Here is a 144,179-nt window from a genome sequence, read left to right as displayed (position 1 = left end):
GTGCGCAAGCCAGGTTTTTGTTTGTCAAACACGGAGCATTTGGTTTATTAACTACATGGGACTTTCTGCTGTCAGCTGGGGGCTTGAGCTAACTAACTGTTGCTACCAGCAGTGATGAATGCTTACTTTCTTGAAAAACCTTATGTCCATCCTTCACCCCTCCGTTCACGCTCTGCTCCTGCCGCTGTGTGCTTCAGAGGGACAAACACAGGCTGCAGTTACCGACTGAGAGCAAGGTCACAGGGAAAACGTGGACTGGATTTCAGTGATGGGGGCGTTCTCTATATGAAAAAGTGGAATGGATTGGATAACGACGCACTGAAGGGGCTCTCTCTACCTTACGCTATGAAATGACATTTATGATCATATTTAAGTGAATAATGACAGGTTATATGATTATTGATTTAAACTCATATTCTAACCACTTTGTATTGAATATGTGGGCATTTTTTGGTTAAAATTATTATTATTATTATTGCTATTTTTAATAAAACAACACAAAATTATTTACGGGGGCTTAAGAATATTTTAGTGGGGCTGAAGCTTAATAGGCCTAATGACGCCACTGGTAGCAGGGGTGCTGAAAAAAAAATAGGGGTTCATTGCAACCGGTGATTCTCACACACCAAGCCGCTCTGCATTATTTGTGGTGACAGGCTATCAAACGAGGCAATGTAGCCTTTAAAACGACTTTGGCAAAGAGGGGGAGACATGAGACCAAGCTCTCTGCATTAAAAGACAAGCCACATAGAGGACATTGAGATGCAATTGTTGTACGGCACAGTCTGAAAAGGCCAAGCTCTTGTTCCTTAAGTCCTCTTGTTTGCACTTGATGTTACTGTCACCCTGAGTTGATGCATTTTGTTGGGGGGGCAGATGGTTTGAAAGCAGAGTGAAGCAGGCTATTTACGTAAAAAGTCGAGAAACCATCCCTCCACACAGGACTGCCAACTTCAATTCTGTCCTTTCATCCCTACCCAGGAGATTTAACAACTATTCACACTTCAGCTTCACTTCACCTCACCTCAGGTGATTTCAATGACTCTTAACGAGTGCTGTTACACAGCCAGAGACATATTCAAGTCTCTACGGTAAAGCCCAGTTGCCCTTGATTCATCCCTCCTTTGATAACCCTGACTTGGATGACGAGGGAATCTTCACAGAAGAATACAGCAGTCACACTCTCCATTTAAGTTCTACACTTAGTTTTGTGCACAACATCATCTGATGCACACTAAAGTGTAAGGACATCATCTGACATCATCTCTGCAGTCTCTGTGCTGCTGTTCACCGTTCTGTCTTTAATGTGCTGCAGAACAGGAACCTGCTGGAAACCGGTTTCAGGGCAGTTTGAATGTAACACATGTTAAAATCTGTCATGTTACCTTGAATCTTGTCAAAGTGAAATGAAGCTCAGGACTGCACTGTGTCCATGTTTTCACAACATGACTTTTTACCAGATTTATGCTTTATAATGTTTGTCAAAGCTTCAGATTGTCTGTTTGATACTCTTTTAAAATACTGCAGAGAATTCTGTATAATTTTTATTGTGATCTGTCAACAGCATTATAAATTTGGAGTGAAGCGTGGTGGCATGTTATCAACATCCAGTGTCTCTAGACAAGTACCTCTGACGTGGATGATGTCATTACCGAACGCCGCGCGCTGTGAGCAGCCAGCCACAACACGGCTAACTCTGCGGCTGTCGGCTACGAACCATAGCTGTGCCAAACTACAGCTAAACTAGCCGACCGCCGGCTCAGAGGGGAATAGCACCGGTATATCATAACAAAATATTGGAATATGAACGAGTTTCACCGCAGATTATGCGTTATATAGAGGCTGCGCATGGATGCCCCGAGTACTCGCATTATACGGATATATGCGCCGCTCCTCTGGGGCTAATTTCTTCAAAACAACTCCAAATGCCACCAAAGTTGTCTGGGTGTCTACATGGGCGTATTTAATGCTACAAATAAGGTCCAGGTTGTAAAAAACAAAAGTTATCCTTTAAGAGAACATGAATCCTAACCTTTGGTGAAATGGGCTTCTTGTCCAACTTTTCAGAAAAGTGCCATTTTCATTGCTTTTCATTCCAGACAGATTTTAAAGGCTTGTTGAATCCCATGTTTTTAACTGGGATCCATCATTTTTCCAAGATGAAACAAGGCCCACTTCCATATGACGAAAGCTTTGCCTCTGTGGAAACTGCACTCATTCCTCCTCTGGATCTTAATGGGAAATCAAGCCTAGAGGCTTTATTATGTGTAGCTCTGGTTGCATCTGTTTTCTTGCAGTTGGCTTGTAAAAACAACAGTCTGAGGCAGCGATAAACACTGTGGATCTAAGGCTGTCCCAGCCCCTCCTGCCCGCCTGCTGCTGCTCTTCTCGCGGTCACTGCTGGACTAACTCTGGGCTGGGCAGGCTGCCCCGGCCCTGACACACGGCTGTGATAGCCGAAGAGGTCTGCGTGTTAACTGGGGGAACTACAGCTCACGATGAATCAGCAGGCTGCTTTAGAAACCAGCCACACATTTAGAGAATACAGCCCGTATGCTTGACTCCTTCCAACTGTTCACTCATAGTCCTTCAGAGTTACCATTTCCCATTAGTCAGCATTCTGATGAACAGTAACACTGATTTAATAAAATTCAGTACATCATGTCTCCCGTTATGGCTTGTGAGAAGCAATGGCCTGTGTGAGCGCAGTTTCCATGGGAACGCAGCATTCGCCATACAGAAGTGGGCGTGATTTCATCTAAACTGGGTTGGAAACATGATGGACGTCACTTAGAAAAAAAAAACTGGGTTGTCTTTTTTCACATTATGGGTTGGTGGACGCTGCAGATACCCCAGCACTGAAAGGGTGGGTTTCTCATAAAATGTCCCCTTTAAGCACATAAATACCTGGGTGACCTGCAATTTTCTGCTGTTAGCTCAGGCAAAACTGAAGATATTACACTTGGCTCTAAACAGGCCCAAACACAATATGTAAAGATATATTTATAGATGTAAAGATATAGATAGCATCACTGCAAGGAATCTGGCAGTTGTCTCTGATCAGGATACTCCCTTTACCTCCTACATAAAACAACCAATGTAGCATGTAAAAACCAGGTACATCCTGTTGCTAAAGATACAGAAAAACTAGTCCATGCATTTGTTACCTCTCGGCTGGATCACTGCAATTCCTTATTTTCAGGATAACCAAATAAATCTCTACAGCTGATCCAGAATGCTGAGGCAAAAAAAGTGCACTGGCTCCCAGGATAAAGGAGAATACTATTGAAAATCCTTCTCATCAACTACAAAGCCCATAATGGTCAGACACCATCTTACCTTAAAGAGCTCATAGGACCCTATGACCCCACTAGAACACTGCGTTCCCAGAATGCAGGCTTACTGGTTAGGAACAGGCTTCAAACTTTCCTCTTTGATAAAGCTTTCTGTTAGAGCTCCGATGAGCTCTGAGCCATTCTGGAGTTATGCTGCTGTACGCCTACACTGCTGGGGAATTTCCCATCATGCACTGAGCTCCTCTCTAACTGTATGCTTTCTGATCCCATTATTTCATGCTACTAACTTGATATCTTCCTCTCCTCTCTGTGACTGCAAGCCGCCTGCTGCTGGTTTTCCTTACCAGTATCACCAAGTGCTGTATCATGGTGGGAGTAGTGGGTCTCTGTAAAAACTACTGTAGAGTATGTCTAGACCTGCTCTACATGAAAATACAATTTGTTGCTATACAAATGAACTTGAATTGGATTTTTACACTTTTACACTGAAAGTGTTTTAGGATTCAGGGCTAATGGGAGGAATGATTACAGCAAGCAAAACCTGTTTCGTGAGGTCACCTGCCTATTCTCGATTATGGATCATTTATTTATAGGTAGATAGATCTAATACTGACAGTCAGCCCTAGATATATATCAACAAAATAACAAGCTGGAACTCCAAATGAAGAGCTGCAGCTAACTGACCTACCTGAGAGGTTGGTGTTGTCAGTGTTCCCCCTTCTGTGTCCTGCATGAAATTCAGCTGCAGTTTCATGATGCAGGCTGTCTCACACTCTACTCCACCCAGCCGGCGTTTGATGGAGGTGAGCTCTCTGTTCTTTTCTTCAGTCCTGGGGCACACAACTTCTACGGTTTATAAAATCTCAGCTGTTAAAAGTCTCTCTGAGTGATAGATAAGAGGTTGCCATAGCAACACATCCTGGCTCTTGGCAGAGTAGTAGGACACCCTCTCACCCAAGCCTGCCCCCTCAACTCATGTTCTAGTTCAGCCTGTGCAAAGACTCACACACAATGCAATGTTAAAGAACTTCTGAACGCTGCAGAAATAGGATGAATGAACGACACTCACTCACTGCACAGGGAGCAAACTGACGGTAAAAAGAACAGATGGCAATAAATTGAGTGAGAAAACTCTTTATTCCTTTAAATTGCATTAGAACTGAAAGTGTTCGGACAGGTTGGACTGTGAGCTATGAAGCACAGGCTGTAAGTATTCTGCCTGCACAGCCCATTATAACACTCTGTGTTTAAAGTTTTTCATATTACAAAAATCTACATGACAGTTATGTCGTCAGGAATAAACTTGCACTGAAAGGCACTAGTTGGTCCATGATTCTACTGTACACTGTAAAAATTCACAGGACTTCACATCCTGTGGAGTATGCAGTGTTCTTCTCTTCTGTCCGACGGGTAGGGGTCAGATCAGACTGTGGTGAAGGTGAATCGAGTGATGTGTCGGTAGTCCTCCCCAGGACGCAGAAGACAGTCAGGAAATGATGCCTGAAGACACACACACAGGTTTCACTGCTATAGAGAACACTTAGAACACTTTGCTAGGCTCAGTAGTATTCAGTATTCTGAATGCTTTATTTTTAAAGAACCCTTTTCTCCTGCAGGATGGTTTGATCGTTCACAGATTCTGATCTGGATTGGAGGAAATCTCTGAGGTCACCTTATTTTGCCTGTTTTTCCAGTCTGGGTCTGTACCTGCTCTGTATGGAAACTGTCCTGAGACAACTTTGGCTGAGATTTGCTGCTATATAAATAAAATTGAACTGAACTGAATACCTTCAAAGGCAGATGCACAGCAGGCTATGCTCCTTCTGGACAATATACTGGCATGTGCAAACAATCACAAAGGGGGTTTAATTTTTTTGTAAATGCAAAGTACTCTAATGAGTAACCTTTTTCAGTAGGTAACACGATAATGTCACAAGTTACTTTTTAACAGCAGTAATCTTGTAATGTAACAGGTTACTTTTAAATGTGTGACCCACCACTGGTAACATTAGCAGAGTTTCTCACCTGACCTTGAGGTCAGAACCTTTCATGGGGATGCCTGAAATACAGACAGGGTGGCAGCAGATTGGTCAGGCTAACACTGCTAATATGTGTGTGGAGGATAATCAATATGAATTCTTATGAAAACATAAAGTGATGTGCATCACATAAAACAACATGGCAGGCTGACATCTCTGTGTGTGGCCCGCTGAGGCCTGGAGGCTGAGGGAGAACTTCTGATTGTCACACTGTCATCACACACTCACAAATTCTCCATTTGCTCCAGCATCTGTGTTGCAAATTATAAACCTGGTTGCAAAAAAGTTGTGACTTTGTCAAATGTGAATAAAAACAGAATGCAAGTAAACTTTACGTGTTGAATATTTTATCACAGACACCAATTAACTTTCTGTGAAAACGAACGTTTTCTTTAAACCAAATTTCACTTTAATGATTAACACATGTGGTTTAACACATCACCTGCTCACTTTACAAAGCTAAACTTAATGGCTTCAGTAATGGCCAATAAATAATCCACTGATGCTTTTATTGTATTATTAGATTATGAGCAAAGTTACATGTACAAAAAAGATATTTCAACCTCCTCAATGATACAATAAACCCAACAATAACTGCTTTTAATAACAGATCACTCAACAACATAAACTCATACAACAACTTTGAGCGAGTGAGTTTCTATCCATCATTGTCTTACCTGGTTGACAGCATCAGGCCAATTCTGTGTCTCCAGGCAGAAGGAGCTGTGCTTCTGATACCTAGCCCCACCCTTTCCTGTCATCGAGCCATCCAGGAAGTTGGCAGTGTAGAACTGGACTCCTGGTTGGCTGGTAGAAACCTCGAGGACACGTCCGCTGGCTGGGTGACACACTCTGAGAAGAAGACAGAAGTTTTCCTGCCATATTAAAAACCATGGAAGGCGTGTAGTGTGTGTAACTGTGTGCAGTGTGTGTAACTGTGTGTAGTGTGTGTAACTGTGTGTAACTGTGTGTGTAGTGTGTGTAACTGTGTGCAGTGTGTGTGTAGTGTGTGTAACTGTGTGCAGTGTGTGTAACTGTGTGTAGTGTGTGTAACTGTGTGTAGTGTGTGTATCTGTGTGTGTAGTGTGTGTAACTGTGTGCAGTGTGTGTAACTGTGTGTAACTGTGTGTAGTGTGTGTAACTGTGTGTGTAGTGTGTGTAACTGTGTGTAGTGTGTGTAACTGTGTGTAACTGTGTGTAGTGTATGTAACTGTGTGTAACTGTGTGTAGTGTATGTAACTGTGTGTAACTGTGTGTAACTGTGTGTAGTGTGTGTAACTGTGTGTAGTGTGTGTAACTGTGTGTAACTGTGTGCAGTGTGTGTAACTGTGTGTAGTGTGTGTAACTGTGTGTAGTGTGTGTAACTGTGTGTAACTGTGTGCAGTGTGTGTAACTGTGTGTAACTGTGTGTAACTGTGTGTAGTGTGTGTAACTGTGTGCAGTGTGTGTAACTGTGTGTAGTGTGTGTAACTGTGTGTAACTGTGTGTAGTGTGTGTAACTGTGTGTGTAGTGTGTGTAACTGTGTGCAGTGTGTGTAACTGTGTGTGTAGTGTGTGTAACTGTGTGTAACTGTGTGTAGTGTGTGTAACTGTGTGTAGCTGTGTGTAACTGTGTGTAGTGTGTGTAACTGTGTGTAACTGTGTGTAGTGTGTGTAACTGTGTGTGTAGTGTGTGTAACTGTGTGTAGTGTGTGTAACTGTGTGTAGTGTGTGTAACTGTGTGTAACTGTGTGCAGTGTGTGTAACTGTGTGTAGTGTGTGTAACTGTGTGTGTAGTGTGTGTAACTGTGTGCAGTGTGTGTAACTGTGTGTGTAGTGTGTGTAACTGTGTGTAGTGTGTGTAACTGTGTGTAACTGTGTGTAGTGTGTGTAACTGTGTGTAGTGTGTGTGTAACTGTGTGCAGTGTGTGTAACTGTGTGTAACTGTGTGTAGTGTGTGTGTAACTGTGTGTAGTGTGTGTAACTGTGTGTAGTGTGTGTAACTGTGTGTAACTGTGTGCAGTGTGTGTAACTGTGTGTAGTGTGTGTAACTGTGTGTGTAGTGTGTGTAACTGTGTGCAGTGTGTGTAACTGTGTGTGTAGTGTGTGTAACTGTGTGTAGTGTGTGTAACTGTGTGTAACTGTGTGTAGTGTGTGTGTAACTGTGTGTAACTGTGTGCAGTGTGTGTAACTGTGTGTAGTGTGTGTAACTGTGTGTAACTGTGTGTAGTGTGTGTAACTGTGTGTAGTGTGTGTGTGTAACTGTGTGCAGTGTGTGTAACTGTGTGCAGTGTGTGTAACTGTGTGTAACTGTGTGTAGTGTGTGTGTAACTGTGTGTAGTGTGTGTAACTGTGTGTAACTGTGTGCAGTGTGTGTAACTGTGTGTAGTGTGTGTAACTGTGTGTAACTGTGTGCAGTGTGTGTAACTGTGTGTACTGTGTGTAACTGTGTGTAACTGTGTGCAGTGTGTGTAACTGTGTGTAACTGTGTGTAGTGTGTGTAGTGTGTGTAACTGTGTGTGTAGTGTGTGTAACTGTGTGCAGTGTGTGTAACTGTGTGTGTAGTGTGTGTAACTGTGTGTAACTGTGTGCAGTGTGTGTAACTGTGTGTAGTGTGTGTGTAACTGTGTGTAACTGTGTGCAGTGTGTGTAACTGTGTGTAGTGTGTGTAACTGTGTGTAACTGTGTGTAGTGTGTGTAACTGTGTGTAGTGTGTGTGTAACTGTGTGCAGTGTGTGTAACTGTGTGTAACTGTGTGTAGTGTGTGTGTAACTGTGTGCAGTGTGTGTAACTGTGTGCAGTGTGTGTAACTGTGTGTAACTGTGTGTAGTGTGTGTGTAACTGTGTGTAGTGTGTGTAACTGTGTGTAACTGTGTGCAGTGTGTGTAACTGTGTGTAACTGTGTGTAGTGTGTGTAACTGTGTGCAGTGTGTGTAACTGTGTGCAGTGTGTGTAACTGTGTGTACTGTGTGTAACTGTGTGTAACTGTGTGCAGTGTGTGTAACTGTGTGTAACTGTGTGTAGTGTGTGTAGTGTGTGTAACTGTGTGTGTAGTGTGTGTAACTGTGTGCAGTGTGTGTAACTGTGTGTGTAGTGTGTGTAACTGTGTGTAACTGTGTGCAGTGTGTGTAACTGTGTGTAACTGTGTGTAGTGTGTGTAACTGTGTGTAACTGTGTGTAGTGTGTGTGTAACTGTGTGTAGTGTGTGTGTAACTGTGTGTAGTGTGTGTAACTGTGTGTAACTGTGTGCAGTGTGTGTAACTGTGTGTAGTGTGTTTAAGTGTGTTTCTGAGGAAAAGACTGCAGCGAACCTGGCAGCATGCCTCTCTGTCCAGGCAGCCCCAGGTGATGACAGACAGAAGTTGTGGTCAAATCCTGGACTTGGAACTTCCTGCAGCTGACGGCCAATCAGAACAGGCTTTCTGAGGTCAAAGGGCGTGCCTTCCACTCCTTTGGTCTCTCCTATGGATAGATTAGATTAGATAATGAGGCACAGTCCATTCTCTGAAAAAAGGTGAAAGAAAAGAAGTGATGTGAATGTAACACATGTGACGAGTCAGGAGCATCATCAGTTCATCCATGTCTGTCCAGACTCACAGAATTTATGCAGTGAATCCAGTGAGAAACATGCTGTCTTCACTTTGACACTATTTTTCTGGAGGAGTTCAGAGGACTGACAGAGAGCTTCATCAGTAACAATCACCTGAGGCTCAACATCAGCACAACCAATGCTTCAAATGTCAAAGCTTCACACACACATCTTTTTTTTTTTACCTATCTGCTGTTTTATTTTGTCTTATCACACGTTTTATTATTTGCTTTTAAATGCAGCACTTTGTGTTGCATTTTATGCATGACTTGTGCTGTATAAACACAGTTTATTATTATTATTATCTTAGCACAGAGGAGCTGTACAATCAGCACAGTTTCAAGGTGGACACCCAAGATTAGTGTCACCAATTCAGTATGAGAACAAATAAATATGGTGTTGAATGATGGCCAGACAAGTGTTTTTTCAAAACATTATGATGTCACAGTGGACCTTTGACCAAATATGACTTTGTGTGAAATTCTGCCATAATTAGCAATTAATTCTTCGTGTATGAAGTTACAGAGACATTTGACCACCAAATCCTTATCAGTTCATCCAATTGTGAAGAAAAAAAGCATTCCTGAGATATTGTGTTGATGAGAATGGGACATGTACAAACGTACAAACGTATGAACAGACAGACAACCTGAAAACATAAGCATACGCCTCTGACCACAGCTGCCTTGGAAATCCACGTGCAAACAGAACTGCTAACCTGAGCAGGAAGTCTTTAAGGACAGACACATTAGTTTAGAAACACAGGCTTTGAGAGATGTAACGCAGCATGTGACTGTCATAGCAGGTCCATGAAAGCACAAACTGATTACTGGTGTCTGAAAACACTAAAAACTGCTGTATAATATAAATAAGGTCACAGCATGTTAGCCAGTGTACAATTCCTCTTTGATTAGTGAAACACATGTTATATCTCGGCAGACATCTTCCAGCCTCGACTCTATCCTCACTGAGAAATCATGCATTAATAATGAACAGGCTGTCCACAGACAGTGTGTACGTGTTAAAGTGTTCTATTTCTCTGACAGATTATTCATCTGCACTCTGACACCCAGAATTTAACTGAGCACTCCTCTGTTCTGTGTCTGCTGCAACCAGCATCACTGAGTTCACCCCAGAATAAAAAGCCTGGGTAATAATTTACTGACTTTCAGTGGCATCGGATTCCAAATGAATGTTTCAATGCAAGCTGTGATTTAAACAACAGGTTTCCACTGTTTGATCATCCAGACTGACGTGGTGCCCACTGTCTCTCTGACCCTGTATGTGCATGAGCACATGGCTGTAGAATATGTGGGATTCAGCACTGCTCTCTGCTTACAGGTGTGTGTATGAATGGGGTAAAATACACCAGGTTTCTTGAGCATACAGGCAGTTTAATTTAAAGGTATTCTCTGCATGTTTTGATCTATGAGGCCTCAGGTTAGGGTTCAGGTCTGACCTCATTGAGCACCAGCTGCCCTGGGAGCAGCCTCAGCTCGAACGAGCCTTATTTTGTGTGGTTGTCTTTCAGGCGACATTGCATTCTAACTGGGACACACAGTACAGCTTATTGGATCAGTAGCTAAGTCTATACTATGCTGCCCAATTTTTAAAAAACAGCTTTCATGTGAAAACAATGTGCTAACGAAATCATTATTTAATGGTCGCTATGTTTTCTACAAGTGTAACATTGTGTGATCAAGCATATCAGTGTTAAACTGTTAGCACAGAGAAGTTAGCTGACATGTTACTTCCACTGTCACACCCCCCATCTGTGGTTAGCTGACACACTCTGCCTGGTGTCAGCTCAGCCTCCTCCTGCTCTCACACAAGCTGCTGCTCCTTCTTTTAATAATCACTGTGACGTCTGACAGAATCAACATGAATACAGGTTCAGGACAGCTGCTCTGCTGCAGAGGACGTGAGAGGGGAGTGAAGGTTATCTTCTTACTGTAAGTTCCAGACTCATACCCATTCAGAGAAGCTGCATTTTGGGCTGAGAGCTGAAAGTGGCCTGGTGTTGACACACATCTGTCACCCTCAAACTATCTTCTGGCTGGGGATTGGACAGAAAGAGCCGAACCTGGGAAACAGCGAGGACCAGCTTGTCAAGACTGAAGTGCAGCCCTCTATGTTTAACTCTGCATGACACAGAAACTGATTGCATAGTTTCAAGTCTTGTCAGCCCTTGGGATGGATTTCCATTCTAACACAGGCTTTGTCATTAGCTGCTCTATCTCCAAGGGAAACCAAAGCTAATTGCAGAGTAATGAGAATGTTTGCCTGACAGAGCATGAAGGAACACACTCCCACACTCATTCTTCCACACTCCTGCATTACCAGAGGAATGACAGCAAACACATACAGTAATTAAAGGTTTCACTCTACAGAGCACACAGTAAAGACACATTCCAGATACACACGCCGCATATGAGACTGAACTAACACTTATCTCAAATTACAACAAAGACAACAGGCCTGGCCTCTGGAAATAGCAACAGAGACAGAGGAAGAGCCAGGAGGACTGCAGAGACACACTGTGCTGTGGAGCTGAAGGAAATGAGCTTGCTGTAAGAGGACGATGAAGAGGAAACACAATGTCTATAAAAATGTTGTCCGGCCTGTGGCCAGCTTCTATATCAGCAGAGGCTGTTTTTTTCAGAACAGACAACGTTTGGTGAAGGAAAACATTACATATTCATGTCGAGGCTGGACAGTTGATTTATTATATCCACTGATTCACTGTCATTAACATGGATGATCTGCACTTTGCACCTTTTCTGTTTGGTGCAGGATAGACGGACAGGAAACAGAGGAAGAGGAATGCTGCAGTTAAAGGGCACGAGTCTAGAACAGCAGGACACCACGAGTTTCTGAGAAACACGATGACACGACAGGCTGAGCAAAAAGTGCTGACTTGTATGTTTACCTGATAGATTTCTCCACTGATATCAGAAACTTTCACTCATTCTATTTAGGTTGGGTAAATAATTAAAACATACTGAAATTGTAGGAAGTAGTATAGAAACCTTATTTTAATTAACCAAAGTCATCATGTGAAAGTATATTTTTTCACAGCATTTAGTAGCATGCTGTAGAAATTCCACAGAGAAACATGAACTTTTGTCAGTGTTAGTGTGTTGTAGTTGACACATCAGACCCAAACCCTAAAGTCATCGTTAACATCTCACTCCTGACACACAAAGATTTCAACAACTTCCTTTCCAGAGAGCGAGCATCCTTCCCCGAACTCTCTGGAAACACCACCATCTTTACTTTGGGAGGCAACAAATGCAGTTCTGCAGAGGCCATATTATCTCTTATTCTACACACAAGAAGATGAAGAACAAACAATGCAACAAAAGTCAAACTAAAACACATGAATTCTTAACTTTCCAATTTCCTCACAGAGCAAACCCAAAGTCAAATACAACAAATTAGGTTAAAAAAATGGTTCAAATGGCTGCCCTGCTCTTCTGATTGAATGTACGCATTTTGATATATGTTGTTAATAAACCTTTCTCTCTATCAAAGTCTTTATATTATTATATTATGTACTGTCCCTTTGCACCAATAAAAAACAGGAGCAGCAGACACATACATCAAAAAATGAGTTCCCGTTGCTGGGTTTGTTTTGATGTGAGAGAACACGTGATGGAAATCTTTTACCTTTAGGAATGGATGTGTCATCCACAGGCAGGTAGGACTCAGCACTGATGGACACTTCATGATCGTAGATGTCTGCCGAACCCTGCACGCACACACACACGAGCACGCACACGCACACGCACACACACACACACACAGACAGACACTTCAGTTCATCTGCCAATTAAACCACTCATCCATCTATTCATTCATCACATTTTTACAACTTCTTATTTCAATGAAATACTCTATGTTATGGATATTCATATGCAGTAAACGAGTCAGAACATCCCCACCAGACGGCAGCAGCAGAGATGCATCTCACAGGTCCAAATACGGCATCTACTATTTGTATCTACGGGGTTACATCCACCAGCAGGTCAACCTCCGCATGGAGTCTGGTAGCTGCTCAGTGAAAACTCTCCTGTTGTGCGTCAGGGGAGTCTCAGAAAACCAAAGCACAAATGTAGTGCACCCTGACAAACAGTTTGTCAGTGCAGGTTCAACAGTCTGTATATAAAAGCAGTATGTTTTAAATAAAAAAATGCATTTTTTAAAACAGTTTTTGTGGATTGTGGATTTCTGACATAAAAAAAGAAATGAACTGCATTAATGATCAGTCATTAGTATCTGACTGACTGATTTGTCTCATAACTTCATGCCCCTGACAGGAAGAATTTCGCTGCTACCATAGAGGTCTTGTCGTGGGACTTTTGGCTCTCCTCACACTCAGCTGGGTGTTTGGAATAAGTTTGCTGTATTGCCTTCTGTTGCTGCAGTCGTCTTGGAATTCTTACACTTTGTCGTTGTTTGTTGTACATCTCGTCTTTGGTAACCGAACCACTTCCACACCACTGCTGTTGCTCCCTGTATGAAATTAACTTCTCTACCAGCAGCGATGTTACCTGTTGACCTGTTTAATGGTATGATGTCATTTCGTCATTAAGTTGGCATACTACTACTATTAATGTGAATCTTTTTAAAAACACATTCAAAATTATACCAATATTACTGTGAACGATATGATGATGATATGATACAATTTTTCATCTCTTGCTGTTTGAATTGCATCCTTCTTTAATCTATTCTATCTTTTGTTGGAGATTCTTCTGCCTTTGCTACAACAAATACAGCACTGACATACTAGAAAAGCAAACAGCTGATTATGTGGCCTTACCTGTCCAGCCAGGTTGAAGTAGGAATGGTTGGTGAGGTTGATGGGTGTGGTTTTGGTAGACCGGGCTTGGTATTCAGCAGTTAGTGTTTCCTCCTGAATACACAACTTCAATCTTACAGAACTGACATATGCAAACCATTTATTTCTATGCAAAACAGAGGAATCTTTTGTTTTATTAAGTCTGAAAATGTTCTCTGAATTCAGTGAAATAAACACCTGAAAACAAAGTCAATATGACGTGTGTAAGACAGATTTCTTCAGGGAAAAAAACAGTAAATAATGTTCATGATTCAACATCTATCAAACATGGGACCTGTTTCATCTAAGACTGCTTGGTTTTAATTACAAGTTGTTGCCTCAGACAGGCGGTTTGAGGCTCATTACACAGAGCGATTCATGAGCCAAACCTCGTCAGTCAAAGCATCGCACCCAAAAGCAAGGACGCCTAAAGCTGTCAAGTCATGAATCAGGTGTATTTACCTGTAAGGTGTAGGAGACAGAGACCTGGACCTCTCCAGGGTAACCCTGGTCTCCATCTGGACTTGTAAGACTCAGCTGTACACCACCTTCCACTGCTGTAGCGAGCCAGATCGCCTGAAGAGACACACATATAGGTACAGTATTAAATACTCAATGAGATCATAAAGTGCAAGTAGTCAATCTTATAGTTCTAGAATTAGATCAGCTATACTCTTGATATCAGCCTTAGGAATTCTCTATTATGTGGGTGCTTGTGAGAGTGTAGCCAAATATGAATATCAGTTCCATGTGAACAGAGACAGTATCCAGTCACCTCAAGCAGTGCAGTAATAAAAGTTTGAGCCTAATGAGACAGCTTGATGTCTTATCTGTGTGTGTGTGTGTGTGTGTAGTGTAGTTGATAGAGCTGACTGAGTAATCTCAGTAATTAGTCAGTGCTGTGTACAGTGTATTACAGGCATTCGTGGTCTGAAGGGTCTGAATCCATCGGACACTGGTGATATCTTGACCTTTCCTCTCACACCACCAGCAGGTAAAAATGTTCTTATATCTGGTGAATATCTCAACATCTAATAGATAGATTGGAACACATGTGGTACAGACTAGAGGTGGGCAATGTACTGGTTTCGTCACCAGTGTCATGTTCTGCCACAACATGGATTTTGCAACACCGTCATCACTGTGATAAATGTCTCAGCATATTAAAAATGATGTGCTTTACTGTGGCTGCAATAACATGCGGGTAGAGGGCTAACAGCGTACTCACTAGCAGTGTCTGAAAGGCTATCCCAGCAATTTACTAGGCACTAAGTGTGAAAGAGGCGTAAATCTTACCTTATTGAAGCCCCACAGCCCTCCATGCAGTGCATTAGGTCCATTGTTGATATCTAGTTGGTACTCTTTTCCCTCCACTACAAAGTGTCCCCGTGCAATCCTGTTGGCCACGCGGCCCACCACAGCTCCCAGGTATCGCTTATCTGACAGATAACCTGACAACACAACCAACACAACACTGGTTATTCTGATTCCCCTCCACCAGCTTAATGCCTGGCTTACATTCACCACTCTTACTCTCCCTCAGCTCTCTCCAAAATGCTTTCATTTGTAACTGCCAAGGCAGCCTCCATAATTCTCAACCAAGAAAGAGGAAGAAAAGCAGGAAGAAAACAAAAAAGCTTGCAAAAAAATACCTCAAATCCCCCAGACACACACAGACTAATACGATCACATGACCCCTGCGTCTTGCAAAATGTGGTCAGTAGGTAATCTGAGTGGAATCTTTACTTTACAAATGACAGACACCGATCACAGATGACCTCTATAATAACTATAACTCACTAGAGGTCCCCACTTACCATGAACAGTGATGCAAACATTTTCTGTTTATATTCTGAAAGCCACACGTCAGGATCCCATTAGTGCAAAAGTTACTCAGTTTCTACATTTCACTTCTGCAACCAGAGAATTTTCCCTCAAATCCTTTCCTGTGTGGAGCAGCCCTGCAAAACATTTCCACAAAAGTGCCCAGCCCACGTAATCTGCTCTACTCAGACACAACACACAGAGCAGTCAATCATGATCTCATCCTGAAATCTAACCATTTCATTTCTTTTGGCTCTTTTGATGCAGTCTATAGCTAGAAGCAGGTTAGGGTTAGATTTTTTTCCTTCCTACCTTCCAGGTCATCGTAGCCCAGGACTATGTCTTCTATCTGACCATCCTTATCTCTGCTGTACACGGACCTGATGATGGCCCCCAGAGTGAGAACCTCCACCCGCACCTGAGGGGACTGCAGCACCCACAGGTCCACAGCGCCTCGGCCGGACACCTCTCCCCACTGCCGATGGCTCACCTGAGTCATCCTGGACCTCACAACAAGCACGGGACAGGACATCAGCTCAACATTATGGTTCAAACGCTTTCTCCTACAATCCCATCCTTCAGCAAAAGTCACATCTGCATCAGCTGACATGGTTATTAGACCACAGAGAGAGAGACATCCTCAGAGATATTCTGACCACAACAGCTGACTGTGTGCCTGCATGTGGAGGCTGCAGACTCCACACAGCGTGTCAATCTACAGTGTTTAGTACTTACAGATGCACTTAATGCGCCAAGCGCCAAAATACGTTTCAAATAACACATTCACTCACCCTTACCCAAACACACACGAACACAGTTGACCTTTGGACGGGTCCAACACTTTGTTATTATGGTCTGTTACCTGCTCGCGGACCGGTGCTAGCTGCTCTGCAGGTGGACTACTGACAACCAACGTGTCGCAGCAAAGATCGATTCTGACAAGTCGATAAACGCTAAAACCTACGTTCATCCACTCTGTCGCCTCAGAACACCACAACTTTCTCCTCCTCCTCCTCCTCCACCACCTCTTTCTTCTTCTTCGTCTTCTTTTTCCTACTTCTTCTTCTTCTTCTTCTTCTTCTTCTTCTTCTTCTTCTTCTTCGACTTTTTTGACGATCGCAAACCACAGTAAACGGTGCGCTCTGCCACCTACTGCACCGGACTGTGTGGACTGACGACATTAAAGATGAATACAGATTAATTATAAAATTCCTTCCCTGCCTCTGATAGGCTGCTATTTATTTACAGTAAATGCAACACGTATCTATCAAATGGTCATGAAATGCTTAATTCCTTCCTTCATTTATAACTGCTGTAAAATGGCAACAGCTAATTATTTCATGTACACTAGAACTAGATACCAAAAACAGGTTTTAAAACCGGTCTAGAATGTTGTCCTTTTGTATACATTTGGATTTCAAACCTTTGAACATGTGGCAACACTGTGAGCAAGGAGAGAAAAGAACATTTGAGAGAAGCAAACTTCAACTGCACATCACAGCATTTCTTTGAGACTGCTTCCACCAACCAAATGTTAAAGTAGACAAGACTATAATGTCAATGGTCACCTGTAATACCACCACATAAATGCAATTTAATGAACAACACCAAATCTCAAATGTCATATACTGGGAGAGCAAACCTGATGTTACAGATGATCTATAAAATGAAATGAACACAAAAGAATCATGAAGTGTATCAAGCCTGTTAGCACTGACAAACAGTTAAGTATGCAAAAGATGGTTAAATGGATATTATGAGGATAGACAGAGATAAGTTGCTCATTATTGAGGTCGACTGATAAAAATAGCTTCAGTTTCAGTCTTTGGCCAGAAGGCTCTATGCTACTGAAACACTTTCACCTGACATAGATGTCACAATGCTCAATGTTTGTGCATTTCTATAGGAATGCAGTGAGGACCCCAGTGCAATGATGGCTGGAAACTGAATGTTTCAGAAAATGTATTATTTTGGCCAACAAACACTAACAGGACTATCTATTTCTACTGTCAACCATCAAACTACAGCAATCAGAACTGACATATTCTACTCTGTCACGTAAAATCAGATTCAAGGTTCAAAGGATGTTGGCTCAAAGTTCCCACTGGTGGAAGCCCTCCACACTACTGTGGACAGGGCACAAAGAGAGCACTCTGGATAGCCCCCCAGCTGCTCCCAGAAGCAGGATCAGCCCCCTGGAGGCTGCCGAGTGCACTGCAAAGATACAGAAGAGAGAGAGACAGTTGAGATCTAATGGTTATTGATTGTTTATTGAAACTTAAAAGAAGGGAAAAATGAGTTGAAATACATGCTAATTTCTAACAGGTAACAAAGAGGTGCCCAGATGTTTTTTTCTGGTTTTTGGGCTGGATGCGATGGGATGGTAAGACTGAATTGTCATATTGGTGGTTTGCTTACCTTTTGGTCATTTAATGATTTTTACCTTTGCCTGGCTCACCTCCCAATTCTCACTCTCAAAATAAATTTAGATGAGCAAATATAATAAGCATTCCCCCTTTCCCTCATTTATGAAATTGGAAAAATCTTGATTTGAACATTTGATTTCATTTCATTCAGACGCTCACACAACAGAATGCCACTGATTCCAATCCTTGATTGGATTCAGGTGGATCCACAGGGAATGTTTGACATCTGATCACAAAATATGGTCCAAGCAGCCCAGTGAGTGGACGAAGGACTACAAGAAAATGACCTTTGTTTTGTTGAGGATTAATGTAATGTGTGAGCAGGGGTCCGTTGCACAAAAGTAGGACTCAGACATCCAGGATAAGTTATTGAGCCTGGCTCAAACAATTCAAAACAACAAAGTTCAGGCTTAATTGTTATGTATTTACAGAACTCACAAGCTATCAGGCAGTTATATGCCACAAATCTTAGACAGCAAATAAAAATGGCAGATCTGGACATTGAATATAAAAAAAAAAAACAGATTGAAGACCTCTCATTGGAATCCAAACTCAAAAGGAAGAAACTCAGAAACCTTGAAATAAAAAAACTTGCGGGAGGTGAGTTTTACCTTCAGTGCACACTGTATGCTGACTGTAACACAAACAATGTATTAATCATTATTCTCCTTTCCTCACCAGCTCCAAGAAGACGACAAATCTTAATTAAAAGATTAAATGCCTCTCTCTGGTGTTTGCTTATTTAATGTGTGCACAGTTAGGTAGGATTGCAGATTGTAATTCCACAGTCTGTGACATAATGTCTAGTGTCATCTCTATGGTAGCCCCAAGTGGTTTGATTGGTTGGAAGTCACACACCAAAGACTGGCTGTTTTAAGACTAGAAGAAACGCACATAATGTATCTGAAATGCTATTTCCCAGACATCAAAACACTTCCTGGCAGAAGTTGAGCAGTTTGAAGGTCAGACAGGGGGCAGCAGGTATCCTGATGATTGGATAATCATATGCAGCTTGTGAAGGTGCAAAGGTGTTCCTCATTAAATCTAGCGATCCAATAGCCCATATGAAGGCCCAAAATGGTGTGTTCCTTCCTGCTCTAATGATGGCGTGCCCATTTCTGCAAGAGGTTGTGGATAAAGAAGCACTTGGGCTCAGGAGAGCGTCTTCAGGGACAGGGCAGACCCTTTGGTTCTCTGCAGATGGCATCTGCTATCTGTTCAGACTGCTGGGTCCCAGGATCCAACACCATGTGGACCTTGCGTTTTTTTGCAAGTGGAGGCTTCCTGTACTCGGTGGGGGATGCTGAAAACCTGAACAAGGCAACAATTTGCTATACGGTGCGTAGTGTGTACCCAGCTATTAAATCACTTTCAGGTATCTTCATCTCCTTCCCTGGTCACAGAAGGCTCCGTGACATCAAAGAGGATTTTTATAGCATTGCAGGTAAGAAATATTACAAATTACAGGACGTGTTAACAGTCATAGTAGGATACTCACTGCTTTTTGTTGCAAGTTTCCCCAATGTCATTAGTGCACTTGACTGCACCCATATCAAAATAAAATCCCCCTCAGGTGCCCATGGGGGAGATTTTGTGAACAGGAAATCCTCTCACAGCATGAATGTTCAGGTGAACATGACTTTATGACATTAATGAGCACTGTACATTGCTTGTGATGTGCATTGATTGGTTTAATAGTCTACATCTTATCATTTCAGATGGTCTGCAATGTTGTGGCAAAGTGGCCCGGCTCAGTCCATGATTCCCGAATCTTTCGGTCGTCTGCAGTCTATGGGCGCCTGTCACAAGGTGAACCACATGACCTCGATTAATAGCCACTTTTAACATAATGGTTGTCTCAACAATGTCCCTCTATTGATGACATTTTGCATTCGCAGGTGAATTCTCTGGTGTGCTGCTGGGGGACTGAGGGTATGCCTGTGAGCCTTTTTGTCTCACACCTTACGCAGACCCTCAGGGAGCACAGCAGGCATATAACAATGCCCACGCCAGGACAAGGGCTCGGATCCAGATGACCTTTGGCCTCCTGAAGGCACGCTTCCAATGTCTGCACCATCTGAGGGTCGGTCCAGACGGAGCATGCGATGTTACTGTGGCTTGTGCTGTCCCCCATAATGTGGCCTGTCTGAGGAAGGAGAGGGCCCCCAGAGTGCCATCATATTCACGAGTCTTTATTGTCATTGCGGATGTCAATGAAATTTTCATTGCAACCCCCATGTTAGGAACAGATGGTAAGAAAGATAAGAACACTATTAAGATAACTACAATAAAATAAACCAACATGCAATTAAAAATATAACAATCAAAATATACTAAGGCAATAAAATATACTAAACAATAAAATATGGAAGTGAAATGTGCAAACAGAATAAAATATACACAGTGATATGTATCGACAGAATAAAATATACCAGTGGACAATAAAATATGCCAATGAAATGTGCCAATATACTAAAATGTATATAATTTAGTTAAGTATATGTGTGTACTTAAAAGTTAAGTACACAGAAGGTGCAGGTGGAGGTGTAAAGTGCGGTGTGCAGTGGTTCACAGTTCTCACAGTCTCTCACTGCAGTGAGGGGCTGCTGGGGGTGATAGCTCTAACAGCTCTGGGGAAGAAGCTGTCCCTCAGTCTGTTGGTGGTGGTGCGGATGTTCCTGTACCGCTTTCCTGATGGAAGCGGTACAAACAGTCTGTGGCCCGGATGGCTGGGGTCCGTCCCTCTTCCTGACCTGGCCTTCATATATAGAGTCTAGGTCAGGAAGGGGGCAGCCCACGATGCCCTGTGCAGTTTTAACCACCCGTGCCAGTTGTTTCCTCTCCTGTACCGTACAGCTGCCATACCACACTGTCACACTAAGGCAGAGGATGCTTTCAGTTGTGGCCCTGTAGAAATTGACGAGCAACCGAGAGGACAGTCCAGCTCGTTTCAGTTTCCTGAGGAAGAAGAGCCTTTGTTGTGCCTTCTTCACCAGGCGGGAGGTGTTCATGGACCAGGAGAGGTCAGATGTGATGTGGAGACCCAGGAACATGATGTTGTCCACACGCTCCACCACTTCTCCGTCCATGAGGAGGGGGGCGTGATCCGTCTTCCTGGACCTCCTGAAGTCCACAATGACCTCCTTGGTCTTCCCTGTGTTCAGCACCAGGTTGTTGGCTGAACACCACTGGGTGAGCTGGTGTATCTCCTCTCTGTAGTGGGTCTCTTTGTTATCTGAGATGAGACCCACTACTGTAGTATCTTCCGCAAGCTTCACGACTGTGACGTGGACTGGGACAATCGAGCCATCTTCCCAGATGACGACAGTGGTCGGCTGATCAAGGACCAATGTGTTTTAAATTTTCAGTTAAACTGCATTCTGTACATTTAAGTTGAATATGTTACTACACGTTACTGTATGATGTGTATTTTTATCTTTATTTTTTTCTATTCATAGTTATTGTGCCTAACTTGTGGGTTTGGAGATGCATAGGCAGTATTAAGGACAAATCATTTGGTCCACGACCTGTAGCAGTGTTCCAACGACCAAATGTAATGGAAAGTCAGGAGGAACTCAAAAATATTGAAAACATGCCGGAAACTGCTAATCATCTAATTTCATTATGTCATTTGTCTGACAGTGTCAGGTCGAGATTCAAAGGAAGACTCAGATGCAGAGATTGCAATTGACACAGGTTTATTAACGCAACCCAGACACCTCTTCGCTGAGTGTAAAACAATGGCTATGAAATTATTCTAGGGTTAATGATGAGTAGAACATCAAACTATACAAATCAATGATTAGAATAAAATATAAATCGCTCCCGAAGGAGGAAGAACACAGGCTATGAAAGGCAAACACAACAAAGTAAAGAACCTCACTAGGAAATTTATCAAAACAAAATTCACTCCTGAAACAAGGATTGAAATTACTAAATCTCAAAAGTACACTAACAAAAAGAACAGTCTTAACGAGGATTACAAAACGGCTAAGGTAGAACACAAACAAGAGAACCAAAACTAGACTATTTAATTTACAAACAAAAACACTCACGAAGAGGAACGAGGCTTACGAGGACAAAATGCTGTGGCTATGGGCAAGGACAGGCTCGGGTGAATCGACCTACGGACAAAGACACTCCGGCACAAAACAAGGGAGACACAGACTGTTTAAACACGTGGAGGGTAATGGGGAACAGGTGGAGACAACAGGTAATCAGGGCGGACGCACCGGTGACACATGAGGAAGGGCAAGTGCTCTGAAACGAGAGGAGAGTTAGACCTTCAAAATAAAACAGGAAATGACAAGACAGAAAACCCAAGACGAGACAAACCTCACCACGGTGTGACAGCAGCAGTAGTCTTGAACTTCTTTATTTCTTATGTGACATGCAGAAATGACACTTTTCACCTGCAGCATCATACATAGGGTTTTTACCCTTTGGACAGTAGGTTGAAATATATCACCCTTTACTGTGCCATGCTTTTGTATGGCAACTTACTCACACCATGAGATCAGAATATGGTTGATCACTATAGGAACTTGGGAAACCATTAACCTAGTGACTTTTTGATTGACTGATCCACTCAGCCCACTGTTGTTGACCTGCTAACATGGCATTTGCTCCTCTTCTGTGGCGATGCTGAAACAACAGCTGCTCCAGGTGTGTTTGCTGTCACTGGTACATGGGAAGATATGTAGACAACTGGTTGAAAACAGTGTGGGCAAGTGGAACAAGGGAAGGGAAAAGGAGAACATGTTGGCTGTTTTTGTTGTCTGAGGCATCCACTGTTGTTTTTTTCTCAGCTTTCATGGTGGCAGATCTGAAAGCAGTGCCAGTGTGTGCTGAAGTCACAGCTGGTTGAAGTGGTGTGTTAGGAAGTGGAAAAGATGACAAGTTAGGACTGAAGGAGTGTGGAGGGGACAGTGACGGGACAGCAGGGATTCATTCCCTGCACAGGTGTTGGTCAGTGGTAACTTAATGCATTACTATATACAGTAAGCATCTCATTAATGTGTGGCTTAGTGGGCAAATTTATTTAAATGCAATATTTTTAATCATGTCATGACCTTACAAAAATGTGGGTGTCACCTTTCTCCTGTTACCTACAGTATATCAGTATATTGAAGAATATTACAGAGAAAATACATGAATAATAAAATACATTATTTGACACCAGTTGGGGGAAGACATTGCATAACTTTATTCTCATCTCTCCAGAACAAAGCTTAGAAAATGTCAAACATTCCCTCCCTGAAAAAAAGCAGATTTGTACACAAGTGTCAAGAGATATCTAGTGATGTTCACAATAAATGTCAGATATTACAGATATTACATGAAACATTGGAGCAAAACTGCCTCATGTGCATCGCCAGATCATTGACCTTCTGCTGTATAGAACACATGCTCACCCTTTCCCTATGATTACCCAACTATAATTGCAGACTGAATTGCTTAGAGCACTGTAGTACACTTGTATTAGAGTTGTGGTACACTGTATATACAAATGGTTGCAGTTCAGCACGTTGAGCATGTGGCTTCTTCATATTGTGCTTCTAGGATTCCTCTGTCAAATGGAAAACTTGCTTTTGCTGAATCATCCAATACACAAGGAAGGTTGTAGGAGTGGGCCACATCATTCCGATTTATTGCTTGTTAATGTGGCTCCATTAATAGTTTTATTTGACTCAGAAAGAATTCAGAAAGACAGTGGTGATTTACAGACTGGACAGTGTGTTTTAAAGTGCTTTGATGGCTGGCTGATGAGCTGATTCTGGTGATGGAGGAAGTCCTGGGTCATCTCAACCCGGTTTCAGCCTGTCAAAAATACCTCACAGGAAATTTTACACCACTAATTTGCAGAGATAGTGAGAGAGCAAGCCCGAAGCGCTGTACACGAAGTTTTATATCAACAATCTTAGCCGGCGATTGTGTTTGTAACAATTCGACTTCACTGAAAACGTTTTAGGTCAAACAATATTGCTGCACAGTGCCAGAACTTTATATGTCACTTGTTTTGTGAAAATGTCACTTTGCAGAAATGAGTTCATGGTCATTGTACACCTGGGGAAGCTCTGGGTTCACTTTTAGAAGCAGTTTGGTACATTTCTGATTGTTTTGGGACTCCAGAAGTAATCAAGAAAAAACTTGCAGCCTTGAGCAGTACTTGAGCCTGTACTACAGGAAGTAGCTGTCCTTCTCCGTATACTTCATTGCTAACATGGGCTTGCATTGCATAAGGATCATCAAATCATTTTCATGAGGATCATGGTCATTCCACATCAAATCAGAGGTTTTTGTTTACATTTTAGATACTGTATGTACATGCTATTTGTCTATTTGACACAAAATATATGAAATATTTTGACAGAATTTTGAAAATTGCATTATCAAAGTGCCATGATGTGCTCAATTAAAAAACAAAAACACCCATTTTGCACTTTTTTGTCATTTCCAATGGCTAGTAATGAAAAATATGACTCCAGTTATTGCAATTACTTGTAACTGTTGTACAGCATGTTGGCTGCGCCCCGAACAAATTTCATGGCTCTGGGAGTTATATTTCTGAAAATACTCAAACTTATAAAAATGACTTCTCATCTAAGATGTTTATTTAGGGTGGGAAAATTACAAAGTTCTCAAAATTCAGCGAAAATATTTTACAGTATTAACACAATAGTTAATTTGGTGTCATATGACATGACACAAAAAATTGTAAACGTAAACTAAAACATGTATTCGACATGGAATGACCCATAGATAATTTTCCCTTTTATAATATTTTTGAGCATCTATTGGCAGAGCCTACAGTAGGTGATGTCAGTCCATCCACCCACCCACCCACCACTTCTGTGAGGAGCAAGATATCACAACAACTACTGGGCAGGTGACAGTGAAATTTGGTAGATATTTACAAATTCCACAGAATGATCATATTTTTGTTTTCTCCTTGACTTTTTATTTTAGTGTCATTGCAAATATAACTAACAAACGTTGCAGCCGCTGGGGGCTGCTGTTGGGGCTATTAAGTCTCAGTCTTGCTTTCTTTTATTCAAAATTGTTGCCACTAAACAGGTGACTGTTTAGCTGTGTAACTGTGCAGTAAGATCATTTGAATGAAAGTATGCCATTGGATAAGATGGAAAAAATCAATACAGCAGACCGGATTCTTTGTTGCAGCGTGCTGGTTTAGCTGGTGTCTCCAAGAATGGCCAGTACGGAGCTGGCCTGTGAGGCCAGTTTACTGCTGCTATGATCTGTCAGTTTACTGAGGCTTTCCTTCATATTCACAGAGTTCAACTGCTCCTTCATCACACCTAGAGCAGAAGAGGACAGAAAGAAGAACAAACAGGAAAATGAGCAGACAAGGCCCAGCGTGCTCTCTGATCTCTCTGTGTGTGTCAGTGTTGGATGCACGTGTGGATTGTGTGTCTTTGTGTAACTTTTCCACCTGTCTTTTAAAATGAGGAACATAAAATGAGCTACTTCTTCCAACAGAAGAAAAATAAACAGGATCAATCGATTTAATGCATTAGTTCAACACGCAGCGGCTCAAAACTCTTGTAGCACGTTTTCCTCTGCTGGACTTAATGTGGCACACAGCTCAGACCTCACAGCTGACGACTGAAGCTCAATCCTTCTAATGATCACTGGATGCTGGCTCCAAAGAGACATCAACTGGACTGAAATCTGTGTAAAATCTCATCCTTAAGATACAAACAGAAATTTTGGTGTCTCAGTAGTTCATCTAAATATGATATTTGTGAGCATTTTACATATCATAGCTTCATTATTGAGGTTTAAAGAGGTAAAGTATGGTGTCTGCTGGTACCACATCACATTAACACATTTTTTTCCTGCCATTTATTTTGGCTGATGAGACCACTTCTCGAAGTAGAGACCAAGGCTAGCTGGCACAAACTTGCACACCCTGTTTGGGCCTCTGTGGTGCTAGAAAAAAACATCTAGAAGTGTTGTTTCTTACAGTCCAAGCTTTCAGCAAGATGAAAAATCTGCAGTGAGTCATCCTACTTAAGTCACTTCACTTAATCAATGTGCCCTACCTGCTGACGGACCACAGGTATTCTTTGATAGTTTGTGATTCTGCGCTCAAAGCTGAAGGGTATATGAAGGTTTATGTGCCACTGCAAAGCACAAAACACTGCATATTGCACAGATGTTTTGGGCTTGGATCCAGGTCCACTGACCCTCCCTCAAGTTTTTCTCACAGTCGGCAGCAACATCTTGAAATTTGGATCAGAATTTCTATGAATGTGTTGTAAAATCAAACACATACCAGAGTTAGCCAGGCTACAGATGAGACCTAAAGCGCTGAACTTGACTTCGACCGCCCCCACAGGATCCTCCAACATCTTCTTCAGCATGGGCAACAGCTCCGCATCTCTAAACGTATCATTCATTGACTCTGTAGGGTACATACACACCCACAAACACACATAAACATATAGGTAAACATGCATTCCTTAATGTACATGATTTCATTCAAAATTCGTCCGCCTGTTAACTCTCAGTCTTCTTGTCTCCCCCTTTGTATGTGGATCTACAATCATCTTGAAGCTTCATTAAGCTACTCTCCTGCTGCCTCCGTGTTCTCAGTTTGTTGTTGCAGTGTTTTTCTGTTTTCACGATACTATACAAATACTCTGCTTCTTTCATTTTGTATGACAGCAGTTGAACATGCAGCCCACTGAGTGTTTAATAGTGTTTATTTTTTGTCCTGGGCTAATAATCAACCTGGGTTTGTTTGAGGTGCAGCAGTCCAACCACGATGGTGTGGATTACTTCTCACACACAGCAGCTCAGATTTCTTCCTCTTTATGTCTACATCAGTTGGAATCAAACAACTTACAAACAACATTTTTTTGTTGCTAAAATGCGTATTAACATCAGTTGGCTCTTAAGAATTGCATTGCTTGGAGTATTGAAAGCTTAACACATTGCACATTGTTGCACTTATTTTACATGCTTCTTAAAAAAGTCTTATGTAATCTTATTTTTGCAAGAAAGAAAAATAAGAAAAACCTCCAAACAAAGTCAATATATAATTTACAACCACGATTCCAAAAAAGTTAGGAAGGTGTGTAAAACCCAGATAAACCTGAATGTGATAATCAGCTAATCCTATTTGACATATAGTCAACTGAAAACAGTACAAGTCAATGTAATGTTTTACCTCCTCAGCTTCATTTTTGTAAAGATATGATTATTCAGAATTTGATGTAGCAACATGTTTCAAACATGTTTGGGACAGGAGCAACAAAAGAGCGCTCCAAAAACACCTGTTTGGATCATTCCACAGGTAAACAGGTGGATTGGTAACAGGTGATAGCATCATGATTGGGTATAAAAGGAGCATCCTGGAAAGGCTCAGTTGTTCACAGCGAGGATGGAGCGAGGTTCACTGCTTTGTGAACACATGATTGGATAAAGGAGATAAATACATGGACTGAGGAACCCTTTGTTAAACTGTTGTTAAACACAGTTTGTTTGGAAAGCAGTGAATTCTGTTTTTCATTTTACACTGCATCTGTTTTGGAGCCTTTCTGGAATTGGGGTTGTAGTATATTGCATAAGAATGCAAAAACTATTGCAAGGGACTGAGCACATTAACAGTCAAGGCTGTGCTGCTTTGACATGAGGAGTCAGTAGAGTAACATCAGGGCCGTATTTATCAATCATCTCAGAGTGGTAAAATCAGTCCTAACCGGCCAGCAGTTCTGAGTGATGTATTTCTGGTCCTACTCCTTTGGGACTTAGAGGAGCAGCAGAGCTGGACAGAGGGTAGATGCTTCTCGACCTTGCTGAGAGTTCAGTTTAGTTTCAGTTAAAGTTTGTAGGAAAGATTCTGAAATGCATGATAAAATCAGGGCCAGAGCCTTTATATAATCCCCAGAATAGCTTTACCAATGTCAATGGCAGATGCTATCGCCAGGGAAACCAGGGCCTCGTTCTGCATGATGACATGTTCACTTGTTGCCATGGAGATAAGGTGCCGAACCCCAGCTGCTTTGGCTACAGCACTGACAACTTCCTGTCAGAGAGAGGAAATCAGCCCATTACAGATATATTCAGTGTGTGAGAACATGTGTGTATAGCTGTCAGTGTTGGGCAAGTTCTTTTCAAAACGTAATATATATGTAATATATTGCATATGACTAATGACTATTGCTATTATAGCCTCTACAAAACCTGGTCCCTATGACAATGTTAGCTTACCTGACGGTTGGACGGGAATTTTGCTGACAAGCAAAAGACCTATTTTTCCTACTTGTGTGTCTCATGCAACAGATTTGCTCAGATTTTACGCATTTCATCTACGTCGACTCAAAACCACGAGGTTGATGCCTAATGCCAAGGCACTATAATAACAATGCATAGAATTATCCATAATTAGTAATAAAAATCCATAAACTGCCGCTGTCTGGACAGAGACAGCAGCACACACACCTCTTTTAAACCAAGTTTTCTGGAAGCTGGAGCCGCAGTGATTGCCCAGTTTTCCCATCATGCTGTGCAGCAAGGAGTAGTTTTGTTACCCACTGAACACTCAACAGGTGGCAGTAAGCCGTAATGTCATAAACTAATTGTAATATTATTACGAAGATCTTATCAGTAACTTTTTCAATGACTTTATGGAGAATTGCAAAAAGATAATATACAGTATTACTGTAATGTGTTATCCCAAACACTGACTGTCATTAGGTTAAACTCCAGTGGACTGGGTATGAATGCCAGAAGAAACTTCTGCTGCCGTTCAGGAGAGAATAAAGTGACTCACGGGGCTGCGGCTGTGTCTGATGAGGGCAGCCAACAGGCGACTGGCTTCTCCTCTGACTCCTGCATGGTCTTTGGCTTCACACCACTCCATGACCCGAGCCAGCAGCACAGCATCTCTCCCCAGCACCAAGGCTGCCTCCTCTGACACACACAGCATAGCAGAGAAGAGCAAAATACATTTCCAGAACGTTAACAGGAGAGGTGTGAGTCTACCGCTCTAGTCAAAAATGTTAATGGATGAAGGCCCCTGCAACAAAAACAGTTTGCACTGGACAGAAGACAAAAACCCTGGAAACTTGTGATGCCATTTTTCATAACTTTCTGGCATTTTACAGACTAAATGATTCATCGCTAAGGCAAAGAGAGCCACAGACAGTCAAAGGGTTTATATTCTGGCAACCTGCCGATGAAAGTTTCACTATTCTTCATGGCCTAGTTTGGTGTGATGACTGAACTAATATGACTTAAGATAAAAAAAGGAAAAAGGGGGAAACACATCTGAGACTACTGTTTACTCCTAAATACTGATGCAATTAGTTTCATGCATGAATATTGAAAAGCTTTAAACTAACACTTCTGCTCACCCTGTCCATCCACCATCATGCGTAATGTACCCAGCAGTTTGAACTGAACTGGTGGCATGTCAGAGCGCAGCAGCGTCTTTATCCTCTCAGTCACGCCGTCCTCCAGCATCCGCACTTTATTGGTGGCTAGAAGACACAGACATCATACTGACGCACTTCCTGTGTGTCTCAATGTAAGTGGTGTCTGTGTTTGCTTGTACTGCTCTATATGGTTTACAAATGCAAAACATTTTAGCACCCTTGTCATTTTAAATAAAACAAAATAATAAATTTTCATAATTCTCTATAAGCCTATTACAGTAACAGTTGCAGTGATTTCTCCTGAATTATCCATGTAAAGTATTTTTTCCCACATCTGCCTATAGAAGGGTTTTTGAAGATGACTCAGTGAGTGCTCTTCTCTGTCCTTTTAAAGGTAAGGCTCAGTGTTAAACTTTCAACACATGGCCTTGGTGTTTGGTCAGTGGAACCATATTTCTGCTGCTTTGTTTTAATCGGTACCAGGAATGGCCAGGTTTCTGAGCGCGCTCAGTCCAGCATGTTGAACAGACACATCTCCTTCGTCGACATGCTGCTCCAACAAGGTGAGGATGTGAGGGACCACACCGAGGTCCAGCATCTTCACGCAGTTACTGTCTGACAAAACACAGCAGGCCAACAAACACACCTTCAGAACCAGATTACTGTATTACAACATTACATACAATTCTGCAGACTTGGTGAAAATGCTCTCTGGCTTCATCACGATGAGTGACACCTGTCATGCTTGTAAGAGAAGTACTGTATATTTTGAGGTGTATTTTCTTTATTGACTCACCGTTCCTGGCAAAGTTGGCGATGGCCAGGGCTCCGGACAGCTGCAGCTGCGTGTTGGGGCTCTGCAGCCAGGACAGAACATCCTGATACACCAGACCTGATCCCTCACCAAAACACTTCTGCATAGACTCATCTGAGACACACACACAGTCGTGTTTCCATCACTCTTGGAGACATTACACAGACATACATTCATTTCCTTGAGAATTAGTCTAACCTTGCCTAAACCTAACCTTACCCCAATCTTAAGCCTAGTCTTCACCTTAAAATGTAATGATTGACATTATGAGGACTTGCATTGTGTCCTAAGGAAGGCAAGTCCCTACACTGTGACTGTGTTAACAGATTTATGTCCCCACAACATCAGTGATACATGGCCACAAACACACACACACACAAAACAGCTCATTCCAGTGCTGACCTTACCATCCCTGTTTAATACCATATGGTCATCTTAAGATGATTGTCTGCATATTATTGAGGTAAACAAATCACAAACAGCACTGGTGCAACAAGTCAGAGATTTCTATTTTTTAGACACACAGCACATACAGAGCACATAGAGACATAATGGTACATCCTCTGCCTGTGACACTGCCACCCAGAAAGGTCACACATAGTATACAGCACAACATTCAGTAAACTGTGGCCTATCAGAGCTGAATATGTAAATTACATACAGAGGATCTTCAGACCTGTCACACCACATTCAGCACATTCATTTAGGAGTGTGGGCCAATTTCAGAGACTTAACAGAAAGTTTGACCAGCTGAACGAGGTAAAAGAGAGACAGAATGAAAGGCAAATAAGACAAAATAAATGGATACCTACACTCACACAAAGCTGTTGTATACAAAAACACATTCAGTTTGCACTTGCATAACTCACCTCCTAAAAGCAGGGACACTATGAGGTTGGAGGCGATTTTGATGCTGCAGAGGTCGTGGGGGTCAGAACCTCCCTGCAGACCCCGAATCATCTCTGACAAAGCTTCTGGTACATCTGACTCTGCAAACTGCAGCTTCAGCGTATCTGGTGGTGAAGTACAACTTGGTAAGCTTTACTATCAACCTTTGTATTGATATATTTTACCTTTATTACAACAGTTTTCCAACACAATTCCAAAACACACATCACTGAAAACGAAAATGAAAACGTGGGTTTTGAGTTTTATGTAGTACATTTCATGTTGGAAAATCAACATTATGCCAGTAGAGGGTTACAATCGCTCTATCTCCTAGTTTGTGATGATACAACCACAGAACCCCTGAGTCACATTCACTTGTGTGGGTCTGTCTTCTGGAACAGGTCTTGTGGTGGTGGTGTTTGCTTCTCTGTGACTGTATAGTGAGTCTGGCCATGGCTAAACGGTCCATTCTCCTCTAAGTCCCCTCCTTTGTTTACCCTAATCAGACACAAACAGCCTTGCAGCTGCACTGCGACCAGTGGCTGCCTGTGATTCATTATTAGCTACTGCTGGATGTGTGGTCGTGTCTCTGTGTCTGCACTTGGGTTCACCACTTATCTCTTAACTTTACTGTGACACAGTGCATATTATGGAAAAGCAATATGCAAAGTGTTTCTGGTAAATGTAGGCTATTAGCTGCCACCCATCAACCCACCAGGATCCCAGTTTATAACACTGCGCATCACATTTCGCTTACATTTTCGCTGTTCTGTGAATTCTGTGAATTTTTTTATTCTCTCACTTTCCTGCTCTTGTTTTACAAGATTTTTTTTACTTCTTTGTGTCTGTGTCTAGAACCACAGGCTTTGCCTTTGTGTTGTTTTTTTTACTACAGAGGTGTGTGTTATATACCGCCTTTAGATTGAAATCATAGAATGTGGTCTCTGTGTGAATTTTTTCTTGATTTTTATGCCTGTCATCCAAAATGTGACAAAGAATTGGTCTCAAAGTTCAAATACATGATGCAAAAATCATATAAAATTCCAGTACTTCCATAAAGCAGTCCTGCTCAGTGATTTATAACCTATTTATAATAAGCATGTTCTTTGGAAGGCTGAGGCTGGTCTGTCTTGTCCAAATCATCCTTTGCTCATGGACTGTAAGCTACTTCCATCTGGTCGCCGCTTTGGGGTTCCAGCTGTAAGGACTAAAAGGACTAAAGACTTGGCTGTAGACTGAATTTCTCACATAGGAGACACACATGGGAAAATCTCTGATGGCTCATCATAAAGACTTTCATAAACCAATCATGAGAGGTTTAAAAATGGATCTAAGATGAAATTTCAAGTCATGCTTGATGAAACCAGAGATTCAAGTCCTCCCTTTCCAGCATCCTTGCTGAAGCACACTGCAGGTCTTACCGCTCTCGCCCAGTGAGCTCAGTATTTCCAGGATGACATGTCGGCGTTCAGCATCTGGCGCCCGTTTCAGCTGAAACGTCAGCACGTCTGCAACGTCCAGCTCTGCCAGGGCATCCCGCGCAGAGTCTGCAAACACAGGGGTCTTATCGACAGTGTTGGTGATAACTAATGATCCTGACTACCAGTTTGAGTCATCATACATCTGACCTCTACAGCTAATTCAACACAGCAGTCTTTTGAAGTGATGAATTTCCCCTCTCCTCTCAATAAAGGCTTCACTTTTCACATCGGCTTTCTTCTTTTGGGACAAGCTTTGGTCCCTTTATCCTGCTGATAGTGCTGCATAAGCTCTGGCTCATTGTTTTACATCTACAAAAAAAAGAGTTTGGCGAAGAATGACTTTAGTCTGCATTTGTTCATTCTTCAAACTAATTTCTCTTATCACTGTTCACAACCAGTTTAAAAATGACACAGTATTAGACGTTGTGTGCATTTACTGTACCTTGGTACCTGTGAGAATTTCAGAGTCTGTGTTTTACATGAGTGATGAAGTAAAACCAGTAGAGCATATGGAGAACATGTAAACACAACACAGAATTAAAAGGGCAACCAGCCTGTAGCTGTGAAGAAAATGTCCAAATACTGAAATAATGGGATTTAAATCACAGCTAATTAATAGTCAACCACAATGAAAAATATAGTTATGAAATATTCACCCATATCAGCCAGGTTACAGAGGGCCAGCAGGCAGACGTTGACCAGGGGGTCGTTCTCTGGATACTCTCTTATTATGCACAACAGTCTGGGGATCACACCACTCTGGACCAACTGGTCCTGTTGGTATGCTGGGAGGGAGGTCAGACAGAGAGAATGGAAGTGATCAAGGATAAACTGACACATATAAATGCAGTGTTTTATTATTTTGTTGCTTGTTTTTAGCTTTGTATTAGGTGTGTATGCATTTGTGTCTCAAAAAGTCCTTAAACTTTAAGGTTTTCGTTTCAACATCATGTCTCACTGGTTTACTTTTATAAGATTTAGATTTAGATTTGTTTGTCCTTTACAAGGATAATTGTTTCCACTACAGATACATACATGGATCCACCACCAGCACATTCACAAACGCTACATGCACAAACACACAAACTCGAGGCACATTACAGCTTTAATCTGGCAGAGGAGACAAATCCCCTCTCCTAATCAGATAACTGATGAGGAAATGTTAAGCCCATATCACATTTAATTTAGCAATATTAAAAAGTAATTTTACATTTGAGAATTGCAAGCCATATACAAACTAGCTATTTAAATGTGAAGACTGATTTACTGTCTCTCTCTCTCTGTAGCCTTCAAATGAGGCTCTGCCACTGTTCATCAGCTGTGAAGCTGCTGACTGACCCAACATTGTCTGATCCACTCACAGTTGTCAAAGCAGATGCGTCCGATGGCCCTGCCAGTATTCAGCAGCATCTCCTCGTTATTGCTGTTCAGATGGGGAACCAGCACCTTCACCAGGCCTGCTTCAATGCACGGCTCCCTGACTGCAGCTGCACCGCACGTACACACACACACACACACGCACACGCACACACACACACACACACACACACACACACACACACAAGGATGAAATTTTACTTCTTTAACCTTTGAAGTAAATGTGACCACACCCAGCAGTGATGTAGCATGATGCTACAGATCCATGCTATGTCACTGGAAAAAGGCATGGAAAAAGCATATTGTTACCACAAGATCTGTCAGCAAGCCAGATACACTGGGTGTAGTTGCAGTTAGCAGGTACAGTTTCAGTTGCCGTTAGCCACTAGCGTAGAATTTAGAAGTATCTGATGATGGCACCCAGAATAGTATTAAAAAAAGATACTGCGGCAGACAGCAATGGATGGTAAAAGACCAATTTCGACACAACACACAACAAAAACACATGGCATCAGAATAATTCTACACACAATGGCCTTAAGTTACTTGAAAGATGAAAAAATCCCCCACTATACTGTGACATGTTTTCATATAGAGTATACATAGAGTTACAATTAATATTCTGAAAGCCAAGTACAGTATATAATGTTGAATTAATCAAACCCTAAATATGGCTTGTGTTGTTCATCATCATGCATTCCAGCATGGATAAGAAGTCTTTAAAGTGCTCAGAAAAATGAAAATTTGAACATTTACAATTCCATAACTCCGTCTGTTGAAGATGACCATATGATGTGACTGAAGGCAGGCCAGCTACACTGGTCTAAAATATTCTAAAAAATCATTTTCCTGCTCTATTTTATCATTTGTAGCTCAAACAAATCTTATCTTGTTTTAGACTTTCCAAAAACATAACGTCTGATAACAGTTGTAGCATATCCTACCTTCACGAGCCATCTCTGCCACCACCAGAGCCACCTGGCAGTTCAGGCTGTTTTTACCGCGCAGGGCCTGAGCCAGTGTGGGCAGAATCCCACTTCTTGTGATCTCAACAGCAGCATCTTTCTCTGTGGGCACACGAATCCACTTGTTCAGAATCAAAACAGTGGCAGAATATCCAATCACAGAATATACTAGAAATATGTGAAGCTAGTTTGGCTAATGGTTTTTAATTTACCCGTCGAACAGTGTGTGACTCAGACTGAGGACCTTCTTTCCACTACCACCACCAGAACTTCACGTGACAGTTGTGCAACCTTTACCTTGAATATTCAATTTGCACACAGACCCCAGCATAATGTAAAGCACCCTTCAGACATGCATCTTAAAACATAAATGTGATGGCAACTTTACATGTTGGTCACATATATGAAAGACGACCCAAGTTTCTTTTAAAGTTCCTCTCCTGGCATGGATTAAGCCCCTAAAAACTCATACCGGTTCTTCAAAGTCACGTCTTAAGTTTTTTCCATGCCTTAAAATGGCTTAACTGTAACTTTACACCTTTGACTTCATCCAGTCGGCACGGATCTATGAATATTCAAATACTGCGCCGCTCGCCTGCAGCTGAGCATGCCTGCTCACCAGACTCTGCTCATCAAACATACAAACCTCTGCTTGTTTTCTGTTTTGCTAGCTTCTGTTGCAAAGAATGATACAGGCATGGGTACAGAGGTACGCATGAGTGACCAAAATGCATAATATCAGCCACTGAACTATATATGTCTATAGAATAGACAATGTTGTGAACAGGATCTCTGGGTGGGCAATAGTTTGCACTGTGAAACTGCAAATAGCACTAATCCAACACTTGCCAACCGCCATAAAACCTACAGGAGGAAGAAGACAGCAATAACTGTTAATGGTCATCAATACACATTTCTTGTCAACACGCATTTTTTGTCAGCCAACAGCCATTAAGCAGTTACTTTGACGTTGCTACAAAAAATATCAAACTGAATCCAAGCGGCAGAAAAGACTTTTCTCTGACAAGTGGCTTCAAGATGTGCCAAGGTTTGAAGTTAACAATGAGTGCATGAAAAGACAAACCAGAGATGGGTGGAAGGTAGGTCTCTCTCTCGTGTGTGTGTGTGTGTGTGCGTGCGAGCATGCGCAGGTGTTTTACGTGACTTACTCTTTTCCAGCAGAGCAGCCAGCACTGCGTCCAAATGCGGTTTCAGCTCCTCCTCGATCAGCTCTGTACTCACACTGATAGCCTTTAGTGCCTCGCTCAGGGAGTCTGCAACACACACACACCACCAACTATCAACAACAATAAAAGTGAAGAATTCAAGCTTCAACTCTGAGTCAAAACACCTCCACGGTTGATAAGCTGGACAGTCGCTGTGTTTGTCATTGACACTCGACTACTGGCCCGATCCTGGAAGAGCACTTCCTTCAGTAAAATCAATGGCCAGCCTTAGCCAAGTGTTTTAATCGCCTTACCTTAACACTACCTTAACCATGATTTATTTGCCATAACCACAATCTTTCCTTAACCTAAATGATAACTTAGCTGCCATGGGCAGGAACAGAAAGCAAGAATATTCTTAATGAAACTGGGCTTTCGTTGAATTGTCCAATGTCCTGAGACAGCTTCAGTATTTCTTCCACTGCTTGCATGGAATATAGCTCAGGCATAAACCTTAGGTGCTACTACACCCCTAACCCTAACCCTAACAATACAATGCATTACATACAAAGACACACACACACACACACACACACACACACAGTCGTACTTCTATCCTTGTGAGGACACTCATTGATATAATACATTCCCTTGCCCCTTACCCCAACCTTAATCATCACAACTAAATACCTAAACCCAACCCTTACTGTAATCCTAACCTAAACCTAGTTCTGAGGAGGTGGAGCAGTTGTCTGCTTATCAGAAGGTCCGTGGTTCAGTCCCTGGCCTTGGCAGTCTACATGTTGAAGATTCTGAAGCCCAAGTTGCATTGTGTGTGACGGTTAATGCTCATAATGAGCAGGTAGTACGAATGTGTGTGTGTGAATGGGTGAATGCAGACTTGTGTTGTAGAAAGCTGGATAAAAAACTGTCTATTTACCAAGAAACCAAGTATAAACCCTCAAACAGCCAAACTGTCCACTCTTTCCATGTCCTCACTCCCATGGGCCAAAACTCAACCGGGTTCTCAGAAAGATAGCTGTTCAAGTAGACACACACACACACACACACACACACACACACACACACATAGTGAGGAGAGACCTGCAGATGGTAATCACCTCAGCTAATCCCTTTTAAGTCGAATGAAAATAGCCTGAGTGGAGGGGGATATCAGGCTGATAGCTACACAGCCTAATATGTCAGGATCTAACCCTCACGTCCTTTTGTGTGTGTGTGTGTGTGTGTGTGCCAATGTTCATCTGTCCATGTGCCTCCATGTGTGTTTGACAAGACAGCAGGTGAGCAGTTCACTAATCAGTCCCACAGAGTGTTGCGAGGGAGACCCCAGGGTGCTTATTACAGATGCTTCATAGCAGATGTACTTACTTTAACATATATTTACGCAGGAAGTCAAAAATAAATCCCATCCCATTTGGTGTTTTCTTGTGCTTAGACTGTGTCAGAGAGATTTTGATGATCACTGTTTTGTAATGCTGCATGTTTATGATGCTGCCTATATAGATTCATGCCTCAGACCAGCAAGACAAATAAGCCTGGTCTCATTCCAGAGCGGCTAAAGACAACGCTTTGTCCTGCCCCTCGCCGATGCACTGGGCTTTCTACTAACTCCACTGTAAACCCATTTGTGGCAAAATGAGATGTTCAGATCAAGGTGAGACCGTGTAAAGAGCAAGGAAGTCCACACAATAAGGTGGGGTGGATGGATGGGTCAGACAAGCATACAACTTTCAGCCAGGAGACCGGGTTCAAAAGTGAAACCAAAAATGAACAATCGTTTCCTTTATCTCAAAAAATAGTTCTGGTGTCTAAACTAAACTAAACTAAACTGCGACTGTTTCACAACATTAACCATGTGATAGGCAGGAAGGATTTGTGCGTCGCTGGGATGAGAACATGTTGGATGGCTGGAGCAGTTGCTCTGGTCGAATACTGCCACAGGAGCCATGACAACTAACTCCAATGTGAACCGGTCCATGAGTAGGTTGGAATAACAGTCAGTAGCACATTCAAACAAGGCTGGGTTGTTGAGCCGTGGTGTGTCTTAAGCTTGTGATGCAGAGCAGCCTCTGACCTCTGAGCTAAGCAGTGCACACTTACTGGCCAGTGAGACAAACAGCTCGGGATCCTGGGATTGTCTAGTCTGAGTGTGTCATTGGGGAGTGGTGGAACTGGGCGCCTTGCACCAAAAAAGTTGAAAATCTATAAAGCAATTGTAGAAGAACTATTCAGAACAAAACGGTGATTGAAACTGTGTCCAATGTACATTAACCAGGTAAAGGATGTTCATTCTGCATCTTGAAGTCACAACCTTAGACACTAAGGGGGAGTCATTATATTGTTGAGTGAGAGACTATGGATGGCTTCACCGGGATGCATGCAAAGGCAGATCCAAACTATTGTCAGAAATTCAGTTATCAGGACACAATATATAGAATTTGTGTACTTCATCCAGACAACTTAAAGATATCTGTCATTTCTTTTAACTTTTACTTACTAATTCATTGCTCCACAAGTGACAAACTGATGTTTAAAGATGCAGTATTTCCAAATGACTGTAGTAGTTTACATGAGGATAGAATTCAAAATACTTAGAGATAGAGATATCATTTTGAAAACCACTGCACTACATCTGCCATGACATCTAAATTTTGTCATTTTGTCAAGAACACTGGAGATGCATTATCACAGCATCTGTATCACAGTAATACATCTTGATGCACTGTGGGCTCAATTCTTGAAAATTCAGAACTCTGACTGGATCGTTTGTAGAGGACAGTGTAGTGATTTTGTCAATTGAGCCAAAAATGTGGGAGGAATTAGATTTAATTAGTTTTACAGAGTGATGGACATAATCCCTGTCAGCTCAAAGCATCCAGACATTTCTGCATATGGAGCCTACATTTTGCTGAGAGTTGCAGACGTAGCACATCGAAGAAAATTGTTGTGAACTGTGAAGTTTTCAACTTCAGATGGTTTCTGCAGCTCCACCATCAGGATTATTAGCACACAATGTCATCTGAGGAAGTTCAGCATAGGACTGGACCTATGTGCAAAGTTTAGTTTATTTTCATGTATGGGATGGTGGATCTCCTGGTAGTAGTACTACCTGTAGTACAAGTAATAACAACAACAATAATAATGATAATAATAATAATAATAATGATAATAATAACATTAACAATAACAACAACACATGGTGGGGCAGCTGAGCAGTCCAGCCCCCTTGGCGAAAATGTAAGACCATTTTTATATTATTATTATATGAAGTTTTATACAAATGGATGATTGTCTATCAAAAGAAAATAGAAAAAAATATTTGAAGTCATTCTCTCAGTTAAATGGAAACTTTGTGTAGGTTCCTTTTCAGGATTCATGTTAGCAGTATCTACATTTCCCACTGTATGCTGACATCTCCTTTGAGACTTGCACTTGACCTAATAATAAGTGAAATAAATGTAAAATAAAAATAAAAATAAATGTTTCACAATATTGTACTGTGGAGAACTGCTTAATTTCTGCCAGCAATGCAAAGTCATTCTGTTTTTTATAGCTCTAATTGAATGAAATGTGTCATAGGCATGCCAGAATCCACCTCAGGGCAGTACCACACTTCATGTTCCCCCACAAAACGCTCGAAATAGTACGTCATGGGGATGACTAGGCCCCCCACACAGCCACGTTTTCACCTACTGGTTGCACTCAGGAGACACTCGTGGGGAGGCACTGGTCTGTCAGAGTTCTGCTGCACTAGTTGACACTAGTGTTCATCTGTGTCATTTTTTGAGGCCATGCTTTGTGTTATTTTTGAATGTCATTGTATCGCACTGTTGTTGCTGTTGTCTACCAACACATATTCTACATAAAAATGAAGTCCAGAACAAGAACTGCATTTAAACTGTATTCCATTTCGGACTGATATCCCTTTCTGTGCACCACCTTAGTCACTCCAACTAACCACCCTCTCTCTCCAATCTGTAAAGCTTGGACTTCTAAGGTGGACAGTAGTGATCTTCCACCACTACAAACACCAGCTTCAGGTAGGATTGTAAGATGGACAAGAGGTGACTTCAAGTGACAAGCGACAGTGGTGAAAGATGGAATGATATGTGATTTTTACCACAAACAGCTGTTACACACACACAAACATAATATGGATTTAATGGTCCCTTTAGCCCAATTGAGATGAACTGTAAGATAATAATGTTTGGTTTTGTTTAATCAGGTCTGACATCTTAATGCCTAGATAGTGACTGTATTGAACAGTTCTCTGTCATTTCTTATCCTGTTTTGAACGCTGACTAATGGCTCACATTATGCTCCCTGTATGTACAAGAAGGGATCCATATATTTCAAAGAGTGTAAATGTCTCTGCCCACATGCTTGAATGCATCCTTTACACTAGCACAGATGTAGAGTTTCTGAGAACAAGCATTGCGACAGTGAGGGAGGTTGTGATAATGTACCTCTTAATAAAGAGGCAAAAGTGGAGACAGTGGTCCCAAAATGAATTCTGTTGAGAAATGAAAATGAATGCATAGTGCGGAGAGAGGCTCCATCAGTATCTGTTCAGGTGTCTAACATTGAGCATAAATGAGATTAAGCCCTTCCCGGCCTTTAACCTTTTTCAAATGATAAAAAAAGTAAACACTAGAAATGAAGAATGTGTGATCATCTTAGCTCTCATACAGTTAAAGCAGGAAATGCTTCAGATCATTCAGTGTTGTGTTCGCCATTTGAGTTCAGTGAGTTTACTCAAGTAATATTTTTTTTATTAGGATTTTTCATGTCCTTTGCACTCATCTTGAAATCATTTTTGACTTTTTAGTTTTTGTTGTCTTTTTAGGACTGCACTGCAACATATAGAGATATTGCAGCTGATTGGAGAGAGAGGCTGAGAGGAAGAGGACAGGAGGAAGAATGGAACAGCGGCAGATGAAAAATCATTTCTACGAGTGTGAAATGAAATGAGGCATTGCTATTCTATGTTCTATAAGTATTTAACTCTGTTTCATCTACAGATATGCTGTAAAGTTATATATTCCATAGTACATGAAATCATTTTGTTAGTAAACATTCTGAAAGTTTGAATTGATTCTGATGTCATTTACTTTTTGAAAATATTTATGAATGAAAATGATATGAGCCAAAACATGAATTAAATGAAATCAATGAAAATAAGTCAATAATATAAGCAAATGACCGATTTTGTGTTGCACTAATGTTGTCTGTGTGATTAATTAATGTAACATTGTCCCAATACATAAAAATCAAGTAAAATCTAACCCCAGGCACCAGATAAAAGACGAATCACAACTGATTCAGTGTCAGTCATGACTGAAAATCTGATGTTTATCCAACAATCCAACATCAAACATGAGCAGACAGTTTCAATGTCAGGCATCAGTGTAGCGTCAATAGATCTGCCTGACAATATGTCACTGCTGATGAAATGTACCATCTAGCTATCGATCGATCGATCTAATCCCTCATACACACATTCACACACATGTTCATATTCTCTGATGTGTGATGGCTATCATCACATAACCACTGGAATAACAAGCTGGTATTATGCGTCACAATTCGTATGAAAATCCCACACACACGTACATACACGCGCGCACACGCACACGGGGGGATGTTAAATATGTAGCTACTCACCGGTGTCTGTCATGGCTGCTGGTCGGCAGGCGGTCTGCTGGCTGGCCCACTGCCTCTGTCTGTTAGCACTGTACGTGTGTGTGCGTGCGTGCGTGCGTGCGTGCGTGTGTGTGTGGCTAGCAGGGGAGCTACCCTCCCTTCTCCCGGTCAGGTGTACCCCAACTCTGTCTCTCACTCCGTCTGTTTTTTCCTTCTCTCTGTCGCTCCCTCAATCCCATTATCCAGCTCTCCTCCTTCCCTCCCTCCCTCTATATAAATCTCTCTCTCTCTCCACCTTCCATCACCTCACTGCGCGTGCGTTCTCTGCCTGCACCTTCTCTCTCTCTCTCTGTCTCTCTCTCTCTCTCTGTCTCTCTCTCTCTCTCTCTCTCTCTCTCTAAAGAAAATTCAAATAAGCTTTATTGTTCAGACAAAGGTATGTCAAAGCTTCTACTTTGCATAACATGTTAACAGATAAAAAAAATTGAGAAAACTGTAAAGGTCTTTTTAAATATAATATACAAATATTTAGATATAATGTACAAATAAATATTCTGATCATTTTTTCTCACTCATTTTCAAGAAATCTTTCATATCACTGGAAAAACATAAAAGCCTCTGTCACAAACAGGCTTGGGGATTGGGACAGGGAAGGAGTCACTTAAAGAGTAATTTATTAAAACTGAGGTTAACACAAATCAGAAATAATGAGGTGTAGAAATCAGTGATACCAACAATGCAAGCAGCGTACGGATGCGTGAAATGTGTCCTGTGGAGGTGTTGTGGTACAGCTGATCCCAGGTGGATGCCGGCTTAGGAAAAGAGAGACAGTGAACATACTGGTTTTTATAGCTTAAGGGCCTGAGTGAGCTTAATCAGCTGACAACCCTCTCATGTCAGCCAATTGCCTGCTGAGGTTGGCCAGGATAGTCTGCAAGACAGTGGGAGGGGCATCATACCTCTGTTTTACAGAAACACTGACCGACAGACAGTGTCTGAACAAAACAAAGCAATTCAATGACATATACAATATGGCATAACCCTCTCACACCTAATGCTATTTCCCATGGAGGCTCTGCCTCTGCACCCTGCAGCACACACATCTTTGCACTCACCAGGTGGTAACATGCATGCCTAATAAAACTGCAGTAAACTTGTTAGAAGGCTCTCTTTTCAGTAACTGGCACCAGGGATCAGCACAGCACACAGCTGGGGAGCTACTGTTTGCATGTACTCAGAGACTGGGAGTTACACGCAGGTAACTATTTCTTCTATGTACAGTATGTGCTTTGCCCTGTATGCCCTCATTACTTGTGCCAGTCATATGAGCAAGCTAAATGCAACTGTGTTTTGTAAGAGGTCTTTCTTATTCAGGACAACGATTGTTGAGAAAACTGTGATGTACTTTGTGTGTTGAAGTCCCAACTCTTTAAATGCCTTTATTTATCCAGCTTTTGAGTGTGCCCTCTGAGTGTGGCCTCCTGTCAGGAAATGAAGGTGTTTTGTATTATTGGGTTCTCAGCAATTGACCTCACTGTGTTTTATTCTCTTGACATCCATCTGCTTTCATGTCTTCTCAATCTATCCAATTCCATATCAGTCTAAACTGTGATGCAAGATAATATTTTCAGAAATTAGGGAGATTTAAATGATCTTTTGTCATATTGGCTTTGTAGCATAAAAAGTTTTATTCTTGAAGGTCTGTTATGCAATGAAGAGGATGTTACTGCCTTTTCTCTTCAAATAGAGATGGATGACATGCAGAGAATCATTTCCCAGTCTTGGGATCAATAAACTTAATAAAATAAATAAAAAACACAACTAAAGGTAGTAAATAATGAATGTAAGAAACACAAGGCAGATCTGTTTCACAGTCCAACTTTAAAACTGTGTTGACAAATCCCGACACAAGTTATCCACTATTCTCTGCAGCATTTTTAAAGGGTATCAAACAGCTAATATACGATAAATGATTTAAAGCATAAATGCCTATAATTGGCAATAATTGTCTGACAAGTAGAAAGTTATGAAGTAGAAACATGGAACAAATTACTTTATAAGATCAGTAATTCCTTCAGTTATGTTGCATGGTACCTTACAGGAAATCATCTGTTCCAGGCAGGTTGCTGCCTTATTTTGGTGTCACTGGTCTGACTGAACTAATAAACTAATGTGTAGTCAGGATAGCGCAGTGGGACACTGGCTACAGTACTTACTATAGGCTACTGTTGATTGCTACAGTGGGTTTATTAGTTGTCTTAAATAATTGCTCTGGTGTTTCATATGGAACTTTCCACCCCCGCATCCTGTAATTACTGTAGGTGTTCACATTACATGCACCTCCCAACACGCCACCTCTGCAACATTAGCTCCTCACAACAAATACTTTCTACTTCACTGGACTCTGTAGTCACTTTTCACAAATGAACCCGTAAAGGCGAACGTAAAACAGAGTGTGTGTTAGGGACTTTATGCAGAAATAATAATGCAACATTACATATATGTAACATATAACTAATGTTAGCAGTACCTGAGGTAACAGCAGCAGGAGCCCACAACATGGTGATGTAAACAAAGTGATGATAATCTGACAATAATTTCTGTTTTTAGAGCTTCTGGCTGTGATAAATAGTATATTTTTGAAGAACACATGCCTTTCAAACCTGCTGGCGAGTTGTGGTGTTAAAGGGTTAAATGTTGCATTCAGACGTTAATCATGAGCTTCCCATGTGTCACTAAACACTACAACATCATCTAAAGCAGGAGCATTTCTCAGCCCAAAGGGCACTACAGAATACCTTTTAAAAGGTCTAGTGTAATGACAAATTTAGTACTTCCCACCTCATCATTGCAGTCCTCCCAGGCACTAGATGACAGTCAGGTAACCTCTCTGAAATCTGAGCAAAATCTCTCTGAACCAGCTACAGCATGCTGGTTCTGTTATCCCATCTTCCAGCCACATTTTGGCCAGCTGGTTTAAATGTTGTTTAATAGGAGCATACCCCACCTCTATGTCAGGTTCAGTCAGGTTGGTGCATGACAGTGTATCTGAGAAGAGAGACAAGTGACAATTCAGCATTTTTACCAGATGAGGGTCTCATAGATAACTGACTGGCTGGATGGTGCAGACACTCAGAATGGTTGAGTCTTCCTGTAAGAATGGGCTCAGATGTAGCATCAAAATCTTCTGAAGGCATGACTCCAACTGTGGCTGCTGACCTTAGAAAAATAAAGGCCTGCAATGAAAAGTCACAGTCCTTAGCTTACCTTCTAAGTCTACATGCAGACAAGCTAGGAAGGCTACCAAAAACTGCCTATTGAAACCAAAGGCTGTCTCTGTTGTTCACGTGAGCTTTGCCTTGCAGGTTGAAGCAGCCTGTGCATTTGTTTTGTTTCTCCACTCACCCACCTCTATCTTACAGCTGTTTGTAAAGAATACGTGTTCAAAAACTTCCATTGAAATCATAAATTAAACTTGATATGGATCAATCACTATCCTCAAACCCAGGCCAGTTTACTAGTCAGTTGAGTGTGTGAGTCATAGAGGCTCTCAGTTCGGGGCTGCCCCTCTTTGTCGACACAGCTCTGCTCTGTGGTCCGCAGCACATGTTTTCACTTACAGAACTTTTTTTTTTCCACTGGGGAGGAAACTAAAGGGCAGTTCCTGACTGTGAGTCATCGCTGGTGCCCAGACTGCTAAGACTGAGAGTGCACGCAAAAGGAACCTCTCTTTTCACTCTTACATGTACAAAGTTGGTGTTTTGGATTCAAGTTTTTGCTGCGATGTCACTGGATGTTTATCATGGATTTTAAAGACTGAGTCACATGTCCCGCCTCAGGACACTATCAGAGCGTGAGTTTGCATGACTCTATTGTATAACATACCATTTGTTTTCAATTAAACGGTGTCGTTCATTTTTTAAAGACTTTCAATCCCACTATGTTTATAACTGTCTCTGGCTTCTTCTTAGATCCACACCATAAGTTTAACTTAAGTGTAACACTTATTTTCTGTAAACTGAATTCATTCATTACAAAACATCCATTCACACTTCCTTAATAGTCAGAGCAGTGTGTTTGTTTGAAACAAATTTCTGAGACACGTGTCTTATTCATATCTTTTTTCTTTCTCTTCCTGCAGCCTGACACTGCTGTAAACCAAACTCTAGTGTTATTCTCTATAAAGACACAGCATCCCAGCATGGCTGCTGCCGCACTCGTCACTGAGAACTTTAAGTTTCTGTCCCTCTTCTTCAAGAGTAAAGATGTGGTGATCTTTAACGGTCTGATTGCTCTGGGCACGGTGGCCAGCCAGACTGCATACAACATTTTTGCTTTTGACTGTCCATGTTCCTCTGGGAGGAACTACCTTTATGGCCTGGCTACCATTGGTGTTCCAGCACTGGCATTTTTCCTCATAGGAATAATGATGAACAAGAGCACATGGGACCTGGTGTCCGAGTGCCGGCTCAGAAACTGCCGGAAGCTGTCGGGAGCCGCAGCCTTCGCGCTGCTGGGAACCATCATCGGCCGAGCAGTGGTGGCTCCACTAACCTGGGCAGTTATCTCTCTGCTGCAGGGCCAGGCTTACACATGTGCCCTCAGTGAGTTTGTTGACACCAGTACACTGGAGGGCTTCCCTTCAGATCAAGGGTCAGAGGTCATGGCGAAATTCCCCTGTCAAGGAAGTGTTCCAGAGAAACTGCAAGGCTTCTGGCCTGAAATTGAGCGACAACTGAAATATGAATCTCAGGTAGAGGAATACTTTTTTTTGTTTCTGCAGGACTGTCTTACTACTACTACTACATCTACTACTACTACTTATAATAATAGTATTATATAGAGTGAGGCTAGCAGTTTCCCCTTGCTTGTATATGTGCTTGGCTAGCATAGGCCTAAATATATCCTGCATGAAAAGAAATGAAAGTGATCATTCTGACCCTGTGTAAGACAGCAATGTCAAACCACTCCTTTTAAGGATCACTCTGTCATCATACATTTTTCTTCATGTCAACAAATCCCATGTGTAGCACCAAAGCAACAATGAATGTATCCTTAGTATTATGTGTTTAATAGCCTGATGTATATTTTATTCCTCTGTTATTGTCTGAAAACTGTTAAACCACTGTTGCACTTTGTGACATGTTCCTTCATTACTGTGAACATACCACAGTAGTTTATTTTAACTCAATACCACAAACACTGTCCACATACACCAAATATGAATTCATCTACCACTGAAAATAGTGACCAACAATCACATAATTCTTTCCTTTGTCCTTTTGAGTAACATTCCAGCAGTCATAAAAACATATTTGGAAGGTGTTTTTAAAGGTACTTTCTACACTTCTGTGGTACCCAGTGGACTTGGAGTTAGTCAGTATTGGAAGTATTGAGAGTCAGACTAACACGTGGTTAGTTTGTGTGTTCATATGGGATTTGCTTACATGAAGAAACAGTAATACAACATTAGCAGTCTTAAGAAAAAAACATTTTTTTGGAAAGAGGAAATGGCAGGTTCTGAAATAACAGGAGAAAGGGACTGTGATGACAACAAAGAAAGATATGAATTAGCTTTAGCCATGAAAAATTCATGATTACCTTTCTGATATTTGATGGTGATGATTAAATGATGATGGTTAACAGGTACATGTGATAGATTAATGATAGTAACAAGTGCTTTGAAAAGCCACAACCTTGCTTAATGGTCATGTGTAATGACAGCAGCTCTGCTGTTGTTGGAGGACCTCGATAATACAACACAACAGTGTAACAGAACTTTTCATTGATAGGTATAAAGAGGGGTATCAATAAGCAAACAGCAAACACAAATGTAACTGATCCAGTGCCTTAGAACCTACATGAGGTTTTGACTGTCCATTCTTTCAGCTGATAGGCTGGCTGCTGGTGGCTGGAATGTCTCTGATGGTGTTCCTGATGCTGTGTTTGAAGCGCTGCTCCTCTCCTCTTGGCTACCTGCAGGAGGACTATTGGTCTCAGTACCACTCTAATGAAAAGGCCCTCTTCCAACGCACGGCAACTGTCCATGCCCGCCTCTTGGCTGCAGAGAACATTAAGAGCTTCTTTGGCTTTGTGGCACTGGAGAAGGAAGAGATGGAGCAGCTGGAGCACCAGAGTGTTACTCCTATCTGCAAGACTGATTGGAACAGAGTGACGGGTGTCTACCTCTACAGGGAGATGAATGGACTGCCTCTGTACAGCAGACTCAACAAATGGGCCACTTACAATTTGCAGCATAACGTGGAGGCCATGGATAAAGAGATGGACGTGTTCAGCTGACAGTACTCTTCTGGAAGGTGGTCCGGGCTTTGACCATAAAGACATCAGTATGTGTCAAATAACGTACTTGGTGGATCATTCAACAGCATCTACAACCCTCTCCCTCCACTTGTTTCCTGTTTCAGAACTTTGTCTGTCAGTTTTTCTAATTTACATCACCCACACTATTCCTGCCACTTTGCCAAATGCTTGGATGATACGAGTTTGTGTGAAGCGTACTGAACCCATTTGTCCTAATACAACTTGCTAAACACTGAAGTCAAGCGGCACAGAAGTGAAGTCCAACCAGAGGGATAAAAGAGCAGGCAAAGGACATAAGGCATGCAATTAACCACCAGCGTTGAGTAGGGGTTTAATAGTATTTCACCTCCATAACTGTGTTGGGACCATTGTTTCTAAGTCAGATTCTATTCCAATGCTAGAACAAGCAGATCCAGAATCAGCATTGCCGTATGTTGTCATGCATACACTAGGGAAAATAAGCAATGTTCTAACTTGACTTTTTAGCTTTGAGAAAATCTGGGCTCAAGAGGTTGACACGCATCTAAATGTGACTGTCATAGATATATCCCCCCTCATATTAGTGTACATCTGTTGTTTTTGTCATTCTCATATTTTCTGAACTAATCATTGCCATTTTTTGTACTTGCATCATGATCCAAAATATAAAATAAAAAAAATCCATCAAAATATAAGGGGTATTAAGGTGGTAAGTCACTTTCCAATAGATCTATTTATGAGGAAATGTAACTAAGGAACTGTACTAGACATCGATCCCATTTACACCTGGCATTAACTTCCATACATTATCTATACACCGCTGAATCCTTTGCAGGGTCTATCCCAGCCGTCTCTCGGGCCTATCCCAGCCTACCACAGGGCGGCATTAACATGATTTGTATTGTATGTTTATCATGTTTGTTGACATGTCTGCCTATGCTGCCCACCTAATTTGCATATTGACTTTGATCACAATGTGGGCAGAAACAAGATAAGGAGAAAGCTTATTAATACCAGGTGAAAATGGGAAAATAGACTTGGGATTTTACTGAAATCAAGTCAGATTCCTCACTGAAAGCTTCATTTGAGGTGCTTTCTGTCAAATGCTTTGCTCTAACTTCTGTCTTCAACAGAGGTTGGGAACCTTCGAGGGCCAATTCAATTTTTACATCATCCTTTGAGTGCCATACTTATTAAACACATACCACACTAAGCTCTAATGTGATGGCTGGAACTGCTTGTTTTTGGTGAAGCATCTGATGTTAGATGGTGGTGATGATGATGCTACCAGCTGGGTTTCCAGGTTTGGGTCAGTCCGGGTTGAGCAGAACTCAGTCTTTGTAAGAGTTAGTTTTTAAGAAGTAGGTTGTTGCAAACTTCATCTTCTTAATCTTCCTTCATATAAATTAACATTTGAATACAGAGAGTTGAGAAGCTGGTTTGGACCTTGAAGCTTGAGGTTCAGCTCGGAGAGGTTCTTGCTAATGTCAACCATGACGGCCAAATCAAACAGACACTTGCTGTCACTGAGTCAAGGGCAGGGTTTCCCCTCATCTCCATCAACTGTTTTACTTCTTCCCTCAGTTTGTAAAACCGTGTGAGCACATTTATGGGGCTTAGCCATCACACCTCACAATGGCAAACCAGATCTCTGTAGCTCACTCAGCAGTTTCTTGAACTGGCTGTTTGATTCTCTGCTTCTGATTACGACTGTTGTCATTTCATTGTTGAGCTTCAGAGAATGTGCACACAGACTCTGTTGATGTAAGATACAGTGTCATACAACTAAATCACTTGAATCGAGACCAAGGCGACTAATTTCTTCATTGACCAACATAATTAATCCCTTTTGTAGACCAACCATGGCTGGGGCTCCATTTGTCGCAAGGTCACTTATCTTCTCCTTAATAGTTCAAATTTGTTTATCAGCCAGGACATGCGGAGCAGTGGTGCGATGATGATGTAGGAAGAACTCAGCTGATACAAGCTTGAGTTGAAGAGACCTTGCCGGCCATCCGAGAGAGCTGCAGGGTCAGATCAGAAGACTCTGCGGTTAACATACAAAAAAACACAATATATTGCATAGTGCTCCATCTTACTCCACCCATTTCTTTCCTAACTCAAAAACAAGGTCGTATTTAGAGAATTGTTTAAATGAGAGGTGCTTTCCTCTGCTGACCCGACTAACCTATGTCCACCTTCAGGAAAGATGGGTCTCCATGTTTACACCTCCACATCTGGTCTCCTTCTTACCAGATCTGACCCTGCGCGACCTCACATACCACAACCCAGAGTGATCAACGCTTCAGACCACAGTTTACCTCTGATTCTGCTTACTCTAACCTATTTATGATATTACATTCATCTGCTCATATACCTCACTGGTCAGAGAGAATTGGCACAAGTGAGACAGAGAGCAACCAGATTCATCTTGACAACTGCAATCTCAAAGTTTGTCTCCATGCTGTGACACATACAGAGAACCACAATCCCCCATTGTTCCTGTGTTTGTGTCATGCAGAAGAGGATGTCATGTCACTTTCACGCTATGACAATCAGCTAAGAATCCTGCCCACAGTGAGGGGGCAATGTAATGTTAGCTGTTTTGCCATCTCTTCACCCAACCTCAGAAGTCTTCTGGTTAAGTCAGTAATGTTATGTGACGTCATGATCACTGGAACACATCCAACACAAAAGTGTGTTCCAAGCACTTCAGCACTAAGAGTTTTGTGTTCTGAGGCTGGCGAGACGTGCCTGCTGTGTTGCATCATGTTACACTACATTACATCGCTCTTTGTTCTTCAACCTGCCTGTCTCGCTGTTCTTGCTAAAATGTAACAGTTGCTGATTAATGTGGAAGTGGTGAAAAGGTAATAATTTGCCAGATCCCCTATGGTGATATGACTTGCAAACTGGAACACATCCTTTCAATAACAGCATTGAGCCTCCCATCCTGAGAAAATGGCCTATATAATCATACCTGTCAACACTAGGAATGAGTTTCACATATAGTCATTTTATTTCCATAGTTATTTATTCTAAAGGGAGCAGCTTTGGCTGTGTCGGCTGCATCAAACAGGCTACTTTAATATTAGATCTGGAATAGTAGCTAGTTAATCATATGCTACTGAAGTAACGTTAAGCATATTCCCACAGTTAGGACCAGGGATAATGTTATGACAGTACTCTGTCAGGGACCAAGCAGGCAGGCATGAAGAGTCACAGTTGAATTTTCACAAATAATTGAATTGTTTACAAAAGAAAAATACATAAAATTCTGGGCCAATAAAAGATGTGAGCTGAACAGAACTTAACTCAGGCTATTATGACTTAAACTGAATGGAACTGAAGCGACTGAACTGACCTAATGAAGACAAAACTGACCTAACAAGCTGCACACAGAGGGGAACATATATACTGGCTGATCAGACCATTTGTGAGACAAAAGAGACAACAAAAGCAAACATTACCAACTAGACGACAAATAAAACAAATCAGTACAACTAGTCTGTCAGTCGGAATAGTCTAATAATTAAACTAAACAAAATCACCAAAAACCCTCCTATAATTTACAGAAATAAAGAAACTCCTAAACTAAACATTCTAAATCCCCCTGATGCAGCTTTTGCTCAGGTCTGGCCAGATGTTCCTCCAGCAGCAGCCAGACCCTCAACACTGGTAACTCAAAGGACAAACCATTAGAACTTACGGCAAACTCAATATACAGACTGCAATGTGACTGTACAGAGGATAACTAACGATGTGGATGCCATGAGGTCAAAAAGTCAGCTACATGAATAATTACATGTAAAGCAAAATAAGAGGAGTGTAGGCATTTATGCAAGCTGAGTGGCAGCAGTTGCAGCCATCACATACTCCCTCAAGGAAACATCCAGTAGGCAGGGATACTGTTGCCACAGCTCAACAAACTTCTCCTGTCATTAGTTTTTCTACCTGACAGCAGCAACCTTAGCATCCCTCCTCCTCCTCCTCGCCATGGTTACCTGACTGCGCTCTGGAGAGAGCACCTGATTGGTCAACGTTGGAACGTATCGTGGATGTCACAGTTGGCGTGTCAAGACAAATGAATTCTGACATGCTAGACTTGACAGCATGACACGTTGTCACACTACATGAGTGTAAACGCCTGATTGTGATTCACGATTGGCCATGACGCTGGTAATTGGTCGGCAACGGCAAAGTCGTCTCAAAGTCAGGCCAGATTCATGTAACCTGATGCCAGCAATAAAGTGCAGGACCAGATATTTATACCATCTAGTATTTTAACAATCAACACAATACATCCGTGTAATTCATTTCTTCAAATTCTAATGATGAATTTGGTATTTTCACATTTTAAAAGACTGATGTTGAATCGTGAGAACAGGTTGAATATTATAAACAATTTGATTCTGTTGACAAAATGCTACTTACACAAATGATTTATAAAATATTGTTTTTTAAAATATTTCGAAACAAATTTGCTGTCCATTTAAATATTTGAAATATTAATAGTAAAACTCTCAAGAATTAAATTTTAATCCCTGTCTTACACTTCTATAAAACACTTTATTATGTGATTTTGGTCTAATTTACAGTGTTTATTTTTCCTCTCAGCTTCAGTTATTGACGTGATGGTATTCGTATCTGAGGCAGCCATGTTCTCAGCTGTGTGAACTAAAGTCACGTTTAACATGCACGTTTGAACTTCTGCATTCAATAGCGAGAAAAAAACATCCATGGGTAGTTGTCGCTTTGGGGAAGCTGAACCGGCGGTACTCCAGGTCAGAAGATGGCGGTAATGAAAAGTGACAGAGTCACCTGATCAGAGGAAGAAGAAATGTTTCTCTGCGCATGTGTAAAACTATGCAGTTTCGGGCGGGATGATTCAAAACAAGATGGACTTTTTATCAGCGCTGCGCTTTCTGAAGTTAAAAGAAATTCCAGACGGTAAGTTCGTCTATTTTGTCTATGATGTAGACCACGTTTTCTGAAAGAAAAAATTATGGAATGAGGTCTGATATTTTTAGGCCGCCCTGGTAACGTTAGCTATTTTCCGGGTTTTGTGCCCTGACGTGTTACAGGATAAACAGCGCTTCAAATTCCATTCACAAATTTTGTAAATTAGCCAGTGACGCTTGTTTGAAAGCAAAGCACATTTAAAACAAACCTACGCCTGATAACTGAATTGTTGGGAGACTGGCGAATGCGCCTGCAAAACAACTGTCCACACAGACTGCGACTTCAGCTGTCCCTTAGCTCATCCTCTGTGAGTGAGCCCAGCTTTTAGAGCCATGCTGTAACGTTACCAAAATTTAACGAGGCAACGTTAAATTAGCCAGTTCGTAAAGGAAGTTTTGGCGTTGGATTCTCCAAATAACGTACGCTAGCAATTGGAATATGTGTATAGTGATTATGAGCGACGAATAATACAAATACATATTGACAATACATATAGGAATTAAATACGCAAAATGGTTGAATAAATCCTCCATATAAAGACTCTGCAACGCTAGTTACTTGAACATTTATTTGCTCTACATTTTAATATGACTTTTTGTCTACTCTGTAAATATAGCATCAGTTACACGTCTGTCTGTTCTGGGAGTGATGCTACCTTTTATTTTGTCAATCTGAGTTGAGGGTCCAAGGATTAGTGGCCAGCCAGTCCTCACAAAATGAACTGGTGACTATTGTGATGACTGATTAACGTTATACGTTTCAGTCATTCAAGCAAAAATGCTTGTAAGGATTTGTTTTGTTTTTTTTTTTTGTCATGAATGGTATTAAATTGAATATCTTTGGGCTTTGGAGTGATGAGCTGCAACGATGTGTTGATTAATTGATTAGTTGATAAAAATGAAAGAAAAGCCAAATGTGTTGATAACTATAACTATAGATAATCAACTAATCATTTCAGTCATTTTTCAAGCAGAAATGTCAAATATTTACTGATTCCAGTTTCTTAAATGTAAGGATTTTCTTTTCTTTGTCGTTTATGTGACTAAATGAAGAGTTTTTTTGGTCTGTGAGAAGCAATTTGAAGGCGTCACCTTGGGCTTTGTGACATTATGATTATCATTTTCATAATTTTTGACATTCTACAGATTTAGCAATTTAGTCCGTTAAATGTGAACATAATATGAGGATTAATCGATAATAAAAACAATCCTTAGTTGCAGCCCTAGTTATGCAGACAAAACAGGACTGCCACCTTGATCTTTGAGACACTACAATGGGCTAAAATGACATTTTACAGCCTAATATTATATTAGGAAATCTAGAAAATGATAGTCAGATTATTAGATAATGATAATAATCCCTAGTGGCAGCCCTATTTAAATGCCTCTGAAACATCATTAAGAGATTCAGTCATCACTGGCCTGCTTATGTTGTTTCCTCTGTTTCTATAACTCTTGAGTAGTTTAATTTAAAAGGAACAACTTTTTTCAAGGGACAAAAGACCAGGCATAGTGTTGGTTTAAATGGAGACAAGTCCTTTCATGGAGGCAATGAGGATACCAAATTTTCACTGTTAAGCGTTTGCCAGCTTTTAACTTCCTCAAATTCAAAAGTACTGTCTCTTGCAGTATGCTGTCGCTTCAGGTAATGTAACAACTGTTGTGTTTTTCAGCCTGGGTGGACGAGGTGTGGGACTTAGAGTTCACAGAAAGGAAACCACTGGATGACAACACAGAGGAAGAACTTGCAGCCAGTGGAGAGAAGGCCTTCAGAACTCTGTACCAGTGTTTACTTGTCCATGCTATTGACCAGCAACAGTCTGCAGACAGGGATGGCGCACAGGTAAAACTGATCTCGTATAGAGACACTCTGTCTCTCCTCCAGGGAACACAAATTATTTGGATTATTTGTTTTACTCTATTGACTTTAAATCATTTTTATTTTTCATTTCTGTTGCTCATTTTCCAAATCCTCAATCAAGTTTCTGGATTTCATGCTTTACAGGCTGTCCTTAGTTTCATTTTCTTTTGCCCAGTGTGCCAAAAAGTTAACATGCAAAGACTGATCATCAGTGTAGGTCTAGTATCTAGTGTATGTCTACTTTTTCTTTTGTATTCCACAACAATGACAGTTTCCTCTCCATTTGAAACTTCTGCAGGCCACACTTGCTGCCTTGCATGTGCTGATTCATGACATTCAAAGTGAACTGTTACAAAACAATCAGACAGTGTAGCGCCAGAGTCGCACATAAAAACTTCCCAGGACAAGCATTATGATGTTTATTACAGTTGATTATTTTATTTGAATGCAAGCCTTTCTCTTGCCTTGAATTTTTATAAGGGGTCATGATAGAGGCTCTTACTTTCTTACCTCTCCTATACAGGCTTTTGTTTATTTAAATTCCCGCAAATGTACAATAGGTGGGGTTGGGATGTGAGCACAGTGAAACAAATGGCACCCTTAAGACCAAGCTGCAGCAGGTCAGTGCAGATCAGGAGTGACTAGTGTACTGTAATAGATTTGTATAAGCTACTAAGGTGTTACTGGCAGTGACATATGGTAGAAAAAGAAGCAGCAAGCTCTTTAGAATAGACATTCTACAATCACAATACTTCCTGTCTTAAACTAAATTAATTGCTGCTCTGGTATCACGTACAAAAATAAATTCAAGCACCTCTAAAACAGCATTTTGGCTTAAACAGTCAACCCTATGGTAGGACCTTGGAAACTGGATACAAACTCTGGAATGAGACAGCTTTTGACCCCTTCGGCTGAGGTTGTTAGAAATATCCTTTAGCTTAGAATTGTCTCAAATACTGTCAGATTCACGACTCACTGACTGTAACGATTTCCAGGGATGAGACATGTTGGCCACGGTCTTCCACTTTGAGCCGTGTTGATCTAGTTTTGAGTCAAGCAGGCTAATGATGTTTTGACCTCGTTGTCTAAGGCCTTGCTGTGTTGCTCAAGAAGCTTGGTGTAAGGTATATTTTTCATGTGTGGTAGCACCAGTAAGTGCAAACTGTTCCCCATGTTGAACTGCAGACCATCTGGGCGACACTGGGAGAGAACGGGGTGTCAGTCAAGTCTCTGGTGGCTGTGCTGTCTTCCTTTGTCTTGGCGGGAAAAACCAAAGGGGCCAATGCCCAGCAGAGAGTGAGCAGCCTGCACGCCGCCTCAGTCTACCTGCTGCTGCTGGGAATCCCAGGTGAGGAAATCTGAGAAATATTCACCTAATAAGGCTCACATATTGCATCAATGAATTCACAAAGTCAATACGGCAATACGGTTCAAATGATTGTTTCTTCTTGGGACTATTGAATCAGGAAGCAGATACTATATAGCTCATTCTCTTCAATTAACTGCTTCTTTGTGAATTGGTATGCACTATATTATATATTTACAGTTGATAAACATAAAAAAAAAACAAAAAGAGATCAATTTCAAAGAATGTAACCAATAGCTCCCACAATGTATTCTTAAAAAGCAGGTTGGATTTTACACAACAGGTAATTCTACTTCATGACAACTAACGTCTTATTTCTTAGACTTTGCTATCATTTCTGTTGGATATGATGACATTGTATTCATCAAGTTAGTTGCTGAGATCTGGGTACAGTGTGATATCACTACAACAGAGTCGGACAGGTCAAGAAACACAGACTGTTTGATGATCAGAAAGTTTGGAAATCAACCTACATTTTATTTAGATGGTCTAAGCCATTTTATTTGGTGTAGATAATCTTCTCTAAGTACAATAAGCAGGTCAAAGTTGAAGCATGAGATGGTCTGTAAACTGAGGGAGGTTTACAGTGGACATTTGTTTTCCTTGTAATATTAAAACTGTTGGCCTGACAAGTGTTTTCATCAACTTAAATGATCTTTTAAATGAACAAGAGTTATGTTTGCATTCAGCATTATTCACCAGCATACCTTGTATGTATCCCTGGACATGCATTAAACACACATGTTGAATGCATGTCCTTCCTCAATTAACAAGTATTTTAATCCAGCATTGTTTACATTCATATTTACTAGCTTGCAGTCTTCTTGACTGCCTTTGTTGATGCATTGCTGCATCAAGCAGCAATGCAAGCAAAGAAAACAAGCACCCACTCATGAGTAAACAGCTCCATAGTGCTAGTAGTCAAAAACTCCACAGGCAACCTCAAGTTCACAAGCTGTTCCCTTTATGAATAACTTAAGGGCTTCCCACTGACATGGCAGTACCTCAGCACAACGAGAGCACAATGAGAAAATAATTCACCTTGTCCTTACCTTCTCATCTACAGTCTGACATCAAAGTGCTTAAACACACAAGTTGTTTTTATGTCTAGTTCCATTAGGTGAAATCTGTTGGCAATGCGTAAAGTTTAGGTTGACTGCTGGGTGTTGTAACACAGTCCACAGTGGTGTACAATGTTTTATGTGAGTGTGTGCGCAGTTTTTTCACATGACTTTCTATGTTTGTGTTTATTGATTCTAGGGAGCATCGCTAACAAGGTTTTTCATGAGGTTTTATTGGACACGTGTGCAGACTTGACCTCTCACTGCTGGCCTCAGGACTCTGGAAAGAAGCGTAAGAAAGACGGCCCGAAGAGTTCTCAGGCAGAGGGCAAGCGCTCCAAACCACAGCGGAAAGACCCTCACGAGGTACACTCCTGTATCAGACATCACTCTAACCCTCAGGACAATTAAAAGATATGATGGCATAAAAACGTTTAAATATGTTCTATTTTATTATGTTATTTTATGAACATTTATTTACTTATTGTCTTTAAGTTTCTCTATTTAGTATCTGTACTTATTCTGTCCTTGTGCTGTAGTAACACCTGGATTTCCTCTCTGGAGGATCATCTTATCTTATCTAACAAAGGTCCATAGGTACAGAATGTGTTATTAATATGACCCTTGGTGGAATTAGAGAAGATGTGTTGAGGGTGTGTGGACATGACGGTGACTGTCACTCTTTCCTCAGATGGAAATGGATGATGAAGAGGAGGAGGAAGAGGAGCTTCATTTCTCTGGTCAGGAGTTGATGAAGATCAGAGATGCAGTGGTTCTCTTGGTTCAAAGCCTTCTCAGACTTCTGCAGACTTTTCCACTCAAAGACCAACCGCAGAGCGCCAGCAACTGCATGAATGTAAGTAATGATTCCATCATCGCTGCTGATGCATGTACTCTGCTGCAGTGTCTTCATGTTTGAGTGTTTTTTTCTCTGCAGATCTTCAGTAAGCTGCTGTACTTTGAGCCAGTCATCGGAGAGCTAACCTTTGCTGCTGCGCAGTGAGTTTTCTTACTTCTCTGTCTTGTTGAAGAATGTTATCCAGGATGTGAAAGAGCTGACAGTTTTGTTATTTCTGCATAGAGATATGAGCAAGCTGAGGAGTGTTCCTGAGATGGCTTTCTACGGCCTGCAGCTGCTCTGCTTGCCAAAACACGGAGACCAGAAAGAGGTAAGATCCAATAATCATGGTCCATCGTTGGTTTACTATGTAGATCTTTCTAAATACCACCTTCAGGAAGCAAAGATTCTAAACTATGTTTGCCCAAGTATGGCTGAAATCTCTTCCTTTCCTCTTTTTTACACAGCACATTGTACACTGTGTAATGGCAAATCATACTGACATAGTATGCAGTGAAAGGTACAAAAACTTTAGAGTGGAACAGACCATTTTCAGGACGTCTGCCCCTCCTCTTTCTCTCAAGCCAATTGAGCCAGTCTGATGATGGTCCAGACAGCTGAGAAAAGTTTGGGCCAGTTGCAGCTAAAAAGACTTGTATGCTTTGAATGGCTGTAAGACTACACTTGCCATATACTGCAAATGACAAAATTCTTCACTCTTGTTTGCACAATTTTTTGCATGGGCTGTGGATAAATTCCAAATGTGATGGTAAAGAAAATATTTTGTACTTAAATACTAAGTAGGTACTATACTTAGCCATGCAAAAAAGTTTGATTTTGCCCAGGTCTGTCTGCCTTTTAAGCATTTCACACGCCTAAAGCATTTTAGATGTATTGAACAAGAGGAGAAGGCTGATTTCTTGACTATCAGAATATCAGAAAATTTTATCTTCACTGTACTGAGAGGCAGCAGAAATCTCAGAGATATGAAAGTTTGACCCTTATAGTTTATGGATATCGATTTTTTTGTAAAAAATCAAGGAGACAGTATGTAAAGTAATTACAATGAGCCCCACCTTTACCAGCTGCAACATTTAAATGATAAGCATTAAAACATGAGCAGCTCCAGTCTGCACATACGGTCCTCCACCCGCCTGTGACACAGTAGCCTTCAGTCTTGATAGGCCATAATTCATGAAGTGTAGCCAATCAGAGAGTGCTTTGGGTGGGACAACGACAGAGGCTACAGCGTGATGACTACAGACAGACAAGCCGTTGCATCAGAGCCAAAGTAGTGCAGTTTTCAATTATTTTATATCAGATAAAATAAATCTTCTGATTATTGCGAAAATAAACTTTCTTCATCCCTAGTCTCTAAAATCTGCCTGGCGGGATAATAGAAGAGCAGCATTATTTCCCAACCTGGGGGTAATGTGGAGGAAAAAGGGCCCACAAAATAAATCAAGATGATTAACAAAAATGGAAATAACATATTTCTGAGAGTGTTCAACTCCAGCATTGCTGATTAATGTAGCACCTGGTCCATATTCAAACTGTTTTCACTAAGGTTTGCACCAATGTGTGATTTACGTTTTCTTCAGCCTGCAATCACATACACGACATATCTGTGCAATATTACTTTTTCATTCTCTTTCAGTACTCAACCTATGCATTTATACTTTTATAGAGTAAACACTGGACTAAACTTATCTGTACCCACCATGTGCAGTTTCAATCCATGTATAATTTCTGTTAAAAGTGAGAAATTCTTGACAAATTGTTGGTAGCATATTTTTATGGATATATTTTTTTAAAGTTCTTTTGTGGCAATATCTATTTTTCTTGTATATTTTTTATGGTTCTTGTATAAAATGTACATATATACAGTATAGTCAACTTTTCTTTTGTATTTTCCTATTCTGTTATTATTTTCCTGCTGCTATTGCCTGCTGCCTGTAACACTCATATTTCCACAGCTGGGGATTAATAAATCTTATCTTATACTGTTTTACCTCATCAGGTCTCAAAGTTCAAATGAAACGATGTGAGAAGGTTAGGTAGAAAAAATATCCAACATCTTGGTGTCACATAAACTTTACAGATACAAGTAAATACAAGTAAAACCATTATTTCTAATTGAAACGTAATAGCGTAGTGTGGTCTTGGTGTGGAAAAACATGAGTGATTTCTACAACATTATTTGTTCTTCATGCCATAATAGAGGGATATTTCTAATCCAAACTGATGTCTGTATTCCAGTCCCTGCGGAGAGTTTTCCACCAGCTTCTCTACGTGATCCTGATGATGAAGAAAAGCAGCAGAGGGAAACCCTCCCTGCTTGTATCCAGCCAGGCCACCCTCTCCACCCGCGACCAGGCCATCCATTTTGTTTGGTAAGCATCTGGGTTTTGATCAAATGTGAAGCCAAACGTTTGGTATACAGCAATTTGTTGAAATTCGAACCAAGAAAGGAATTTTTTTTACTCAGTCTCAGTTTTTGAAATAAGTTGCTGAACATCTCCACGAGCCTGCAGTGAATGAAAGATTCTGCTCAGTTAGGCCCACACATTTCAGCATGAAACGCTTGTTGTGTCATTGGTAGAAAATCCTTAGCCTTTTTTCACAAAGCCAGGTCAGTAGATAACGCATAAGTGGAAGAAATTCTGAGTAGTTCAGCGCTCAACTATATATATATATATATATATATATATATATATATATGTAATATAATGCTAAATGGTAGATCCAAATACAGACGGTCCTGATTCAAGATGATCAAGTTTCTAAGATGAAATTACAAATCATTACATCATTATGAATCATTAGATAAACACAGGATACAGGGATACATAAAATAAAAGCTCTGTTATTAGTTAAATAACTATTTAACAATTCATAAAAAGGGAGGGGGCTGCAACAAGACAACACCAAAAAGGGCCCACTGTGAAGTCCTCTTCACACGGATCAATAAAGGTTTATCTACTGCCAACAGCATAATATGTAAAAATGGTGACAACAAGCTCCTCCAGCTTCTAATCATTCCTTTATTTCTTTAGGTGGATAGAATATAAAGATTAGAGCTAATGCTTCACATCAAAATGTCTTGGATGTTGATCATTTGCTCAGATTACTAGCTGTTTAACTGCAGATATGTTACAAACCATAAATTACTTTATACATGATTTATGTGTTTGTGATTACAGTCATCTTGTGAATGAGCTGAAGGAGTTGGCGCTGCCTCTTCTACAGATCCTCCTGCAGCATATCTGCTTCCAGGTGAATCCTCCAGCAAACACTCCGTGTGCAGTGATGCTGATAAAACTGACTTCTGTTTGTGTAGCTGTTAACTGTTTGTGTAAGTTTCATGAATGCAGTAACATCCAAGAATATTTACAGATGATTGTACTGGTAGGTAGGTGGCTTGTTGTGACATTATGATTAGATGATGCATCAGTATAGCTGTGATATAACGTCTCTGCTGTGGATGTATAGATGGTGGAGAAGAGCGAGTTTCGAAGCCACGGCGCCCAGTCTGTGGGGATGTTGACTTCTCAGATGGAGAGTACAGACTACGCTTGCTTCATCAAGTGGCTGCTTAACTTCTCCAGAAGCTCAAAGGTAAAGTGTCCCAACTGTCACCTCTTCAATTGTGTGAAAAAAATATTTGTATAAAATGTATATTATGTATTTTATATTTCTGTCATGATTCAGACTATATATGATGATTACAGGTTTTTGAACAAGCTCAGCTTAAGTTGCATGAGTTCTTCCTTAAATCTAGAATGCAAACATGAAAAATTCAAACAATAATGCATCACTGAGATCGAACAACTGAATTTCAGAACAGTTTCACCCTGTTTTACGATACACTACAGGATATTTACTGAACACAATCACATTTTTCTGGAGAGAATGGAGCATAGAAAGTGTTATCTGCCGCTGACCTTGTAATGGCTGTGGTGGAGGAAGAGAAGACACATTTGGAAAAATGAAAGCTTTTCCCTGCCGCATAATCCTATCAACAATACTACTGGTTACTAAAACAAAAAAAGGACAGGACATGTCTGGTGCATTCAATGATTTTACAGTGATCTTAACATATTTTATATATTTTTTACAATTTCTGTTTTTTTTTTGTTTTTTTTAATTAATGCTTGTGAAGTCATTACTAGTGAAAGCTAGAGGAAGACATGGCTCAATAATGTAATGGCTCAGAGATTTAAATAAAGGCTGGATAAATTAATGAATGAAATAGTGACAAGGTGTAAATAGTGACTGGGCAGATCCAGAGCCGAACCCTGAGGGCTGCTTCTAATTATTAACTATGGTAAATATTCTTACCTTCATTTGTTGGTTTATTTGTTTTTGTTTTATATTTATCTATACAGCCATAAAGAAAACCCATTTCATGTATGAATGAAGTATATCTACTGCTCTCCACACCAGGCATGTCAAACTGATTCCATAAAGGGCCATGTGGCTGCAGGTTTTCTTTCCAACCAAGGAGGAGCACAACAGGCCAACCAATCAACATCAAGGGATCACTTAGTTATCAGCTGAAGACTGAGATCAGCTGATTTATTGATTCCAGCCTGGTGTGCTCCTCCTTGATTGGAACGAAAACCTGCAGCCACATGGCCCTTTATGGAATCAGTTTGACATGCCTGATCTACGCTGTAGCTCAGCAAAGTGTCAGCTCAGAAATGCACATGACTGCACTGCAATGAATAGATAATTTGTTTAGTTTTCATATCATTGTTATGTTCTTTTGGACTATTGTGCTGCATCGGCTGCTTAGAGACCAATGGAGGATGTTTGAAAGTCTGAAAGATAGGCCATGCATGGAATCCAGTCATTTTCAGGGCAAAGCCACTTCGCCTTTGACAAACACAAATTATTGGGGCACTGCAGCCCAAATATAGAGCACCAAGGCCAAAACCAATAGTGCAATAGCAGTAAGTGATGATTACATATTATGAAGACAAAACAGTGTCCAATCAACAATCAGGAGTCAGTAAACAGTACTGAGTTCATTAAGACAGTGTTCTACTAGTCTCTTCTCATTACTGCAGACACAGCAGCTGACTGAGAGGAAGTCACGTGACACAGAAATATCAGCTTTTTCTGGGTGAATGAATGTTAATGTCACTTATAAAAGAGAAGCTAAGAAACAACAAGAATGCTGAGCTGTCAAGTTTCATCAGGAGTTATTAATAACACCATCAAGCACATCATATTTAGGAAAGTAGATTTAAAACATGCACACAAAGGGAACCACATACTGCACACTGCTGTTAGAAACTGAGTGCAGTTAGCTGATAAACAGCCTGATCAGGCTGATCAACCAATTGCTTGGCTGATCAGGCAATAAAAGCAATTTGTGGAGGACAAAGTAAAATCCAGAGCAAACATTCCTGGTTACAAATTTCATACGTTGAAGAGTAATTTTCAATTGTGCTTAAGTTTGTTTAAGGAATGACTGATCATGAACAGAGACGGACCAAATTATTAATTACATGCCAGAAATACTGGTGAGGCCGTTGTGCTGCAGTCAGTTAGGTGTGTGTCTGTGTGTCTGTGTGTCTGTGTGTCTGCGTGTCTGTGTGTCTGCGTGTCTGCGCGTGTGTATCTGTGTGTGTGTCTGTGTGTGTTGTTCCCAAAAGAGCACTAGAGGGAGCCACAGGCATATAACTGTCAGGATATACTGAGCAAATATGACAAAAAGTTATTTTTCTAAAAGTTGTATACTAGAACTTTGATAAATAAGGCATGAAAAGATTACTGAGGGAAACAGAACAGTCAAACTGAAAGATAATTAAATTAAGCTATCTCCTCTATGTTTATTGTCTGTTTTGCTGGCTTCTGTAGATGGTGCACCGGCTGTTCTCTATAGACGTGGTGATGGTTTTGCTGGAGCAGCCAGAGAGGGGGGCGGAGGAGTGTCAGGACCATGAGCTCACCTGCTTCCTACCTCACAAGTTCCTGATCCAGAGCCTGCTGTTTGCTCGGCGCATGGACAGCTCTCCTACTGTCCAAAGCCATGCCCTGGCATGCCTGGCCCATTGTCTAGAGCTGTCATCATTCAATGTCACCCAGGCTGTCCACAACCTCTTCTCTGCCAGTGAGAAAACTCACACACACACACACTGAACTTGACCAACAGACAGACACACCTGAGTTGAAAATAGCCATTTTTCCAATAAAGTTAATGGAAATGTAATGAATTTGGGCTAATTATGGCCCAAACCAGGACCAGTTTCAGTGGACACTTCACTTTGTAGAGCTGTATGAAAGCACATGTGGGTGAAAATCACACAAATCTTTGAATTATTAGAGAAACAAAACAAACAAACATGTTGTGTATTTTGAGAGCTGCTATTGTTTGTCATCATGAACTGCTGGAAGACATAACCTTTGTTTTCTCTCTGTTTAGCTGGAACCCAGACAGTGTTGGAAAGTGAAATCACAGAAGGTAAACTCTTGTGTTTTATTATTAAAGTAATAATGAATAACGTGTTGTTTGTCTAACCACAGACACTGTTGGTGCAAAATGTACAGTGTTTGAGACCTGTCGTGGGAAAGATTGATCGTACCAGACAAATAAGATTTAGCCTTTATTTCTGTTAGCCTTGTACACCTTGCTTTTAAAGGATAATTCTAGTTTATTGCAGCTTGAGTTTGTGGTTTTGGCCGTCATTCCAAACATTAATAATCACCTCACTCACTAAGTTAAAATCTGAGGTCTGGGAACATGGTGACACCACTAAAGAAGTCTGTCAGGAAACAAGAAAGCAGAGCTGTCAGATGATTAGACAGGTTGAAAACAAGCCTCCAGGTTAGTGTTAACTTCTTTAGAGAGAAAACAAAGAAACAGCCTAAGTATTGTAAAATCCTTCTCAGTTCATTAACCACTACCTGCTTCGACTTTGCCATACTGTACGTATGGTAGTTAGGGGGGTTAGACAGGGTTACACAGCTTTCCAGTTCAGTGAGGGATAATTAATAACATTTCCAGTGCTCACTTTCAGTAGAAGGAAAATGAAGTGGCCAAGTGCTGAACACATGCAGTAGGTCCAGGAAACCTTAAATTGCTCTTGAGGAAACTGCATGACAGAAAAGAGAAACCAGGATCTTTCCCTAACCCTTAACTTAACCTAAACTTAAAGTGCTTTTGTAATCTAAGCCTGACCACAGTCTGGTCAGGAACCCTGGATTCTGGTCTCACAGTCCTGCACTTTATTCAATCTTGCTTGATTGTTTTGTTTAGAATTTGTGATTGAACTCTGGCCAGGAACAGTGGTTTTAAATGTGTGCTGGGCATTGTTGAGAGTTGGACAATAATGAATTGAAAGCCGGAATCAAAACAGTGAATCTTTAAACGCAGTGCTGCATTGTTAAGGTGAAATGGACTGAAACATAAGATGAATTGTTTAACTTTTGTAGCAGTAGCTGACAGTGGCTGTGATTAGCCTCATAGAAGACTCCACTTAATATCATCTGTAAAGGTGCTACTGTATAATATGATGAAGTAATAAGAGTCAGTGGCAGTTAATAATCCAGGCACCTCTACTCTTGCCTTGAATCGTACGTTTTGGTATGAAAATTCAGTCTAGATTTGTCAGGAGGCAAAATAATAGGCTACTGTTTGCATTATTGGTGTTCAGGCAGAAATGATTAATATAATTCATAAGAAAAGGGATTCAGGTTCTAAATGAACAATAATGCTCTATTTTATTTACACAACACTTGCCAAGAGAGGGCTTTCCAAATGAAATACATTATATAAAAATATATAATAACAACATAAGAAAGACAAGAAATAAAAACAACAGTGAGATAAGAGGAGGTGGTGGTGGTAGTAGTAGCAGTAGTGACATTAAAACATCTAAATGTTATGCCCATATACTCTTTCTACATCCGACTTCCCCAGACAAGAACTCATTAGTGTATGGTATGATACCTGTCTGTCATTTGAAAATATTCAAATATTCTGGAAAAGTCCTGGAAAATAAAATAATCTCCAGAAAAGAGGAGGAACCCTGAGAGTTGCTTTCACCCACACCAGCCTCACCAGGACAGAAACAGTAAAAACCATTCCTTTTAACCATTCCTTACCCCCTTTAGGTGGCAGATAACAGTGAACCAGCTTGTCTCTGATGCTAGGGGCTCGCCTGTAGGATATTTTATGAGATTCAGAAAGGACTGTCCTGAGTACAGGTGTGTTACGTTAAAACCCAGAGGAATGATGGCTAAAACTATGAAAATTAGACCAAAGTTGTAATAAACCAGTCTTATTGTGTAACAGGTTTATTAAGGAGTGTTGGTGGTTGCAACAGTTCTCAGTGAGGTTTGGATTATCCCAAGTAACAAGGACACTGTTTGTGGAATTGCCATTGCCAAACCTCACAAAGTCTACATCGATCCAGGATATTCCACTAGCTTTTTTGTGTTTTTGATGGAAGTAAACAAGGCTTACATCTGATCAAGCAAGTGTTGGTGTTTTAACAGAAGTGACTGTGTTTCAGGAAGTCTCAGTTCCCAGCAGACTCAGAAAACCTTCCGTACTCTGCCGTTCAGGACCGTGGAGATCAGCAGCACTGACGGCTCCAGCTGTGACGGTGAGACAAACTAGCCTCAGTCTGTCATTCTAAATTCCATGCATTGAGTATTGCGTAGCATTTCGTAACAGGGAGAGGCGAGTACAGTCAGAGAAATAAGTGAGTCAGAGGAAGGTTGTTTCATGTGGCGCGCATTAAAAAGAGAAAAGTAGATGGCAACAACAGAGCTTTTAGTGAAGAATGGAAACACTAACATGCTCATTCTTCCCATGGGCAGTTAAAAACCTGTATGTCTGTAATGTGTTCTGACAGCTTGGTGATGAAAAGTGTCAACATGAAGCACCATTATGAGGCAAAGCATCTTTTGAACAAACTTACTGACTGAAATCTGAACTGAAGGCACAAAAAATATCTAAATCTAAATCTAAGAGGCCAATATGATCGAGCTGCCAGAATCCCAACACATTCATTCACTGCCCATCAACGTGCTAACAAATCTTGCCTTGTATTTTTGGTCAACATGGAAAACCACTTACTGATGGAGGGGTTGTCAAGGAGTGCATTCATATGGAAGCTGAAACCTTACTTGAGGGAAAGCAAAAATTGCGCGACAATCAAGTAAAGGGGCTTACCCTCTATGACCTATTTTACATGAAAGAAAGAGAGAACATTTATTTATTATTGGAGTACTTATTACTTATTTACTTGCTTACAGTTCAAAGTGAAAACTGCTAATAAATATTGTAGCAATATTATTGAATTGTGCTTTGTTTATTTGATCTGACAGTCAGTTGTTGACTACATGCAGACATTCCAAGGTTTTGTCCCTTGCACACCCATGGCTGCACAAGCACAATTACATTGCACATTATTAAGATGGAAACATACTTACAGCATACTGCATACAAAGACAGCAAGTGACAACAAACACATCAACATTTCCTCTACAATACAGTCAAAGTCGAGATTGACTCACAGAGAAATGTTATTATTAAATTTTCGATGCAGCAAAAGAAAACCTGGCTCTTCTCCTGCGGCGTGTGGAAGACTCGAAGACTAATGTGAGGAAATCAGCTCTGCAGGTATCAGGAACCCAATTTTACCAGACTGTCATGTTTCTAATCCAAATAATGATAAGTACAGTAACTGACTGCTCAGACATGAGTATACATTCTCACCCTGGCTTTCTGTCCAGTATGTGGTAAACAAAGACTGAACAGATGACCTTTAACCTCCACGCTCTGCCATCCCAACACAGGCCCTGGTCAGTCTCCTGAGACATGAAGTGATCCCCATGAGCATGGAGAACTTGGCTACACTGTCTGAGCGCTGCAGAGACCCGGCTGTGTCTGTGAAGAAGAAGGCCCTTCAGTGTGTGGGAGAGCTGCTCACTGTGCGTCTCCACCAGCTGCTCGTAACACTGACTGGAGAACACAGAAAAATGTTTTCAAAAAGACACTCATAGGGCTGTCACTTTATTGACAAGCAGTGTGAAATAGACATGGAAAATGTTTGATCTTTCTCTTGCTGCATTTGTGAGTTTATTACTTGTCCAAACAATCTAGTGACCAGAAAGAAAGGAAAAAATGTGTTATTCATTTTACAATACACAGTTTTTCTGTCACCTTCCCTGATCACCAGGCTAAACCACAGTGCCATGTGGTGCAGAAGGCGTGGCTGCAGGGTGTGGTGCCGGCGGTGGTGGACTCTGAGAGCTCAGTGCAGGACAAGGCCCTGGAGGCTCTGGACCAGGTGCTGCTCAGCCAGATCAAACCGTTTTCTGCTGGCTGCCACCTGAATGCCAGTCAGAGGCTGACCTGGGACCTGCTGGGCCTGCTCTGTCATGAGTGCCATAACCTCAGGTTGGACCAACTACATTTAGTCCAGTTTACAGCAGGAACAGATATAATAATGACTGTTTTTATTTTATATTTAGATGGAAAATAGTCAAAACATTGCAGAACATGAGCACAAAATAGTAGGTATTGTTTTTTTTGTCCCGGGTCTCCAGCCGATATTTCAGCAGGGCCTTCACCATCTGGTGCAAACAGAACAAGTTTACACCGACATTCGTCACCAACCTGATCTCACACACGGAGGCAGATCACGCTGCCGGGGCCTGGCTGCTGCTCTCTAAGGTTGTTGCTTCTTCTCCCGTGCTGCCCTACAGCAAGATCCTGGACGCCTGGGACAGCATGGTCAAGTGAGAGGGACACAAAATATTTATTTACAACTTCACATTGACCTCACCTCGTGTTTTCTTTTGATTTTTGTAAAATGCATTTTTGTTCTTAGTTCAAAGGACATAAACGTGACAACCTGCTGTCACATCCTGTGCGTGATGGGAGACATTGCAGCACATTTGAACAAAGACACCAAAGATAGGATAGTTGGTAAGTACTTGATCGTAGTATGGGGTGATGGGAAAATACCCATTAAGAGTCTGTCATAATTTCTTCACAATTTTCTATTTTCTCTCTCTCTTTCTCTCTCTCTCTCTGTGTCTCTCCCTCTCTCTGTCTCTCCCTCTCTCTCTCTCTGTCTCTCTCTCCCTCTCTCTCTCGCTCTGTCTCTCTCTCCCTCTCTCTGTCTCTCCCTCTCTCTCTCTCTCTGTCTCTCCCTCTCTCTCTCTCTGTCTCTCTCTCTCGCTCTGTCTCTCTCTCTCGCTCTGTCTCTCTCTCTGTCTCTCTGTCTCTCTCTCTCCCTCTCTCTCTCTCGCTCTGTGTCTGTCTCTCTCTCTCGCTCTGTCTCTCTCTCTCTCTCTCTGTGTCTCTCCCTCTCTCTGTCTGTCTGTCTGTCTCTCTCTCTCTCTCTCTCTCTCTCTCTCTCTCTCTGTCTCTCTCTCCAGATGATCTGATGTCCTGGTTGAAGAGTTTTACTTTGTCTCTGGAGGTGATCTGTGCAGCTGTGGAGACTCTACATCAATTTGGCCGCAGTGAGGACATCAAACAGACTCAGGTTGACTTCTTGTCCTGCATTTACAGTAGAAAGTAGAAATGTGAAATGTAAACAAAGAGACAACACCAAATTATCAAGGTTTTTCATGTTTGCTAATGCTGTTTACGTCAGTGCATAGAAGTGTAAGGCCTAAATGTTCAATTGTAAGCAGATGAGAAACAATGAGGATTACCACAGAATCTAGAAAACCATGTAAAGTCTCAAATTATCAACACAAAAGAAGTAGTCCTGCATAAAACAGTCAAGAGCTTGACAGCCATGTATAAGGGATTAGCCTGTGAATATTCTCATTCATCCAGGTCTTTGTAAACTTAGGGCATTCAGTCGTTTGCAGCTGGACCTCGTCAGTTTTGGGGGTTGGTCTCACTCAGGGGATAAATACTTGAACCTAACACCATTTCATTAGACTAGAGCTGTTCTATCTAGTCTGGTGCGCATGAACTGATGAAGCCTGCTCGGATGAGAGGCGAAGCGTCTTCTAAGACAAACTAACGAGGTCCAGTTGCGAACGATTGAATGCCCTAAAGCTCATAAGGGATTAGATGTATGTCGTTAAATGACTGACTTGGGCCTTTAATAAAAGGAAACATTCATGATCTGGGGCTTGACTGGTGACAGTCTGATAGTATTGATTATAGTTTTTTCAAATGATGTTATGTGAGTTAAACTTGAACTGTTTTCATGGGCTGCAAAAGGTTTTGGTCGTTCTATAATTTAGAATTCTACAGAATCTTAACTGATAAAACTTCTGCAGGGGGCAGTCACAGCTCATCAGCCAGTGTTAAATACAGTATATTCTCACAATATGATGTCTGTCACATCAACACCTGTTCTACATCTGGATTCAGTCATGGCATGACACTCCCATTTCCCACTTGCAGCTTCTGTCATGTTATATCCAGTTTCTTTTGTTTTGTTCAGGGTTTTCTGAACCAGCACTGTGGTGAGTTGGTGTCTGTCTGCGAGGCTTATTTAGCCAGCATCATCCTGAGTGAAAAGGGAACCCAGAACCTCAATGAGAAACTGATGGTGAGAACTAAGCCTTGTTGTCTTTTCCTTCTTACTCCAACACTTGCAGGTTACACCGTGCAGGTTAACAGTCAGCTACTAGTCCATACCAGTTTCTGCTCTTGGATAAACATCATCCTGAAACATGTCTGTTTTTTTTAGCAAGTATGTTGCATATTATGTTATGTTATTTGACATCAAAACATACTGTGTACAGCAGCTGTGACACATAATTCTCAAACCTGTCTGCTGTTCATCCTGACCTCTGACTGCGGTGAGATAGGAACAAGGAAGCAATCCACCTCCCCGCTGGTGTCAAAGCCAGACTTTTAGAATGCCGTCTGAGTTCAGCCGCCGCAGGCTGTGTCCACATGGGTTCTTAAACTGACATACAAAGCAACCATCCGGATGCTGTCGTTATGTGTCATTAAGCAGATATCAGTTGACCACTTGGGCAACTGCTCAGTATGTTTCCCTTGCCTGAGATGGAGACTACATCTATCTCACACATTCCAATTTTTAAAAAGCTGCTCTCTTTCAAACCTTGCTCAGTATCTCACTGTGTGGTATCTCTCTACCACACAGTTTGACCAGTGCCGGGCACACTGTGTGGTGGAGGCTATAATTCTGGCTTCAGAGAATTGTGGAGTGCAGGCCCCTGAGAGCGTACATGCTCATTTCATGGCCACTTCATGTTCAGGTGCATTTCAAGAGAACTTTTGGTTACCAGGGTTCCCCTATTGTTTTTGTAAAGACTTCTGTCCATAGTGAAACACTCAGACAAAACATAAAAAACAGCAACATCTTTTCTTCTTCGCCCACTTTCCAGTTGGCAAACAAAACTGTATCACAGTTAACATCTAGAACTCTGTGGGACAGACAGACAGACAGACAGACAGACAGACAGACAGACTGACTGACTGACTGACTGACTGACTGACTGACTGACTGACTGACTGCATTTATCCCAAGCTGGGAAATTGCAGTGCAGCAGCAGCATTACACACAGTGAAATAAGTGAACAAATGTGAAATAAGACTATAAAGAGCAAACTATACATAATAAAATAGCAAAATAGCAAGCAGTAAAAACATTATATACATAATAATAATAATAAAATAGTAAACAGTAGTAATGAGTATAAGTAAGTAATGAGTATAATAAGTATTGCACAAAAAAGAATATCTACAGCAAATGGCAGTGTGTAGAAAATAAAGTGTACCATGACTGTAAGCATAACACAGTGAAAAAAGTGAAAATTTGTGAAATGGGACTATAAAGAACAAACTATACAGAATAAAATATCAAAAGTAGCAAACAGTAGTGATAAGAGGTATTGTATTTATTTTTAGCTGTTATTGTACAGTGTAATGGCATGTGGCAGGAAAGATTTCCTGTATCCGTCCCTTTGACAGCAGAGCTGTAGCAGCCTGTGGGAGAAGGTGCTCCGCTGTCTGTCCACTGTGTGATGGAGAGGGTGCTGATCATTGTCCATGATGGATAGCAGTTTATTCAGCGTCCTCCTTTCCACCACAGTCTGAAAAGACTCAAGTCTGAGTCCAAGTACAGAGCCAGCCTTCTTGATGATCTTATCAAGTCTGTTGGTGTCGCTGGCTCTGATGCTGCTGCCCCAACATACAACAGCAAAGAAGATGGCGCTGGCAACCACAGACTGGTAGAAGATCTCCAACATCAGACAGCTGGCTCATGAAGTCTTTTTTTGCTGCATTGCCATCTGACAAAGTCAACGTGAATCTAAGTTAATGGCAACAGCTGTGTACTCTGATCAGATGTATCAATGTTTAAAATGAGCGAGCATGGAGAAAGTTAGCGATGACAGAAAGTTGTGTTCTTAAATTTGCTGCCACGCAGTCAACTGTGACGAGATCGGCCACATACACAGTCAGTTACTGAGTCGCCTCCTGCTTAACCTCAGCTGTGTTTAATGCTTAAGAAGTTTACCATATAGTTCTCATTTACATACTTTTCTGTTTTTTTTTGACAGAATATTTAATTGTGGCCCATAAACAATACATTAACCAGCAGTCAGCTGCTGCACTGCAGGAATAAAATCATTTAACATTGTTTAACAAAAGCTACATAATTAATGTTAATGTGTATTGAGCTAATTTAGCATTTAGAATGAACAACAGTGAAAATTAGAGGTGACTAAATGTTGTCTTCTTGAATTTACTGCCACACAGCCCCCACCCTCATTGATCAACTTAGGCCATGGTTTTGTAAAAGCTCAGTTTTTTGGCAAGGAGAATGTCGTTTTAGTCTGAACTGTGGGGCTGAAAAAGGGAAAAAGATGCATTTACAAATCTACCCAGCTTGATATTGTCATATTCAAAGTGTTTGTTTATTTGTAAGAATCACAGATCCAGGGTGCTGCACCGCTCCATGTTGGTACTTTTATAGCTGTGCTGGTAATATAACTGAAAATGTTCTCTCTTCCAGATAAAACACCTCCACACTTTGGGTGTGGTGTCACTCCACTGTCCTGCCAAGGTTACCAAAAGGACAGTGCTGCTGGTGGAATCTGTCCTCACGACACACTCTGACAAACTGGCAGGTAAGGATGGAGATGATCGCAGCCGTTCTAGACAGTGCCACACAACAGTGGCACAGAGAGTCCATTCAGTTTTAAAATAAGACACCCTGTGTAGACTCCTGATCTTATATCAACAATAAACACAATTAAAACAGACAAAAAATATTTAACTACTTAAGTTTCACAAAAAGAACAGATGATTTAATGAGCATGCATACAGCATGGAGAGAAACACACGCAGGACCATTATCCTGAAGGCAGACAGTTTATATCCTTTGCCCAACACACATGTCTGTGTGGGTTTACATAAGCTTAATACACATCTGTTTGACAAGGCAAAAGTTTGCTATTTTAATGGAATAATGTTGAAAATGACTGAAGCATTATCTCATATGAACTCCAGACAATGTCCGGAGTTGAGTTCAGAAATGTAGTACACAGCAGGAGATGGTCTTTGTCAAACGCCTTATAACCAACATTAAATACTCCGTTTGGTTTATTTGAGGGGTGGCACCTGGGTACAGTGAACAAGAGGATGTTAATTCATCTGTAATGATGACTGTTTTGTCATTGATCTCCATATATGTATTTGTATGTATCTGCAATATAATTTAAAAGGTGGAAAGCAATATACAGGCAAGCAGAAAGGATTATGATGCAGCAACATTGTGTGCAGCGTCATCAGAACACCCACTCGCTTGCTTCTCTGGACATTGACCTTCTGCATTCACAAGTGGGCTGAATCAGACATTACACAAACTTTGTACTGGGGAGCTGGCAGGACATTCCCATCCATGCATACAGCTTGTCTGGGTAATGTCTAGATAACTGGTTTGGGCTCTCCTCACAATAAAACAACGTTTCACTCACTGGGATCTGTTAGTCAGTGTAAAGTAGTTTGTCTCAGCACAGAGCTTAATGTCATACAGGAAAGCAGGGACTTCAACAAACAGAACAATATTTGGATAAAATTAAACAACCTTGTTCAGCTTTTTTGTTTATGTGAGAATTTTCTTTGACAGCCCTGCTGTTTTGCTGGTATATCTGAAAATAAGGTAATATTAGCCCATATATCAGCATGGCTGATGTATCAGTTTAGCTCTAATACAAACTACATTCATTTTAAGAGTTTATTTAATTTTCAAAATTTTAAATTGGCACAAATAAGTCAACCTTTTTGAGCAGCATATGTTCTTGGAGAAAATTTCTCATTTTTTACATAAGAATCTGATATTACAAAGTATATTTCCTATGACAAATGTATTGCTTTGTGGCACAGGGCTGCTCCTCGAGGTGGTATCAAAGTGAGACATGGCTGACCTGTTCTTTATGTTTGTCATTGACAGAGCACCAGGAGGAGCTGCCAGCCTCGCTGCCTCTGTCTCAGTTCAAAACAAACTCTCTGCCTACCAAAGTCAGAGCTCATGGAGTCATCACTTTAGGTAACCTTTCTCAGTTTATGTTGGCCTCCTCTTAGTCTCTTTCAGTAATGTCGAAGAAGTGTTGATCATAACCGCACACAAAATGATAGCCTTAACTGTCATGCATTTCTGCCATCTCAACATACATGTAATGTCTCTTCTCTACTGGTGTCTGTCCGATTCAGGTAAACTGTGTTTGCAACATGAAGAACTAGCCCAGAAGTACCTGCCAGTGTTTGCCAGGGAGCTGGAAGTCGGCACAGAGGTTGCCGTGCGCAACAATGTGGTGGTGATTATGTGTGATCTGTGTGTTCGATACACCAACATCGTGGATCACTATATTCCCAACATCTCGGCCTGTCTGCGAGACAATGAAGCTGTCATCAGGAAACAGACTCTCATCATGCTGACTAACCTGCTCCAGGTAGGAGCTGTTCTACACATTCTATGCTAGGCAATAGATTAAAAATTTAGATAATTATTCATTGTAGTTTAATAAAAGGAGATGGGGGTCGTAGCAACATCTATTATTAAGCTGTATAGTTGTGTTCGGAAGAGCTGTCTTGGCACCCACAAACTCCTTGTCCCTTTCCACAGTGTGCCTGCCAGCTTTGCCTTTTTAGGGCCATGTAGAGGCCAAAATCTCCTGCAGGGACTTCACCATGAGTGGTTGTGCAAAGTTTGTGACAGTGTGCACCTTCAACAGAAGGGGGGCTGCACTGTCTTTAGTGATACTATGCCCAAGGAATATGATGGTGGTCAGCCCGGACTGGCACTTGTCTGGGTTGACAATCAGGAGGTGCTAACTGAGTCGTGAAGTGAGACACATGCTCCTCCCTGAAGGAGCTGGCCTTGACCATGTCGTCCAGATAGACTAAGAGGAAAGGCAGGTCCCACAGCGAGGTGTCTATGAGACACTGGAACGTCTGTGCTGCATTTTTAAGGCCAATCATTTGCAGGACTTGCAGGCATGATTGCTGACTATACACAGGAATCCATTTTCAGTTCACCTGTCAAAGTTGAGAGATTGGACCGCAAAAAGATTGCCACAGACACAGCCCTTAACCTTTTTTACTTGGAATATTCTGCAGCGATCGACCCTGCATTACTCTATGCTACTAGGTTACTGTTCTCTGAGAGTCTTTTTGGTTGTGTTTTCGATGTCTCTGTCTAACTGCCTTTGTTATTTTTTTCTAGGAGGAATTTGTGAAATGGAAAGGCTCCCTCTTCTTTCGCTTCATGGTGATGCTGGTTGACCCAGTTCCTGCTATTGCCAGGTAAATCACACTGTGCATCGAGAGAAAGATGATAACTAAGTAAAGTAAACTAATTATTAGAATCTACAGTAATAAACATCTGATTTCAAAACATTGTTGATTTTAAGATACTTGTTGCCACTAAAGTGCTGGCAGTGTCAGTGTCTGACTCTTTAGTATCCAGTTCTGCCAGGGGTGCATGATGGTTTGTTTGATTTTAAAAACAAAAAATAAGCAAAGCAAGCAATTTTTAAAATTGAGATATTTATGATATGATGATAGGGAATGCACACTTGTACTTATTTTTTGGGGCAAGATAGTATGTAACAACATGCAGTGTTGTATACCTAAATCCTTGTGTCATTATTGTAATGTCGAAGACGATGAGACATCACACCTGCACACAGATTTTCTCCATATCCATCTGTATTGCCTGCTAGATGAGTGCGTGCTGTGATCTCCCAAGACATTCATGAACTAATTCCACAATAATATCAAACCTAAGTGTCTCCTGTTTCCTGCATCAGTCTGTGTGAATACTGCCTGCTTCACCTGCTGCTGAAGAAGAGCCCAGAAATGTTCAGCCAGCACTTCATCGAGTGCATCTTCCACTTCAACTCCTACAGCAAACACAAGTGCTACAACAAGTTCCCTCAAAGTGAGAGGTAGGAAGCTGTGGGGTTGTCATTTCTGTCACCCACTTCACGTTTGGCTTCATTTCTCTTTGATCTTCATGCCACTGATCACTGACAGCTGTGGCTGGAGCCGTTGTGCTTTTGAGTTGTCTGTCCGGACATCCTCCCCATTCCCATGAGCATGATTTCTCAGGAATGTCTTGAGGGAATTTCTTTAAATTTGTCACAAACATACACTTTTTCTGAAGTTTATTCAGTCGTTCATTCATTCGTTGACTTATTTTTATTGGTTTTTGATCTATGCAGAGAAAAGGTTCGGTTCTCCCTGAAAGGAGCTCAGTACCGTGACAAGCGTTTTCGGATCTACCGCTTCCTCTTGGAGCACTTTACAGACACCCAGCGTTTCAACATCACCAACAAGATCAACCAGACCATCCTTGGTGAGCGCCTGTGTGGACTGAGAAGTGAAACCAAGCTAGAAAGCACTCATACATGTTACCTCTGATTCCTTTTCTAACTCCGTCGGTGTAAATGTTTTTCTCTCTCTGCTGATGACTTGAATAATAACATGAACAGTAGTTCTTCATTAAAGGGTGTTTAAGGCATCTTCCATTTTCTCTGTGACTCCCGGACTGTTGGCAAGCACCAAATTTAGACCAAGAACTGTATTGACCTTAAAAAAAATCACTTGTAACCTCTTACCTTTTGCTATCCCAGCATGCTTTGCAGACGAGGAGCTGCCTCTAGATGCAGATGGTGCTGACATTTTGTCAGAGACCTTCAACATCTTGAGTCTGAAGGAGATGAAGCTGCAGGCCATATCTAGTGCGGCAGGAGGTGCGGCAGGGGAGGAACCAGAGGAGGAGAACATGGCCACCATGGCTAAGGCAGTCCTGCAGGCCGCGCAGAATAAGGTGGTGTCACAGGTGAGAAAGGTTGACCAAGTTACTTAAACTGTAACCAGTTACTCGTCAAAAAATCCTTTACTCAGCAGCAAAACTAATGTATTACGTAAGTCATTACTTTAGTTTCTGTTTGGCTATATCAAAGGTACTATTCTCCAGACCCATTTTACAGCTTATGAATTTAACATGTGTAGAAATACAGGGGAAAATGAGAGTTTTGACAAGCACCCACCACAATTTGGAGGGATTAGCCTCAATGACTGCACACAGCTCCCCAGAAGTCCCGACCACAGCTGCCTGCTTCACATGCCCACCAAATCTAAAAGACAAACCAGGTGACTCTTGAAGGTAGGCATACCTGTGGCTAATGTTAGCAAACCCCCTAAGATCCACAACATTTTAAAAAGCCAATTTTAGAATGACCAATAGTCATGTTTCTCCTCTTTTGGTAAGACAGTGAACAAGCCAACCCCCAAATGTCAAAATAACAGTGTTTCTTGGATTAACAACTGTAATATAATTACAGAGTATCAAATTATAATCCCCCACACTACTCATTACTAAAGTAAAGTATTGTACTGTAACACATTACTAAGTAATGCATGACTGGCACTGCAGGTAAGTGGCTGCAGTTAGAACACGAGCTTGATGATGTAGACTTCCTACTGGAAAGTACTCGCTGTTAAATGCCATTAGGAAATTCTGTGGAGCTTTTAGGGGAGCTACTCTCAGCTTCCTGCTTTGAATCCACAGGTCCAAAAGAAAGCTTTCATAGAGAACACAGTTCCTCTCATCATCAGCCTGAAGAGCCTGCTGGAACAAAAGCGTTCTCCTGTCCTCAGAGACCTCATGGCCTACCTCCAGGTGAGACATGAACACTCATGCATAATCAGATTAATTAAGGCGGAGTCGGTGTGCAGCAATTTTACATGCATAGGCAGTATTCTTGCAGGACTACTGTATGGCATTACATTAGACGTTTCTAGGTCCACTCATCCAGTTTTTAACAAATAACTCACTATCACCTAAAACAGTAGAAGTAGATCAGGCAAAGTAAGAGACAGCGGAGTGCCTAAAAAAAGAGAGGGAACGTTCTGCAAAATCATGCATGGCCCTCAGGTGCTAAATATTTTGTCCAGTGCCAAAGTCAATTTTAGGTAGGAGTGCAGTTGGTTATGAAACACCTTGTTCCAGGATCCATTAAGTTATGTTTACTTGAGTTAGACAGCAAGCAGCCACTTTGATCAAACTAACCAGAACTAAGCATTTTTTAAATATTCTTTCTACAGATCAGTGTGGCAGGTAAACAAAAGCTTTGTCTTTTCTTTTTTAAGTCATTTTAGGGTTCGCTCTGAGGAGTTTATTTTCATTGATAACTACCATGCTAGCAAAACACCATTAACTACACAACACAAGCACATGGGATGGATCAAAGTGACAACATAACCCCATCATTCAGAAAAAGCACTGACTTTGACTTTAAAAACTGTGCAAAAACCCTGAAGTGGTGTCTCACAGCACTTCCTGCATGACAAAAGGCTGTTGTTCCCATCAGGTGACAATGCAAGACTACCGCAACGAGGTGAAGGAGTTTTTCTCTGGAGATGAGCAGCTGGCAGCTGAAGTGGAGTTTGCTCTGAAGACAGCTGAGAAGGAGAGAGAGATGGAGGAACAGATGGACAACTGCAGCCTGACAGGAGACGCCAGGACTCCCACTGCACAGGTCAGAATACACCACATTCACCACAACAGCACTGACACGTGAGATATTGAGTGCAACTTAAAAAATACATACATTCACAATTTGAAATCTTAAACAGCTTTACATGTAATTGAAAACTAATCTTTTTCAGACCGTCAGGGAGAAAACGCAAAATGTCAACAAATCTATTATCAACTATATATACATATTCTTCAATGAATATTCTTAAATTGAGTCTGGGATGATGAACCAGTGCAGGCCAGAGTCTTGGAGTTTTCCACAGTCAGGGAAGGTGTCATGTTGGTTCTGTTCTTTCCCCAGTGTTCAGTCCAGGGCTCTCCCATCAGGCCCAGGCCCAGGCCCCTCCTCCCGTTTAGTTTTGCCACACCACAGCCACATCCAAACCCCGCCTCTGCCAGACTAGCACACACTGACAGGTAGGTTTCCATCACAACAGCAGGGACTGGGATTGGTTTCCTTTGACTGATGACCGTTGATTATTCGTATTCTCAAGTCAGACAGAGTCCAGCACGTGCATGTGTCCAGTGAGCAGTACACATTGTACCATTAACATTTGGCTCAAACTGCTTTCCTTTTATTTCTGTACTGCATGCATACACATTCACATTGCATATGGCATCAGTGAGGGAAAAAACCTGTGTGTTTGTGTCTCTTAACAGTCGTGTGCGCAGATCCAGGCAGGAAGAACACGTCCAGTCTAAGTCATTCACTCTGAACAGAACAGGTACGACAGGAAACTCGTCTGAACTTCCACTGATTGAAGTAGTGAAAGAAGTTTCAGTGAGGAGTTCATGAGTCAGCAGTCACACCGTTCATCGCACTTAATGCTGCATTTTTTTAAAGTTTAAGAAAGAATATACACTAAGATATGATATCTGTAGATAGAATTATTTGCTGTACTACACAGTTTAGTTTTCAAGTGTAAAGATGATTGAAGATTTTCTATCCAACATCAGTACGGATAAAAATCAGCACTCTGTCCCCTCTGACTGTTTTCACTGTCTTGTGTGACTTTGTTTCCAGTGATGCCTAAAGGAGCAGTGAATGACAGAGCCATCAGCACGCCTAAAGGTACAAGCTCACAGCACTGGCTGAACCTCTGCAGCACACCCCACACCACATCGCCAGTATTCAGTGCATGCTGTCCACATTATCTTCCAGCACCACAAGTGCATGTTATGTTACTGTTATAGATGCTCTCAGTGGTAACTGAACACACAGCCCTTAGCAGAATTAGAGCTTTGTTCGAGCCATGGAGCTCAGTGACCAGCTGGTTTTTAACCGTTTCACTTCAAAATCTATTCAGGTCCCATTTCCAGACTGCAGTTGGAAGAGTCGTTTTATCTGTGAACATTGTGCTCTTCCACACATGCTTATTTTATTTATTTATTTATTTGAAAGGGACAATACACATTAATGAACATCAGTATGTAAGTACATGTGTAAATGTGTCGGAATTAGCAAGCCTGCTAATTTACATCAGTAGTCCCTTGGCAGGTAATAGACAGACAGACACATAGGAGGTAGACGAGAAAAGAAAAGAAGGAATATAATAATAACAGTTCACATCAAAATACCCATTCATACATAGACATAAAGTGCAGTGTGGATTCTACATCTACAAAGTCTGAACGCCTTTTCCTTTAAGGCGTATTTTTGTAAATCTTAATAGTTGAACATTTTGGGAAATACATTTATTCACTTTCTTTTCAAGAGATGCTCAAAAATTCAACTGCCAGTTCTTGGATGAATTTTAGATGACCTTTGACTGACTTTCAGTACAGTCCGTATCTCATCAATATGGTGCAGATTTTTGTCATTTTAGGGTTGTTCCTTTATTCCTCCCTCTCTCTCTCTCTACTCCATCTGTCCTCCTTGTAATCCAGGTGTCACCGTCAATTTAACATTTGATGAAGGAGTCAGCGCGATCTTCAGTGACCGAGGAACAAGTAAGTCATTCTGACTTGTCACTCAGTGTGACTGATCAGGTGTTCAGGCAGCAGTTAATGAGTATCATTTTGTGATAGAAACCAACCACAGTTCCTTCAGAACTAAATGGTCAGTCAAAGTGTGAGGTACGCAGGTTGTAAATCGAGGTTTGGATTACGTGTGTCTTCACAGGTCTTGCCGGGGAGACCAGTGTTCTTCATGTGCGGTCAAATGAGCAGCAGTGAGTTCATTACTTTTGTCATTGCTTCCACGTACTCAATGTTTCATTCACAGTTCTGGTTGTGCAGGCACGTTCATATGCACTTTGAAGGAATGTACAGAATAATTATATCATCTAAGTAAAAAGTCTAACCCAGCATTTGTGAATGAAAAAGTTATATCATTATAGCAATTATAGAGATTTCATTTCCAACATAGTATTTTCAAAATTGTAATGGCTTCTTTAAATGACAGCATTAAATGTATCAAGCCACAGAGAGGGAGAGGATGTCAGAGGCTAACAAGTTGTTGTTGGGTTTTTTTTTTCCTTGAATTTGTCAGTCACAAATTATAAATAGAATAAATATATATTTTCTTCTTCTGTCCATGCAGATAATTTAGGTTTTATTTGTCCAGGTTTGGACATATTTTTCCCACCAAAGCACAGGAGAGCTACATGGAACTGCTCGTAGAACTGATAACTGATAACCCAGCTGTCTGTGTTTCAGAGCTCCTGGGCTGAGGCAGTGGAATGTGCAGTCTCCTCTCCGCCACAAGACAAAAACATCTAATGCTTAGCTGCCCTAAAGCTTCATTTCTTTTGTTTCTGTTTTTTGTCTTTACTACATCTTCTACTGTCACTGCTTCTTACATGTCCATGTCCATCTACATGCTCTCGATTAATATTCTCTCATCTTTATCTTTCATATGTTTGTGTCACTGCAGGTCTTTCTGATAATAAAGGTGACCTTGACTTCAAAATATTTTTTGGCCAGATTCTTGCTGGTTAACACAATGTAAATAAGACCTACACTGTCTGGGGAATTTCCTCCTTTTGTGGTAAATTAGTGTTACGACTGTCTGTTTCTGCTCTTTAAGTCCTTTTACACTAACTTTTGTTAAGGTAAAAAATATGCCCTATTGAAATGCAGTTAAGAGTGCTACAATATGCTGATACCTTTTTTGTGTTTTCATTTTTGTGCTTTGCATCTACCTTAATCACTGGTTTAATGCACCCCCTGGGGGGCCATGCCCTTTTACCCTCCCGACTAGCCTGGCTAGATGACAATCTGCACTGATCTGGAAATGTAGCTAGATTAAATAATTTTCCCCTCAATATTACTGTAGCTCCAGCCCTCTCACCTCAGAGGGACTCTCCTCCTACCATTCAAGCTCCTCTTTATTGGAACACCTCGAGCTCTTGATCAACGACCTACTCTAACTCCAGCCTACCTTAGCCAGTGCTGTGCAGACCTAAGGAAACAAGGAAAGTATGTGTTAGTCACAATAAGGGAAGTCGCGCCATGACTCTCAGGGTCTGAGGTGTTCACGTCATTAGACGCCACCAGTGGATTTTATCAAAATATCCACTGAGGATAGCTGTGAATTAACCATTCAGATTAAGCACAGCTAAATGTAAGTTCAACAACGGCATATGTACTTAGTGGGTAGACTGTAGCCGTTCTTGTAAACAGTGTGTTCTCACGCAGACCACACATGAGCAGCCCCTGGTCAAGCTCATCAAAGATCTTGATCAGATCGATAAGAATGGGCTCAGTGAAGCCCTCCAGAAAGGTCATCAATGCAAAACCTCAGGTCCAGCTCAGCGGGATCATCCATCAAGTGTTGGTATCCAACTACCTCATTTCTCATTAACGAAACATGTAATGAATTGAATAAAATAAAAATCGAACATGGCTGTTGTTAGTATTCACAGCTGTCGTGTGTGTTTTAGTTTTGGGATGTTTTGGCTGAGCTTTTCTCTGCCATTCTTGTGTGAATAGCAGACATGAAGTCCATGAATAAAATCCTAGTGTGTGGGCATCCTGAGTCCAGGTATTTGGCACTGTGTCCTGTGATTTACCCGGCAGGCAGAGTATAGAGGATTGATTTTGCCACCATGCTGGAGAGATAATCACACTACTCTCTCCATGCATTTACACACCACCATGTCAGGGCAACTGACCTGCAGTCATTCAGGTCCTTAGCATGTGTCCTTTTAGAAACTGGGATTATTGTGCATCCATCACTAGCTGGGAACACAGCCAGAAACCAGAGGATGCTGACACAGCCTGGTGAAGCAGCCTTTGAACGCCTTGCCTCTGAGACTTTGTGTGCATTGACTCTGCTCAGGGTGGAGGTCACCAACTGCTCATCTACGGTGAGAGCTTGGTGGGATGGGATGGGCTGAGGCTGGGGAGGGGCCAGTTTTCTGGTGCGCTGCAGCTGTTAACGACTGAATAAGTTAAGGTGGGGTCCTGTAGGTTAATCACTGCCGATGTGGGGGCTCTACACATCATAATGTTTAACCCCTGCTATGCCCCCTTTGCATTTCCAGATATTAGCTGCTCCTCTACCTTGTTTTTGTAGTGGATCTTGGCAAACATGGACAGGCAGATTTTCATCGCTTGTTGTTTGGATGAGGAGTTAGTTGTTCGATGACAGTGACAGTGTCCTTACAGTATAAAATACAAAAGTCACGACAAACCTCAAGAAATCTGAAGTTTGTCTCCATACAGAGCCCACCCCCAGCTGACTGACATGTTTTTTTCATTCCTGTCAAAGCATATGATATTAAACTGGTGCTTTTCCAGACAGCTTAAAGCTTGCCATTGTTCAGCCACTGCTAAAAAGTAGTAATTTAGACCCCCTGTCTTTGATTAACTACAGACAAATCTCAAGGTCCTGAAGAAAATCATTTCTTCCAAACGGATGTCTCTTATGAACGACGAGTGTGTTTCATTCACTTTCCAGTCTGGTTTTCGAGCACTTCAGTGCTGACGCCACTCGACAGTACTGAGAAACACAACTGAAGTTTGGGAGAAACACTGATTTTCTGCTGAACCTAAAAAGTAATCATGGTGTCATGCATTTCAAGGTTTCTATATGCTAGCAAAACCATCATAGCAAAATATGTCAAAACAACATGTCAGACATGTTTAAACATTATGAGCTTTCAGGTCATCTTATTGTCGGTACTTTTGCTGTTCTGGGTATGGACTTAATTTTTCTGGGCAAAGTAACTGAAAAAGCCTCATAGTGTCCACACTCATCTTCCTGATATCTTTCAATAACGTGCATTACATCCTTTCCTGTAAGGTTTTTGTAAATGATTCTTATTGTATAAAATAACTGTAATAAAGCTATTAGTAGCAGTAGTAGTGGTACTAATGGTGACGTGAGTGAGTAATGTCTGTACTGTATGAATGGATTAGAAATGGTCAGTCATTGACTGTTTTGGTGTCACAGGGTTAGTGACACTGTATGACTGCTGACTGTTCATCTGAAATAATAAAAATCTCTTTCTATCTAAATGAGTAAAGTGGTTATAAATATGTTTATTTGAGGTTTCTATGTATTCTTTAAGATGCAACCTGCATTAATCATGAAACATTTGTCTGTTGAACCTGTCGAGAATCCCATTCTCAAGATTTGACTTTCCACTTTCAGATGTGACGATAAGATGCAGCAGTGACTGTCGCCACGGCGATGTAGTTAAAAAAAAATAATTCCTCAAGATATTTTTAAAAGCTTCTAACAACTTTTTCTTGTTTTCTAGCGCTAAGCTAACAAGCAAACATTATCGAAAGGTTTCCTGGGACGTTGCATTGGTTCACAGTTCACTGAGCATGTTAATGGAGACAGTCACGACTGAACAATGCAACGACGAGTGAAGGTTTTCATCTGGAAACCCTCCAGCACAGGCTGTCTGTTGTGTCCGATGAGATGCATAATCTGGCCAAACATGTCTCTAAACGGTCAGCGAAGGCTCGAAAGACGTGGACGCCCTCCTCCACCTGCAGCCCCGGCGCCATCTACAGGTAGACTGACTGCCAGCTGACAGATGCCAGATGTGATGCATTTAGTTTTGTTCAATAATGATTTGTTCTTTCTCACCCATTTACTAATGGTATACAACTGGACGTGTAAACTCTGGCCCAGCTCCAGTAATGTTGGTGACACAACAGAGTCATCCAGCATACTGTACATAAGTACTCAGCATTTTTAAAAACATGGTAAATCATTTCTAGAAATGGAGAATAAAAGTGGTATCGAGCAACACTCTTGTCAAACACCTTTTGCTGCCAGAAAAGCTGCCTTTGAAAAACACAGTGTTCTGCCAGAGAGGTAACTCTCCATTCAGGCAAGAGCTGCAGGTGCCAAACTGAGCTTGGCAATTAGATTACTGTGATCAATGGCATCAAAAGCTGCAGTAAAATCCAAGAGCACAGCCCCTACTAGCTTCCTGTCATACAGATATGTTCCCCATTGATCACGTGTGTACTAATGCAGTGGTAGTAGAGAGCCCTGGTCTATGAGCAGCGGTGTTGATGTCAGTACTCTTTTGTACTGTTGTGTAATTTATCATACACAAATTACCTTACAATAATTACTTTCTTTATTCGCTCTCATTGAGTACTGGTATTCTACTGTGACATATATATTTTTTTTTCTGTGCAATGAAGTTTATCAGCCAGGTCCTGCCAAGCAGTGGTATGATGATGATCATAAATGCTGTAGTCACTTTATCCACCTTTGTGCAATTTGTGTAAAATCTATGAAATTCCATAGAATTTTTGATAGTATTTTTGTACTGCAATTGTTCTTATAGTTCTTTGTGGCAATATATGTATATATTTTACATATTTTTCTTTTATATAGTCATATAAAGTACACATATACATAGTCAGCTTTTATTTTGTATTTTGTATTTCTCTGTTTCTGTTGCTATTTGTTTGTCCAACTGCTCCTACCTGCTGCCTGTAATACCCAAATTTCAAATATCTTATCTTATCTCATCTTACTCTACCAACATAGCTTACCATCTGATTAAAAATGATCATTCCAAGTAGTAAGTAAGTAGTAAGAGTTCTATCGAAGGTATGATGATATCTTTAAAATAGCCATGCTGCAGTTAGAAAAAGAAAAAGCCCTTCCGGGTTATCTATACCAGAGGATCATCTGAAACATCTCCTCAACTTTGTCCTGGCTAACCTTGACAGATCCCAAACTGCATTTTTTATCATTTATGATGGTGTTGACAATGTTGCAAACTGTCTTCTTTGTTGATAAAAATAATAAAATAATTATCTGCATCATATGGCCTGGTTATTAACTGACCTGCACATTCCACTTAGATTTGACAATTGCCTGACTTCTCAAACATTATTGGACACAGAGGTCAACTTTTTATGTAATAGACAATTCAGTATTTAGTATGTGATCTCATCCGGTGGACCTATTACCAGAGGAAGAATGACTCAGTTTTCATCAAGTTATGTGATTGTTGGTCAGCTTATACAAGTAGCTCTGTAAATTGACATAATGCTACCATTAACACAACTCTCCCATCATTACACCAACAATAGGCTAATCTATGTCCATGAACACCCTTTTGTGAGCCTGCAAGGTGTAGACGTCCAGTAGAAATGAGATGAACTGCACCACAATATGAGGCTGTGAAAGCTCTGTAACTGTTTGTGTGATCACTTTGCCACAGACCCACATCATCACTGCTGCACTGCTGCATTTTCCCAGCTGCAAAATGTCTTAGTGTTCTGATCACTTTCATTTCTGGTGTTATAGTGTTATTGCATTGGATGGGAGTGAAAGAAACTCATCCTCATGAAAGTCCTCCTCCCTACTCCTAATATGTTTTAAATCTTAGAGCTTTCTGAAGGGCTACTGTGCTTTGTGAATAACTTTACCAGGATCAGGTCATAACTGTGAGGGGAATTCTTTAAAAACATCATCGTTCTTAGACTTTCTTAGAATTTCGCCCTCTCACTGAGAGCAACTCTTTGCACTAGAAATCTTTATGAATACTGGACCAGGAATTCAGGGAGGGTGACATGGATACATTCACCTCCAGAACCCATCAAATCTGAAAAGAGGAATACAAAGCCAGGCTGAAGTGTTTCTAAGTGCTTCCAAAGGCAACTGGACTTGCTTGTGGTTCTAGTAGACGTTTCGCCTCCCATCCACTGACTGCTGGGAAGTTATCCTCTTGGAGGATTATTGACCCACCCAGCTATCATGTGAGTTGTTAGCGTCACATGAGTCATGGTGTTAATGGGTCAATGGGCATCAATGGGTGAGTCATGATATGAATGGGCGGGTCATTTACCCACCTGCCCATCGTATGAGTCATCAGGGTCACATGAGTCCTGGTGTGAATGGCTGTTAAGATGTCTGGGGACGGATCTCAGGACTTTTTCACTCCTCTTTCAAACCATCTGTCTCCGTTGGCCAAAATATGTATTTTATTGTCCTCGAATGAGTGTCCCTAGTCCTTCAGATGTAGGTGGACGGCTGAGTCTTGACCTGAGGTGTTGGCTCTCCTGTGTTGTGCCATGCACTTGTGAAGCGGTTGTTTTGTTTCCCCAGTGTACAAGTGTGTGCACTCCTCCATCCACCACACTGCTCTGCTTATGGCTGGTTGTTTTGTCCTCAGGGTGGACAAGCTTCTGCCTCAGGGTGCTACTAGGCTTGAAGTGCACAGGGATGTGGTGTTTGTTTGTTATAAATCTTCCTTAGTTTTTCAGATATTACTGCATGTGAAATATGACAACATTGTTCTGTTTATGGTCCTTTCCTACTCATTCTGTTCTGTGTCTTTTCGCAGTCTTGATGAAGGCACAGTTTGGGTAACCACACGTTCGAAGTGCTTCCCTGATGTGTTTTTGCTGGTTATCCTTGCCTTCTGTCCTTGTGGGCACGTTCTGAGCCTGATGTTGGGTTCTGAAAAACCCCAGCTTTAAGAGCAAATATTGATCTATGTGCATGGCTGGGCAAAGCATCTTCTAGAACCACAAACAAGTCCAGTTGCCTTTGGAAGCACTTACAAGTACCATGACCTGGATGAATGAGAATCTCCATAGACCCAAGGACCCTGCAGCCACCTGGAACACACTTACACAGAATAAGAAAAGCGCTGGTATCACCCCACCCCACAGACTAGCTGATGAACTCCTTTTACACCAGAGGGCAGGCAGGAGAGGAGTCCAGAGTTTGTACTGACAATCAATGAATACTCACCAAGTTCACTCCAGAGCAGGATGGAGAACAAGTCAGCAGCTGTACAGACAAGCAAAACACAGAGACTGGAGACAACTGGTACCACTGTTCACATCGGACGACTAGACGAATACTGGGTGTAGAGCCAGGGTTTAAATACTGGAGAGCAGGTGGCTCAAGTGTCTCAGTGTTTGATGCTTTTAGCTCATTTGAGTATCATGCTCAGGTGTGGACAGGAGCCAATCCTGTTGGTTTGACCTGTGAGACACACCCACACACAGACAGGGAGAGACAGGAAAAAGAAGACAGGCTGCTGAACCCAACAGCAATATGTGCAATATTTGCCAGGAATGTGCAACATGTACAAAGTAGCATACAGCAGCATCTGAAATGAACGCCAGTGGATGAGGAGGCCACACATCACCGATACACTGAGCTGGTGAAGAAGTGGCTGCGGTTTGCTCCATTCAGACAGGGAGGTTCTGCATTCTGAAGAATCTCATAATAAAAGTTTTAACCAAAGCTGCACACACTGATATTTATCTAACTTGTTAGTTAAGATACGTAGACATTAGTGTTTCCAATTCTGTCATATATGTCCACATGAAAAAACATCCACAGAGTTCATGAAAAGATTCCTGTTGTGATAGTAATATATAGTTTTTCTCTGAAAGACACCTCTGTGCTGTGCCCAGACAACTCACCTGGCAGCACGCCATGTAAACGATGTCCTTACCGCAGCGTCTTCGGTGGAGTTCCAACCCGATGCTGCATGTCATCCTCACTCATCCCCCGCCTTCTCCCTCTGCTCAGCTGCACTATCAAATAGCAGCAAAGGTGGAAAAACACTTCTGGACATGTTGGTATTTTTCCTACATTGTGCTAATAAGGCAAATACTGTGTGTCCTTCAAAGAGCTGAACGAGGAGACATTTTCTCAAAGTCAGTGATCCACGTTCGAGAAACCAAAACCTGGCAACGGGGTGCTTTTTGAACGAAAACAATGAACTAAGAATGCAAGCTTTCTTTTTAATATTTAATTAACAATAATATTTAATTATATTTAATTTCTAATTAATCAGTGCTTGGAGCGAAATCACCTGTATAAATGTTTCTATATGGTAAATTGTTTCACTCCTTACATTTTAGCTCATTTTCCAACAACGCTGACGAATAGCCAAATTCACACCAACTCCAAAAACATGGCAACAACAAGCATGTCTCTGCTGGGTTCCTCACTTTTTCGTGTCCCCTGGAAACAGGTCGCTTGCTGTGTGTGCTATTTGCAGCGTGTTTCTGTATTTAGTTGTGTTGTGAGTATTTGCAGTGTGTATTTTGTCCATTTGCTTGTGTTGTGTTAGTTCTCAGGACATGTGGCATCAAATTGATGAAGACATTTTCTTTGTTTGTGTTTTGGGGATTTGTTCTACTATCATCTGTTTCCTTGAATGTCCACTTAAGGCGGACTCCAAAAGCTACACTGTACAGGGGGTGAATTTTTATGTGACTCATGTTTTTACGTTTTATTAAGCCTTTAACATGTGCATAATTATTGCATTATTGTGTTGAGCTCTCTTGATGACTGTCAGGGACAAAAATAACTAGCTGTTTCTCAGTTCAGGGGCAGCATGAGGGCCGCTTTGAAGACCAGATGCATCACAGCATCGACATGGCTGTCCCATTTTAAAGACTGCTTGAAATCACAATCAGAATCAGCTTTACTGGGCTAGTATGTGTGCACATAGACGGAATTTGATTCTGGTTTAAACACTGCACTCAATGTACTTGCACAGGAAAAAACGGACATACATCTCAATGAGGACAAAATAGACAACAAAAACAAAAAGACTGAACAATGAGTTAAGTCATGCAAAAATATAAAATCACAGTATATACAGAGAATGATGAGGCAATAACAATACATACAATGGAATTTACAGTGTACATGTTAAAAACTTTGCATTATTAATAGCCAGTCAGTGAATGTTTTGGTGTCAGGGTTGGTGACACTGTATGTTAGCATCTGCAGTTTCCCCTCCTTTTTGTCCTGTTGTGTCTTTGTGTTTCCCTCCCCTCTGTCTCCTGTCTTTAGTTTTTTGGATTTTTGACTGCGATTCTTGAGCTCTTCCAAGTACCTTTTGCTATTTTTTGCCTTGCCTCCCTGATTCCTGATCCCTGTTTCCTGTGCTCAGGTGCCTACCTCGTGCAGCCGACATCCTGTCAGTCTGAACCATGAGTAATCTAGAACTGGATTCCCTCTCGGACTCTCTCTCAGATCTCCCAGATTCACCTGTTGCACATTTTTGAAACTTTCATTAAACCCATTGACTTTTGACATACTCCTCCCTGTCAGAGTTTTCAGCTTTTGAGTCCTGCTGACTCTTCATCACGGTGATGGCTTGTGGGAAGAAAATGTTTCTGTGCCTGCTTGCATTGGCGTTCAGTGATCTGTAGCTGGAACAGGTTTCATCCAAGATGTGCGGGCTCTGCAGTGATGCTTCCTGCCTGTTTCCTCAGTCTGGAGGTGTGCAAGTCCTGAGTGGAGGGCAGGTTGCCACCAATAATTTTCTCAGGAAGTGCATCCTCTGTTGCGCCTTCTTGAAAATTGAGGCTATGTTTGAAGTCCACTTTAGATCTGGGGAGAGATAGGATCCCACCAACCTGAAGGCTTCCACAGCGGAATCTGTATTGTTGAAGATGCTGAAAACAGCAGTTATGGTGCTGTCCGCACTTAATCTGCATACTCTAGAACGTCTTTAATATGGCAAGAGAGATGACAGTTTTGAGCGGGTGGAGTAGGGCAAACTAGACATCCTTATACTGAAGCTCCTGCTTAACTTGGTAGTAGTCCTTCCTGCATTTCACCAAGCCGGCACTTAGGTAGGGAAAAAACGGCACTGGTTTATCCTGCAGCTGCTGCACTCACTACAGCCCTGGCCGCATCTGACCTCAGTTACAGCCTTTAAATGTAAAGCCTTTGAGGCCTTTACCTTTAAACCGAAGAGGTTCAGAGGTTCACTAATAACCAAGATTGTGGCAGTTCTACAGATCAGTGGTCCCCAACCCCCGGGCCGCGGACGGGTACTGGTCTGTGGATCAATTGGTGCCAGGCAGCACAAGAAATAATTTATTATTTCCTTTCCCTTTTATTTATTATCTGAGTCTAAACAATCTTTTATTTTGAAAAATGACCAGATTCTCTCGGTTACATCTCGGCCACTTCAGCGCTCAAATTTAACCCACAAGCTCGCAAAATGAGTAAAAAACAGAATTGTTTGGAACGTTTCTTTGTGAAGGGGAAAAGACCCAGTGAAGAGACAGAAGAGCCGATGACTTCCAAGAAAAAGAAAGCTTTTAACAGACAATAAAAGGAGTCCTATTTGAAATCTGGATTTGTCGACAGGTGATTCCCACACACTGAGCTGCTCTGCATCATATGACCGGCTCTCTAATGAGGCAATGAAGCCTCAAAACTGCTTCGCCACTTGGGGACCAAGCAGCCTGAATTAAAAGACAGTGTTGTTGGCGCAATGTTATAAGGGAGCTGCTGATAAAGATAACGAGTACACAGTGATTTACGTTTATTAGTATATTTACAATATAAACAATATCTACGTACACCCCCCTCCCCTGCTGCGGTAAAATTGTCAAGCATTGACCGGTCCATGGTGATAAAAATGTTGGGGACCACTGCTATCGATAATGTATATTTAATATTACATACATAAATTGACCAAGGTGAAAAAATTCATTCGAGTTGTGAGCCCTGCTAGGTTTTCAGACAGTTGAATATCACTTTCAAGTCCAGTACAAACATTGGGATTGATTATACAGCTAACCTGAACTTGGTTATCTTGCTAATAATGCTGTTTTTATTTGGAGGTGTGAAGCAAATCTTACATTTCATTTGTTTTAGGGAGCAAGGAGCTTGGTTTTCTTTCTCCTTTTTGTGTCTCGTCTGGCTCTCCCTGTTTGTCTGTGCGGGTGTGTTCTGCAGGTAGCAGCTCTGCTCCACCCACTCACTCCACCTGCTCACTTCCTGACCTCACCTGACTTCAATCACCAATCAAGACTCACCTGCTGTCAGCAGTATATAAACACCAGCTCTCCTACCAGTATTCGTCAAATTGTTGATTTTCCCACCACGTCTGTCTCAGTGTCTGAGTGCTGATTCCTCATTCTTGAAAAGCAGACCGATTTGACCACGCAAACTGATGGCCTCAGACATAGAGGTCAGTAAAATGTAACATGCCATCAGCCATCACAGGAATCTGATCGGTCGACACGGCCAGACTCTTAACACATTGCCATTACAACAAGAGCTCAGGGCCATGCTCAGCTTTTTAAATCAGCTCTCCTCTCAGTTTGCCCAAATTTCTCCAACAGTGGCTTCTCCCACCTCTCCACCAGTTCCACCTCAGCCTTCTGGGTGGGACACTCAGCGTTTCTTTCCCTCCAACCAAAGAGTCCCGTACCTCAGACCTGGAACCTTACGCAGTGACATGGAAACATGTCAAGGTTTCTCCTGCAATACTGCATGAAGACAGAAGATGGCCCAACTTTTTTCTCTCTTCATCATCCCTTGAGCACACTCAATATTGAGTTTGGAGCGTGCCCTGGAATGGTGACTTTGAAGTGCTGGGCTAATTCCTTGTACTGCCCTTTTGTAGGGAGTGTTGAGGAAAGGATTTTGGAGGCGTGGGTACCCTCCTTCAGCAAGGATAAAGTGTCCTTGCGGAGGGTAGATTGTGAAGATTGTGGTAGATTGCAGACATGGCAGCTGTCAATTGCTCCAGCTGCTTTCATGAAGGCTCTCTGTCCTGCCATCCCGACAAAACCCACAGGATACTGCCTCTTGGTCTTCAGGGGTCTTCAGAGGTAGATGACCTTGTGGTGAATGGCCCTCTGGGAACAATGCTGTGGACAGTGGAATGAGGCATTCCAAACACTCTGGAGACCACGCTGTATGATGCCCCACATGGCGGGCAGAAGAGAAACACCAGGGTCTCAACTGCAGTACCCCATCCGTGCTTCCTTTCCTCTTTGGGAAGTCCAGCATCACTGCCAGGGCCTCCCTACTCAATCAAAAATCAGGCAATATGTCCTCCTGGTTAAAAAACATGTCCAGCACAGAAAGGTTGATATCACCCTGCAGTAAAGGATCTGGGCTAATTTAGGGAAAGACAAAGAAGAAAGTCTGTTGAACAATAGCTAGATATTAGGTGGAGAGCTGGATAGATATGGAGATTGGAGATTTATTTAATCAACATTTTTGAAATAAGTTAAAATGTACAATTACCACGCTGGAAAACACTACATTACAAGTAAAAGTCCTGCATTCAAAACCCTATGTAAGTCAAAGTATGAAAGTATTATCAGTAAAATGTACGTATGTATGAGAAGTAAAAGCATTCATTGTGCAGAAAATGGTCCCTGTCATTGTTTCACTGTTCTGTTGCTTTTGGATTTATATTGCTGCTGTGTATGTTGCTTTGTAATGTTGTAGATGTTTAAGGTTGAGCTCATTTGAACACCTTCATGTACTGTTGGCTTGTTTAATCTACAGCAATGCATCATGTTTGGAGTGTTGTTATGAGTAAATGTACTTACACTGGTTATTTTAAATATTATGTTGTCACTTAACCACATAAAATATGTTATATGTCACGGCTGTTAACTAGCTCAGTTAATGTCACCATTAGTGTTGGCTAAAAGTGCACATCTTAACCAGGCTTCTTTTAGGTGGCCATGGTCCTTTCTCACCCTGAAATGCATCTCACGCCGCTGTTGTGTCCTTCAATGCTTGTTTGGCCTCTGCGTTCACAGACCGCCTCCTTTGAGGGATGTGGCCCCTGAACTGAGACACAGCTTGAGTTGTCATGGTCATGTACGTCCTGTACATACACAACATGTGCTGTGTCAGACACCTCTGTTCTGTGTGCCTTTATTTTGTGCTGTTTTTCATAGCGCAGGCATTATCATTACTCAGCTAATCTCTATTTTAAATGAAGTCTAACTCTACTCTAGTTTCTGGTCAGTTAAGTGGAAAAATCAGCTGGATTTGTTAACTGACCTGTCTGTGCTGCACTAGGTACTTTGGAGACAAAGATAAAATACAAAAATAGATATCGGACAGGAAACGGTTTGCTCCAGGAACGAAGATATTATCAAAACACTTACTTAACGAAAATCTACTTGTTACTTTTATTAGGAATGTTTTATTTCTGCGCATGGAGTGGGTTGCTGACAGTGATATGTATTTTATTTTGAAAAAGATAAACGGAAGTCCTTCCTTCTTATGACGTCTTTTCAACAAAGAACAAGACATCCACCAAGTTTCTACTGGGGGGCCGCGGGGCCATGGAGGTAGCTGGACGAGAGCCCAGTCTGTTCACTTGTTTTCCTCACCCGAAATCAGAAGAAATACTTCCTGTTTGACACAACTTGTACCAGCCGAAGTTACCCGACATGCAGATATCATGGTGTTTACACGTCCAGCTGGTCGTCGGAGAAGCAGCCGAACTGGAATAACACTGAGTCCGGAGTAGGTAAGTACCCCTAAAGTTGGCTGTCCTTTGTGTTCACACGAAGGAACGACTTTTGTTGTCGGCTGTAGCAAACTTCTAAACTGAGATTTGTCTCGGGTGTCTTGAGAAAGCGAGGCTCGTGGACCATGACATTATTTAATGTTTTTAACGCAGCGCTATGTGTGAAGAATCCTGCGGGACGTGGTGTACGACTGATCGCCACCTGTCGCGCGACGTCAGTGCTGAAGCAGCCTGTGTGAAAGCAACCACACCGATTATACTCACATTTCTAAAAAAAAAGTAGTTGTTTTGCGGTCACATTCGCCACAAGAGTGGACTTCATTGCATAGGTGCGTGTACACATCCAAGGAGTCTGACTTGTTTCAACACATTTTGGTCTGAACGTCCAAAATGTGACGCTCAGAGCCGCAGCTATGGACAGTATAAACGAACTGGGGCCCGTGCTGTACAGGGGCCGTATCACGAGCGGACCCACTCAATAACAAGTGGGCCTCTATCAGAACGGTGCCCCCATTCATTATCTCCTTTATTGTGTCTGTGAGGGGACATCAGTTGTTATAAATATCCTCTAATGTGCACATCCACGTCTGTCATGGTGTCAGTAACTTCATTGCAAAGTATACCAAAAAATATAGGCTTATTCTACATGATAAATATCAAAAAAAACTTTTTAAAAATATATATTTTAATTTTGGTATTCATGCCATACACAGATGCAATGATGACTGCTGGGTAATATGTTGTTGGCCAATCTCTTCATTGCTGAAAGTAGCACTGGGTGTTTTTGCACTAATGTGTGATTTATGTTTATATCAGCCTGCTATCACATACATGAAATATCTTGTGCAATAGTACTCAACCTATGCATATATGCTTTTTCTGCTGTGACACATATACTGTATATATTTATTACTGTGCATTAGAGTAAACACTGGACTAAACTTATCCACACCCACCATGTGCAGTTTTAATCCATGCACAATTTCTGTCAAAACTGTTAAATTCTTGTCAAATTGTTGGTAGTATATTTTTTTGACAATATATTTGGGAGTTTCTATTTTTCTTTTATATTTTTTCTAGTTCTTATATAAATGTACATATATACAGTATAGTCAACTTTTATTTTGTTATATTCTGTTGTTTTTCCTACTGCTATTGCCTGCTGCCTGCAACACTCAAGTTTCCCCAGCTGGGGATTAATTAAGTCTTATCTTATCTTATCTTATCTTTAGTCTCTATTTGATCACATTGTTTTTGTCTGTCTTACTCTCTCTAAAACACACTCTCATAAACACTGCTGTAGCTGTCCACAGGCGCCGTGGACTGATGTTCTGTTGAAATTCACTGTTACGATATGAAGGGAGAAGAGGGAGAGAACGAGAGGAAGAAAAGGCGATATACAGACTTAATGTCTCTGATGAAGGATTACTTGTTTTGCTGTTTGTCAACAATGGAGAGCGATTTGTAACAATTTTCGGGGTTATTAAGTTGAAACCTTCCCATCACTGTGTGTGGGGGAGGAACAGCAGCAAGACAGCATTATTTGTAACGGAACACCAAATTTTTAGGTGAGCAAAAGTATTGGAGCACATTACTCCTAAAATAGATTAAAGAGAATAAGACTTAATATGTAGTTGCAAATCCTTCGCTTGCAATAACTGCATGAAGCCTGTCACTGACATCACCTGATGTTTGCATTGTGAAGCTTTTCCACGCTTTCACTGCAGCCTCTTTCAGTTGTTTTGGGGAGTTACTCTGTACTTATGTTCCTAAAGTCTTCTGCGAACAGTAGATTGTGACACCTTCACTCCTGCCCGCCGGGGTTGATGTCAGGAACAGTTGTTTTAGTGTCCTTCTTTAAAACTCTCACAATGTTTCTGTCATCAACTGCTGCTGTTTTCCTTGGTCTACCTGTTCGACGTCTGTTATTTAGCACACCAGTGCTTTCTTTCTACTTCAGGATATTCCAAATGGTTGTACTGGCTATGGCCAATGTTTGTTCAGTGGCTCTGATTGATTTTCCATCTTCTCCCAGCTTCCCAATTGCTTGTTTTTCACCCATAGACAGCCCTCTGGTTTTCACCTCTAACTATAAATGCAGTCTGCACAGGCAAAACCCAAATCTGAAACCGATCGTAGAAATTAAGCGCTATTTATGGTTTGAATGATCAATGTGATAGGACACACCAGGGCAACAACTTTTGCTCACATGAAAAATGGGTGGGTTCAAACTAAAGGTGCTATCTTCTAAGTTGTGCATCAGATCCAGATATAAATACCTGGAAATAAAAGCTGAAAATGTTGATCTTTTGTCTCATATTCATCTTTTGATGTCAAACCCAAATGTGTTCAGTCGACAGAAAAAATAAAGGAATTGGCCTCACTGTTCCAGTAATTGGAGGGGAGTGTACATGAAAACATCCTCCACATTGATGATGAAAACCTGTTTTTCAGCTTTTCAGTGTAGCGCCAATCAGTGCAGTCGATACAGGCCTGTTCAGCTTTGCTCTGTGGGTCCACTGTTGACAGACATATAGTGATCGGATTAGTGAAAATAAACTAAACAGATGCTTTAGCATTATTGTTTGACATGAAGGAATTACACACAATAACCATGCAATAACAACTGAATCGACATGTGAAGAAAACACATTGAGCTTATCCCCAAAACTCTCAGAGCCTGGAGCGTCTGTTAATGCATTTCAGCTCACCCTGGAAGTCCACTTGCCTGTAGTGGTTTTTTGTAGTGGTGACGTCTTTGACCCCGCGGTGTTTCCAACTCACAGACTGGTGTGTCATCTGTTGTTTGCATGGTAATCAGACTTCTGTTGATGACAAGTCGCTGCCAGGCATTTGCAGGGTTCTTGGACTGTAGCCTTACCTATTATCACCAGCCTCTCAGTCATTAGCCATTCATCTTCCTCCAGAACATGAGAAAGAGCCAAAGTATGTTTCCTGGTACTGGCCAATAACCGGTTTTCCATTCTCCTCAGAAATCTGCTTATGTGCTTAGTGCTCAGTGTCGGGACCAAATCAGACTAGTACTGTTGTCTACGTCAGACCTGAGTCAATCAGGAATTTACCGTGACACCAAATAATGCTTAAAGCTGTTACTGCTAAATAACAGTTACTGTTTAAAGCAGCCCCAGGTAATAACATGGAATTACATGCAAATGAGCCTCAAGTTTCTCTTGTCATTTAGTTCTTTATGATTTGAAGTAAAATGCCACTTTCACCATGATCTGAATGCATGGCTGCAAGCAGAGCAATGTGGAAGAAAACCAAGTTAGAATCTAAAACATAAAATAATGCAGCCGCTGGAATAGAGGCAGAAGCTATGACATCACATAGAAAGTAAAATATAATAAGCATCTTTATTGTACTAACAGTAGTGACTGTTTTCCTACTGATGCAGAAATTAAAGAGAGAAATACCCAGCTCTCATAAAAAGAACAGGCAGCATTACATCAATGTTCACTTGATTTTTTTTCAAGGCAAGCCACTCTATGTCAGGGAGGTTAGGACTGGATGTGAAGTGTGTTCTGTCAATATGTTTGAGATAAAACTAGAGTCAACATGCATAGAGTGTGTTATTTCAGAGTCATCCCTCCCAAGAAATTGCCCAACTCCACTGAGATATTGCCCAATGACACCTCATTGACTTTCAGAAGGAAGAAAAAATAAGTGAAATAAAACCGGGTCCAGTACATCTAACTGTAAACCATGCAATCTGTATGTCTGTTTGGCTCTATGTATGTATGTCCTTTGCATATCTCAAGAACCATTCAACCAATATGCTTCATACCTGCTGAGTGTATTGCTGGGGACCCAAAGACTGCAATTGGACATGTGACACATTCAGTGTTAATTAACTTTGAATAAATAAGTGAACACTGGTGTGCGCAGCAGCGGCGGGGGATTTTAAGTTTTCTGCTGCTGCAGCTTCACATTAAAAGCATTTCACAGAGGAAACGTAGTCCAGGGAAATGCAAGTTTGACAGTGACCTCTACCGTTCATCGAAACATGACAACGGTCAATTTCAGCATTTTTTGACAGTTTTTAAATATAAAAAGTCTTCAGAGGTTTAGATTTCAATGGCAGGGCTTTTCTTTCAGCATCTGCTAATGCTAATAACTTTTGTCTATAATCAAATTCTTGAATTACGTATTTTTGCATTTTGCTTTTCATCTATGCAGCTCAGTTTTTTTAATGTAGTGTAATAAAGAAGCAGAAATAATAATTATTTTATTTTGAATAATTTAGGTGTGGTTTATGTTTCAGGATAACACCTCAATAATCTGTCTGCATATTGTAACATCACATAGCTGTTATTCACACAATCATCTTAAGTGAGGCACCTTTACAAAGTGATCCATCTTCTCACTTTTTACAATGTCATCAAAAAATATAAGATGAGCTGTTCGAAATTTGAAAAAGATGCATAAAACAAACAAACAGAGAAAATATTAATTAGGGAAATTTCTGCCAAATTTCCTCAAAGTTAGATTTCTGAAGCCTTGTGGAGAAGGTTATGCTTTCCATTACAAACATTTCAATAATGATATCACAGCAGTCATCTATGGAGTGTCTGGGTTGTGCTATTTCTTTGTAATTGGTTTTCTAGGAGCCACTTTCAATAGGCCAAATAGATATTTTGTTTTGATATTAATATTGATAGATGTTGAAATTAGAAGTCTAAATAGGAGATCATCCCAGATAAAAGTAATTGTTGTCCCAAATATAGTCACTAATTCTGTGTAGATCTCACACCAAACCACATTTACTTATGGGCACACCCAAAACAGATAGTAATGATTGGCTTCCTGGGAGCCACAGTTCCTCCATCAGATGGAGGAGCCTGAATGGTGACACGTCTGAACAGGTGTGATAAAACGCCTCCATGTTTAACCTATGTAACACTTTAGTGTAAAGCCCCCGCAGGTGGTGTTGCATTAGTATCAGTGCAGCAGTGCCCATGGTTATTGAATGAAAGTAGCAGAAATGGTCATTTCCCCCAAATGTTTAAGGCAAAATGAAATGTAATGTAGTGGATATAAATGGAATTTGTTTCTGTTCTCAACTATACAACTAAGAATTCACCAATCTGACACCAGTGATTTGTTAATAAGATGTATGGCTCACTGTTTGGAAGAGACTGGGATTATTCTTTTAAGGTAACATCAGGCTTGAGTTAAACATTGCTTTACTTACTTTGTTAAACAAAATGTAGCAAATGCATAGATCTGAAGTTACTGAATCGTTATGTAAACACAGCTGACAGCAAGAGTAAGAAAATCCCAGGGGAGAAATTAGTGAGCAGAGCTGCACCTCCGGACAGGCATGAGTACCTTGCATTGCATTATTGGTGGTGGCCCTCATTTCCCATAATGCCTAGTGCTGGACTGAATAGACAGGCAGGCAGGCAGGCAGGCAGGCAGAACTTTACATTTCCAGCAGCTCAAAGGGTGGAAACACAAGGGCATACAAAAAACAACTTTCAACATTCAAGATTCTTTATTGTCATTGAGCATGACATGTCAATGAAAGTTTCATTGCAACCCCCATGTAAGAAACAGATAATAAGAAAGATAAGAAAGATTAGAAAGAATAAAATTAAGAAAACTACAATAAAATAAACCAACGTGCAATAAAAATGTTCTTAAAAGCAATTAAAAATATACCAGAATGAAAATATACTAAGGCAATAAAATATACTAAACAATAAACAATAAAATATGCCAGTGAAATGTGCCAACAGAATAAAATATACAAGCAGAATAAAATATACACAGTGAAATGTACCTACAGCAGCTGAAATATACTAAAATGTATATAAACAGTAAACAATAAAATATACCAATGAAAATGAAATGTGCCAATATACTAAAATGTATATAATTTAGTTAAGTATATGTGTGGACCTAAAAGTTAAGTACACAGAAGGTGCAGGTGGAGGTGTAGGTGTAGGTGTAATGTGCAGTGTGCAGTGTGCAGTGGTTCACAGTTCTCACAGTCTCTCACTCCAGTGAGGGGCTGCTGGGGGTGATAGCTCTAACAGCTCTAACAGCTTCACGTAAGGAGGCAAAAATACAATACAAAATACCAACTAACAATATAAGAAAAAAAAAATAGTGAGATAAAAATATAGAACTAAGCTATACAAGATAAACATCTGGCGGGTAAATATGAGCCCAATAGTGCAGTTGTGCAAAATGACATTGTGCAACAGTCATTTTCAAGTAGTGAGGCAAAAATACAGTACAAAATACAGACTAACGATATGAGAAGAAATAGTGAGATTAAAATACAGAACTAAGCTATACAAGATAGACATCTGGTGGTTAAATGTAAGCCCAGTAATGCAGTTGTGCAAAATGACATTGTGCACATAGTTTAAGTTTGCTGTTTTACGTTACGAAGTTCAAATTTGCTGGTGTCCAGAACTTGGTCATATTTGTTGTTAATTGTCATTTTTGTGCTGGTTCATAATTTTAAGCATTGGTGGGCTGACTGTTGCTTTTCTTGACCCCAGCTGTATTTTGAGAAGATATTACTGGTGTGCAGCTGATGCAGGATGTAGTTTGCGCACATGCTAACATGTAAACATAGAATTGAAATGAAAAGAGACGCCCGTTGATCTGGCCCATTGTCATCGATGCCCGATACAGCTACTGTCCTTGGGTTGTTATTGGACCGATATCAGTATTGGCTCAGTGCATCTCGATGTACAGCACCAAGTATACAACATACAGGACTCGAAAAAGTGCAGGTCATCTTTCAACTAAACCTGCAGAGTATCCCTGTTTGACCGGCAGCCACATTGCTTGCTCAGGAGTTGACCATGAACAAGTTACAAAGCTTTATTCCTTTACCAGTTAAATTTCACACACATACTAGCCTGCACTCCTTATGAAGCGTTGTGTGTATGATGGGCAGCTACCATATTTCTGATTTGGGAATATATGTGAATGGTTTCATATTGAAAGCCATCATGGCTTTTGAAGGCACTAAAATTATTATTTCTTGAGATTCTTGGGCCGTGTACCAGTGAAGTATTCCCTGTACCACTGACTGCAACACAAGCCTAGGGCATAATTGATCCACCCCCATCATTGACAGTTAGAGAGGTGTATCTTCCATGTAATTCTGCACCCTTTTTTCTCCAAACATACCATCATTTCACAAGACTTGTTTCGGAAATGCGTCAGGCTTGTTTGGACAGACTATAAAGAGGAATATGCATTGCTCTGCCTTTCCTAATAATGACTAAGAACAAGTCACACGTGAAGCTAATTTTGTGTGCTGTTCCTGTCCTTTTTTTCACTCTAAAGTTGTACAAAGCACAAATAATGCACCAATATTGCTTAAAATGACAAAGAGGATGTTTCAACTTAATGTGTTTTGGAGATCAGTCCAGTTTCTACTCACTGAAATATTCACAGTAACAGAAATGTTGACCGGGGTGCCCAAACTTTTGCAGTTCTATATTGTACACCACAGCACCATGTGCAGAGATATGTAAAAATTACTTTTTTCACAATAGAAATAGGGCTCCTTTCAACTCATTACATAGTCCACTCTCTCCTTGTTACTGTTACTAAGCCTGTCAACATTTCCATTCTCACACATAACATATGCAGTTTTCAATGGCACTGTTGGTAGAAACCTTCAAAAATCTGAATTTCAGACAGCGGTAGACACAAGGAGCTGCTAGTGATCTGGCCATGATGAGCTTCCTCTAGAAAAGACGGGACAGAGACTAGTGTGGCCGTGAATGACAGCAAAGCATGATACAAACGCTAACACTGAGCTCAAATTGAGTGCACATAAATATGGCAAATAACATGTTGGGGATTGGACCCTACTGTCTACTTATTGTTAGAAGGCTATGATTGGACTATCACTGTTTGGGGGTGGGATTTGCAAACAGTCATTTGACTAAGGATAAGGGTGACAGCAGAGTGGGTATAAAACATTACAGCAGCTGTCTTGTAGTAAAAACAGGGTGATACTTTGACACCTCCACCTCAGCTGCCCCTCCCTCTCTCTCGGGCACAACCTGGAGTAACTCCCTGCCCCCAGGGTCAGGGTCTTGGTTTGCGGCCTGTACGGGAAAACGGATCGCACACACACTGGACAAAAGGACCTTCCACTGCCTGGGAGTTTCCGAACGTGCATACAGTAACATGCTGTACCAGAGATGCAATCAGAATCTCAAAAAACAGTAGTACTTGTGAAATTGTAGTTTAAATTTAGATGCAAACAGAGTCATGCATGACTTCTGGAACAAAGTCCACCTATGAAACCTAGCATGCTACCACTGAATGCTAGAGTGAGCAGTTGGGTAGTAATACACTATTACCTGAGAGGCTGAGATTCGGTGTGTGAACTCATTTTAACTCAGTTGAGTCATGTCTCAACAGACGGGTTGAGACACAGCAGTGACCTCAGGCGGCATTGAACTGTAAGACACAACCAGTATTTACCAGTATTTATGTGAATATACAGGGCTGACCTTGTTTGATAGATGATGGTTTGTATGTACACTCTGTCAGTAATGGGTCACCTATATAAAGCCATTCTTATAATTCTGAGACAATCACACCTGATTGGTTAGCTGTGTGAAGTTGTCAAGTTTGTCACTTACAGCAAGTTTAAAACCATGAATACTGAAAAACAGTCTGAACTTCTGCACCACTATCCCCATCTATATTTAATTGTGCTGAGATGGCAAAATCATGCAAAAAAAACACAGAGTTCTTGGATGCATGCTCCATTACACTCTCTGAAAAACTGGACCCTACATAAACATATAATACACTGCTGTGAGAAAATGAACCACAATGCAGTGTGACTCGAGCAATGAATAAACAGCAGCCCGGGAGTTTCAATAGATTATATCACACTGCAGGTTAGTGGTCAGTGACTGAAGTGACCAGCGTCACTGTGAGAAATCTGTTTCAGCAGCATTTTATGGGTGAACTACAACCCAAAGTGGTGGTGTTGGTTTAAGAACTGATATCACATCAGGAGTTAGTATCACCAAATGCTCCATATTAAATGATGCAGATGTTGAGCAGTCATAAGAATCTGAAGTAGAGTCAGTTGATCTGTAGTGAAAAGCCTTGTTGTTGACTAATGGAGACGTGCAAAGGCATTCAGCGTATGTGTTTGAAATAGTCTGAGTCACAAAAACAGGAAATTTGAAGACCCAGAGAGTTTTTATTGGCATGCAAGGCCAAAGCTCAGTAAGCATTCACCATTCATATAGATTGAGACGTAGAGAAAAGGAGTATCCCTCCCACACACATACTGAGTGTTTCATTAGTGTGTAACTGTAAATACAGCTTAGCTGCTACAGAATGAATGAAGCATTCAGATCCTCAAAGTCTGCCCCTACAGTCCCACATTTGTTGTGAGGTCTAAGCAGCTGAACCAGCTCATTCGTCTAGACCCCTGATGTCCTTCATTTTGTGTGCTGAATCTTAAGTGTGGTATCTGTAGCTCTGTGAGACTTTAATTTTAGTAGCTGGAGGAGGAGACAGGAGCAGGAAGGAGTGTGACAGCTGCTCTGATGGGTACTGCAGCTGTGGGTCACTCAGCAGGTCAGTGGGGTCCACTTTGACTGTTTTTCGGACACATCCCCATGTCATAGTTTGTGTGCTAGCCATGCAAACGGTGTGCCTTGAGCAGTGGCAATGTTGATCGGCCGGTCTCTCAGTCCACCACTGTGGTCCAGATTGAAATATCTCCTTAATTCATGATGCCAAAAGAATGAATCCTGATGACTTTGATGGTCCCATAACTTGCACTACCAGCACATCAAAGTTTTCTGTTTCTGGTAAAATTCATCAACATTGAATTGATGGATTTGTTTGTTCAGACATTCATGCTTCCAGACAATGGATCTCACTTATATTAGTATTTTCATGAATTTTGATCTAGTGCAGCCAGCAGGTAAACTTTTGTTGAAAACTTTGGTTTACAAATACCAACAAAACTGATGAAATTCCCTTTGGTCTCAGCTCTTTGATTAGTTGCAGCATACTGAATGTACTAAACATCAGCATGTTAGCATTTTCACTGCACTTTTCAGTATTATTTATTATCATTTTTTCATTAGCATTTAGCTCAAGGCAGCGCTATCCCTGTGATTACAGCCATGATTGATTAAATGGCAGTAGACTTCTTTTATTGAAGGAGGAAGTGAGTTTCACTTTGTTTTTATCTGAAAGTCTGTTGGAATTAATTTTATGCAAACCTGCACCATAACAGCACATTTATGATCCTGCCTTTAATGTTCTGTAAATCAAGAGAAGGCAGCTGTCCAGAGTTGCTGGCTGGGATAATAGATTTAGAAATTGTAGGATGGTTTACAACTCTTTCAGCAAAATGTCTAATTTGTGATGCATTTTATCACTTTGATTTGAATATTGCATTTGCATGTTTTCATTGTCCAGGAGGAGCTAATACCAGCTAATACCACTGGAAACAAATGCTGAAAATGAATATTATTTTTGACCCTGCAGTCAAGAAGAAGAAGCCCTCTGAGAGTGGAGCAATATGAAGCTCAGATGTGAAGCAGTTTTGTAATGAATGGTATTTTCCACTGTAATGGTACCTCAAAGGTTGTTCCCTGTGTTGACAGTGTTAAGTTGAGTGTATTAAATGCCACTGTGAGTGTTTGGACATTCTTTGGACATGTTCTCCTATGTGAACATTGCAGTGCATTGCAAAAGTAATATAACGCATTAGGGCAATCACAATTTGCCAAAAATGATGTTCAAATATTCACTCTCAGAAAGATGTGCCCTTGTTTCTGCTTGACCTATGTTCCATTTTCAGTCAGTGAAAGTGAGGTCCAAGCATCCTGGTGGACTTCAGTGTCCTGGATCTGACTTTCCCATATTTTTGTGAGACTAACACAGGCAACTATTTTTGAATTTTTTTCAGTATCACACAAGACCGATGCAGTCAGCAGCCACGAAACGCAGTGCAATTTAACCCTCCTGATGCACCGTCAGTGTCAGCCACTGAAAGTGTTTTTGCCACTGACAGCATAACTGTCTGACAACTTAAAGAAAAAGGATCCCCACAAAGATACAAAGAGTAAGATCAGTTTTGTTTAACCAGGAACATCTGTAGCAGCACTCCAGCCAAAACCACCAGACTCCATTCACAAAAACAGAAATTTTAGCAATGTAAAACACACTGCATTCAAACGTGACAAAAACAACAAAAACAAACCTTGACAAAACCCTCTTGGTTCGTCTTTCCACTGTTCCAGCCATCATCACTTACTCTGGTTTGGTTTAAAATAAACTCTTAAGTCACTGAATCAGGAGAGGAGCAAGGGAGAGGGTGGGCATCAGGGAAGCAGCAGGGGAAACAGCTGGAATATTTCGAGTTTTCACATCTAACGCAAGAATTATTTACACAGGACATTATGACGGGAGAGACTTAAATGTGTTGGACTTCAACAGTAATTACTGGAGGCCGCGTCAGTAGAACAAAACTTATATCATTTCCCATTTGTTGGTCATAACATGAGCTGTGACTGTAATGTAACTCTAAGTAACTTGTGACTCTGCTTCTTTGAGGCTCTGTGTCACTTCAGCTTTTGTCTCTTATTATTTTGTTCAGTCGCACTGCACTCCTGTCAAATACTGGAGAACTTGAAAAATTGTTGTCTCCACTAGTCACTTGCTCACATAAACATCGGAAAATAAGGTCCGTAATCATATAATACGTGACTGGGATTTCTCCTTTTTGTCCAGGACATTGGATGCTTTTTTTAGGAGTAATCTTGTCATTTTGGCCAATTCTGACAGCCCTACTCTCCACTGATACCTTTGCATCATGTGCTCCTATTTAAAGCAAATTCATAGACATCAACACAAAAGGTATTATGTGTAGTAGTGAGCTCACTGTCAAATAATTACTAATCTCTCACATTACTCCCCCGCCATTGTTCTCTGTGTTGGTTTTGATGAAGTTCACTGAAGCGACTTTTCTCTGCCAGACCTGGTTTTAAACCCTGAGAATTTAAGTCAGATATAGACGTGATGAGATGATGAGTGTGGGTTAGGAGCATGACAAGACGCATGAAAGCTGTGATTGGAAATCATGGTTATTCCACCTAATATTGATTTCTGAATCTTCCTGAGTTTAACAACATTAGTGTTGTGTTGTTTAAAAATGAATATGAACTTCTCTTTGCAGTATTTGAGGAAAACACTGAATCTTTTTTGTTATTTTGACCATTTGTAATTTTCTGCAAATAAATGCTCTAAATGACGATATTTTTATTTGGAATTTGGGAGAAATGTTGTCAGTAGTTTCTAGAATAAAACAAAAATGTTCTTTTTACTCAAACACATACCTAGAAATAGTAAAATCAGAGAAACTGATCATTTTGTAGTGGTCTCTTACTTTTGCCCAGAGCTCTATGTTGTCTTTGTTTTTAATTGTTTATATATCAAAAAAGATTAGCAAATCGTCAAAATATGTTTCATTTATGTTTTACAAAGCCTCCCAACTTGTTTCTGAATTGAGGTTGTATGTGGGGAAATGTATTTTCTGTTATTCTGGGTGAAACGGGCCTTTGAAACAAGCAGTCCAGTTTATTTCCCTTGACTGACAACCACGGTGGCCTTCCTGTTTACTAGGCTTGGACTGTGAATCACATAACAGCTTGAAATCATTCACATTCTTGCTCCAACCAAAACACCCCAAAAGCCCACCTCCTTGCAGGAGGTGCTGGCCCGCCAGATTGAGATGGGAGGAGGAATTTGCAGCGAGCGAGGCAAGAAGAAATCCTTATGTCTCAGCTCACTCTGTACCATGACAACCAAGTACAACAGTCCCATTGCGGCTGATGCTTCAGAAATCTGCCTCTTGATTCCATGCTCCATCTCCATCATCAGGACCCCATGAAACTTGAACTCCTTCACGTGGGGCAGTGCACTCAATCCCAACCCCTATGGCCTCAGACATGGAGATACTCCACCCAACTCTGCTCTTAGTGGGTGTGCCCCTTTATTGATTCTGTGTGTCTGTGATGCCCATGGGCAGAATCCCTGATTGCCTTAGGTCACATCAGAGTGCAACCTCCAGACAGTTTGCAGCTCAGTTTGGGACAGATGGGATGAGTGTCAGCCATTAGCTGACTTCTTGCACAAAGTAAGCACAAGCCTGCATATGTGTATAGAATATGTATATGTTCGGGTCACCAAACTGCCCCTGGATCAAAAGCATTTCAACCGAACAGCAAATGTTCATCTCTCCAAACACTGTTGTTGAAGTGTCTGTGGAGAGGAGTCAGTAAACGGATGCTAATGGTGTTTTCCTCTCATGCCTTTCTTAAAAGTGAAGTCTGGGAGTTGTTCGTATGTTTTGACACAGCTGAGTCATATCAGTTGCTGAAACAAGATCCACTACAGCATCTGGGTCGAGCGTGCCTGTATGCGTGTGTACATGTGTTGTGCCTCTGTTCGTGCAAAATCAGTAACAGCACTGTTTTGTATGAACCACACTGGGAAGGTTTTGTAGTCAGTGGCCTCAAATAGAAACACAAAAATGTATTTACGCTACACATTTAAAGACAGTGGTTTAGAAAAAGGGAGGGAGAGGAATAGAGCAAAGGTTTCAGGTTTATGTATGTTCAACAAAGTGAAGAAGTGAACTGTGTTGGTTTACCCATACTTCACAGCACACTTTTGACTACACCTAACAGCAATCCTGATCATGTTAAACTAAATTAATTTGACAACTGAATCTGAAGATTTTCACCTCTTCAACCCCCCTGACCCACTGCTGGGTTACTCCTTACAAATTCAAGCTGTACAGCCAAGTGCTAGAATCCACAGATTTGCATTTTGGACGATTGAGTGAATATTTCAAAACATCATAGAGTTCTTTATCAGCGTCTTATGCTGATAAACAATGTATGATACTGTCAGTTATTCTGAAGAAGATGATTTTGAAAACCTTGAACCAGCAATAGCAGAGGAAACAAGCTATGAACACAACACTGAATCATTAGTAAACAGCTGCTTATTTACAAATCCAGCAGTTAAATCATCATCATTCATTTGCGTGTCTGGCCACCTGATTTGTATAAATCCAATATCCAGCCTCTGTTAGCTCTACCAGCTCCTGAGAAAAATATCAGGCTTTAGCTGCCAAGTGCACTGCTATGTCATTGTCTGTCTGCGCTGACCAGGGAGTGTACACTGGGTTTTCAGAGCCTTCTTTGGTGAAAATAGCTGCCTGCTGCATCTGAAAAAAATGCTATATCAGTGGTGAGAGTGAAGTTGTGGGCCACACAGCTAAACAATGAGCTGAATCTCAGTGTAAAGCTCTGTAAAGATGATGGGAGCTGCAGGTTCAGGTGATAACTGCCTGTAGGTTCATCACAAGTGATCTCTTTCACATTGTTTTCACATTAATCATTTGATTGGTATTGGTTTAATAGAAACGTAGATCATAGCTGCTGTAAAAGGAAGTACAACCCGGAGTGTTTGATCATGTCACATGATCTTCATCAGCAAAAAAATCAACCGAGTTGTCATGGAAGTGCTGAGGTTCAAGCTGAATCTGTGACCTTGTGAACAGCGGCTGACTTAGTAATAGTCTTTTTCTCCCTCTTGTCTGTTGACAAGCTGAGCTGCCTTGTTGTGTGTTTCTTTGGATGTATGGCTCTAATATCCTCTGTCCTTCACAGACACTTCATCAGAGACAGGCATAGAAGGCTCTACGGAAAACATGCCCACCGGTACGGTCAGTCAACCTCGCAAGCAGGAGAGGAAAGGCAGTTTCTTCAAGGTACGTGCCCCTCAAATGATTCTACCTGTGTGGAGAAAGACCCCTGTCACGCACACAACTGTAAAGACAGTAGGTTTAAGCATTTCTAGCTTGCATAAAGATGACCAGGAGATGTGGATAGGCAGCAGCAAACTTCCCAGTTGCAGGCTGGGTCCTGGAGAAGATTAGAGCAGGAGGACAGAGATGGAGCCAGCCTGAGTGTAGCTCTTTGGTTTTCCTGTGTAGCCTTTTCATCTCTGTCATATCAAAATATGTGTGGTCGTGTAGTGTAGTACAGTGGTAAGCATCCATGATTATTGTAGTCACAGAAAGTGTGGTTAGTACTTGTTGAGCAGCCACTTATCAGGAGAAATACAACAGAAGAGTAACTGGTGTTTACAGTAAAGCCAGATTGTTTTAGTAAAGATGATAGTCCCTAATAATTACAACAGTGATCTGAGGAAGTGGAGGTGTGCAGCTCTTCATGTAACAGCTTTGCAATATTTACAACTGATCAATCAAAAAACGACCATGTCTTTGTTTTAGGGTCATTTTTGATCTATAGGCATCAGTAAAAAATTTATCGTGTTCCCTGTGGCTTTGTCTACTATAGACTATTGTCTGCTAGATTCAGGTTAGGCAAGTAGTGCTAATGGTCATGTTTAGGGTAAGTCTCCAGAAAATGAATGTAAGTCAATGTGATATCGACATGTGGAAACACATGTCTATTTGTGTGTGTGTGTGTGTGTGTGTGTGTGTGTGTGTGTGTGTGTGTGTGTGCGCGCACGCGCGCGTGCACATTGCCAGTGCACACGCTGAGAGGCTGAACACTGACAACAAGGGTCAAAAAGCTTGGTCAGAGCTTCTGGAGGAGTGTAAATGCATTGATTTAGCAGCAAATTTTATAGTGTGGAACAGGCGTGTGGATTAAGATGAGATGAAATGAATTTTATGCAGTGATACTCAACAATAGATTATTCTTTTATACTGTCATACACAACCTACTGTTTCAACGTGTGGAGAAGCTGGAACAGGTTGTGTCCAGGATGTGAGGGGTCTGCAGTGATGCTTCCTGCCTGTTTCCTCAGTCTGGAGTAGTGTAAGTCCTGCATGGAGGGCAGGTTTCTCAACATTCTGTGTAATTCATTGCCGTCTCTTCTTGGCTTGTTTGGTGGCAGACCCAAACCAGATGATGATGGATGAGCATAGAACAGATTGGATTACTCCTGTGTAGAAATGGATCAGCAGGTCTTAAGGCAGGTCAAACTTCTTGAGCTGATACAGGAAGTACATTCTCTGTTGCACAGTTTTGATGATTGAGGCTATATTTGAAGTCCAGCTTACATCCTAGGAGAACCTGAAGGTTTCTATAGTGGAAACAATAAGGTGTTGCAGGAAGTAGTTCAGTCCCATGACTGCATCCTCTACTGACCTGTTCGCCTGGTAGGCAATTTGCTGGGGGTCTAGTAGGAGGTGGCTATAGCGTCATTTAATTCAGAGATGGACGATTTTTATGGCACCAGAGTTAATATGGAGTGTTTGAAGTGTGAAGGAACTGCATCATCTACAGACTTGTTTTCCCAGTAGGCAAACCCTAGTCTCAAGAAGGATTTCATGACCACAGAGATCAGAAAGACAGGCCTGCAGTCATTGAATCCTTTGATAGGGATTTCTTGGGGACTGGGATAATTGTAGAGTGGTTGAAGCCTGAGGACATCACCGGACAGTCCAGTAATTTGAAAGTCTGGGTGTTAGCTGGTCAGCACAGACTTTCAGACAGGAGGGGACACGTCGCTTGGACCTGACACCTTAACACAAATCCTGTTCACAGATCCTGAGTGCTGGTGGGGGGTCAGTGGGGAGGGGTGATAGTGGTGCAGGTGCAGCAATGGTCTAGTGTATTACTGTGCCTTGTGGGACACTTCATGTGCTGTCTGTTTTTTTTAGCAGATCATGGCAGAGGTTTGTTGTGTTGAAGTCCCTAAGATCAATGAGCAGGGAGTCTGGATGTTAGATAAGACTTTATAAATCTCACAATGGAGAAGTTTACTCTTACAGAAGCTCTTCAGAACACTTCAGAACACACAAGGGGGTGCAAACAGCAAATTGAGATGCAAATAAGAACAATGAGAACAATAAATTACAGCTGTGCAAACCACAAAAAGAATTTCAAAATTAAAAAAAAAATAAAAATAAGGTATCCTATGTACAGTTTAAGAAAAAATATAGAAATTGTCTTTTGCCAAGCAATAGTTGATTTAGATGTTTGGATGTTTATTATCAGAGAGGAACAGAGGTTATTGCACATTATAACTATACAGTGGAGTTGTACAGTCTGACAGTGATGGGAATGAAGGACCTGCGTTAGCGCTCCTTCTGTACTGAGAGTGCCTCAGTCGGGCACTGAAGGAGCTGCTCAGCTCCTCTACAGTCCGGTGCAATGAGCTGTTGTCCATGATGGCTGTGAGCTTGGCCAGCAGCCTCCTCTCACCCACCTCCTCCACAGAGTCCAGAGGGCAGTCCAGGCCCTCCTGCCCAACTTGTTTAGATAGCAGAGGCTACCACAGAGTCATAAAAAGTCCTGAGCAGTGACCTGCACACTCCAAAGGACCTCAGTCTCCTCAGGAGGTGGAGGCGACTCTGGCCCCTCTTGTACAGGGCGTAAGTGTTGTGGGACCAGTCCAGTTTACACCCAGGTACTTGAAACTGTCAGCTGTCTCAATGTCCTCCCCCTGGATGTTTACTGGCGAGTGTGGTAGTGTCCTCCTTCTGAAGTCAGCCACCATCTCCGTCATCTTACTGGTGTTCAAGCACAGGTGGTTGAGCTCACACCAGTCCACAAAGTCCATGATGACTGACCGGTACTCCAGCTCGTTCCCCTCTGACACACAGCTCGCGATGGTGGAGTCATCAGAGAACTTCTGAAGATGGCAGCTGTGGTGAAGTCCGAGGTGTAGATGGTGAAAAGGAAAGGTGAGAGGACGGTGCCCTGGGGTGCTCCAGTGCTGCAGACTACCACCTCTGACTCACAGCTGCGCATTTGCACGTACTGTGGACAGTCAGTGAGGTAGTCGATTGTCCAGGCAGCCAGGTGTCTATCCACTCCCGCGTCCTCCAGCTTCCTCCCCAGCAGCGCCGTTCTGATGGTATTGAAAGCAAAGGAGAAGTCAAAGAACATGACCCTAACAGCATTGCTGCTGGTCTCCAGGTGGGTGAGCGCCTGCTGCAACAGGTAGATGACGGCTTCCTCTACCCCGATGTTGGGCAAACCCTTGATGCTCACTGGTGTGACCTGTGATCCCTTGCTGCAGAAGACTATGACCATCTTCTTCTATGACCATCGAAGTTGGTGATGACTTCCTTGTATTCCAGCCCATTCCCCTGTGATACTTCTGGTTGTGGCAGTTGTCCGTGTTTGTCTGAAGTCAGATGTTTAGAGGGTGAAGAGAAAAGGAGAGAGCAGAGTACGCTGTGGCGCCCCAGTGCTGCAAACTACCACACTGCTGTCTGTTGTTGAGGTAGTCGATGGTTCATGCAGCCAGGTGACAGTCAACTTCAGCTCCCTCCAGCTTCCCCATCTGCAGTGATGGCTGGATTTCGTTGAAAGCACCGGAGAAAAAAACATGACCCTAACTGTGCTCCCTGTGCTCTCCAGGTGGGAGAGAGATCTGTGCAGCAGGTAGATGATAGCATCTTCCACACCAATGCCTGGTTGACATGCAAACTGTAGGGGGTCCAGCTTGCTGCTCAACAGATTACAGAGGTGGTTGAGTATAATCCTCTCCAGGGTCTTCATCAGGTGGGAAGTTAAGGCTACCGGCCTGAAGTGGTTTGAGTCCCTGGGATGCAGTCTTTGGCACTGAAACCACACAGGGCTTTTCCACAGGGCTGGAACTCTCTCCAGATTGAGGCTCATGTTGAAGATGTGCAGAACAACCCCGCAGAGCTGCTCTGCACAGCCCCTCATCAGTCTGGTGCTGATGCCATCAGGGCAAGTAGCCTTCCTCGCCTGGTGGGTGGTGGAGGGAGCAGATGGCCGCCCCACGCCACCCACAGCCTGGTTCCACTTGAGGTTTCTGCCGGCTAAAAGGAAGATTTTCCTCGCCACTGCCACCAAGTACTTGCTTAAGAGGGAATTGTTGGGTCCCTGTAGCTAAAGATTTTGGTCTGTACCTGCTCTAAATGTAAAGTGTCTTGAGACAACTTCCGTTGTGATTTGGCTCTATATGAATAAAGTTGAATTCAATTGAATTAAACATGTTTTGTTAGTGAGCTTTAGAGGTGCAAATAGGCTGATTTTGTTACTTTTGAACAAAGCTAAGCTAGCTGTTCCTTTTTTCAGCCTTTATGCTAAGCTAAGCTTAATGGCTGCTTACTATAGCTTCGTATTTACCATAGACATGATAGTGTTGAGCAAATATGCGTATGTCGCAAAACTATGTTTAGCTGTTCCTGTAAAAGGATTTTTCAAACTGTCAGTTTAGTTTCAGACTAACTCAACAAACATCTCAATGGACCTGACCCTGCTTTATGTTGAGTACCTTATGGTGGGTAATGGTTTGAGCAGACACAATCCAGACATGTCTTGACTGAAACATGACCTGTTACAGAAGTTGTGGCTAATAACCTGGCAAACACATGAGAAGATGCATCCAGCCTTGGTGAACTGGTCAGGCTTTACTTTCTGTGGGTATGGCTGTACATGCTGCATTACTTTTGTTTGCAAACCCACCGTTTGGGTATGCAAACATGCCAGTTAAAAGTCACAATTCAGTTTAGAGCCAGTTCAAACATCAGCTAGAAGCAGGCAGATTATTCACAGCATTTGAGCAGGTTGTGTAATTTAAATTACAGGAATATGTATGTGCAGGTCAAACCAAATGAATCCCCAAAAACAACTGTGTTACAGATGCATGAAATCCCATGAAACCTTTTCTGAAATAAATTTGTGTGAGAAAACTCTATGAAGAACGTTCTTCTTCCCTCTAGCAAGTCTGCTGTAAATTTGAACACAAAATGTTGTGACCTCAGTGACCTCTTATTTTCTCTGCTGGAACTGATCTGTCTGTTGTTTTTCCTTAAAATGAATGTTTTGTGTGTCTTTGTAGCTGATTGACTCATTTGCCTGCGAAATTGGCACATTGAAGAAGGAAATTGGGAAAAAGGCTGAACCTTCAGAAGAAGACCACAACATAGATACACTTGGGTGAGCTCATAGTGTGTTTTGCATATAAGAAAGCTTTCTGGTTGTGTGTGTGTCTTTGTGTGTGTATGCATACTTTCTTTATGTCCCAGCTAGTTTTTTAATTTAATGTAGTGCAGTTCCCCTTAGCTACCAGCAGAGAGCACCTTTCAGAGGTTGTGCTATGTCAAATGTGAACTGTGATTACCAGGTACTGGCACATTGCTGTCACCAAGCTATGTCAGGAATCTGCAGATAGCATGATAAACTGAAAATGATGCTCTCTGGGGCTGTTTTGAAATGTGTTTGTGTGTGTAATTTTTCCTGTTGGTCTTTGAAACTGGCTAATATCTCCAGCTTCCTTTCTGGAATATTTAGTGTGTATTTCTGGTAATTAGTTCCTCCTCTAAGATGCATTTTCTGTAGTTTTCAGAAAGTACCTGTTAAGTGTTGAGGAAGTGAGACAGAGGCTGGCCAGCTGTATGAAACACAATTCCAGTTGGTCCATCTGTTTACTATTATTTAATTTTCATTACTAGCATTAGTAATTAGCAGCTTAATAAGCCATTGACTGTCTGAGTTTTTAAGATGATCTCATCATTGAAACATTATCTTATTAGTGCTGCCTACACATTTTAAATATTTGTACATGCTTGTGTAGTGTATGTGTGTGTATGTGTGTGTGTATGTGTGTGTGTGTGTGTGTGTGTGTATGTGTGTGTGAGTGTGTGTGTGTGTGCATTTGTGTGTGTGTTTGTTATTATTAATAGTAGATTATTAGTGTATAAGTAATAAACAGTGTAAACAAGTACATTTACTAGTACATTTCATACCACTGTATATTTCTACTCTTCTACAGTGCAGAGAAATTATTAGGCCACAACAATTATTTGATAGCTATAGTTAATAATTGCTTTACAAATGCAATTTTTACACACAAAACAGAGATTGATCTTATTGTGTAGTATGTTTTTATTTTGTATTAATCTTTAACTTTTTTCTTACTAATTAAACTGCCAACAGTAACAACAGTATTAACCGTATACAAGGTAATTATCTCCACCAACACCAATACAATGCTACTTACAATACAATACAGTACAATAATGCACAAGTAATGATAACGTAATGATACAGTATACAACAGCTTAACACTCACGGGGCTCGTTTGGCTGTTTTAGGTACTTTGACTTTTGATACATTTTGCTAATAATACAGGACGTTTCCTTAAATATTTTTACAGCATGGTATTGTTACTTGTACGAAAGTAAAGTATGTCAATACCTCTACCGCTGCTAAATCAGTTCCATAAGGGAAACATATGCAGGAGGTAGGGTATTTGACAGCTGGAGGGATTTTGCTGTCCCTTTACTAGCCACAGATAAATGTGTGTGATCTAGTTGAGACTCTGACTCAGAACTTGGTCTCTGTTTTTTTTCTTCAGAATCTCCTTTGTCCTACTGTTTCTCACTGGAGTTGTACAGCTGTGATAATTTCTTCCTCTGTTTGAAACATCATTAACTTGAGAAGAAGGAGCATGGTCTTCTAACTTCAGAGAAGGGATCAAGAGAAATCTGGTGGAAGCAATTGAATCTTTGCTGGAGTTGGATTTCTTGGCAAAGGGGGCCAAAATTTCTCCCTTTCCAAAAAAAGTGTTTTCTCTCCCTTTTCTTCACAGATTCCAATAAAAATTGGAAAGGAAAATGCTTTCTACAGAATTTCTTCTTCTGTTTCAGTATAGAAACATGCAAGAATTAATTCTCTTACTTAGCGACTTGACTCCAATCACTGTCTACCTATTACTCAGAGTATTGTCTCTGTATTCACTCATTCACTGTGTGTTCTTTGTAGATTCCAATAATCATTAGGCCTGTCACCAACTTCAAATAAATAAAAAAAACTGTACGCTCTCCTTCTTAAAAGGAATTGTGTTAATCCTGCCAAATATAATATGTAGAAATAAGAATATAAAAGGAATGGTAGTAAACATACCCTGTAAACCTTTGAAAATTTGTTACAACATTCAGTCGTGATATGAAATATAATCCCTGAATGTACTTTCATATATTTGTTTGATTTTCTTTCCAGGTTGGGTGAAGAGGTGGATGGTCTTTTCCTGCAGGCTTCACCCCACGCTGGGATCAGGGCGGGGCTGGCCAGAGCGAGAGATTCAGGCTATGACTCCCTCCATAGGCGACTCAGTGTTCTGGAGAAACTGGTGCATACACATGCTGTGTGGCTACAGCTGGGCCTCAGCCATCAGGATGCCACGTGTATACTACAGAGCCAACCCACCGGGGTGAGGGAACAACCACTGTGGCCTCTTGTATCCAACACTGTCGACTCAAAGCTTTCACTCTTGTGTAAAAGTTTCACAGCACACACAGACAAGCAGAAACAGTAACCTCAACACCTCCTCAGTACAATTCAATACGATACACCACAAACTACAGCCTCCACAATCGCTGCTACTGATTAACTCTAGAATACACTAATCTAGTTAATGTGTCAACCTATGCATTGGTACATTTGTATTGATTACTGTATGTATGTGAATAGTTGAGAATAGATCCAATTATGATGAACTGAGCTGAAAACAATGATCATGAAAAAAAGTGGAAATTTCTTTGTTTACAATCCATATTCAACAACTTTTTTTAGCCATTATAAGCTTTCCTATTTTTGTGAATACTAATGAACAATGGAACATCTTTTATGCATGTTACCTATGATCCAACTGCACTTTTTCTCAACCTGAGCATTTCTTGCCACTTTGTATTGCAAACAGCTGACAGGATGTTTATTCACTACCAGCAATTTGGCAATTTTGATCTGCTGTCCTCCTGGCCACATTTTTTTAACTAGCAAGCAAAATGACAAATATAAGTACAAAAACTTTGAAAAGGAAAAAGAAAGTTCCTGCACACTGAATGTTAGCTCCCTAAAAACTAAAAAAAAATCTCTTTTCACAGCTTTTAATGCTTCTCCCCAAGGAGAGTAATCAAGTGCATACAATAATTAAAGAACAGTAATTGGTTGATTGGTTGCTGATTGGTCAAGCTGTGTGGTGTGGATACAGTTATATGAAATACTTTGGTCCAGTGATCTCTGAAAGGCACACGTTTAAAGATGAAACGTTTTCTTCAACATTTTAAGCAGTAATAGTGTTATTTGTGTTTTGTACAATTTTATAATAAAAATGATGATGCAAATTTCAAAGCTTTGTAGATACTCTGACTGCTCAAAGCTTGTCTCAACAATGAGCAGACACAGCCTCCTCTAAGCAGCTAACTAGCTCTCTGAAAATTACAATAACTGTTCAGAAAGCAGGAGAAGGCAATAAGAAAACAGCATAATATTATTATGTAGTCATTTCCTCAGTTTGTAACAAAATGAAGAAATGGCAGTTGGCAGGAACAGTGGAGGTCAGGCTGAGGTCTGAGAGACCAAAAAGACAAGGAAAGGAAATAATTTGTGTTGCAGCCAGTGTCACAGGAAATGTGCATTCTCAGTAATCTGGTAAATATATACTGATATATTTTTTACTCTCATTGTTTTTCAAAATAATAGATATACAGTAGTAAATATAAGTAAATATACATGTATAGAAAGAACCATAGATGCTGATATTCCTTCATATTACAAATCCTCAGAGTCAGAAAAACTGCATAAAGAGTGAGGCAGTATATATGTTGATGTTTATGTTCTGATTGGATGTTTCCTCTCCTGACCTACAGACATTTATTGTGAGGAAATCAACCAGCCTGCAGAGGAAAGTAATATCTCTGCGCATGGACAAAGACTCTGCAGTTCCCATCAAAGACTTCCCTGTCAAGGAGAGCCAGTACAGTAAGCATCTGGGAACCCATCCTTCATGTGTTTTTTCTTTGAAATGCATGAATCTGGCTGTTTTTAGGTTTCTATGTCCTCCTCCAGCAGCACATTAGAAAATGGAGTGATGTGATCATTCTTAATGGGAAGGTATGTCTGTGTCACCTTCCAGGTTGCTGTGATTGTTGGCAACAAAAGAAATTAATTTCAAATGTCAATAGCATCATAATCAATAAACAACATTCTATACTTAGGCAAATATATCTGTAACACCAAACGCTCCTTAGAGTTCAGGGTTGGGAATAAGAATGTAAGAGAGCTTGCTGGAATGCTGAGTGTAAGTGGTGGAAAACGAAGCTGCTTGTTCACCTAGAAATCTTCAAAAAAGCACTTAGGACCTATAATGACAACCTGCTAAACCCAACAAGATCAATCCCTGCTGAGCTTCTCTTGACAGCCTCTTCCAAGAATAAGTCTGATTTAGAAAAAAAAAATCATTTTTACCTGCTGATGGATCTGGATCTCTGCACCTTTACATCATCACCTACTACTACATCTACAGCAGCTAAGCTGCTCCACCTGTTCCATTGTCCCAGCTCCTGCAACATTGGTCAACTGTGTATTCCACAGTCTGTCACATGGTTAATTGAATATTATGAACAGATCTTTATAATCAAGACTCTTTCCTCTTCCCTCGAGCATATCAATATTACACCAGTACTGAAAAGAGCTATAAAAGGCTGTCTGCAAACAGCTGCATAGTTACCCATCTTTCCACAACCGGTTTGATTTGTATCAATCTGGCTTCAGGGCTAACCACAGCACTGAAACAGCTCTCATAAAAATAATTAATGATGTAAAGATCAGCAGCACTTTGCCTGGAGCTCAGCTACACCTAGAGCTACATAGAACGTGCTGAAGACAACTTTGAAAGCATAACTTTATGTATGTATGTCAGTATTTATTTATTTATTACAACACACCAAACTGAGCTACATATTCACTACACACTAATTCCACCGTTCTTTTCTTCTTTCTTTTCTGTTTTTAGTTGCCTCAAAAACGAGATTTTTGTGAAGCTTTAACCAAACATGTCACCTCTCTGAATGTGTGGTGTGTTCCTCTTGCACCTGTGTGTATTGACTGTGTCAGTCAGCACCAGACTGGAGTTTCCAAATGCTTACTGAGAGTACATGCTGTGTGTGAATCACTGATGAACCACTGTAGCATTTACTGCCTAATCCTGTTTTGCTGACAGCTGATAAAACCTGTTAATTGAGAGTCGATCATGTCTCTCTTATTTTTTTCTTAAAGTAAGAATTTCCATCCATCCATTATCTATACACCGCTGAATCCTTTTCAGGGTCACGGGGGGGCTGGAGCCTATCCCAGTAAAGTAAGAATTTCTTTAACACAAATAGATTTCTCAAGAATTTCAAGAATTTCTCCATTTAAACCTCAAAGTTTTAGAAGTGTGCGTGTGCATAAAGAAATTATGTCACATTGGAAATTTCCTGGAAGAACAATCAGTTGCAACACCAACAAACTTTGTAGTAGTATGATGAGAATCTTAATTTATCGAGTTATTCTTACAGTCATTCTTTACAGTAATGTATGGAAGGCTGATGTTGTGAATTTGATCCTATTTTGAATGGGGATAGGGTTAATTTAATGAGAGATGTAATCTAACTGGAATTATACAGTTGTTTTTGCTCAGAACACTCAGTAAGACACACGTAAAATTATTATGCTTGGAGACAGGAGTGGTTTCAGTTTTATTGTGCCTTATTTTGTACCCAGATTAGAATGCCATTCACTGAGCAACAAGTATTGAACAAACTAAAAGCTGACCTGCTGGTGGCACGACGTGAAACTGGAAATATGTATCAAAATTTATGCCATCCCATCCAACATGTGTCAGGATATTTGCTAAAAAAACAAACAAATTCCAGTCTTATCCAAAGTGGTGGACTAACTCAGTGGTCCCCAACCTTTTTATCACCGTGGACCGGTCAGCGCTTGTCCCCGGGAGGGGAGGGGGTGTACGTAGATTCTTTATATTGTAAATATAATAATAAATGTAAATCAATGTGGGCTCGTATGCAACTTTATTAGCAGCTTCCTCGTAACATTGCGCCAACAACATAACATGGGTATAACATCGAAGTCTCTGGTAACATCCTCTCTGCCCCCTAAATAAATTATAAAAAAATTCACGTGGAAAAATAAATAAATGACAAGAGCCAGCAACTCCACATTTCTGTCTCTATTATCTAAATATACACAGACAACATTTGTATTTATTTTATGATAAAACACTTCATGAATGTTATTTTTGAACAGCTGAAATAAAGTTGCCAGTTTGAACCGTCAGATCAGGCTCTCCTCCTCTCCCCCCTCCCTCACCTCCTCTGTTAGAGAGCCGGTCATATGATGCAGAGCGGCTCGGTGTGTGGGAATCACCTGTCGACAAATCCATATTTCCAGTAGGACTCCTGGTGTTGTCTGTTAAAAGCTTCTTTTTCTTGGAAGTCGTCGGCTCTTCTTCTGTCTCTTCGCTGGGTCTTTTCCCCTTCGCAAAGAAACTTTCCAAACACGTCTGTTTTTTACTCATTTTGCGAGCTTGTGGGTTACATTTGAGCGCTCTAGTGACATGTACATTCAAAGGCTGTTTGGGGGGCTGTCAGCATCAAAGCTTGTTCACAGTTTGTTCCTGTATCACCACGGCGGCAGACTCAAGTGTGTGCTATGTTGTTTTATAGTGAAATGTTCGTCCTGACATTGCAATGTTATTATGTGGTAGATTGTGTTTCTATAACGCAAATGATGTCAGCATCTAATATCCTTTTGAATATCACCACTGGAGAAGACTGAAGAGTAGAAAGAAATATGAATTTCTGTTTTACTGTATGTGACTCATTTTACTCAGCAACAACAGGGTCTGTTTGAACTTGTGTGCTACAATGGAAATGGTTGCTGTGAGTTGTATGGAGTTTTTTGCCAGATATCGGGACATATTTTGTGCAGGTTTGTGCTGAAGTTTGCTGTCTTATATTCCAAACTGCAAATGTTACTGTAACATTAGTGTTGGTAATGTATACACTATATGAGTACTAACATAATGAAAACTGCAGAGAGCACAAAAAGCTTCAGTTTTTCAGCAGAAGTGTGCACATAGCTCCAGCATCACAAACAGTCTCTTATGTTTCTGTAATATTGTATCTATAACATGATCAATGTCTCAGATGTGTTTGATTATTATGAAATTATACAAACCAATGGGCTGAAAGATGTGAAAAGGTTCTGCATAGCTGAGAGAAACTTTTCACACAAAAGCCTGTTAACCCTACACACACCCTGATCTTACACACATTAGTTCCGTGCCAGAAGTCTTGACTGTAAGCTGTTGTAGTTGTGTGCCAGGTTGTGAACAAAGCAAGTTCTCTGTCAGTGGATTACCGACAACATGCTTGCATATGTTTTCTCTTCCAGATCTATTAAGCAACTATTTGAGTCCACATGGACAAAGCGGTCACCACCACAGTCATTCTTGTTGCTATTAATTCCATTTATTTATATGAGACTTACAATATGAGTGTGATGCTGTTATCCTAAGACGACTTCAGGTTAATGTTGAGATTATAAAGATGAAGTTAACCATTCCTTTCCATACATTGCCCCCCCCCCCCTTTTCCTGTCTTTCTTCAGCTGCTCTATCACATAAAGGCAAAAAGCAAGCAAGCTAAGCCAAGGCAAAAAAAAACTTGATTTAGCTGTTGTGCTTTGTTTATTTCTTCTTTGCCCTTTGTGAATGAAAAATTTTAAGCATGATGCGTGGTCATTGGTTCAGAATGATTTTATATCTTACACATTATTACGATTTTTGCTCAAAAGTCACAGGGTACATTTATTTAATTCAGATTAAAGAAATGACCAAGATGTCTTTTTGAATGCTCTTGCTCTGACATTTGCCTGTAGTGCTCATGTTGTTCTGTGCTCCTACAGCTTTCTCCTTGGAAGGATCAGGCCTGAGCTTTGGAGACCTTTTTCGTCTGGTGGCTTTTTGCTGCATCAGCAGGTGAGTTCATCATTCAGACTTATGATTGATGATTACAGAAAGACATGCACACCACACTGATGTGATCCATGTTTCACCTATATGTTTAATATACATATAGGTTGCACCAAAGTCAATTTATGTATTAAATCTATTTAGAACACTGCACTATTATATACTCAGTTCTGATTGGTCAATCACCAAAATTCAGCAGTGTTATCTGTCGATAGACGACCGCCTGCTCAGGAATTCTTAACAGTCATAGACTAAAGGGCCAATCCCTTAATGTACCAAGCTCAATTACAGATTGCCAGCTGATTTGAGAGGCTAAATATGGAGCATTTTCCGGACATTACTTTTAATTTATGTGGAGAGGACAAAACACTTGACTGGAGAATGACGTCCACAGCAACAAAGACAAGAAAAGTAAAGAACAACGCTGGACCGACAGGAGGAGCGATATTAAGGCACAATCGACTTGAGGACACAGAGACTGACCAGACTGAAGCGGAGAGACACAAAGAAACACCAAGAAAAACACAGCATGAGGGATCGACCTGCTAACAGACTGCTGAGTGTAGACAAAACTGGAGACAGATTTTTTAATGTATGACGCTGAATGCAGAAATCAGCTGCTGAGGGACTTTTATCCATCAGTACAAAATAATGGCGGTAAACCAAACTCTGTCTTCAGCTACGTCTCTCTCAGGTCTGGGATATCCCGTCACTTCCCCACATTTGACATGATTACACTAAAAAACTGTAAAGAAATATGTTATCCTGCCTGCCGGCCTGCACACAGTGAGAGGCGGTTGCTACGCAACGTGCTCATCGGGCTTCTATGTCATCCCATCAGGGTTTATTTCTCCATAGGAACCTGCTCACTGTACATTATCCCTTACATATTACACCGGAGGTATTAAATCTTGAAGTGCAGGAGAGTTGAAGAAGAGCAGAGGGAGAGATTTAAGCCGTGATCCACAATGAGTGTAAAGAGCCAAGTTAAAATCAAGATCAAAGTCATAATCTTATCATCCAACATACTCATTGTGTCACTGTGAGTTTACATACAAAATATAGAAACGTACATTTTACAGTCTAGCTCATAGAAATTATTGTTTGTTTAAGGTAGAAAACGGTTCAAGGTTGCAAAACTACAAATCATAACAAAGGCAAAGAAGGAAGTGCCAAGGGTGGAAAAACACACTCCCCAAAATGCTCCACCTTTAACCTTTATCTAAACGAGGAAGGACAGATCCATTTTTAGATGCATACATATTTAGAACAGAAATACATGACTAGTGTACAACTGCTCCATCACACATAACACCAACAGTGCTAGAACTGGAGTCAGCTGTGTCCTATCTTGACTCATTGTTGTATAATTTAAACAGGACACAGGGAGACTTTTTTTGGGGGGGGGTTGAAAGCAGGATTTGGATGTTTGGATTTCAGCATTATTATTAGCAGCATAAAGGTCCTTATAGTACAGTCAGTCTGTCACTGGCCAGCAGTGGCAGATCATTAAATGTGTTACTTACTGATGTATGCAGCAAGTTCACTGTTCTGAGATATTTATAGCTCAGTAATTACTCTCTGGTATTTACTTTCATGCTGTAGTGAGATCAGTTAGCAGATTCTGTGCTAAGGACGTTTGTCTTTAACGCTGCCCTGCTCTTGTAACAAAACAAAAATCATGTTTACATTAAGTGTTACTCACCAGAACACATTGTGTTTGTGCTTAAGGTTTGACAAATGTGCTGAATTCTTTCCTCATAAAAAAAACTGATTTTCAAATCCTGTATTGTTTACATCCGTTTACATGCTAGCGATCATCTTCTACCTGCATGTCTTGGTGTGTCCATGTGTTTCTTGCTGTGTTAATGCCACCAGTGAAATAGTATGAAACCATTGGCAGGACTGTGTATTGTGGCACCCGTGTGCATATGTATGAGTCCTTTTGAACAAGTACATGACAAACATTTAGAGGCAGATCAAAAACACAGATTGGACATTTAAATGACTTACACTATATTTGTACCTTGTATTTATTTATTCAGAATACTTGCATTGTTTCCTACCTACCCAAACTGCCATTTCACTTTTATATTTGCTCAGTTTTAGGTCACTGTCTGTGTCTCTGGTAATCATTATTTCCACAATGCTGCTTCAGTCATTTATCATTTAAAACATCCAGGTTTTCACAGACTATAGGTATAACTTTCAGCTTGCCTGAAGCTTTTGGAAACTGAGTAAAAGCTTTGAAAGGTCTTGTAAAAGACCCACAGGGAGGAGAGTTGCAGGCACATATTACCCTCCATTTCTGCCAGCACCACACACCCAGGCTAAGCCACGCTCCTCTTTTCCAGCACAGTGACTCACTCACTTTAAGGACTAGGCTTTCAGTCCCACCCTCTTTCACTTGTTTTTCCTTCTCTCTGTTAACCAAGTCTTTCTCCACTTCACTCGACCTTTTCTCTTTTTCTTAGGGATGTGTTGCCCTTCACTCTGAGGCTTCCAGAAGCCATTGCTTCAGCCACAACAACTGCTGATCTTGAGGAGGTTGCTCAACTTGGAGCAGGTTTGTTTTCTCATTTCTTTTTTTATGTATGTTTAGGGGAATAGCATGCAGTTGGGAGAATCTGTGGCCGGCTGAAGGTGAGCTATGAAGACGAGACTTCTTCACTCCATTGCACCAGAAAACAACAGAATATAGATAAAAACTTCAAAGAATAAACCAGTAGGTGTGTAAATGTACACTACTGGGTATTACCGTGATCATGCTAAGTAATGAAAATGTAGTGCAGTAGGTCAAGAAGACATGGTAAAATCAGTCCTTGCAGTCAGTGGAAAGTAGGTTAAGCATATAGTAGGTTATGTGTGCAGAGGTAGAGTACCACTGTGCCATTCCATGACTTGTGTTTAATATAAATCTTCCTTACTGCATCAACAGTGACACTACTTGTGTCAGTTTGAAGCATTTGTCGATATTATTCCATCCAAACTGTGGACTTCCCTCAGCGTCTTCCAGATTCAGGAAAGCAGAGTGTTTTCCTCCATCCCACATCTGTTGTGTGTAAAAATTTAGTTTTTTTTTTTCCTGAGTCAAGACACTTGTGAAAGCCATCACAACCACATTCCCCCCCTGCTCGAAGGATGAAATGGCATGCCAGTGCTAAATGACTCACCCCCAGGGATAAAAAAAAAAAAGCCTCTTCCAGGCGCTGAGCTGTGCTGTGCAGCTGAGTATGGACTCAGGTGGGAGGTGGGTGCCTCTGGAACTTTTTCTTTCCCCCCAGCTGTAGAAGACCTTGGCTTTGTTACACTCTTTTTTTCAGTCATTCAGATTTTCGGTCATTTAATCTGACATGTATTTCTGAAGAAGTGTGAGGAAATGTTTATTGTAATAAAAACCATGGTCGTTATGATAAACATCATTTCATTTATGTATAATTTCCTGGAAAGAGCAGACATTATTTTGACTTATACCTGCTTCCTCTAACTAACTCTACAGTGTAGTGTAGTGGTTGTTTGATTTATCTTCCACACCACTTCCCTTTTCATAACCCACTCAGAGTGACCTTTCTGTCCATTCAGGCTCTGACGCAGTGACTCAGCTCTGTGCTATCATTTGCACTCTGGGCTGACTCTGTCAGACTTCCAGTGCCCCTCAGCCTCAGTACTGAATGACACTCAATGAGCGCACCCTCCCTTTAATGTGGTCTGAAACGTTCTACAGACATTTTCTCTTTTTCCCCTCTGTTGTATTCCTCTCTGTGTCTGTCTTTCTTTTATGAAAGGGTTCCTGTCCAGTGAGGTGAGACAATGGTGGTTTTTGTGTGTGTGCACGTAATTGAGAGACAGTGAATAGATCATGTAGAAGGCAGCTCTGACGTACACACGAACATTTATGGCTGGGACTGATGAGAAAAGAGCACTGTTGACTCTGACGTCTTCACAGTGTCATCTTACCTGCTACATGGCTCCACCTGTAATCACAGTTGTGGGAGACAGTTTGTCATCTTTTGTGATCCCTTTTGAATGCCATTCTGTTCATGATAAAATTATCAAGTTTAAGTTTAAATTATTAACTTGAGAAAGGACAGTTTAACCTGCCAGGAGGCCCTGGGGCAAAACTATGGAGCCAGATATACATTCCCCCAACCCAATTTTCTCATATTCCCATAAACTGACTGGTATTTCGACACTGGAGCACTAGTCAGCCCCAGGTACACGATATACACTATGTCAGTTTGTCCTAATTTGATTAAACCTAAATTAAACTGAAATATTAGGTTTCAACCCTTTTGGACCCTTTTCAGTGCTTTGATTGTGCTTTGCTGGCATATTTTTTAAGGGATGCAGTCCAGTCATCAGGATTAGTCCTGGGTCTGATACTGACCTCAGTGAGCGCATCAGGCATCAGCCAGATGTGACTGATTAAATACAACCTCTTTGTGTTTGTTGTTGTAAAATTCTGTGTTAGCACGATCCGTTGCATTCATTCAGTTATCGTAGGCTGCCAACTCAGCTGGTTCATGTTACTATACATAAAGTTATTCTGTTAAGTTCCAGGCAGTGTGGGGCACAGATTTGAAATGTGGGAAAAGAGAGGACTGGTATCTGATTGGAAACTGGTATTGGTACATACTCTGAGTTGAGGTACGGAAATGGTGTTGGGAGAGAAAAAGTCATATTGGTCAGTCAGATAAATAACCACAAACTATTTGCCGCACAGAAGACCTGAGTCCTCTGGGGCCATTTGGACAGTAACTTGCCCAACACTGTTTTACAGTCTTTACTTAGACACATTGGTGGGCAGTATGGAGAATCATGCATTAATCATGTTTACCAATCTGTTAAGTAAACCTGACAGACTCGGCCACATATTAAGATTGTTTACCGTGCAGCTGTAGAGCTACCACAGTTTTCTGACATGGGAGATAACACTTGTTGCATGTTATCACTCAGCTGAAGTGTTGGATGGTAAAATGCAGCCAAATCTACTTCCCCCATTGACATGTTATATATATGTTTGTTTGATACCTGTTGCTGTAAATACTACATAAGCCTAGTGAGATTTGATGATTTAAGTTTCTGAAACATTCCCAGCTACGGAAGATCCAAAGTGAGTGACTTCATGTCCTGTGCAGTGTTAGATATCTATTTTTGGCTCCAATTCAACTGTCATCTCTCTACAAGTTGCCCCTGACTTACCCTTGACTTTCCCAGTTCTAAGCATTACGCCAAACCGCATTCCTCTCTACTCTCAGCCCCAGGTGTAGTGTGCGTGTGTGTGTGTGCATGTGTGTTTGTGCGTGCGTGTGTGTGTGTGTGTGTGTTTGAATACTGCACAGCAGCACTTCGCTGTGCTTTGCACATACTTGTGTGAACATGCCTGTTTGGATGACTGAGTAATCAAAATAATACCACAGATTTAGATGTGTCAAGAAAGACAAATTGGAATTTATCTTTAACAAACATAATATTTTAAAACTATGTAATATTTACAACAGGAATAAGAAAAACAATCACTTCATCTAACAGAGAAGAGAGAAGAAAATATCAATAGATGAGAGAGAAAAAAGAGTAGAATAAGTGGGAAACAGGAAAAGAAAAAAAAACAGAGAGAGACAGACCACGCAACTTCAGCTGAAAGGAAGGGAAGGGAGGTGGGAATACTATGCTAACAGCCCTCCCACACACACGTTAACAGCAGTGAGTCACAACACACATCAAGTGTGAGTAAGGCAGAGAAGCCAGTCAAGTTTGAGCTCGTGCAGGCAGCAGAGTGTCTTCAGCATCAGAAGTGTACACAGTCGTCCACAGAGTGTGAGATCAGCAGCTCGTCTGTGTGTCGCTGAGCTTTGGGATCACAGTGAGTACTGTTCCCCTCTCTTTTTTTCTCTGTAGTTGTGTGAAGGAGCTGCTCTGTCTGGTAATAGTATTCCTCATGTGGTATTGTTCCCACTTTTGTGTTCCTGTCTTGTTTTGCTCTGTCTGGTACGGCTTGGACTCAACGAAGTGTTGTGTTACAGTAGTGCTGTTTTCCTCTCAGACTGCAAATGTAAACAGCAGTGATTTTACACTAACTAGCATTTCTAGTTTATTTTGAGGCTGGTTTTAACGGCAGGATTTGTATTTAGTCATCAGGAGTTGATGATGGGAAAATTTAAGCTGGCAGAAGTTAAGGTAATCATTTTTCAATAAATGTATTTCCTGCAGCTTATTGAAGTACAGAACAGTTTGAATTGAATATATAAATTTATCAGCTACCTAAAGAACAGCAGCAGACGTTTAGCTGACAGTTTCAGTGTTGGTAGGTTTGTAATAGTATACAGACCATTGCTCAATACCAGAGTTTTGCAGGATACAGAGAGGAATTCTTGCTGTTGGAGTTAAGTATTTGCATATGGTCTGTAAGTAATCTGATACACACAAAGCAATATGGCAGAATTGGTCCAACTCACTCCCAACACTGTATAGGGGAAGGAAAAATATTCCTATGGTGTTTGCTATTCCTTTGCCCCAGTCTGAATCTGCAGTCAGGGGCCATGGGGAGAAGGATTTGCACCTCAAGTCTGTTTTAGACTACTTCCACTAATTGAAATATGTAGGTGATGAGTTAGCACGTTTGGTGGAGCTATTTTCAGGCAAATCTTTGTCAAGAATGATGACAGTATTTGTGAATGATTGCTTCCTCTTGTCTGGCGCTGGTGTAATATGCTTGGAAACCTTAATGGTCGCAAACATTGGATTTATCATACCAATGATACTGTGAGGAGGGCCAGTCTCATTAACGTGGTTTTGGTAAAGATCAACAGCTAATAGACTGTTTCCAGTTGGAGCATGCTTGAGTTTATGTTCTCTCTTGCCCTGACATAGACTGTAAATGGACCGTATCATACTAAGACTACAATTCTTCACATCACTTGGCATATGAAACCAAAATAAGATGTGTAACAAAGTGACAGTGCTGTACAGTGCAGTTTATGATGAATATATAATACGTGTACAGTTACTCCTCAATGGTGATGAAAATGAATGCTTTCATACGTGTTTCGTGATCGGCTGAAAGTAACAGAATTGGTGTTAATTGAAGGGGACCTCCATCAATTTTACACATCCAATTTTGCTTCAATCTATTTGAGAGTACTACTGCAAACTACTGCAATGTGGAAAAAAGTTGTATGAAGAGTTTTGTGGCTCCAGGGGGAGCTTGGGTCACTTGAATCAGTGTTGTTTGGGGCTGAAAGTTTGAAAATGAAAAATGTGGGGGTGTGGAGTGAGAAAGAAATGAGCTTACCAGACCTCTGTAGCCCACTCCTCATCTCTCCTTCAGGCTAGAGGCTCCATTTTACATTAGCTGCTACTAGCACACCAGAATCTCAGACTGAACTGTGGGAGGTTTTACCAGGAATAACAAAGATGATATCTCTGATTGTGCTCCATCCATTTCTGTCCTTTTTTAACTGTCCATCGTGATCCAACAGTGATCCAACAAGAGTGCAATGCAAAATCAGTGGAGCACTCTTTTAATTCTCATGTCTAAAAGATGCTGAAAAGGCATCTACCAAATCTATGGTTGAGGTTGGCCAAGCTAATTTTGGCGTCATCTGTATACTGTTTTACTGTTTTGTTGCATTGCTAACTCCACTAACATGTTGTATCATTCCCTGCCCACTTAATACATCTAGAATATTTCTCCCACTGTCTCATACAGGCTTCTGGGACTCTCAGTTGTGCTGCAGGAGGAAGGGTTCAGTCTCCTTGCCGGGAATAGCTGCTCCTGGCAGACCACCTCCCCCTGCCCAGGGACCAGTGTACTTGGCACCCACCCCCCCAGGGGTCCCTCTGCTTCGAACTCGCACCCCAGCTGAGCTTGAGTGTTGCCAGTCCAATGGAGCTCTTTGCTTCATCAACCCCCTCTTCATAAAAGTTCACCAACCAGACAGCATTGACCACACTTCAGATACCTCTTGCACATTAAAGCAAGGCCTGATAGAGGAACCTCTTGGCAACGGTATAGAAACCAACAACAAGGACGACAACAATCAGCTTTCTTATAGAGAGAGTCTTCAGGTTGTACAGAACCTTGGCAGCAACACGGAGCTCGAGGAAGATAGCACTGAAACCAGCAGCAGTCAGAGTGCTGCAGAGATCGCATCACGGTCCCCACCTCCCCGTCCACCCCCACCTCGCTTTGTACCGCAACGCTTAGCCCCTCCTCTCCGACAAAGCAGTATGCCAGAGAAGATCTCTTGGATCAATGTCTCCAAGGAGAAGGTGGACGAGAGAGAAAGGGGCAGCAGCCTGCTTTCTCGTCTGGGCTCATTCAGCATCAGTCCCTCATCCTCCCCTCCAAAGCGACTCAGCATCAGCTCCCCCATATCCATACCCCGGCCCTCCATGCCCATATCTCTACCATCTCTCTCCTCCTCTCCACGTCGGGTCAAGGCCTCACCATCATCCAGCCAGGAGGATGCCCAGTGCCACTTGGCGCTGGAGGAGCAGACTATTGAGAAGGCCTTAATTAGGGCCAAATTGTACAAGTGTAATGTCACCAGAAGCCCGACCCAGGACTCCAGCAGTCCTCCAGACCCTTCGCTGATGACAACAGGCAAGCTGGCAGAGGTGATAGGAGGAGAGGAAGAAGTTGAGGAAAGCACTGGCGGCGGCCAGCGGCTAAGTGACTTGAGCATTTCGACAGATTCCTCAGACTCTCTGGATTTCTCTCAGTCCTCGACCTTCTTCCTTCCTCCTCTGCATGACCCCAGCCCCCCCACTGTGGCTGACTTCAACACCCATCTCCCCCTCTCTCTCCCACCGCCCCACCAGCCTTACTGCAGCATGGAGGAGGACGATGATGATGAGGATGATGAGGATGAAGAGGAGCCTGATTATGGCGTCAGTCTTGAGAGCGACCAGGACCAAGACCAGGACTTGACCATGGTGCCACCGGGCCACCGAACAAAGCGTCGCCCCAGTGCAAGTGCTTTGGTCTTGCAGAAGGCCCTGCGAGGGCATCTGCGCAAGATGAGTGGTGTTTTCAACTCGCTGCTGACGCCCGAGAAGAGGGCGATCCGCAAGGTGGTGGAGTTGTCCAGGGATAGAGGCTCGTATTTCGGTTGCCTGGTACAGGACTACCTCAGCTACATGGGAGAGGGTGCGGGCACCCAGGCTTGGCAGGGCTGCGCTTCTGGCCTGGAGCTTCTGCAGACTCTCCGGCAGTTTATCACTCAGATGAAAAGCTACCTGCGGCAGAGCTCCGAGCTGGAGCCTCCAATCGAGAGCCTCATTCCTGAAGACCAGATCGGTGAGTACCAAAAGAAATCTTTCACTCTCTTAGTTCTATTTTAACACCCTTGTTATTTCACAAGACCTACTAGTAATGGCTTGTACACTGCAAATATAAATGTTACTTCACTCGTGAAACAATGTCACCTGAATGCTTTAATCATAGTGATCGTGGGCTTTGCTGTTGGTCAGCTGTTAGATTACTGCTGACATGCTGGGACTGCTTGAGTGCAATAACTCTATCTTTTAGGCAACTTTTATGACCTCTTCATCAACTCAACAGGAAGGGTGGTGGGAGTCCTTTTTGTGTGTGTTTGCAAATAATTTAGTGATTATTTTTAGGAAGTATGAGGAGAAATAACAGAAACACTATGTCACAAAAATCACGTGTAATGCCGAACCAGCAGTTTCACTTCGATATTTTATCCACGAGGACAATGAAAAACCCATTCTCACACGTTTGCAGCTGGATGTGTATGTATACATTCCTGGTGAAGCAATCATTTTAGTGGACTGCATGTTGTTGTGTATGCTGGTAATTCAGTGTCCTTTTGAAAAGCAAACCTTTTGAAATCAAGTGCAAATGTTGTGTAATTCAATAGTAATATTTGCATTTCCCTTTTATTGCCTTTTATTTTATTCATCCTTTGCATCTTACAATTCTATGACAGTAACATGAAAGGGGGAAACCAAATACAGCCACACAGATACATAGTAAGAGCACACACACACACCTGCCGGAAGAGCGTCTGAATCATTTAGGCCAAGATTCAGTGGCTGCATTAGACTTTGGACGGAGTAACATGTAAACAGAGAGCACAAAGAGGGTTTTATCTCTGGAGGAAGGGGCTGTTGAAGCAACCTGTTTCTACTGGCCCCGTTCAAATAGTTCAGCACAGGAATATAATTATGAAGTCGTGAATTGGGTGAAAAAATGTTCCACTTGATCAGTAGTAATCACACATGAACATTTAAACTGAATGCTGACATTTTCACGTCAGTTCTTTAGCCAGTTTTGTTAGAATGATATTTTTGAATGATATTTTTTTTACTTATTGTGAATGTTATGGCAATGTCAGCATATGCTATGTGATCTTAAAAGTACAACATTTTTGGTCACTAGTTTTACAGATGAAATTCAGTTTACTCATAAGGAGAAACACTACTGAGCCTGTGATAGCAGCTGTGTAATCTCTTCTGTGACTCTCGAAGGAGCTTTCCACTGTTTGAAAAAAATTATCCTGATGTTGTCATAGTGATGTCATCAACATTATTGTACCCTGCACTTCAGACGCAAGATTCCTGATAGAAAGACTGCCTTAAAAAAAAAACAAAAAAGGCATAAAAACTGGACATATCAGTCTCTAGTGCCATTTTTGTAATCTGCGTCTCACAAGTCCAGCAACTTTTTGGAAGTGACATACTGAATCACCTGAGCCGAGCAGCAAATGTTTCATCACATCATTTGCTAGCTGATGTAACACATTCAGCACTGAACATCCACTATGAGGAGGTCTTTTCCAGAAAAAATGTTTTAACACACAGAAAGTGATGCCTTTTTTTATGCCAGCACTGTTCAGGATTCGGGGAAAATTAATTAGAACTGAGTAAGCTAAAGTGTACCAAAACTCAAGAAAAGGCTGCTGAAATACTCTCTCTCTCACACACACACACACACACACACACCAGCAATATGGCAAACACTGCGGGTTTTATATGCGGGTTAGCTATGTCAGCCTGCAAACCTGGCCAGAAGACGTGCAGGAGAATGTGGTCAAAGGTTTTTGTGACTCCTAAGTGAACACACCGTAGATGATCATATGCCAGCTGTAACACACTTTGTCAGTACATGGTGGGAACAACAACAGGATGCACAGTACCTCAAGCTCTCCTGTTGTTCTACTCTGGAAGAACAGCAATTTTCAGGACTAGCTACGTCACTTCCCATAATCAACTAAACCCCTTGTACAGGAAATGAGGAGCGTGCAGCAACATCAATGAACCCACAAATGAACTTGGACTGAACATGCACAAGATGGAGTGGGGCAGGAGCGTTACCCATCTCAATGCCACATAACATTGTGGTTGCATCACAGGAGGTCTCAGCGCTGAGAGGCAGAAGATCAGAGAGGATGACAGACTGCAAGCCTCCAGTGTCTGTATCTAAAGTGGCCACTGGTCCTGACAATGACACAACCCATCAAAAATGAATGGCTTACAACGCTCGTCAGGTTGTTCAGGCATGCTAAGTGTTACCAGCGGATACATGGTTTGATCAAACCAACACCCTTGGATGATTGCTTGTGAAGGCTGCTTGATTGTCTTGCCTGTTTTCTGAATGGCCTATTTCCTACAAGTATGACACAATGGGAACTGCTGTGGTTTTAGTTCCTGGAATAGTTTCACAATATTTTGTGGTGGCAGCTTCGGAGAGTGTTTTCTGTTCAACTACAAAAAAACAAACTCAAAGGCCATCTGGTGTCTGCCCAGTTGTACAATCTGTGTGTTTTTTAAACCTACTCTCCAATCCTCTTTCTGTCTCCCTGTGCCTCTCTTCTCATTTTCTTTCCATTTATTTCTTGGTGTTTGTGTTTCATCTCTCTTTCTCCTCCAGTCTTTCTCTTCCACTCTCCACAATGTGACAGTATTTTGGGGTTTATGTAGTATTTAATGTAAATGAATTGGCGCGCTGGCACAGAAGTAAGAACTCCTTCTTTGACATGAAGGCTAATTCTCATCAGTGATCGGCTGACCTTGCCTTCTGTTTTTACCCACCTGGAGATCGAGCTACACCTTCCCCCTGTTCTTGCACAGCCAAAGTCTGTTTAGAGAATATAGGTAGACAAAATGATGATATACACACCGGCAGCAATTGTTACTGCAAGGAGACACAGTCTCTTTGTCTACATGTCTTTGTCATTCTGTGTTTGTTTACGTGTGTGGCTTTGATGTGTCTTTACAAAACTACAGAAACAAAAAAATGACAGGTCAAGGCATCACAGTTCTCAGCTATACTGCCACAGCAGTGATAGCAAAGAAGGACAAAATAAAAGGAGTAAGGAATGTTTAAATTCCCTTCTACATCTGTCAAGGAGAAGATGTTTGCTTTAAGACTAGACGAAGAGAGAGAGGATGTCATAACAAGCGGGAAGAGGCCCTGTTTGGTGGCAAGAGGTCTGTGTCTGACTGCCTGTTTTGGCTGTCCTTGGCTGATTAGTTGCCCTTAAGCAGGCTGACTCCTCTGTGTTTTCTTCCATCCGTCTGTGATACTACACATAAATAAATGGCTGTGACTTAACCTTTATCTGAAGGTCAAGCTGTGACCTATGTGCATGAACTTACTTTGAAGCAGGAGAGGACACAGAAATCTAGAGAGGGGTCAGTATTCACTCTTGGCCATTCCTCTGTAGATGGAAAACTTATGACTTCCGAGAAACTCTCTCTCCCGCACTCTTACAACTCTATAAGAAACACAACTTTACTTTGAGAAGTCTGATTTTTATATCTGTAAATCTCGCCCTATCTCGCCTTTCGGATTACATGAACATTGGAATGATGGCACTGTGTTCGCTGTTCACCGTTTTTAATCACTTTAAAAGAGTTGTTGACATCAAGGAAAAGTATAAGGGAATGAAGAAAACACTAGAAATAAATGAAAAGGATGCGTATTGCACACATAAGACTTCAAATTAAAAGCAGCAAATCCCTGCACTGGAGAAGGTGGAAGCAGTGATTTTTTGGTATTTTTCCTTAAAGAAATGTCTAAAATATTTGGTTGATTATCAAAATAGTTTGCATTGATTTTTCTGTCAATCAACTAATGGTGTAATTGACTAATTGCAGCTGATCTAAAACTGAAATGGTAAGATGACAGAAATGAATCTTCTCGTTTTGATAATGTTTCAAGCAGATACCCCCAAAATTTACTGTTTCAGTTATTTGAAGTATTTTTATTAGTCTTTTCACAGCCAAAGAGCAGGCCACAATGCATTTCACTGCATGTTGTTTGTGTACGTGACAAACAAACCTTTCAATCCTCTGACTCTTTAGAAATAAGAGCGGTACTAATGGATAATATTGTGAAGAAGGTAGTTTCAGGCAGCAGTGGTTTCCATGTTGTACCTATCCCGACAATCACCACACAAAATATCTTTTTTATATTACTATGTCGCTAACACAGTTTTATTATGTCTCTGGAAATACATTTACATAGTCAAAAGTACATATACATAGTCAACTTCTTATTTTGTATTTTCTTATTTTGTAAGTTGATCTTATCTCTTTTCTCTTATCTTAAATGCTTGAGAAACTTTGTTTGGCTTTCTTCTCATTTGAGCTGCAGGTAGCACCAGCAACACTTTCAAAATGCAACCGGGAACATAAAATGATGAGAAGATGGTTGTTTCCAGTAACACGGGTTGTCTTTTTCCCTCACAACAACACGGAAACATCATGCTGGAATGCTAAAACTAGCTGGCAAAGAACAGCAACAACAAACAACAAAATTGACTGAGTCTTCACTCAGTCTGTGCCAGTTAACAGAACAGAAGAAACAACAAATGTGCTGATGCCGGTTCAACATGCCGGGCACCCTACTTACTGACAACCATCAATTAGTGCCAGTTCTGGAATGAGGAAGTGAAAACATGTGGTTGGGTTCAGTCACAGCAGAGATACCAGCAGGTAGCAGTAATGTGGGTGTGGGGAAGTTTTCCATTAACACTGGCCCGATTCAGGCAGACTCTTGGGGGTTTTCCTGACTCAAGGCTGGTCTGGCCCAAAGGATCCTGTATTGTGAGGAGTGATTTCAAATCAGATGTTGACAATAAAACTTGATTCCCACTCACCTCCAGCTTATGCTGCAAAATGAATAAGCATGTGGATTCCACCCCCCACATTTTAAAATCAGTTAAGATTTGAAATTCCTCTAATGTGCATCAGTCGTAACACCAGCAAGGAAGGTGGAATTCAACAGCTCAAAATGAGGGTGGCTGTGGCTCAGGAGGTAGAGTAGTTTGTCCTCTTGTCAGAAGGTCGGTTGTTCAGCCCCTGGCCCCCGTAATTTACATGTTAAAGTATCCTACAGCAAGGTACTGACCCTCCAAATTGCTCTCAACGCTGTGCCATCGGTGTGTGAGTGAGCATGTCAGTTGTTATTGCTCATAATGAACACTTGGCATCTTGCCATCAGTGTGTGAATGCGGGTTCATCTTTTATGCCGCTTTGAGTGGCTGGTAAGACGAGAAAAGTGCTATCAATCACCATTTACTGGCAAGAGTGACAGAGGCTGAATGAATGGCAAATGCTGGAAAGTCAAATCTGTGTCTGCAAGTGTGCTCAGCTGGAAAAATGGATGACTTCACTCTTTTCTGGAGAAAAGTCAGCAACACACATACACACACACACACACACACACATTGGCCTTATTCAGCAGTGCTGTGGTTTGGCCTCCCTCTCTGCACCCATCCTGTCTGTATTATAATATGGCTGGTGTTATTCAGACTGCATGAGCTGAGCTTGTAAAAGCTGATGTTGACACTGCCACTGGGTGGATACACACCAGCTCTGCTCTCTAGATTTCTCTGCTACAGCAGCAACAAAACACTCAACTGTCTTGGATGTTGATGTATAGAGAGGGTAGTGGTAGTAGTAGTCAATGAAGGCTTGGGTTTCACACGTGACAATGCAAGAAAAACTAGTCGTGATCTGACCTTGACAGCTCCAGGAAGCTTGTTGGTCCTGACTAATTTAGTTTTGGTTCACACTGTCCACAACAAGAGTGATCAAGATGTTAACCCTGATATGGTGTGTGCTCTGAAATGATATGACCTCAGAATTGACAGCCATTAGGCATAAAGGCAAACATGCTGTGAAAAACTGACATATCAACAAACTATTTCAGATTGCCAAATATCTTAACATGCTTGTTTTCAGAGGTGGGAATAAGCATAGATGTTTACCAGTCAGAGAGATCTGAGGACCGTTCTACAGTGCTGTTATCTGAGGGTTGAGCACTACCTGCATGTATGAAAACGTCTGGTCACAGATGTGATTTGATTGTCAGCAGTGATACTGAGGTCCTTCAGTACAGCAGGCAAAAGTTCAGGGTCTGTGGTCATCAGCTGCTTCTGCAGCTCTGCAGAGTTGGTGAGCCACAGGGTTGACGCTTTCAGTTTTATTTGTTTTATTCTGTGTGTGTTCAGCGTCTCTAGCAAACTTCTACCTTTTCATGCCCACCAAATGTGTCTAGTAAAAAAAACAGAATATTGCTCGATGCTTCATAAGTACCTCTTATGTTATTAACTCCAGCACAAGCTCACTGTGTTCCTTTCTACTTCACATAACAGTTTAAAAAGCCAAAGCTGACATGCAGCGAAGGCATAGGTCAGCATGCAGATGAGACAGCCTCTTAAAGCTGCCAAGCTTGGCTCTGTGACTCGAACGTAATACATGAGCGGCACAAACTGGGGGCCTGCTGTAATGCTTACAACTCTTTCACCAAGATTGATAAAATGATGGAGTTTGAATTGGCTTTGTCCTCAATAAAATCTCATATGTTAGTAATGTTCACATGAAGTTGCCATTTTTTAGAAAGTCTACTGAAATATGAATAGTTTTCTCCTGCCATGACCCTGTCTGACATCCACAGCAACTGCCATTAATACTAGTCGTACTTCCATTATATTAGATCCATAGTGTTTATAGTGTTGTATTATGTGCATGAGCTATTTGTTACTAAACACATATACACAGAAAGATATCATATATGTATATACTATGCTGTATATACTACATACAGCTGAACGTTTATTATTAGAGCTGTCACTATTACTGTGATTTCCCCCCCCCCCCCCCCCCCCCTTGCCATTCTGCCTCTCTCTCACCCAACCGGTCGAGGCAGACGGATGCTCAGCCTGCCTGCTAAAAGGAAGTTTTTCCTCGCCATTGTTGCCAAGTGCTCCCTCATGAGGGACTTGTTGGGTCTCTGTAGATAAAGAGTTTGGTCTGTGCCTGCTCTAAATGGAAAATGTCCTGATACAACTTCTGTTGTGATTTAGTTATATTAATAAGTTTTGTAAGTTATATAAATAAAACTGAATTGAATTGTATTAAACTTGCCAAACTGCAAACAAATCCATGTGAAACAGCTCATCTGTTTTCTCCTCTCCCCAGATCGGGTCTTGGAGAAGTCCATGCACAAGTGTGTGTTGAAGCCCCTCAAACCAGTGGTGAGCACAGCTCTACGGGAGTTCCAGGTGCGCAGTGGGGCGTGGCAGGAACTGACGGAGAACCTGTCATTGGCCAAGGCCCGGCAGCCACAGGAAATGGGCGTGGCTGACACACCGCCCCCTGACCTCATGGCCATAGAGAAGATCAAGCACAAGTTTCAGACCATGAGTAAACTGTACTCCCCTGAGAAGAAAGTCACCATGCTGCTGAGGGTCTGCAAACTCATATACACCATCATGGAGGACAATTCAGGTGAATTTTGTACCAAGTTCCTTCCTAAAATAAAGTCCTCACAATAATTGACACATCAATGAACAGAATTTAAAATCTGTAAAAATTGAAACTGGACTCCACCCCCCTGATCTGTTTGCCTCTCAGGTCGTCTGTATGGTGCTGATGACTTCCTGCCTATGCTGACCTATGTGTTGGCCCAGTGTGACATGCCCCAGCTGGACAATGAGATACTGTACATGATGGAGCTGTTGGACCCCTCACTGCTCCATGGAGAAGGTCTGTTTCTTTAAACTGGGGAGTGTCCAACATTAACACCCCACACTCTGATCAAGATGCAAGATTCCTTGAGAACAATTCAACTTAAGCCAAAAAAATAGCTTTTTAAATTGCATGTGCATATTTTAACCGTCTGTATGGTGTCCAGGTGGCTACTACCTGACCAGTGCCTATGGAGCTATGTCCCTGATCAGAAACTTCCAGGAGGAGCAAGCAGCCAGAGTGCTGAGCTCTGAAACCAGGGACACACTCCACCAGTGGCACCGCCGACGCACCGCCCAGCGCTCTGCCCCATCCATTGATGACTTCCAGGTAATAATGCTGCAGACTTTGCCATAAATTGTCTTTCACATCAGTAATGTTCGCCAAGCCTCGCTCATGAGGGAGTTGTTGGGTTTCTGTAGATGAAGAGTTTGGCCTGTACCTGCTCTGCAAGGAAAGTGTCCTGAGACAACTTCTGTTGCGATTTGGCGCTATATAAATAAAATTGATTTGATTTGATGAATGTTTTCATTGCTCATTTTTAAGATTACAAAAGTAAAAAGCACACTTTTGTGACTTTACGAGAATACTGTGAGTACTCATGACAGTCTGAAAAATATATATTGATGTGTGAATTAATTGCATGAAAAAAACACCCCTGGTGAATAAAGGCCTAAATTGTGTTTTTTTCTGACTCTCCCTCAGAACTACCTACGGGTGGCGCTGCAGGAGTTGGACAGTGGCTGTACAGCCAAGACTCTGCAGGTCCGGCCTTACACCACTGTGGAAGAGGTGTGTCAGCTGTGTGCCCAGAAGTTTAAAGTGTTAGACCCTGAGAACTACAGCCTGTTCCTGGTGATGGAGGGCAGCAGCCAGCAGCTGGCACCAGACACCCACCCTCAGAAGATCAAGGCTGAGCTCCACAGCCGCTCGCAGGCCACTCCCTTCCACTTCGTCTTTCGCCGTGTGGCCAACGGCAACGCCTCATCATCAGCTCCCCTCAATCCTACACCCAATCTCAATGACCTCACTGTGACCTCTGACCTCCAAGCCAACCTGAATGACCTCAGCATGGACCTTTCAGCCCCCTCCCCCCAGCTCACTCTTAGCTTAGGCCTCAGCCCTGCTCTGAGCCTCAGCCTGCCACCCAGCCACTTTAATGACAGCTCCATATCAATATGACTGTAGCAGGGGGCTGATTGAAAGTTTGAACAGGGTCTTCGTCTCCCATCTGTGACAGTATCTCGCCCATTATCTCTACCAAACATGCTTCCATGAGACTTACAAGAGTAAATATGTTGACAGGGTTGAACTGGGCAAAATGTTGTGCCATGTCAGTCTTTACAAAGCCTGACTTCTCCTTTTGGATGACACGTCTGTCTCACAGAACATCCCTCGCTGGAAAGTTCTGTCTGACAGACACGGGTGAAAGAGGAAAAGAAGAAAGCAGGGAAGGAAGTCAGAAAGACAGAGTGTGTGTGTGTGTGTGTGTGTGTGTGTGTGTGTGTGTGTGTGTTTGGGGGGGCAGTTACTTCCTAGGCTCTAGATTTGGCATCACAACACCACAAACACAGGTCTCAAAGTGTAAACACACTTCAGGAGAGATGCTGGAGAAGTGTTAAGGCCACATCATGAACCCCTGAACGTGTTCACTGTCCTGCCTTAATGCTGGTGCTCCAGGTGCTGATTCAGGGTAAGCTGGTCTTGTAGTTACCTTTAGGGTACATAGTGGGAAATCAGATCTCAGATACATGTGAGACTAATCTTTGATAAATAACTTTAAATATACAGATAGTTTATTTAGGTGATAGGTATTACTATCATTTACTGTTACAGTTGCTGGTAAACTGTTATTATGTTGTTTGTTTTTGAAACTGCTTCAGATTGTTGATATGTTTTGATGAGTTTGGTGACACCCAGTGGTGGCTGGTGCACATAGCAGTGTAATATTTTTCAAGTGTTCGAGGAAATGTATGGTCTCACCTTACTGCAACCAAGTGTTTCACTGATATGCCAGCATTATCAGTCTGTGTCAAAATATGAACCTTTGCTTTAATACATTGAATTGCTGTTGAGTTCTGTTGGAACGTGAATGGCCTGTGGGGGGCAGCTTACAGCAACTAGTTCTTCCTCTTTTCTCCATTAAAAGAAAAAGACCAGTACATATAGAACCACGACAAACCAGCAGAAATGAAAAGAGTACTCCACTGTTTAAAAAAAATGATTTTGGCAAAATCAGAGATGTCATTTTTTTCTTCCCATCAAAACCTGGCACCTACATTACCCACAATGCAACTGGACCACAGACAGCTCTGTCAGAGATTGGGGTGTGTAGCGCTACATTCTAACACACCCTCAGTGTTCGGCCCAGCCGACACTGACTCAGCCAGCCTACATACAGCTCCCTCTGGAGACACAAAAGGACTCCTACTTCCCAAGACCTAGATGCAAAGTTTAACATGTAAAATTGGTGGTGTTCCCCTTTTAGGATTTTGCAGAAGCAGATATCTTAGGGGGGTGTGGGGAACTGTGGTTTCAGAAGTGTGGTCCAATGGAAGAGAAGATTTTGGCTTTTTCTTTGAATACTTGCTGGAATGTCAGTGCCTCCTTTATCTGTGTTGATTTGAATTTGGAAAATAATCTGAGGATAGTGTCTCTGTCCCTATTCTGTCCCCATTGTCCTTAGATTATCTTTGTCGAATCTATGCTGTCATTCCTGGGTTTACTACCCAATGATTGATGAGCCACAGCCTGTGGCTTTCCGCTTTCAAAATGCAGCATTTCCTGTGCATAAAGTTTTATAATTACAGGTATAGCCCAACATTATCAGTGGAGGGCATAATATATAATGTAGCATTTTCATATGAGAATCTTAAGGATTAACATTTTGAAATGTGTTAAATATTGTCCTTGCTTGTCGTTTGTGTTTAAGAGTAATGTTTTAAATACGCAGGTCTGCCAGTCTTTAAAAAAATTACACATTCATTTTTGCATTTACTGATTATCATGATATGAAAGATACTGTATCATACTTAACAGTTCTGTATTGCTTATGAACAGGCATTTTGTAGATATTCAGAAAGACAAAGATATGTGATGATACAGTGGACAGATGAAGAAAGGTTACTGAGGCGGCCACACTCTCCTGTACAATCTGCATCGGTACTGAGTTTGATACTGTCATTTGAAATAAATACTTGATTATTTCTTGTGATTATTTTAGGTTTCAGTAGGTGGGAAAACAAATTGACATGCTGTTTATTTACAGTGTATTGAACTGCAACACTCCATTCATTCCTGTTTTACATTGTAATGAGATGTTAGAGGTGAGGTTAGAAGAGAGGGAACTGAAAAGTGATGTAGCTGATGAGCTTCTGCAGTCAGCTGAGTAGCCTTCATGTCAGGTGGGATCTGTACGTAACCTGTGCATAGCTAACCATGTGTATCTGTTGTGTTCAGATTTTAAATTGATGAGAAGAGTCGTGTAATTGCTAATCTAACTTTCTTTGTTAAAGCAAAGTGAGTATTTATGTGTCTGTGCAGGGACTTTTCACAGGCTTTTTACTATCTATAATATTCTTTATGGTGTCACATCGTCATTGAATGATATTGCAAATATTCTTTTGCACTTAATAAATGTTGTAAATGGAATTATATGTCTGACTCAATCTTTGTATTTATATCTTTTTTAATACTTATTGTTATTTTATATTCTACCAAACCGGTTGTACCAGTGCTTCACCAGTAGAGGGTGCTCACACTTCACATTTTCACACAGTATCAATGGTCCAGAGTGTAACAATCCTTTCTTTTGGATTTTCCTCCCAGGTGTAAATCCACTACAGATCAGACTTTAAAATGACACCTGACTGACACAACATGAAAGAGTTTGGATTTCTAATATAGTTCCCTGTATGGGATCAATAAAGTGTGAGTGTCTCACCAGCAAAAAGGAGTACAAGCCTGTTTTAGAACTCGATTACAAAATGCATTGGCAGCATCTGCGACATATATAAAACTAAGATCAACACAACAAAGTGCTTACCTGATGTATACTTCAATGTTGAGTCTTCTGTCATCACATCTTCATGTGCACTGCGTAATTCAAAAAGGCCAGACTGTTTCCTTACCTAAAACCAATGGCTGGGAGCAGTTCCTGCAAAAGTGATCAGGGCTCTGCTCTCTACTTCTTCCATATGGAGACTGGCCACTGTAAGAGACCCTGTGGCACAGCATGCTGCTGTCTGTACAAGTCCTTGTTGTACTGGAAATAGGTGGTTGTCAGGCAGAGGTTGAGCAGGGCACATATGTGATCTGGGGTGAGGCTGGTTCTGTTAGGAAGAGTCGTTTCCTTGTGATAAACCATGATTTCATCTGAGTCCAGTTTCACATTTCCCACCTTGTTGGCAAA

General features: G+C 41.4%; 5 protein-coding genes across 6 annotated transcripts; 3 read left to right on the top strand and 2 right to left on the bottom strand.

The window, feature by feature from the left end:
* Positions 1-4,420: 4,420 nt before the first annotated feature.
* On the bottom strand, positions 4,421-16,599 carry galm (galactose mutarotase). Of its 2 annotated transcripts, none has more exons than XM_041947468.1 (9): positions 16,433-16,599; positions 15,883-16,076; positions 15,043-15,197; positions 14,209-14,322; positions 13,729-13,821; positions 12,573-12,654; positions 8,626-8,776; positions 6,013-6,187; positions 4,421-4,796 (listed from the first exon to the last, which is right to left on the bottom strand). In XM_041947468.1, exons 2-9 carry the CDS (start codon positions 16,067-16,069, stop codon positions 4,719-4,721), a joined length of 1,035 nt encoding a protein of 344 aa, XP_041803402.1. In that variant the 5' UTR covers positions 16,070-16,076; positions 16,433-16,599; the 3' UTR covers positions 4,421-4,718. The 2 variants fall into 2 exon arrangements, with proteins under 2 accessions (XP_041803402.1, XP_041803403.1); XM_041947469.1 differs by having other exon boundaries at positions 15,883-16,070.
* Positions 16,600-24,887: 8,288 nt separating this feature from the next.
* si:dkey-191g9.5 (rap1 GTPase-GDP dissociation stimulator 1) lies at positions 24,888-41,927 on the bottom strand. Its single transcript, XM_041947855.1, has 14 exons — positions 41,778-41,927; positions 36,096-36,200; positions 34,906-35,028; positions 33,946-34,071; positions 33,241-33,369; positions 32,525-32,650; positions 31,085-31,228; positions 30,198-30,329; positions 29,882-30,016; positions 29,381-29,506; positions 28,798-28,937; positions 27,924-28,050; positions 26,296-26,424; positions 24,888-25,315 (listed from the first exon to the last, which is right to left on the bottom strand). The coding sequence occupies exons 1-14, from the start codon at positions 41,788-41,790 to the stop codon at positions 25,188-25,190; spliced, it is 1,683 nt and encodes a 560-aa protein (XP_041803789.1). The 5' UTR covers positions 41,791-41,927; the 3' UTR covers positions 24,888-25,187.
* Positions 41,928-45,487: 3,560 nt separating this feature from the next.
* On the top strand, positions 45,488-48,740 carry LOC121614187 (calcium homeostasis modulator protein 2-like). The gene is made up of 3 exons (XM_041947992.1): positions 45,488-45,609; positions 45,898-46,509; positions 47,646-48,740. Exons 2-3 carry the CDS (start codon positions 45,958-45,960, stop codon positions 48,054-48,056), a joined length of 963 nt encoding a protein of 320 aa, XP_041803926.1. The 5' UTR covers positions 45,488-45,609; positions 45,898-45,957; the 3' UTR covers positions 48,057-48,740.
* A 4,183-nt stretch (positions 48,741-52,923) lies between these two features.
* On the top strand, positions 52,924-85,936 carry ncapd3 (non-SMC condensin II complex, subunit D3). Its single transcript, XM_041947921.1, has 35 exons — positions 52,924-53,006; positions 54,691-54,860; positions 56,064-56,226; positions 57,505-57,671; positions 57,997-58,161; positions 58,243-58,304; positions 58,387-58,474; positions 60,403-60,536; positions 61,347-61,419; positions 61,636-61,761; positions 64,012-64,264; positions 64,577-64,615; positions 66,669-66,761; positions 67,710-67,783; positions 67,960-68,094; positions 68,343-68,563; positions 68,713-68,904; positions 68,997-69,094; positions 69,550-69,659; positions 70,581-70,688; positions 73,128-73,242; positions 74,568-74,663; positions 74,828-75,066; positions 75,840-75,919; positions 76,426-76,563; positions 76,840-76,973; positions 77,251-77,459; positions 78,192-78,302; positions 78,994-79,161; positions 79,462-79,577; positions 79,821-79,885; positions 80,185-80,232; positions 81,048-81,110; positions 81,283-81,331; positions 81,819-85,936. The coding sequence occupies exons 1-35, from the start codon at positions 52,940-52,942 to the stop codon at positions 81,886-81,888; spliced, it is 4,239 nt and encodes a 1,412-aa protein (XP_041803855.1). The 5' UTR covers positions 52,924-52,939; the 3' UTR covers positions 81,889-85,936.
* Positions 85,937-94,650: 8,714 nt separating this feature from the next.
* On the top strand, positions 94,651-143,413 carry LOC121613887 (ras and Rab interactor 2-like). The gene is made up of 12 exons (XM_041947584.1): positions 94,651-94,873; positions 109,600-109,700; positions 114,788-114,885; positions 116,950-117,160; positions 118,599-118,710; positions 122,698-122,770; positions 125,239-125,330; positions 130,473-132,065; positions 139,220-139,528; positions 139,655-139,786; positions 139,935-140,098; positions 140,474-143,413. The coding sequence occupies exons 2-12, from the start codon at positions 109,641-109,643 to the stop codon at positions 140,948-140,950; spliced, it is 3,321 nt and encodes a 1,106-aa protein (XP_041803518.1). The 5' UTR covers positions 94,651-94,873; positions 109,600-109,640; the 3' UTR covers positions 140,951-143,413.
* Positions 143,414-144,179: the final 766 nt, after the last annotated feature.

This window comes from Chelmon rostratus, chromosome 11 (genome assembly GCF_017976325.1).
Source record: "Chelmon rostratus isolate fCheRos1 chromosome 11, fCheRos1.pri, whole genome shotgun sequence".
NCBI classification, from domain to species: Eukaryota; Metazoa; Chordata; class Actinopteri; order Chaetodontiformes; family Chaetodontidae; genus Chelmon; species Chelmon rostratus.
Note: the sequence above shows the minus strand (reverse complement) of the source record. Positions and strands in the feature narration are given on the sequence as shown.

Excerpts from the sequence above, each read along its gene's own strand:
- galm (XM_041947468.1), bottom strand. The coding sequence starts at position 16,069 with ATGACTCAGGTGAGCCATCGGCAGTGGGGAGAGGTGTCCGGCCGAGGC. Across the intron at positions 8,777-12,572 it reads TGACACATCCATTCCTAAAG|GAGAGACCAAAGGAGTGGAA; the intron begins GTAAAAGATTTC and ends ATCTATCCATAG. Across the intron at positions 6,188-8,625 it reads ACAGAGAGGCATGCTGCCAG|AGTGTGTCACCCAGCCAGCG; the intron begins GTTCGCTGCAGT and ends TCTTCTTCTCAG.
- si:dkey-191g9.5 (XM_041947855.1), bottom strand. Across the intron at positions 32,651-33,240 it reads CTGTAACCTGGCTGATATGG|ACTCTGCGCGGGATGCCCTG; the intron begins GTGAATATTTCA and ends CTGTGTTTGCAG. Across the intron at positions 31,229-32,524 it reads GAGCTCACTGGGCGAGAGCG|ATACGCTGAAGCTGCAGTTT; the intron begins GTAAGACCTGCA and ends CTTCACCACCAG.
- LOC121614187 (XM_041947992.1), top strand. The coding sequence starts at position 45,958 with ATGGCTGCTGCCGCACTCGTCACTGAGAACTTTAAGTTTCTGTCCCTC. Across the intron at positions 46,510-47,645 it reads AACTGAAATATGAATCTCAG|CTGATAGGCTGGCTGCTGGT; the intron begins GTAGAGGAATAC and ends CCATTCTTTCAG.
- ncapd3 (XM_041947921.1), top strand. The coding sequence starts at position 52,940 with ATGATTCAAAACAAGATGGACTTTTTATCAGCGCTGCGCTTTCTGAAG. Across the intron at positions 61,420-61,635 it reads TGCAGCATATCTGCTTCCAG|ATGGTGGAGAAGAGCGAGTT; the intron begins GTGAATCCTCCA and ends GTGGATGTATAG. Across the intron at positions 68,564-68,712 it reads CATGAGTGCCATAACCTCAG|CCGATATTTCAGCAGGGCCT; the intron begins GTTGGACCAACT and ends CCGGGTCTCCAG.
- LOC121613887 (XM_041947584.1), top strand. The coding sequence starts at position 109,641 with ATGCCCACCGGTACGGTCAGTCAACCTCGCAAGCAGGAGAGGAAAGGC. Across the intron at positions 109,701-114,787 it reads GGAAAGGCAGTTTCTTCAAG|CTGATTGACTCATTTGCCTG; the intron begins GTACGTGCCCCT and ends GTGTCTTTGTAG. Across the intron at positions 125,331-130,472 it reads GGTTGCTCAACTTGGAGCAG|GCTTCTGGGACTCTCAGTTG; the intron begins GTTTGTTTTCTC and ends TGTCTCATACAG.